Below are 143,577 nucleotides of genomic sequence, written 5' to 3' on the forward strand. Positions count from 1 at the left end.
TAATACCCATGTTAGTATCGGAACCCACCACCCTGCAAACCTTCTTCGCAGGCCTTGAGGTGTTCCACCGGTCTGATATTATTCTCTTATTGCTGAGGCTTGAGTCAACGAGTGCATTGCAGCAGCCACCGACCCGGTTCTCACGTGCCTCTTCCATTTCTTCGTACTTGCATGAGCAACATTCTGACAATCTAGTAGTAGGGTTACATGCACCACCTTAGTAGTACTGGTAGCTTCCTCCAGTATAAAAAAAAGTTGAATGTAGTAGTAATTATGATTATAATTATTATAATATAGAAAATTTTCTTTAACTTAATTAAAATTACTACGTTTAAAATATTACCGTATCAAAAATACTTTAACTAAATTAAAATTATTTAAATTTTATCAAAATTATTTAAATATAATATAATTATTTTAATATTATTTTAACAATGATGATCATTAGTTGTTACACATGGTTATAACTGCTACAACTTTTAGCAATTAATTTATTACACATTTTATATATATACACCAAATTAATTTTAGAGATGAGATAAATTTACATTTTATGGGCACTCATAAAAATCCTCTTATTCATCCATTAAAGATTTTACCATTTTACCATACTCATGGTCATGAGCTATAAGAATTATATATAAATCTATTTTATCAATAAATAAAAAGGTTTATTTGTGCCGAGTAATTAATTCATTCAAAAATTTTAATTCAAACTTTCGTTTCAAATTGTACAAGGCAGTAGGTGGGTAAAACAATAATAATTGACAATTATTGGTGGCAGGATTGCAGTTTAAAAAACAATTGAGGGCGAACTGTAAAATTCGCCGACCGATTTGGATGATCTGCTGCCACCAGCGGAGATTCAAAAGAACTCATCGAGATCTTCCCGAGCGATCGATCGTGAGCGCGGTGATATGGCGACGGATCGAGAGAAGGAGAGGGAGGCGGAGCTCGAGAGTGCAATGTACACCAACTGCCTTCTCCTAGGCCTCGACCCCGCGGTTATCGGCGGCGGCGGCAGCGGCGGAGGCTCCCGGGTCGGACGCTTCCGTCACTCCAACCCTAGGCTGGGGGAGCAGCTTCTATACTTTCTTCTCTCCGCACTTCGCGGCCCCGTTCAGTCCGCCAAGGCAATCGGACTGTTTTTGTCTCCTTACTGGTTCTTCATTGCCGACCAATTTGCTTAATTGCTTCCCTTTTTGCTGATCTTGGACTTCCTTATGTGTCAGGATTTCGATAAGGTTTGGCCGATCTTCGATTCCACTCAGTCCCGTGAATTTCGAAAGGTTGGTATTTCTTTGTTTTTGTTTCCAGATCGTTTAGGGTTGTTCATCGTACTGATTCTGCCCATGATTTTGCTATTGTGCGTTGAAGATAGTACAAGGGATAATAAGCGACTTAGAGTCGCAAGGAGCTCTGCCGCGGAGTAGTTCTAGGGTCTCGTCTCTTGCAACATGTTGCGGACCGAGGTCAGTGTTTCCCTGCTTATGCAAAGTTTTGGCTACAAGAAAGAATGGGGCTTCAATTGGTCCATGGTAACGCACTTCCTTGTATCTGAAGTTCTACTGGAATCTATATATTTGGCGGAACCACTTTTACACTAGATTTAACATGTAAAGGGTATATAGTCAATCCCCATCTATGATGCAATAATATATTTCTTTGAAATCTACAATTAGGATATAAATTCATGCAAGTTGAACTGCTTCATGGGGCTTAGTGTTAGTTAAGGAAATTAATAGGTTTGATTGGGATCAGGCCATAATTCCATAGTGGAATGACCAAAATATATCAATATTTGTTTACCAAGAGCAGTCTCTTGCAAATTACTCAAAAAAAAAGAAGCACAGACTTAATATGGTGCTAGGCTTCAGAAACAAGCTCATTAAACTCAAATGATATTTCTAGCAACAAAAACAACTAAATAAGAGTGGCAGACTAATAACTGAGCAGTATCTCATCCCATGGATATATTACTGACACAATGTAATGCTCAAGCAGCAAGTCTATTTTCTTCCTGTAGGTAATAACTAATAATAAAGTGCATTCCAAAAGCATGGTTCCTGTTATCATTCAATGCTTTGGTTTTCATAGATGAGAATGATATTCTGTACCTTTGTTTTTTGTTTCAGTTGAAAGCTGCATCATTATGCGAGTTACACCTTTGAAGAAATTGAAGTGATTAGTTTTTTACTGCTAACAAGTTAAAGGATTGTCATATTTTCTTTGCTTTGCAATGAGGGGAAATATAACAAACTCAAACATATTATATGCCATAGGGTCTAATGCTTGGAATTTTGATGTTTCATTTGCTAAGTTAGTGCAGATTATATAACCTTTGCAATCTTTTCAAATCTAGTGCAGATTTGTTGAGCTTTTATGGCAACTATCTGTTCATGCTTTACGAGAGGTTCACAAGAGAACATTTACGGCTGATGTGGCTTCTGACCCTTTACCACCGTCACTGACTGATGCTTCATATCTGAATGCTGCTGCACTACTTCCTGTGACCAAGGTTAAGCAACCTGACTTTTCTCTCTGCTGAATTTCTGGTCTAGCAAGTTTACTTTGTTTTCCAGAACTGGAACAGCATACACCCTTACTCTTATTTGGTAGTTATTTACTGCTGCCTATTTCATTGTTACCTGCCCTTCTTTTTTATTTGGGCCATTGCTTAGATGTCTTGTCATTATGAATTCATTGTCACAGCTCAGTAGTGCTTAAAGCTAGAGGAAAACAACTGCAGCAACGAGAATAAGTGTGTCACAGATAGAGAGTCTGCGATAATTGTCCTTTATTTTCTAGAAAAGGCATCTGGAAGTTGGAACTCAAAATAGCAATGTATAATTGTATACTGCTACTGAAACAAATTCTTTAATGGTTGCCATATTTAATTCTTCATTGTTGATTCTTCATTTTGTTTTTCTTGAAACTCTCTTTTAATTGGTTTACATTCTAATCTTTTCAGTAGTCTTGCAAGCTTTCAAATCTTATATACTTTATCCATAAATGCTGTTTCATTCTTTTCCCATAATCAATTTTTCCTTCATATGCGTAATTCTCCATACTTGCCATTTTGAATATTGATTCTTCATTGTTATAATGAGAAAAATAAGATGAACAGACAAGATCAACATCATCATGAAGTTACCATGAGAAATAAAAGTTTAAAATATCATGGAATATATGACAATAAAAAAAGGAAATATAAAATAATTAATAGGATAAGCATTGAAATGAAGTAAAAGTTCTAGTATCTTTTGTGGCTATCATATTCTAGGGAGATTGCACCAATGCACAAATGTTACCTTTTAACTTCTTTATTCTTACTCTCTCATGGATCATCTAACTCAATTATAGTAGTTGTTATGCAATTTTGACTCATGCTAGTATTATGATTTAGTTCTTCTCTAGTGACACTGTGACAGGATAGTGTAATTCCAAGTCTGGCGATATTCTTGATGGTAGATATGATCTGTTTGTGTAGGGTTCCTTTCTTTTATCAATTCATCAAGTAGTTCATTAACAAATTCTTCAAGACCTTCTACCTAGTCCAATTTAGTATTTGCGGATTTATGCTCATTCTCCATATTGGAGCATTTGATTTCCACACACTTAACACCTATATCTCTCAAATAGGGGTGCAAATGAGCCGTGTTGCTTGTGAGTCGTTTATGAGTGGTTCGATCAAAACTCGAATGGAGCTCGAAGTTGACCGAGCTCAAGCTTAATTATTATTAATTATTATTGGCTTGGTGGCTCGTTGAGCCATATTTTTATAATATATAATATATTAATTTATTTATTAAAAAATAATAACAAATAAAAAAACTCGAGCTCGAGCAGGAGCCCATAATTAAATATCGAGCTCGAGCTGAAGCTCAACTCTACATGCTCGAGCGAGCTCGAGCTCGAGTCAAGCCAGTATAAATCGAACCGAGCTCAAGCCTAGGCTGGCTCGAGCTCGGCTCGGCTTAGCTCGTTTACAGTCCTACTCTCAAATGGTGGCGTTATTTTCCTCATCATTTACCAATAAAGGATTATGGACAAGTATGTTGATTAAAATCAAAGTTATTTGATAAACAATAGAACAGTGAATATAAGATTTTTTATGGGCTAAGGTATTTCAAAATTTTGACTTGAGGTATGGTGGATTTTTTGTTTTATCTGAGAAATTAATTAAAGACTAAAGATAGACTAGTCAAAAATTGTTTTCTCTGAGAAATCAATTAAATGTTAAGATAGACTTGTCAACAAAATTAAGAAAAAGTCATTTTCACAAGTGATTGTGATTATCCTGGGTTGATATGAGTGATTCTACTTCTGAAATTGCATGTGATTGGGTCTCAATTAACTGGACATAATTTGTAATCTGTAAACCTTGGCCACATATTCTTCTCTCATATAATTTCTATTTGCAGCAGTTTTTCTACTGGATATGGTGCACCAGATCTCTTTTTCAATTGTTCAACAAAGGGTTGACCATTTAAAGAAATCCTAAGCCACTACTAAGGCTTAGTTCACTTAAATATCATGCCAATCATGTTAAGTGGGGCACATCTGTGATCTTTCCAATTGCTAGGTTCAACTTCTCTTGTTTCCTTTTCAAAATGGTGAATCCATGAGACAATGACACGATGGATAATCAGTTGATGGGGAGGAGGATAAGCATATGTTCCAACAAACGTGTCTGATGGTGCTCACATGCGAGAGGATCTATGTTGCTTGTCATTGGGGGAAGGTGGAGTTGTAAATGGAGTCATCAATGGAAGCGGCTTTGAGCAGGGAAAAAGACTCCACTATAGTCCTATTGACCTTGACCTGCTCAGTGTTTAGGCTAGTTAGCAAATAAGACCTCCTGTTTTGGGGAGGTTAATATAGGTGGCTTAATGGGTAGGGGATTGTGGAGGATATTGGACCCACCTATCTAGGTTTGCTCATGAGGATTTGACCACAGACTATTGGGAGATAATGGGCCATGGTCTTCTGCCGACAATTCGGTGGGTGAAGATTACCAGTCGAATTGACTAGTTCAGTTTGGTCTTGAAAACACTACCCCTGAAACTTGATGATGATTATTTTTGTGATGATGATCAGGAAGGGCTATGGCATCTTAGAAGAAAGATGTTCAACTTCTACATATTTGTGTTGAAAATACTTATCTTCGATTAGTTTATACTGTTAATGTTCTATTTGGATAAGCAGGCTAGGATAGCTCTAGAAAGGAGGAAATTCCTTGAAAATGCCAACAAATCTGTTCATAGGCAAGCTGCATGGTCTGACTTAGCTCATGAGATGACTGCTGAATTTCGTAGTCTATGTGCCGAGGAGGTATACAATACTTTCTATTGGATTCTCGAATTGTTCATTTTTATGAGCTAAGCTATTTTATTGCTCAATTTTTGTTTATTTTTCTTTTACTAGTAATATTACCATTTTTTTCTGTGTTAATTTCTCTAAATAGGCCTACTTGCAACAAGAGTTAGAAAAGCTTCAAGATACGAGAAATAAAGCTAAGTTGGAAGGGGAATTGTGTGATGATAGAATCTCCAGCTCTAGTCAGACCCCTCATTTGGTCTCCAAGGCTACCCGACTTTGGGAATCATTGTTAGCTCGGCAGAGTAATATTTTAGTTATTATTGGCCATTTAGTTTTTTTTTTTTAATTTGCTTTCACTTCCTACATTTAATGTCTTAGTTTGTGTTGGTTTACTCTGTTTAAATTGATTTTGTAGAACTGTCCTTCATAGATTATCTAGAATGGTAGTCATTAATTGCCAAATCTTATGGTTTATAGAAGATCAATTTTTTTGTTATTTTGTATTTGCATTTTTGAAACCATGGAACTTTGTTATTATTGGATGACACTACAAGTTCTAATTGCCACAAATCGAGTAATAATTGATTATGTCATTGAGATTATTTATTATCTGAATTTCATTGCCATAAATCTTTTAAAGCATCAGAAGATATCTTGTATGGCTTGTCCCTTAGTGCATATGAATGTTCTATGAGACAGGAGCAAAGAAGGATTATGAATTTGCTTTGTGACACAACCCAGGATTGCTTTCCTCAGTAGGCAATTGTTGGACAAGTGCAGAGAGGGAAAAAATTAAGGGAATTTTTATTTTTTATCAATACTTCAAACAACAGATCCAAGCTTCTTATATAAACCTTTAAAATAGTTCCAATTGATCAATACTACCACAAAATATAGTAAGTTTAATTAAAAAGATATTTGCAAATATCCTGCCAGAGTGAAGTATTGTAGTAGTTATGATACACAAGAAAGAGTAAAGTAAAAAATAGAGTGATTATTGTTATAGATAGCTTGTTAAAAGATGAAGTTGTAAGAGTAGTTAGAAAGAAGATAGAATTATAGCTCTCAAAATAATAGCGGTAAAAGAAACTATAAACATAATTAACATATATGCACCTCAAGTAGGATTAAATAAAGATACCAAATCAAGGTTTTGAGACAACTTAGATGAAGTATTACAAAATATTCCGCCAAATGAAACGATTTTAATAGGAGGCGATCTAAATGGACATGTCAGAGTGAAAAATGAGTAATATATCTAATATGTTTTTTAAGAAAAGAGAAAAATACTTGATCATGTTCAAAAGTCAAAATAATAAATCGCAAATTAGAAGAGAGAAAGATTTGTAAAGATTGCAAGGTCATCATGGATAAAGATTAACTACCCAACATAGGTTAATAGTGTTGGATATATGCTTCAATTATAGTATCAATAGAAGGAAAATATATACGACTTCTAAAATTAAGTAGTGGAAGTTAAAGGATGAAAAACAAAACATATTTAAGGAGAATGTGGGAGTACAAATATTAGGTAAAATATAAGTTGACTTTAATACAACATGAAATAAGATGATATTAAAGTTAAATATTAGCCAAGAGTGTACTTGATGAGTCAAAGGGGTATGCGCTACCAAGTAAGGAATCTTGGTTGTGGAATGAAAAAGTTAGCTAGCGCATGGTGGTGTTGCTATTATGAGGTTTGGGGTCAAATCTTGGCTAGTAGTCGAATGTCTGTCCTCCCCCATGTGTTATTTAACATTCTAAGGCTAGTAGTCACCTATGATTTACCTCTTTCGTGTTGACTTAGAGACGGGCTGGCAGAGGTACTGGGGCAAGCGAATCGTCTTTTGCCACTATTAGTTGTGGAATGAAAAAGTTTGGAGAAAGTGAAGGGAAAAGAACAACCTATGAGGAGTTATATATTTGTAAGAACAAATAAAACTTAAAAAAATATACAATAGCCAAGAAAGAGGCTAAGAAATAGGGATGGCAATGGGTAGGAGTTTTGTAGGATTTTATATCCTCCGTACCCATCCCCATTTATTATATCTATACTCATCCCCATATCCATTGGGTATTTAACTTTCATATCCATCCTCATATCCGTCGGAGTTTCGGGTACCCATCATCCTATTACTTCATACCATTCTCATTTTAAAAAAAATATTTCAATGTACTTGTCAGCTCTTCCTCATCTAGCGCTCCTTCAATCGGGTGAACATTTCCGATACGTGTTGATGACCGGATAAAGAGACAAACTAAGTCTTTTTTTTCTAAGACGGAAAGCGGGCTAAAGTTTTTTCTTTCCCAATAAAAAATGAAGCTTATATATATATATATCGGGTATCGAGTAGGGTATGGGTAGGATTTTACCACATCCGCCTCCATACCCATACCCGAATACCCATTTACTATAATCGGGTATAAAAATTCCCTCCATATCCTCCTCCATTTAGGTCGGATGTCGGATTACCCATCGGATTCTGGTGAAATTGTCATCCCTACTAAGAAAGAAGTGAATGAAGCAAAGAATGAAACTTTTGAATAGTTATATCGAAAATTAGATACAAAAGAAAGATAAAGAGACATTTATAGTATAACTAAAGTGACAGAGGTACACAAGAGATCTTATCCAAATAAAATATATTAAAGATGAATGCAATAGGGTACGAGTAAATGATGGAAAATAAAAAGAGCGGTGGAAGAGAAATTTTTATCAACTTTTTAATGAAGATTTAGGTGGCCAACTTAACTTAGATAATTTAAGTAGGTCATAGAAATTTAAATTTTTATCGTATAATTTAAACTTCAGAAATAGAACAAACTTTAAATGAGATGCAAAATGGAAAAGTCATTGGATCGGATGATATTCTGAGAGCGGTATGGAAGAGCCTAAGGAAACAAGATATTGAATAACTTATAAAATTATTTAACATGATATTGAAAAAAAATATTGATTTAGTAAGTACTCTAGTTCCCTTATATAAGAACAAGGGAGATGTATAAAATTGTGTAAATTATAAGGGTATTAAACTAATGAGTCATATTATGAAACTTTTGGAAAAAAATAATAGAAAAAAAAAAGATTAAGGAAAGAGACCACGATAACTGAAAATTAATTTGGGTTTATGCTTGGAAGGTCGACAATAGAAGTTCTATATCTTCTCAAGCAACTAATTGAACAATATTAGGAGCAAAAGCAAAATCTACACATAGTATTCATTGACTTAGAACACATTTATGATAGAGTTCTAAAAGAAATTATATGGAGAATTCTAGAAAAGAGAGGTATTAGCATAGTATATATCGAATTAATTGAGGATGTATGAGGATGAAATATTTTCAATAAATATAGGGTTACATACAAGCTCTAAGTCCCTATCTTTTTACACTAATCGTGGACGAACTCACTTAACACATTTAAGACAAAGTACTGTGGTGCATGTTGTTTGCAGATGATAGTATTTTAGTAGATGAGACATGTGAAAGAGTAAATGCTAAACTAGAATCTTAGAGGGAAACAAGTTGAAGGTTTTAGATTTAGTAGAGTAAAGACAGAATATATAGAATTTAAATTTAGTAATATTAGACGTAATAAGATAATTTTTACAATAGGAGATGATGAGTTATTTGGAACTGAAAGTTTTAAGTATTTAGATTATTTTTGCAAAATGATGAAGGAATTGAGAGAGATGTTTTATATAGAATACAAGCACGATGATTGAAATAGAGGAGAGTGTCAAGTGTTTTATTTGATTATAAAGTACCTCTAAAATTTATATGGAAATTTTACAAAATGACGGCTAGACCTGTTTTGTTATATGACGTTGAGTACATGAACAAAAAATGAGAGTTGTAAAAATGAGGATGTTAAAGTGGATGTGTGGGATGGACAGAATAAGAAATGAGAGCATTAGAAAGAAAGTAGAGGCACGTTTAAGATAGTACGGACATATACTTAGACGCCAATAAATGCTCCAGTTAGGCGATGTAAAACTATGATAAATACGCACATCAAACGAGAAAGAGGCAGACAAAAAAAGTTTTGGTTAGTAACGATAAAATAAGATAAAATTTATTTAAGTATAGATGATGATATAATATAGGATAGAGCTCAATGGTAATAGTGTAGAAGGATCTATATAGCCGACCCCACCTAGTGGGATAAGATTTGATTAGGGGTGGCAATTCGGTTCGGGTTCGGGTTGACAGGTTCGGGTTGGCTGGTTGGCGGGTTGGCAAATGACAACCTGAACCCGACCCGAACCCGACCCGAACCCGACCCGTTTGACCCGTTTAACCCGTTTGACCCGTTTAACCCGTTTAACCCGTTCGACCCATTTGACCCGTTTAACCTGTTTGACCCATTTGACCCGAATCTGACCTGAATTCATTAAATAAATTTTGTATATTAAATTAAAAATTAAAAATAACATTTATCTACACAAATTGAAAATTCATATCATAAATGATAAGCCATAGCAACATTGCAATCAATAGCATAGCATATCTCTATGTTTAGGGTTTTTAACTTTTTTAAATTTGTAATTTTAGTTTAAATTTATAATTATTTATAAACGGGTTCGCGGGTTATAATTGGGTCATTTCAGGTTGACCCGAACCCGACCTGTTTATTAAATGGGTCAAATGGGTCGACCCGATTTCGACCCGAACCCGAAATTACCCAACCCTAACCTGATTTTTTCGTGTTCGGTTCGGGTCGTGTTTTCGTGTCGGGTCAAAAATTGCCACCCCTAGATTTGATTATTGTTGTATTTGCAAATATTCTGGATTTGTAAACCAGTTTTATGTGACATGGTTATTTTGTTTTGCATTATTATTCGCAACTAGGTAGAATTCAATCTTGTCATGTGAGTTTAGAGAAATCATAATGATATCTTGGGGCAATGAGCATACCATGTTTACCATGGTAAAGCAAGTTATTGCATTTGCTTGATGAATCTCAGAGAAATGTTTAAGTGCCAAATTATGGAGTTCCTCTTCTATAATCTATCATCTATATCTATGAGTTATGCTAATAGACTAAGCAAAATTGAGCTACCATGTGGAGAAATTACCATTTGTCAAGTATAACTATATTTTAGATTGGTGCAGATGCTGTTATAGAGGAGAGTGCTCTTTATATTATGTAGTACTTATTATCTATCCTATTCTACTGATCTTGTCAGTATATTAAATTCGTTTGATTTGGGCGTATCTGTTTCTTTTTTTGCAAGAGATCCAAATTGTAAGTTGTAACACATATAGTGTAATAATATGCTTGCAGATTTGATGAATGTTTGGTTAGATTTAGTTGCTATATTGAACATAATCTATTGTTCTAACTAATAGGTATGCATCATTATTGATCCAATTTAACCACTTAAACACCCGATCTTGATTTTGTGGTGTCTTCTCTACATTCTACTTCATTTTCTTGTCATGTCTTTCTCAGTCTAAGTTCAGTACTCTGAGGATCTTCAATAATAATATTCTATCATTGTTGCACAAATAGTTGGTTTTTCTCTACAGGATGTAAAAATATTCCGAATTTGCAGGCCAACATGAAGTCCTAGCTTCTGGTCCAATTGAGGATCTCATAGCTCATCGAGAGCATAGGTGAAACATATAGAAAAACTTGGAATGTGTTTTGTTTCTCTTTTGTTTTGTTGAACTACATCTTGAAATTTGAAAATTTCTAATATTCCAGGTACCGCATCTCTGGATCATCTTTGCTTGCAGCCATGGATCTAAGTTCAAATCTCCCACATTCTGATGTACTATCAGTTCATGATCTTGAGGCATCTTCTGCATTAGTTACTCAAGGGAAAAAGGACTCGTATCAAATACAAGAGCAGAGTGATGCTCTTCCTAAGATGGATGATAGAAGCGGAAGAGTTCATCCTACAGTTGATGTAGCTGAAGTTCTAAGGCGTTGGACTCATGCTCTACAACGTATACACAAGCAGTCACTTAATTTGGTAAGTGTATCCATTTTGTTCCACTACATAGGGGCAAGGTTGTGAGAATGAATTTTATCCAGTAGTTGTCATTGCCTTGATTTAGCTTGCAAGGTATCCTTCATATTTCTTATCTAAATGTAGGTTCTTAGTATCTCTGACATCTGTAACATCTTAACTAATTTTTTTATTTGGCAATTAATTTTGACATATTCTAATAGTCAGATACTCTTCGTGAGAATTAGCACTTAGAAAAGAAAATTATTACAACCATGTTCAAGTACAAACACAATATTTGCCAACTACGTGTATTGTTTAGCTTGTTTAGAAGATTAGTGTGAGAGGCAGATGAAGAGGAAGTGGATTTCCTTTTTCTCTTGTTGCCTTCTCAACTGGGTTCACATTCCATCCTGCCCAAGTATATATTTTTCATTCTTTCCTTCATTGGATCTGTTTTCTTCTTTTTTTACCCTTCTTGAATCCAAGTGGAAACTTTCCATACACTTAGATATATGTTAGGTTAGGCTTTGTGACATTTTTCATGAAATATATGTTAAATACTTCCACACATGCTGGAATTAATTAATAGTTCTTGACCCCAGTCCTAACCTGTGAGCTCAACAGGTCACATTAAATAGCTGCGAGGTACTTTGGCTATACTCTTTGGGATTGAGGTTTATATCCATGTTTTGCAGTATCTATAAGTGCTCTTCACCTTTAACTGGAGCATTCAAGAATTTAAGTAACAATATAAGCTGTTAACAAATAAATGAAGAGAAAGAAGCTTCTATTTGGTGCCATGGGTGAAAAGTATAATTTATGGCTTATTTATCAAAGAAAGCAAATTAATGAAGCTTCTTTGTGCCCATTTCATCTGAAAGGAATTGCAAGTCTTAAATGCTATCTAGTGTTATTCAAAGTTTTGAGGATTCTGATCCTAACTATGAATGTTGAGGAGTTCATAAGATCAGATCATAGGATCAAAATGCAAGATCAAAAATTATAATTTAACAAAAACATATCTTGAAAATTATATTTGGTATTCATAATTTCTCGTGTGTTAATTTTCAATATATCTAGTAAGATTGTCAACATTTTGAATGCTCATCATTACAGTATCATAAAGTATAAAAAGACAGTTCGATACACGAAGCTCCCGTTAATATGGGGTATGAGGAAGGTTCTATTGTACCCAGCCTTACTCATAAAGTATAATTAAAATAATCATATAGTAAATATATGAACATATATAAATATTGATATGTTGTGTCTTTATGTAGACAGATAATTTCTATAATAAGATCGGACTGTTCTTTTATACTTTAATTAAAATAATCATTTAGTAAATATATGAACATATATAAATATTGATATGCTGTATCTTTATGTAGACAGATAATTTCTATAAGATGTATGATATCACCAAAAAGATTTTCTGCTTGGAAGCTAAAATGTGTTCTTATATAACAAAAAGAAGAAAAATTCTTAGATTGTTTGGTCTTCAAAAATGGTCTATTTTAAGTCAATTAACATTACCAAGCTATGTTTGTCCCAATTATTTGAGTTTAGCTATATGAATTTTATCCCTTCATTGAACGCTTTGTGCGGTACATTACTAATAACATTTAATTTTTTTTTAATCACTTATAATAATGTTTACTTGAGATTTGTTTGGTCTCCCTCTACCCCTCTTGTTTTCAACTCTAATTGTTGTTGCATATTTATTCAATCAAACTAAGGTCCTTAGAATTGAGGGATTTGTTCTTGGAATAGTGGGGATCATGGGTTGTAAGATCCTAACCTAATTTAGATCCTATTTGGGTTCTGGATTGCCTAGCTGATTTGTGTAGTAGGATCATGAGATCATCCAGATCACAATCTGAACCATAATGTTGCTCCTTTTTTTTTTCATATCTGAAACATTGACTTTCATGGAGAATGCTCTAAACTTTTTAGTTAAACCTTCCCAAGTTTAATTTTATTCAAATTGGAAACTCTATTTTACAGGTGAAAGCTAATGATGGGGAGGGTCCTGATATACTTCATAATGCTTCTGATGGCTGTAGCGGTGGACATGCAGAGTCATTAGCTGCTACTCTTGCAGAACATCGGCAGCATTTGGTTAGCATACAGGTATAATGATATATTTGGATAGCAATTCATAGCCCCATATATATTGATTGATGTAACTGGGCTTATTTTACATCACCTTATCTATCTCTTCATCCCATTTTTACTGGGTTTCTGATTATAGTTCATGCATGGCTTGATTTATTCCTTGAAAAATACAAGAGATTCAATATTTTATTCCCAGGAAGGCTCAGAACCTGAGATTTCAAAGAGTCTATAGGAGATATTCGCCTCTATTCATGTCAAGTTCTTAACTGAGGAAAACATTTATGATAATGCAGTTGGAGTTGATGAATGTTAGGAATGTGGCTGCAGTGTGTGCAGTAACAAAATCATGCAATCAAGTTATGATTCTACTAGCTTTGTTGCCCTATTTCTTTTAAGATTATGCTAAACAAGCAGAATTTTGTAGCATTGGCTAGTCCAGCCAACTAGTTGTGATTCTAGCATAAATTCAATGTTTTTTTCTCCCTTGTTAACTATACACAATTGGGTTTAGTTAGATGGTAAATATGATAATTGTCGCATATTTGAAAGAATGGTTATAACGCCATGGCAAAAGGGCAATTTTAGCAAGAAATGAAGAGAAAGAAGCTTATGACTATGAAAGAAAGGTTTTTGTGTATTGTTTTTGGTACAGGTGGTGAAGAATTTGACGTTGGATAATCTCCATTATCATAAAATGTTCTCTTCTTTTCACAAAAACGACCAAATGTACGGATTTTATTAGCATCAGAGCTCTGGTCGTCAAATTATGCTTAAGCAATAAGAGTAGTGTAAGGTTTATTGATCTAGTTCTAGTGATGGACTGCATATTATAATACTCATTTACACATGTCCTTTTCCTTTTTCTTTCCTGCTTGAAACAAGATTTTACCTTTTGTTTTGGAATCTGATCCTTTTCATGATTGCATGTCATCCTTCAGGGACTCATTGATCAGCTAAATGAAGCAATTCCGACGATGCAGCAGTCAATTTCTGAGCTCACGGAAGAAGTAAATAATATTTCTACATCAGTAGATGGATTTAGTGCACATTCAACCACTATCCAAAGCGAAAGTATCGGCAGACCCCTAGTAAGAACTGATTATTTGATTGTTTTTATCATCTAGTTCCTCTCTCATCAATTTAAATTTAATGGGCAGGAAAGCATCGCTGATGACGTTGCTGACATCACTTCAAAACTCTCCTCTACCCACCTTGAAAAATGTTCAAATAGTCCTACTCTGAAACTTCCTCATTTGTTCAACGTAACTCCAAATTCATCAGCTAAGGGTACCCACGCGACCAAACGCCGTACTGCAACACTTCCAGTGCACCAACAAAGTGTGCCAGTTCAGAAGGCAGCTACAACTAAACATCCAAGTGATACGGACGGGGAATCAAAAGGTTAGCAGCTTCACCTGTTTCTCTTATGGTTGACTTTAGCCGTATTCTTGTTTAATGTAGAGATTCTAATTTTGTAGAGAGTGCTGATAAATATGCCCAGAACATTAGACGTTCTGTACGTGAAGCTGCTCTATCAAGCTTGTCGAGCAAATCAGTGTTCCAAGATGGAAGTAATGATGATGGCTCGGAACACTTCTTTATTTCTCTACCAACGGATGATTGTTCAACTAATCAGATAAAACAACAATTCATTTCTTCTACACCAGAATCTCAAACTTTGCAGGGCAAGTTAAATTGGCACAAAGAGTGCACGAACAACTGTAGCCTATCAGATACATCCCAAGATGGCACCTTGGATCAAGTTTTCTCACCTCCATTGCTACTGGAATCGCCCTTCTACCAGGATGCCTATGAGGATTTGCTCGGTATGACCACTATCTGTGCATAAAATTTAACTACTATTTCACTTTACATTCAAATATTCTCTATCAAGATTTTAGCATAAATTCAAATATGATACATTTTCTTTTTTTGGTTGTGTCGTTCACTACTAACACTGGTTTTACGTTTTGGCAGCACCATTGTCTGAAACCGATGCTGCTCTCATGGAGCATTAGATTAGGGTCAAGACCTTAAGAAATCATCTTAACGGATGAAGCCAAAGCTACAAATTCAACAATTTGTTTGAGGGCCAACATGAACGGATTCGATTCATTAGTCAGGTGAGATTCACATTGATTATTTTCCGTGTTGGCTGTTTTTATCAGCACCCATGATTGTATATTTTGTGCTGTCTTTGTACCAGTAGCTGTAATTATTTCATTGATTTCTTGACCAAATTCTATTTAACATCTAGATTGCTTGTTTACCTTGAGTTTCCAAGCTTGTTCTCATCTTCCAACATTCTGATACAAAAAGGAGCAAAACAAGGCTACAAGAGAGTGTGAATCAGCATGCCTCACTGGACACTGATGTTCACCTTTTTGTTGGAAGGTGAAGCTTTAGGAATGGTCACATAGAGCACCCCGTCCTTCACCTCCGCCTTGATCTTCCCTAGCTCGATGTTCTCCGGCAATGCAATCCTGCTGTTGTACCGACCGTAGCTCTTTGCCAACCAGTCCTCGTCTTCGCCTTCTCTTGCTTCCTTGGGCAGCTTCTCTGCCTTGATGACGAGCATGTTTTCTTCAACCCAGACCTTCACATCGTTTTTGGTCATCCCGGGCATGTCGAACCTCATTTTGTAAACATTTTGCTCTTCCTTGATCTCCCATGGGATCCTTCCCCTCCTGTAATTGCCCCCGAATTCATCGATGCTCGAAGCAGGGAACGATGTCCCGCTGTAAGCAAAAGGATCCTCCAAAATCCTCTCCATGGTGTCCATCATCTGTTGCACTGTCCTTGCAGAAGGATATCTGTCCCAAAGTCCTGCAATTCACATAGTTCAGTAACAATTTAACGTGCTCTAGACTAATACAATACAAAAACACAAACAGATATCTAACTGATTACAAGAAAGAAGTAAAGATGAAGAAACCCTTGAATCATTAATTGCTTCAGGCATCTGTCTAATCTAAATTCTACATTTTTCAAAGTGAATTCTTGATGAAGTTACGAGCTCAGATCTAATGATCTACTTGTTCCCGACAATTGGATGGCAAAAGGCAGAAATACAAGTTAAAGGCGATTCAAGAACAAGATGAACGCCGCAGCACGATATCTAAAGACGCGAGCTCCAGTGTGAGAAGATCTTACCGATGGGCGAGGACGAAGCAACGGCCCTCTTCGCGGCACTGAGCTGCTGCGGCTCCTGCTGCTGCTTCGTCTTGCTGGCTCGTTGGAGGTGGTCGAGACTGTCTCTGCCCTCGCCGGCCATAGACTTGACGGAAAGATCGGCCGGACTTCTACTAGGAATCGATACGGCCCACCCACGGCGGTGCAGGCGATGGCCGGCGTTGGGCCTTCCGCGGTAGGAGAAGAGGGGAAGCGAAAGGGAGCTTGTGCTCGAGAATGCCGACATCTTCTTCTTCGATTGCTTTGCTACCTTATCAATGGCGGAAATGGGAGCCGCGTGCTGGCTTTATTTATAGGAGAACGGTGGAAGGGAAAACGGTCGCCTTCTAGGCGTCCCTGGAATGAACCAGAAGCGGCGTACGATTCCAGAAGGTTTCCGTTTAAATGGGCATTAATAATCAAACGCCTTTTGGGCCGTATTTTGATGGGCCTATAATTACCGGTCCGATCCAAATAAGAGAATTTTCGAAATAATTCGATACTTTGTTACTTTTTTTTTTAAATGCCCTTCACAATTTTTAAATTACCATAATGCCCCTCCCTCGTACATTTCGGCTTTCGCTGGGGGCGCCCCACCTCCTCGTCGCTCGAACAGTCGAACTGAACCCTAACCGTTAGAGCACAGCGCGGCGCCGCTTTGCCCATGGCCACGCCGGAGACGCGCAAGAAGCCGACGCCCGGCCGAGGCGGAGTCTCCATCCCGCTGGGTATCTCCGAGGAGGAAGCGCGTGTCCGCGCCATCGCTGAGATCGTCTCCGCCATGGCCGAGCGCTCCCGCCGAGGGGAGAACGTCAATCTCAACGAGCTCAAGTCCGCTACTTGCCGGAAGTACGGCCTCTCCCGCGCGCCGAAGCTCGTGGAGATGATCGCCGCAGTCCCCGAGGCGGACCGCGACGCCCTCCTACCGAAGCTTCGTGCCAAGCCCGTCCGCACCGCGTCCGGCATCGCGGTGGTCGCCGTCATGTCGAAGCCGCACCGATGCCCTCATATTGCTACCACCGGTAATATATGTGTTTACTGCCCTGGTGGCCCTGATTCTGATTTTGAGTACAGCACGCAATCATATACCGGTTATGAGCCAACAAGCATGAGAGCCATCCGAGCCAGGTCTTTATCGCATTCTTCCCCCTTTTCTCTATTCTTTAAGTTTTTCACACAGCAATTTGACTGTCCAACTTATGGTTCCAGGCTTATATTTCTTAATATTCGATAAAACATTGCAGCAATTTTTCATGTTTGGAGATAGTTAGATGTGTGTACTTAGCTTTGAGTCTTTGACTGTGGTGAAATGAAAATATTTTCATTCTCTGGACAATATGGTTTTGTGTAACCAAAGGCATCATTTGCGAATACCAAAGTGTAATCATGTTCAAGGGAGTTCCACTGTACACTTCTATCATATCAGACATGATGGTTTATACTAGATATACCTGAAGTCAAAGATGAGTCCCTTAAAGATGGCTTATTATTGGAACAGTAGGATTGAATCAACAAGTGTCTTATAACTTTGTAGGTATATGGTTCTGACAAAACATTCTACTAAAATCATAGTAATCACAGAGGAAGGAAACCTCACTTCAGGCTGCTCCGAGTATGAGTCATGTCATATGAGGGGTTTCTGTGGGCCAATTTTACTGTATTATAGATAATTTTTCAGCATCTGATCTTATTCTATCTACTAGAATTGTAAGAAGTCGTTTTTCGTTATATTACTGCAATTTTCAAACACTTATTCATTTAAATCTCCTATTGCTTATCTTGATGTTCATTCAATGTAGTTCCTTTCTCTTGTTTACTTTTAATTTTGAAAGTAGTATTATTACACATATTTACTCTATTGTTACCTATTACATGCTTCCAGATACAATCCATATGTACAAGCTAGAAGCAGAATAGACCAACTGAAAAGGCTAGGTCACAGTGTGGATAAGGTTTGTGATCTATTCAAACTATGAGGCAATTCTGATCTTTAGTTTGCATATCCCAATAGTGTTTATCAAAATTTATACCTTCATCCATATCAATTTTACTTGTTAGCCTCTGATTGCAATTCCTATATTCCATCCAGGTGGAGTTCATTTTAATGGGAGGGACTTTCATGTCACTGCCTAGTGACTATCGTGATTACTTCATAAGAAATCTTCATGATGCTTTATCAGGACATACATCTTCAAATGTTGAAGAGGCTGTACAGTACTCAGAGCACGGCACAACAAAATGTATTGGAATGACAATCGAAACGTGTGTTTCATATTTCTCTCACTTTGTTCTTTCTTTGTCTTTTTATTCTTTGTCTGACAATTCTGAAATAAGCTTAAGGTTGTGCCTGCTGATGTGAAGCAGTTAAGTTTATCTGTGAAAGTGTTTGAAAATTCCATTTGAGACAACAGTGAAAATGTGCTAATTATCTGTTTTTATTATTAGGAGACCTGATTATTGTTTAGGACCCCATCTACGCCAAATGTTGTTATATGGTTGTACACGTCTTGAGATAGGAGTACAAAGCACATATGAAGATGTAGCTCGTGACACAAATAGAGGTCACACAGTTGCTGCTGTAGCTGACTGCTTTTGCTTGGCTAAGGATGCCGGTTTTAAGGTAAAACACTTAATCACAAGTCAATTGGTTTGCTTTGAGCAGGTTTACAGATACGATTGACAGATAGATGACTAAATATGTGGGTTTTGGAGCATTGCATAGTTACATGTGTCATGATTATTTGAATCTGTTTTGATCTGGATGGCACAACAGCATATGTAGCAAAGCAATAGTCTTATTAAATTAAAGCGTGATAAATTGAAACTATATCTTTAATATCTACTTTTTCTCTCTTTTCATCTAAGTGCTAAATTGTAACAACCTGAATTTTGTCTTCTGCTATGATTTGTTAACATATAAGTACTAATCTATATTTGTTTCATTTCCTTTTAATAAAATAATTGATTTAAACATTAAATTTTTAAATATTAAATATTATGTTAAAATATGAAACATCCTATTTTTTATCTGATTCTTCTATTAATCTTTAGAAATATTTAAATACTTCTGGGAAAGTACTTTTGAAAAACATCCTTCCACTCGCATTAAAAGAGTGGCTTTGTAAATGGAGTCATTACTTTCAACATAAATTTATCAAACACCTTATTTAACTCCAAAGTGGTTTTGGACAAGTATTCCTGATCCATTCTTAATGCCTTCGTCAAATATGTTCAAGTGCATTAGACAAGTGGTTTTGTGAGTATATAAATTTATTAGACACCTTATTTAGCTTCCAAAGTGGTTTTGGAAGAGCATTCCTAATCCATTCTTCATGCCTTTGCATCAAATATATTCTGATCTACATGTTCTTTTCATGTCATTCATTTGTCTGCTCGTTGGTAGGTTGTTGCTCACATGATGCCTGATCTTCCAAATGTGGGAGTTGAGAGAGATTTAGAAAGTTTTAGAGAATTTTTTGAGAGCCCAGCATTCAGGGCAGATGGTCTTAAAATCTATCCAACGCTCGTAATTAGAGGAACTGGACTTTATGAGCTGTGGAAAACCGGCAGGTACTACACTTTTCCAAAACTCGTGTGCAAATTAAGACCTGTTCTCAGAATCTATAAAAATATGGGCCATGCTTTTAGAATTAGCTCTTTTTTGCTGTCTAAACTTAGCTAGAACTTGTGAGTTTCTGGTGACTTTTTCCCCTCATTCATTGCTTGATTTCTTGTCATCTAAGATAATATTGTATGTCTGTTTGGTTGTCAGCCAGACTATTTTTAATATTTTCCTGTTTTCTCATCCTTGTGGTGTTCAAAGGCGCACTTATGATAAAAGTTGCATGACACTATTCTCATGCCAGATAAAAATGACGATGATGATTGGGAAATGAAAATAATTTGTACTTATTTTCTTTAGGTATAGGAATTATCCACCAGAGCTCCTGGTGGACGTTATTGCAAGGATTCTATCGATGGTACCACCATGGACACGTGTTTACCGAGTTCAAAGAGATATTCCCATGCCACTTGTCACCTCCGGAGTTGAAAAAGGAAATCTCCGTGAACTTGCATTGGCACGAATGGAAGATTTAGGATTGAAATGCCGAGATGTTAGAACACGTGAGGCTGGAATACAGGTCTGTGTCTGTGTTAATCTATTTTTCATAAAAGCAGGAGTCAAATTTATAGAATGGCCTCTTTATTCTTGAAATCGTCATAGGACATTCACCACAAAGTTAAGCCCGAGGAAGTTGAGCTTGTGCGACGTGATTATGCAGCAAATGAGGGTTGGGAAACCTTTCTTTCATATGAAGATACACGGCAGGTAGATGATGTAAAATTACATGCTGGAAATCATTGTTTTTTTGTGTTATGGATGAAATTATTCTCAATTTTTTTCCCTTTTCTGGAATTTTCAAACCATTTATTTATGTCTTTTTAGTTTATAATGGTTGAAGGTGTTTGCTAATGCTCTTTTTATATGTTAATTTAATGTAATTTTATTTGTCCAATTATTATTTTATTTTATTTTATCATTTTTATGTGATGATGAGGCCTTCCTTGTTGTCACATCATCATTTTTTTTATTAATAGGTCGATGATATGTTTTCTTAATTATTATAATATTACCACTGTTTCTGTATAACATATTAATGATGTCAAATTATTAATTACAAAATTTTGTTAATAATATCAGCACAGTTATATATTAGCAATTGCATATTATTCAATGATAATCTTATATCATACATATTATAGTTTGATACCATCATTTTTTATAATAGTCGATTTTGATTAACTAATAACATGATGTTACCATCATTATTACCCTTGAATAAAATTATTTTATAATTCTCTTAAGCATTTACTCTACATAATTTATATTGTTTTCACTTTTTTTGGTTCTAGGAACAATGAAAATTGGTTAGTATATTGTCCTCCATTTTTGTATAGTTTTCCCATTTGTTTTCCGAGACAAGTCATTGGATATAGATTGAGATTTAATTGAATTCAACTTGGTTCTAAGATTGATCTTGTATTGTAAATATACATATGTATGGATGGTTCTCTTCAGTTAGTATTCAGTTAAGATATTCGGTCAAATATGGATTAAGTTTAGGCCATGCAATACCAAGTTACATTTCAGTGTCTTGTAGATATGGAAACGAGCATCCTATTTTTTGTGCTTTCTGCATTTTCTGGATGCTTGTTTTGCTCGGAAAATTCATAAGGATAATATACTATTGTTAACTGATTTTTGATATCACCTAGTGAGCTTTTTGAACATTTTCTTGGTCATGAATCAGGACATTCTTGTTGGCTTGTTGCGTTTGCGTAAAATTGGACGTAATGCAACATGCCCTGAACTTACCGGGAGGTGCTCCATGGTCCGTGAACTTCATGTCTATGGAACTGCAGTTCCTGTACATGGGCGCGATGCTAACAAGCTGCAGCACCAGGTCTGTTTCTTTTTATTGCTCTCATTTACGTCTGGTTTAGGTTGTTCATCCTCAAAGAGCCTAACTGCTTATAGTAGGTCACAATGCGACCCAGCTATTCATAGGTCTAAATGCCCATGACAGCCAACTAAATTGCACTTCATAGATTCTTTTTCTCCTTTGTTTCTGTGACACAGGGCTATGGGACACTCCTGATGGAAGAAGCTGAGAGGATCGCCCGAAGGGAGCATCGGTCAGCAAAGGTAGCTGTAATTTCTGGTGTCGGAACACGTCATTATTACCGGAAATTGGGGTACGAACTAGAAGGTCCTTACATGGTAAAGTATCTAACATAATGTGGAGGGCCTTGCTTGTTAAAATCCCTTTTTGCGACGTCCACTAGCATCATGTACATCTATGCTTCTGAGTGAACCAAGCTTTGTCATAAGATTAATATTTTACAACGTCGCTTATCCCGGAGTCCTGAGAGCGACGCTAGAAGAGGAAGATGAGCTTTCAATCCTTGGTGGAATTACAATGATGGATGGGAAAAGTTTTGAACAAATAAAAAATATGTTAATTAATACAATGAGGCTAAGGTGAACTTTTATTGTGTTTCTTTTAATACAAAACCTTCAAGTTTGATTTGATTCATACTGCTTATTATCATGTATTGTTGTTATTATCATGTATTGTTGTATTTAGGGATGAGTAAAAATTCGGTAAAACAATCTAACTAAATTTAGAAATTTGGTCAATTAATTCAGTTTTTATTTTTTTAAAATTTGGTTTGATTTTTGATTAATTTAGTTTAGTTTTGATTTTAAATTTTATAATTTGATTAAATTGAATAAGCTAAATAAGAATATTAATTTAATTATTTTTATTTAAAATATAATTAATTAAATAAAATGTTGTTGTTTTAGTTAAAATCGAATAAGATTTTAAAATTTTAGTTAATTCGATAGAAAATAGAATTTATTGTTATTTTATAAATTTGGTGTGTTTGGTTATTTTAAGGGAAATTCGGTTGATCTGAAAATTTTCAGTTTGTTTAATTTTTGATTTATTTGGTTCGTTTTTTGACAGAATATTCCCTTCTGGTTGTATTCTATGGAGATGTGACGAGATGTGTGTTCTTGTTCTTAATGTTTCAGTTGGAGACGTTGATTAGTAAGATAATTGAGTTGTCTGAATTAGGATGCAAGCGAACGGAATTGTTCCAAATATTATTAAAATGTTGATATTCGAGTTGAAAATAGGTGGGATGTTGGAGCTTGAAAATGCAAATAATTTTAGTTAAGTCTACCTGTAAGTGATTTATGAATACTCAAATAAAATATTATAATTTTGAATATAATAATGCTTATTATTCTAGAGGTATAGATGAGATGGATTATATGGACGAGTATTATTCTGTAAGTGAGATCCATTATATGGATGTTATATCATTTATATTTAAATAAAATTTGTCTTATTTTATTTATTGTAATTTTAAGTTTTTTTTTATCTTCTTACATTCATTATATGGATGTTATATTATTTATATTTAAATAAAATTTGTCTTATTTTATTATTGTAATTTTAAGTTTTTTTTTATCTTCTTTACTTGATGTGTATTTTTATAGTTTTACGTTGCTTAACAGAAAGATTTATTGACCGTCTAAGTATATATCTATACCATTTTAAATGTGTCATTTAGAATTTTTCCTCAATAAATATAACTCAATACTTTCATTATTTATTTTGACTGTTCTCCACATATCTATCTTAACATGTTTATCTCTGTAATTCTCATCTTTTCCTTTTGTACCGGAGTCCTGATTCAACATTCAATATCATATAAGATAAGAGGTTTAACCATTGTTTCGTAGAACTTCCCTTTATGTTTTAAAGATATTTTACGATCACATAAAACATTTGACACTCTCCTCCATTTCAATTATGCTACTTATATTTTATATAAGACATCTCTCTCAATTTCACCATTGTTTTGAAAAATGATCCTAAATACTTAAAGCTCTCAGTTTCAAATAACTCTTCATCTCCTATTTTAATAATTATCTCATTACAACTAATATTACTAAAATTATTTTCATATATTTTATTTTTACTCTAGTTTTGTCCACCAAGATTTTAATTTAATATTTACTCTTTCACGTATCTCATCTATCAAAATAATATTATTTACAAGCAGCATACACTACGGTACTTGATACGGCGATAAAGATAGGATCCGCTAAAAAGCTGGTCAAAGTATGGAGGACCAGCTGACGTAAAGGTCACAGTCAAGTAGTCAAAGTCACATAGTCGAATGGACCCGGAGTTGCTAACCAAGCTGGTTCTACCGAGCGGGGCTCGAGTCACCGGTCGGACGTGAAGGGTCAACCGGACCTCCCAGGTAGTCGTCCTTCACAACTTGCAGACGAGGTTTGAGGTCAAGTACTAGCTAATTCACCCAACTCATCGCCCCTTCCCATCAAATCTAATGGTCGATTGGATATATGTCGCCTCCACGGTAAAATAAAGGACTGAGTGAAGAACGAGGTTGGTTGTAGTCCATGAGGTTGAACTGGTGGCCCCCTGACCGAGTGGAGGCCGACCGGCCCACAACATAACTTGTACATATGTTATATCATACTTTCTTAGAAGTTCATGCTATAAAGAATAGAGAACATCCCACAGGTAAATCGTGCTTTAGAAGCTTCCAGTTTGTCAAATCACAGAGACTTGCGTATTTGCTTAAGGAAAGGTGTCAGAATCACTTTATGACTTGTCTTTTCTTAGGAATGCTTGGAAAAATATGCTTGTACTTTGAGACACGTGCATGATGCAATAATAATACTATAAAAGGAGTCTCCATCTACATGCAGAGGTAAGCGATGCTCTATATTTTCACACGCTAGTTGCTACAGTGTTCTTTTGCTATTTTCTTCTCCTGAAACGAGCATTGACTTTAGCGTCGAAGGACTAATACCGAGGGCCCCTTCCCTAACCCGACACTAACACTCCTTGTATTGCAAGACAATGCGGGATCTTCATATAGTCAACAGCAGAGCCACCGCAGAGTCTTCATCCAGTTAACAGCAGAGCCACCGCAGATTCTTCATCCAGTTAACAGCAGAGCCACCGCACAGTCTTCATTTGGTCAACAACAGAGCCGCCTTCCTAGTTAACCATCTTCTCAGCTTTCGGACAGGATTAGTACTAAATAATACCATCTACAAACAACATGCGCTATGGTATTATATTTTGAATATGTCTAGTGAGTTTGTCTATGATTAGTGTAAATAATAGAGACTTAGAATTGATCCTTGATGCAACCCATTTTTATTGTAAATGCTATAGTTAATTTGTCTGAAGTTTTTGCTCTCGTCATTACATTCTCATATATATTCTTAATTCGTTCAATATATGTTATGTTAATATTTTCTAAAATTTTCTATATAATTTCTCATGAAATTCTACTATAAATTTTTTCTAAGTCAATGAATATGTAGATCTTATTTTTGTTCCCGATAATTTTCAATTTCATAAAATATATAGCTTTTATTATCGACCTTCTAGATATGAACCCAAATTAATTTGTTATCACTATAATTTCCTTCCTTAATCTTTTTTCTATTACTCTTTTTCAAGATTTTATGGTATGATTCATTAGTTTAATATCATTATAATTTGCACAATTTTATACATTTCATTATAGAAAGGTGATGCAAGGATAAGGGACCCACCCCAAGGAGGGACAAGGCCACGGTGGAAGTCAAAGTCAAGGCGTGGTCAACTCCCTCACATCACCGGCCGGTCGGGCAACTCCCTTTGCCCGACCGGGATAAAGAATGTATGGTCTAACATCATCATAGCTCGGCCATGAACCATGCTTCTGACGCTTAGAAAAGCATGTGTCGATGAGGCACACGCCAAGCGGCCAACCCGCTCGAACTTACATCAAACCTTGGAACTAGCAAAGCGGGATCGCTACTGAGTAGACCACATTCAGACGGCTCCAGTTGGCACAACAGCGGAGATCGAACAATGGAAGATTGGCCGAGCGGCCATCCCGCTCGACTCGAGAACAATAGCATCCGGACGGCGGATGGTTGGCCGAATGGCTTACCCGCTCGGTCCAGTAACGAACAAAAGGAGGATCTGACAATATCCTTCTAGGAGCCCGTACCCCCGACAGACGACATGGTTAGCGGCATGGTCAGGGTCAACCGCATGCCAAAAAAATCAAATTTCCGGTAGACGACCGGGGTCGAGGAAGTCAAAGGTGACTAGTTGGTATCCCGGCGCTGCTATGTCGAGATGGTCAAGACCGAAGCCAAATCCACCCAGAAAAATCCCCGGCTAGAGGTAAGCGTCATTACCAAAAAGCCTCCTGCCCTACTCTATGAAGAAAAAGAGGAAATCCAAATCCATCCCGACCGACCGGAGGCAACAACTTTCATCGCGTCCGATCTGGAAGCCGAGCAGAAGGCGGAGCTGATCACATGTCTACAGCAAAACCATGATGTATTTGCGTGGTCAACGCACGAGCTTCCCGAGATTTCTCCAAGCGTCACGCAACATGAACTTCATGTCCGACCAGACACTTGGCCAGTAAAATAGAGAAAGAGAGACCTCAGTGCCGAGCAAAACCTAATCATCCAGGTAGAAATAGAGAAGTTGCTGGAGGCTGACCGCATACGAGAAGTTCAGTTCCTGAGCTGGCTCGCAAATGTCGTGCTGGTCTCCAAGTCGAGCAACAAGTGGCAAGTCTGCATCGACTTCAAGGACCTCAATAAAGTATACCGGAAGGACTTCTACCCGCTACCTCGGATTGATCAGATGGTAGACTCCACTGTAGGGTGTGAGCTAATATGCATGTTGAACACATATCAAGGGTACCACCAAGTGCCGCTCGCCTGGGCAGATTAATAAAAGGTCAGCTTCATTATGGCCAATGGAACATACTGTTACAATGTTATGCCGTTCGGATTAAAGAACGCTGGAGCTATTATAAGAGGTTGATGAATAAAGTGTTCCGACGGCAGATCGGTAGTAATGTGGAGGTATACGCCGACGACATATTAATCAAATCCCTCCGAGCTATTGACCTATGTGCAGATATCAAGGAGACCTACTAGACACTCAGGACATACGGGATCAAGCTAAATCTGAACAAGTGTCTATTCGGTGCAAAAAGCGGGCGATTCTTGGGCTACGTCGTCACCGAGCGGGGCATCGAGGCAAACCCCAGCAAGTAAAAGCACTACAAGACATGTCGCCACCTAGGAATTTAAAGGAAGCTCAACGTCTCACCGGTCTGATAACAGCACTGTCTTGGTTCATCTCCAAATCATCCAACTGGAACTTGCCATTCTTCAAGATACTACGCCGAGCCACTAAATTTCAGTGGGACGAGAAGTGCGATCGAACATTCAACGAACTCAAGGCATACCTCAATTCTCTGCCTGTACTAGCTAAGCCACTTGTCGGTGAGCCCCTCCAAATTTACCTGTCGTCGACCAAGCATGCGGTCGGTTCGGCACTAGTTAAGTTGAATGGCGAGGAACAGTCGGTATATTTCCTTAGTCATATATTAAAGGATGTTGAGTCCTACTACACTGGTCTCGAGAAGTTGGCTTATGCATTGGTACTTGCCATTCGGAGGCTCCGCCCGTACTTCCTTGCTCACTCCATCATCGTGATGACCAATAGTCCCTTGGGGAGAGTACTCCTCAATTCAGAGGCATCCGGATGGTTGATCAAATGGATGATGGAGCTTAGCGAGTTCGACATCCAGTACCAGCCCTGAATGGTCATTAAAGCACATTCCTTGACAGATTTCATCACTGAGGTACAAAATCCTGAACCAGAAGCCGTTTGGAGGGTATATGTGGATGGCTCGTCTGCTCGGCAAGGGAGTGGGATCAGCGTATTAATCATTCCCGACGTTTGCTCAAGTGTATCGGATCGGAGGACGCCGACTACATACTACAAGAAGTGCACCAAGGATCCTATGGATGACATCCAGGTGACCGCTCGCTAGCAAGAAAGATTCTGCTGACGGGATATTTTTAGCCAACCCTCCAGGAAGATGCCGCTCGGACAGTGTCCACCTGCCTATCATGCCAAAAATATCATAGCTTTTCGCACCGACTGACCGAAAAGATGAAGACGTCCACAGTCTCTTGCCCGTTCGACCAGTGGGGTCTGGACATTGTGGGGCCTTTTGTTGGAATGTATACTAAAAACCTAGCTTTTGTATAAATATTTACTTAGAAATAAGAATCATATTGGTCAAATATCTACATTTATAAGTTAAGTGTAGTTGTTCGATTAATTTATATTGTAGATAACATGGTGTGTGGTGTCACACAAAAAAAATCATGTTATCAATTCCTTATAAATTATAAACAGTAGCTCATGACTGAGATGAAAATGAACAAATCATTGGAATAGTCTTAGTGTAATTAGGTATTAGTTTATCTTAACTGATAAATACACTAGTACACTCTGAGTGTATTGAGCAGGACCATTTAAGATAAGTTCTTTTATACTGACTTAATAAAAGAACAAGACCTTAGTTATTATGAAAGTGTGTGCTCTTAATCCTAATATAATAACAAGCACATATATTTAGTATTTATTTCTTTAACTTATCAAAGGGTGAGATTTAGCTCGATAAATCAATAGGCCCGATAAGTTGGGAAATGATATTACTTATAGTGTGTGTTGTTGATTATAGAAGAAAACTGTGTCCTAGTAATCTAGGTTGATAATGTCCCCAAGAGGAGCTCATAAGGATTGTCATGTTAAACCCTGCAGGTGGACTTAGTCCGACACGACAATAAGGTTGAGTGGTACTACTCTTGGACTAAGATATTAATTAAAGTGAATTGTCAGTAACTCAATTAATTAGTGGACATCCGACATCTTAAACATAGGAAGATTAACACACTCATGATAAGAAGGAGCCCAAAAATGTAATTTGGGATTGGTGTGGTAGTTCAATAATAATTCTTTAGTGGAATGAATTATTATTGATGAAATTAAGTTGGGTATTCGGGGCGAACACGGGAAACTTAATTTCATTGGGAGATCAAAACCAATTCCTCCTCTCGGTCCCTATCGTAGCCTCTTATTAATAAAGTATTATACCCACCTTTATACCCATCCTAAGGTGGTCGACCAAGCAAATAGGATGAGGCAAGTTGTGTGGCTGGCCCTAGCTTGAATCCAAGCTTGGTGTGGCCGGCCACATTAAATCAAAAAGGATTTTATTTTTTTAAATCTTTCTTAAGTGAAAGGTTTGATATCTTTCATTATTTGTAGTTAAAAGGAAGACTTTAATTTTTTATAAAACTTTCCTTTTATGAAACCATCCTCATGATTTTAAAAGAGAGTTTTAAAATTAAATCTTTCCTTTTATAGTTTCTATAAAAGATTAAGAAAATGTTTGATATCTTTACTTATTTGTAGATTGAAACGGAGATTTTAATTTTTGATAAAACTTTCCTTTATGAAACCATGTTCATGATTTTAAAAGAGAGTTTTAAAAATAAATTTTTCCTATTATAGTTTCTACAAAAGATTAAGAAAATATTTGCTTATTTGTAGATTGAGAGGAAGATTTTAATTTTAAAGATAACTTTACTTTTTGAAAATCATCCACATGTTTTAATAGAGAGATTTTAATTTATAAAATTTCCTTTTATAATCAACCATGAAGGGAAAAATTAATAGAAAAATTTTAATTTTAAAAATTTTCGGAAATAAATTAGGAAGTTTTAATTCTTGTGATTAAAACTTTCCTTGCTTGGAGAATTAGAGGTGGCCGACCACTTTAATAAAAGAAAAGGAATTTTTTTTTTTATCAATTAAATTTTCCTTTTCATGGCAAAGAAAATAAAGAAGTTTTTATTAAAACTTTCCTTATTTGTCAAGACCAAGGATTATAAAAGAGAGAGAGAGGGTGCCTTCACAATAAGAACTCTCTTCTATTCCTCTCCTCTCTTCCTGGGTGTGATCGGCCCTCTTATTCTCCCTTTTTCCTTTTTCTTTCTTCTCCTTCGCCGAACCTCATCATCTCTTGGAGCTTGGAAGGTGGTCGGATATTGCTAGGAGAAGAAGAAGGAAAAGAAGGCTTTGTTTCTAGCATCCCTTGGAACTTGGTGGTGGCGGTCGAGACTTGCTATTGGAGAAATTTCTTGGCCGAAACTTGGAAGAAGGAAGAAGAAGGGTTTGGGTGGTTCTCGTCTTGGAAGATCGTCGCCCACACGACGTCCGAGATAAGAAAAGGAATACGGTAGAAGATCAAGAGGTTGTTGCATACAAAGAAAGGTATAACTAGTAATTATTTTCCGCATCATACTTGTTTTTCTTTGTATGAATTCCAAATACAAGAGGCTAGAGATTCTAGATGTTCGGATTTGTTTCAAATTTGTGTTTCTTTTATTTTTTTCGATCTTGTGATTCGATTGTTCTTTTTGGTTAAACCTAGAGTTATATAAGGAAATTAAATATTGAATTTCGTTAAGAGGTTTTGTCGAGGCAGTGGTGAATGTTCCCATACTTAAGAAGGTCAAGTGTTTCACCATGTTTGACCTGGGAGCCGATTTTCGAAATAAATATTTAATTGAATTTGTAACATAGGTGGATTTGGATCTATAATGTTAAGTATCATTTGCGATCCAAGTCTAAACCTCTAAGAACAGATAAGTTAAATTTGGAATCAATAATGTTAAGTTCTGTTTGCGATTCCGAATTTAATTTCTAAAGAACACAATAGGTTTTTAAGAAAGGTTCAGAACTTGTACAAAATTTTTGTACAGGGGAACCGGTACGATATTCCTAGGACCAACCAACACCTTTCTCCATGGCGACCGGCCAATGGAAGTTTCTGCTCGTGGCTATAGATTACTTCTCAAAGTGGGTGGAGGTCGAGCCGCTTGCAAGGATAACCGAGCAGATGTTCATAAAATTCATATGCCAGAACATTATATGTCGGTTCGGCATCCCGCGCCGGCTCATCTCAAATAACGGAAGGTAATTCGTCGGTCAGAAACTTAAAGAATGGTGCGAGGGATATGACATCCAGCAAGCTTTCACCTCCATGCCCTATCCTCAGAGCAATGGGCAGGCCGAAGTCGTCAATTGGGAGATCTTGCGATCCTACGCGCACGGCTTGACTATATCGAAGGAAGTTAGGTATATGAACTCCCCAGCGTGTTGTGGGCGATCCGCACAACTCCCAAAGAAGGAACCAGAGCCACTCCTTTCCACCTGGTGTATGACGGCGAAGCGATCGTCCCCGTCGAAGTCAGGATTGAATTCGATTGGATACAACACTACAGTGAGAACAATGCAAAGTGGAGGCTTCTAGAGCTAGACTTAGTGGATGAAGCGCGCACAAAAGCTGTCGTCCAGTTGATGGCATACCGACAGAGGATGAAGCAAAGCTATAATCGGAGGGTGATCCCGAGATCGTTCCAGGTCGGTGACTTGGTATGGAGGAAAGTAAAGTCGGTCGACGACGTCACCAAGTTAGAGGCTCCATGGGCTGAACCCTTCAAGGTCATAGAGAAGCTCCGCTCGAGTGCCTACTACTTGGAGGATAAGGACGGACGACGACTGGAAAGTTGTGGAGCGCGAACCATCTCCAGCCTTATCGAGCCGGATGAGAGGTGCGCTGATCTAATAATCAATGTGTCTTTGCATCCTTGTACTCTTTGAATGCAGGACAGAAGTAAGAAACAAGGATTGTCAAGCTTTGTGCCGAATGACGCATCAAATCGTCGAGTGGTGACGTTAAACTCATGTCTCCATTGATGGTCAAGCGACGACCTTAAACCTATGACTTCGCCAAATCGTCGAGTGGCGACGTTAAACTCATGTCTCCATCGATGGTCGAGCGGAGACCTTAAACCCAGGACTTTGCCAAATCGTCGAGTGACAACGTTAAACCTATGTCTCCATTGACGGTCGAGCGGCGACCTTAAACCCATGACTTCGCCAAATCGTCAAGCGGTAACATTAAACTCATGTCTCCATCGATGGTCGAGCGGCGACCTTAAACTCGTGACTTCGCCAAATCGTCGAGCGGTGACGTTAAACCCATGTCTCCATCGACGGTCGAGCGACGACCTTAAACCCATGACTTCGTCAAATAGTTGAGCGACGACGTTAAACCCATGTCTTCATCGACGGTCGAGCGGCGACATTAAACCCATGACTTTATCAAATCGTCGAGTAGCGACATTAAACTCATGTCTCCATCGGCGGTTGAGCAGCGACCTTAAACCCAATTCTCTAATAATGGTCGAGCAGCGACCTTAAATCCGAGCTTGCGCTTACGAGCGAGCGGTTAGTTGCAAATACAAGATTAGGGGCATTCACAGTCAAAGACAAGAAACAGTGACAAGAAATGCCTCGCCGAACGGGCATACATATATTAAAACCAAAATTTTTCAAGACTACATTTGCAGGATAGAGATAAGAGCTCCGAACAAGCGAGATCACACTAAGATTTCAAAAAAATTTACAGTGTTCAACCTCACTCAAGATAATCAAGAGCGTCGTCGAGTAGTGAGTCGGTCATCTTACCCCGACTAATGACGCTATCCTTGAAGGTCTCGAGGAGATGACCGCTCGCCTTGAGCTGGTTGATCATCTCATCTATCGCCAGGTTGCAAAGCCGAAGATACCGAGCGACCACTTTGTTATTAAACGCGTCTAAGTAAATGTAGTTCTGGCTCATTGTTGCAAATCGGCTCGGCTCAGCGTCCTGATAAATCTTCATCACTGCTCGGGAGCCCTCCAACTCAGTCTTCACCTTCTCCAGCTCATCCCGAGCCAGCTTTAGTGTTGCGTCCTTAGTGGAAAGCTGGCCCTGGAGATTAGTTTCCCTCGCCATCCGACTCGCTCGCTCAGTCACAAAAAAATCTTCAGTGTCTTTGAGCTCGCCGGCGAGATCTCGGGCCTCCTTGTTCTTCAGTTCTAGGTCCTCGATGGCCCGGTTCTTCCTAGCAGTGGCCGACTCGATCTTCTTGTCAAAGGTTCTGACTTGCTTCTTGAGTTGGCCCAACATCTCCTCGTGGCTGGAAGATTTAGCCAGTTCGGCCTCGAGAAGCTTGGTCGTCTTCTCCAAGTCAGCCTTCAGTCTGGCCATCTCCCTCGGATCAGCAGTAGATTGGCTGCTGGAGACCTGGAGTTTCCTGCACTCATCCTCCAGATGAGCTAGCCTGTGGCACATGGCCAGACTCTCCACCCAATACTACAAGCAGGTGAGAAGGTTAGAACCGATCGGATGAAAGATAATGACAACAAAGAGCTTACCCTACTTGACATTTGGGTATGGTTGTTGGCGAGCACGCCCGAAGGCATCATCGCCGCTCGGGCTCGGGCTTCCTCCCAGACTTGGGCGAGCGGACCCCGTATGATGATTTGATGCTCAGGAGTGCTCGACCGGGCACTCAACTCGTTGTACTTCTCTGTGGGCAGGTGAAGGATTGCCGTGACGGATCGTCGGTCGCGCTGGAGCCGAGTGGGCTGAGGAGGCTGGGCTAGCCGGTCGGGATGCAGATGCAGGGAGGATGGCCGATCGCCGAACCCTTGATGGTCGCGATGGCGGCATAGAAGCTAGGGGCTCCACGATGATAAGCTCTTGCGAACACTCGGCCACTGACGGAGTTCGGTCGGAGGATACCACGGGCGTAGTCACAGGAACCACGAAGGGATTCGAGGTGCCGACCTTGACCCTCGCGGTAGATCCCACCGCCGAGGCAGCAGAGCACGAAGACTCTGTGCGGCACCTTTTACGCCTTAGCAACGACTCACTAGAGGAACCCGAGCTCTCTGAGCGAACGATGGGCACTTGCTCGGGTGGTGGTTGTTAAAGTGTATACTAAAAACCTAGCTTTTGTAAACATTTATTTTTGAAATAAAAGAATCACATTGGTCAAATGTCTATATTTATTTTATGAATATAGTTGTTCAATTAATTTATAAAGTAGATAACATGGTGTGTGGTGTCACACACAGAAGATCATGTTATCAGCTCTTTATAAATTATAAACAGTTGCTCACGACTAAGATGGAAAGGAACAAACCATTGGTATAGTCGTAGTATAATTAGGTATTAGTTTATCGTGACTAATAAATTACACTAGTACACTCTAAGTGTATTGAGTAGGACCATTTTAGATAAGTTCTTTTTATACTGACTTAATAAAAGAACTAGACCTTAGTTATTATGGAAGTGTGTACTCTTAATCCTAATATAATAACAAGCATATATATTTAGTATTTATTTCTTTAACTTATCAAAGGGTGAGATTTAGCTCGATAAATCAATAGGCCCGATAAGTTGGGAAATGATATTACTTATAGTGTGTTGTTGATTATAGAATGAAACTGTGTCCTAGTTATCTAGGTTGAGAATGTCCCCAAGAGGAGCTCATAAGGATTGCCATGTTAAACCCTGCAGGTGGACTTAATCCGACATGACAATGAAGTTGAGTGGTACTACTCTTGGAGCTAGATATTAATTAAGTGAGTTGTCAGTAACTTACTTAATTAGTGGGCATTCGTTATTTTAAACACAGGGAGACTAATACACTCATGGTAAGAAGGAGCCCATAATGTAATTTGGGATTAGTGCGGTAGTGCAACAATAACTCTCTAGTGGAATGAGTTATTGTTGATGAACTTGAGTTGTGTGTTCGGGGTGAACACTGGATACTCAAGCTTATCGGAAGGCCAAAACCAATTTCTCCTCTAGGTCCCTATCGTAGCCTCATTAGTGCCTTATAAACCATTCATTAAAAGCCCTTCTTAGTGTCCAAGAAAGGAGGCCGACCCATTGCTTGGTGACCAAGCAATGGTCGGCCATCATCTCCTCTATGGGGCCTGCCATAATAAATTCAAATAGGAGGGTTGTTTTGAATTTTTAAAATCTTCTCTTTGAAGAAAACTATAAGTTTTAAAAGAGAGATTTTAATTTTAAAAACTTTCCTTATTTGAATTAGGCTATATGGTTTAATAGAGAGTTTTAAAAGTTTTAAAACTTTCCTTTTTAACCATCCTCATGGTTTTAGAAAAAAGGAAGAGAAGTTTTAAAAATTAAAATTTTCTATTCATGTTTAAAAAGGAAATTTTTGAAGAGAAGTTTTAAATTTTAAAACATGGTTTTAATTTTTAAAACTTTCATTTTTAACATTCACTTTAGGAAAGAGAGCTTGTAAAATTTTATAAGAGGATTTCTTCTTGTAACATTTTATTAATATATATATATATATATATATATATATATATATATTCTTATCATTGATGAGGTGGCCGGCCACCTTGCTTGGTGCCTAAGCAAGGGGCCGGCCAATCAAATTAAATCCTCAATCAATCCATGATTGGTGATTGATTCAATCAAGAGGAAAGAAAAGGAAAAATAAAAGGGAAAAGGAAAAACTAGAGGAAGATTTTAATTTTTGTAAAAATTCTTCCCTTATTTGCCTTTGGCAAGTAATATAAAAGAAGAGGTGAGGAGTCCTCATGAGATAACAACTCTTTTTCTTTTGCTTGGTGATCCTCTTGGTGTGGCCGACCCTCTCCCTTCTCCCTTTCCCTTTGCTCTCTTTTGCTCTTTGTTGGTGGTGGCCGAATATTAGAAGAAGGAGAAGAAAGCTTTGGGTGGTGTTCATCTTGGAGGATCATCACCCACACGACGTCCAAGGCGAGGCGAGGAATACGGTAGAAGATCTCGAGGTCATTAGCTTGCAAAGAAAAGGTATAATTAGCAATTATTTTCCGCATTATGCTAGTTATTTTTCTTTGTATGAATTCCAAACACAAGAGACATTAGATCTAGTTTTTCGAATTAGAAATTCATGTTTGTGTTTTTCTTTGTTTTTCGAATTTGTGATTCGATTGTTCTTTTTGGTTAAACTTAGAGTTATATAAGGAAATTAATTATTAGCTTTCCTTAAAAGGCTTTGTCTAGGCGGTGGTGGATGCTCCCATACCCAAGAAGGTCATGTGCCTCGTCATGCAGTCCTGGAAGCCAATTTTGGAAATTAATATTTAAGTGAATTTATAACGTAGGTGGATTTGGATCAATAGTGTTAAGTTCCGCTTGCGATCCAAGTCTAAATCATTAAGAACAGATAAGTTAAATTTGGAATCAATAATGTTAAGTTCCGTTTGTGATTCCTAATTAACTTCTAAAGAACACAATAGGTTATTTAAGGAAATGTTCGACATTTGTACAAAATTTTTGTACAGTGGAACCGGTACGATTTTCCTAGGACTAACCTACAGTGGCTGCACGCCACCAACAACCTCGATACAGGAGGCTTGCCTTGTTGCCCCCCCTCCCCCCACTCGCCAGGGGCGGGAGTCGATGCGCTCTCATCTTGAGAGCCGACCGGTTGTAGGCCGCGGTTTGCCAACTCCTTGATAGCAACCGCCTCAGTCTCGGCATTCTGAAGCTTCGAGAGGTTGGACATCCGAGCACGCAACATGACTTCGGCTGCAAAAAAAGCAGAAGAATCAGTTAGGATCAAAGGAGATATGTACACAAAATCTCTTACCTAAGCCGGTCAGAAGCCCGGTATGGATCGGACTCAGGCCAAAGATGTACATCACACCCTCAAGCAGTAGCTTGTGGATGTCGTACTTCTAGCCAGACAACATGGAGGCAATATGAAGGTAGTCCGAGTGGCTCTTGTACTTCTTCAAATCTGATTGGGGTGATAAGTCGACTTGCCAGCGGGTCTGGAAGCTAGGCCGTTCGGGGAGACGCATAAATAAGAAATATTCCTTCCAATGTTTATTGGAAATGGGTATTTTGTCAAAGAAGACCAGCCCGATCCGAGATTGAAATAGAAAGGTTCCCAATTCGGACTGCTTGGAGTAATAAAAGTAATGAAAAACTCGAGGGGTCAAAAGAATGTCGTGCAGCTGAAACAATATGATGACGCCGCACAGCAAGCGAAAAGAGTTCGGCACGAGTTGTAGAACGGGGACACGAAAGTAATTACAGACTTTGATGATGAAAGGGTGGATAGGGAATCACATACCGGCCACAAAATGGTCTCGGAATAGACATATGGTGCCGGTCGGCGGATCATTGGGTCAATTAGACGAAGAAACTAGAATGATTTCATGATCAGAGGGAAGTTCAAAGGCATTTTTGAGGCTCTCAGCGTCGTCCGCATCAAACCTGGTCTCCATGGTAGTGTACTAGAGCCCAAGAGTAGGGTCTGATGGCTATGAGGAGCTCGCCATGGCCAAAATACGAAGGGAAAAGAGTCCAAGGGAAAAAAGGCGAGCAAAAAACATAAAGCAAGCACGGGAAGTACTACGGAGTGAAAAAGATTGAAAGAGGGAAGATTCAAGAGGAAAGCTTACAAGAGGAGAGAGTCACCGCCGAAGAAGATCACCGGAGCACAAGATCACGCAGGAGGTCGCCAGCAGCTTTCGCAGAAGAAGCAGAATAAGGAAAGGAAGCAGCGCTGCGGCTTTATAAACTTCGGGCTCGACCGATCGGAGCCGTCCGATCTAGGTCACGAGAATCGGAGCACAGATCCAGCCGTAGAATTCAAACCGCCAAATGTCACATCAGCATCTGTCGCTTCGGACATGCGGTGACTGCGGCTGCGATGCATGACATTTCCCCATTGGTCCGCATTTAATGGACGCCATCAACAGGCGTGGCGCATGCTCGGCCTTAATGGGGGTGATCTGCACGAATTCCGAAGAGGTTTGGGTGACGTCAGCGTTGACCGCACTCGAAGACATCGAAGGAGAAAGTCCCAAGTACAAGTACTCGAAGCGCCGATCAGCCTCAAGGATCAGTCCTATAGCCGATCGATACTCTTCGGCAGATCGACTGGAGTCCACCAGTATCGCGGCCGATCGACCAACTGGTCCCCAGACTTTTTGTTCAGTCAGTCGGACTTGCAGCTTCCTTCGACTAGACTTGAGAGGGAGGCATGTGTGATGCAGGGATAAGGGACCCACCCCAAGGAGGGGCAAGGCCACGGTGGAAGTCAAAGTCAAGGTGTGGTCAACTCCCCCACATCACCAGGCGGTCGGGCAACCCCCTTTGCCCGACCGGGATAAAGAAAGCCCGGTCTAACATCATCATAGCTCAGCCACGAACCGCGCTTCTGACGCTCAGAAAAGCATGTGTCGGTGAGGCACACGCCGAGCGGCCAGCCCGCTCGAACTTACATCAAACTTCGGAACTAGCAAAGTGGGATCGCTACCGAGTATACCATATTCAGATAGCTCCACTTGGCACAACAACGGAGCTCGGACAATGGAAGATTGGCCGAGCGGCCATCCCGCTTGAGCCGAGAACGATAGCGTCCGGACGGCGGATGGTTGGCCGAACGACTTACCCGCTCGACCCAGTAACGGACAAAAGGAGGATCTGGTGATATCCTTCTAGGAGTCCGTGCCCCCGACAGACGACATGGTTGGCGGCATAGTCAGGCAGAGGATCGTACGACTGAAGCTTTCACTGTCACGTCAGAGATGTGCTCAACTCATTGAGGTATTGTGTCAGGGACACTTTCCTGATACATCTTCTCAGGAAAAATCTCGAGGAGCGTGCACGTCTTGAGAAGCGTGCACACGCGCTACAGGAGCCCTATATAAAGGGGTCCAAGTTTAGTCGGAGGTACACACACATTACTATTGCTACTGTTCCTCTACTTCTTCGTTTTACTGCTTCCACATCGCCGACTGCTGACTTGAGCGTCGGAAGATCAATGTCGGGGGGCCCTTCCCTGGCTCGGCACTGACGTGGTTGTGGTTGCAGGTCCACTTCGCTCGGAGTCTACGCACAGTCAATAAGAGCGTCACATCCCCAGCATCCGTCGACTCGACTTTCGGACAAGATCAAAAGGAATGACAGTACTTATCCTCCATTAATTAAATATTTTTTCCTAATTTTAATATTATGTTAAATATTTTTGAATGTGATTTAAAAAATTATTAAATATTCGAGTTGATTGGTGTGTAGCCTTAATCTCAACTTATTTTTGCTTACAGTTCTCTGGTACTTGAGTCTGAGACGACATGGATAGATGATTGATGTCATAATTTAAACATGTAATTTTTTTGATAAATTTAAAATAAAATGTAAAATGGTTCTCAATTTTGAGATAAATCTTATTGTTCATGCTGCAACTGGTAAATTGAAGTTTAAAATTAAAATATTATGACTAAATAAGGCCTAAAACAACCTTTAATTATAATCATAAGAAACTCAACATCCTGTTTATGTTTAAGCTAAAAAAAAAATAAATAAATAAATTTCATCATTCGGCCGCCTATGGTGGGCCAGCTTGCTAGTTTGATGGGGTGAGAAATTTTCAATTCAATCCAAAGTGGATTGTAGATTACATATGTGCCCATAAAAATATAAAAAAATTAAAAAATTTAAATTTGAGTTATATATTAGACGGATAAGATCATTCACAAGCCTATTGAATTTTTTATTTAAATTTTAAATTTTAAATTTTTTTCTTCTCAACCTGCGGAATAACATGAGTGAGTCTATCATAGTTCAATCTACCTAAACTCTACTAGAAATCCTTTGATTCGTGATAGTCCATTGATGAAGACCCTTGATTTGGATGGACTCTATTTATTTAAAGATGGAGTCTATCCAAATCAAGGGTCCTCATATAATGAATCATCTCCTGATCCGTAATTTACAGACAAGAGAATTTACTCTCCCTGACCTCGCAATCTGCACGAGTTAGCCAATTTAAATCTAATTTTTAATAAGTTAATAAAAAATTTTAATTTAATTTATTTAAATTATTTAATAAATATACCAATTGATCCAATCTATTTATTACATCCATAATAAATTTATTACATCTTCCTCAACTTCTATTTTTTCTTTTAAAAAAAATTATTTGAATTATATTATACTTTTCATTTAATAGAATATTTTTAAACAATAATAAGGGCTTAGTAGGGTATTTCCTCTCCCTCAGAAGAATTAGCTTCGAGGCCTTCGGCGCTCCACCCAGCACGCTCCACCGAGGCCGGCGGCGATTAATCGTTCGGGGGGATGGGGAAGAAGACGAAGAAGCCCGGCAAGGGAAAGGAGAAGACGGAGCGGAAGACGGCGAAGGCTGAGGAGAAGAAATCCCGCAGGGAGAGTAAGAAGAACACCTCTCAGGAGGACGACATCGATGCCATACTCGTATGCGAAATCCAGTTGTTTGGATTTCTTGTTGTCTAAAAAAAAAAACTTTTTTTTTTTAAATTTCTTCTCGAGTTCTGATCAATTCCTTTCAAGTCGTGACGTTTATGTGGTTTGTTACGACGGATTGCAGAAAAACATACAGAAGGAGGAGGCCAAGAAGAAGGAAGTTCATGTTGAGGATAACGTCTCAGCCCCTTCTCCCCGTTCTGGTTGTTCGGTAATTTTCACAAGTTCTTTTATTGTGTACCTGTTGGCATAATGCTCTGTAGTTAGGATGTCTTAAGTTATAATGTTCACCTTCTTATGGGCATTTTGTTTTGAAGTCTTCCTTTGAGGCTAACCCATTTTACAATACCTTGCCATGTCAGTGTGGTAGGATTCTTTGATAACGTGCATTTTCAAAAAAGTAACTCGGTTAAAATTTTACCCGTCTCTGAGGAATTGAATACCATAACTTGTTGCTCTTGACATTGATTTTGCATGTCTGTTTATTTCCTCTTCCCTGTTGACTTCAAATATGAACTGAGAATAAATCTTTGTTTAAGATAAAAAAACAAAATGTAGATCATGCTTAAATAATTATTTCTGTTTGCAACTGAAGGCTCATGAATGATCAATTTGGTCTTTCACAATTATTGCAGATGACAATCAATCCATTGAAAGAAACTGAGTTGATTTTTTATGGGGGAGAGTTTTACAATGGAAACAAGGTAAATGTTTGGTGAAATTGATTCATTTGTTATTTTTTGAGCCTAACCCCTTAAAGTGCATAATATCACGTTCAGTGATTTTTCTATTAATTTCTGTGGGAAACATAGTAAAATAACTAATGGAATTGTTCCTGCAGACTTTTGTTTATGGTGACCTTTATCGTTATGATGTAGAAAAAAATGAATGGAAGTTGATATCAAGTCCTAACAGCCCTCCTCCCCGTAGTGCCCATCAAGCTGTTGCATGGAAAAACCATCTTTACATATTTGGTAATTAGTCTTTGGTCATCTTATTTAAAATTGATCAACATCTTCAAGGTTGATGCATTATTTTCTTGTTTTTGTTTTATATAGGTGGTGAATTTACATCTCCAAATCAAGAACGTTTCCATCATTATAAGGTACCTAATTTGAGAATGTACCTTTGCAATTTGGTCTTGTTAAATTAGTTGGTAGTAGGATCTTGATATTTCACTGCTCAGATATATTCTGACAGCATAGTGGAAGAACATTAGTTACTTCCTCATTGTCTTGTGCCCTCCACCCCCACCCCACCCACCCCAATATTGATGGTATTGAGGTCACTCTATGATCATTTGAAAGCTTTCCTCGGATAGAGATGGTGTCATGTGTTGACTCTTAGGCTCTTATTTCTTCATCTAGCCCTCTCATACTTGTGTTAGACAGTTAACAATGTAATTTGACACACACACACACACACACACACACACATTGAGTTGAGATCGACGCCCCGTTAAGTCATTAGCCACAAATAATTATCTTTTTTCCTTTTTTAAAAAAATGAGATTTGAGACAACAAGATCCACACCCATCACTCATGTGAGTGTTTGACTGGTAGAGGGGTGATGTACTTTTTATGGCATATTCAATACTATCTAAAGTTTCACCGCCTAATAACTTTTTGAAAAAAATGTATGCATGTGATACTTGGTTGATCCACTATGTAGTTTATATATGACACGTGTGAGTATATGCAATCTGTATCATACTTTGTAGAACAGATCTATTGGTTAGAAAATCAATATTGGTCATATCAAATTGTTTGGGATTGAAATCTTGGCAAAATAATAATTAAGAAAAATAAGGAAAAGAGGAAAGTGTTATTTAATGTTTGATCAATAGAAGATGAATTGTTATTGCTAAAAAACAAGAAGAGATTACTTGTTAGAGTATATTCTATTGTTCTATGCATTGTGCTATTCAACTTTTATTATTTGGTATTTATTTTTTGCATTAATATTCAATTCATAAAATTTATTGAAAAATACAATCTAATCATCATTTGGAAATAGTTGTATACTTTCATTCTAATTATTTTTGGAATTGATAAGAAAGTCAAATCTTATTATTTGTATATATCCTTTATTGTTAAGTGATATATTTAGATTTTCTTCTCTCATGAATTGCTTATCATTTTTAAGAACTTATTCTCTATTCTTTGATAAAATATTATATTTTATTATATTATTTTTTGTCATTATCATTTTTATATCATTTTAAATATTTAATCAAATATCTTTTGAAAGTTGATGAATTTTTACTATTATTGCAATTTCAGTGTACTTAAAAATAATGAGACTTGGTGAATATCAAATTATTTGAGTAAATCACCCAAATCAATTCTTTGAGGGGTAAAAAGTTGAAAAATAATAAACATTCTTGAATTGATCTTGATGCATGTTAGAGTGTGTCCAGTGTTAGATGCATGTTAGCATGTCTAGTGTTAGCATGATCATCTTTGGTGGCCTCAGTTTTGGAAATTTACTAGAATGGTGCATTTCAACTGTGTTGCCCAACATGACAATATATTTCAAACCATGCTAATTGCATCTATCAGAGAGTCCAGTGTTAGATGCATGTCAGCGTGTCTAGTGTTAGTACAATCATCTTGTGTGGCCTCGGTTTTAGTAATTTACTAGAATGGTGCATTTCAACTGTGTTGTGTGACATGACAATAGATTTCAAACTATGCTAATTGCATTTATTATGTTGTGAAATGACTACAAGGTTGCTATATGAGATACAATTTTTGTGTTGTTTGCAATTATATTCTTTATAATGCTCTGTTATCATTCTTTTTATTTTCTTTACTCATTGTATGAAAACAAACCTTCTTAGCTCCAGTGGTATCTTTTGACATCCTAAAACATCACCCTTAATATGTCTAAGTGCTTAAATTAGGATACTCCTTCCTTGGTTGTGTTTTGCAATGTCTACTTAACAGTATTGTGATCATTCTTATTAGGGAGATATCCATATCTCCATGTAGGAACTGTCAACTCAACTGGTGTAATATTTGTTTATAAATTACTAACACTAAACACAAATTTATCATAAACACAATAGAAAATCAACAATCATGTTGCTAGTGTGATACAGAGGAAGATTGAGTACCTATTGGCTACAATTGCTTTCCACATTGTGGTTGTTCTGCAAGAGCCATTTAGCAATTAGTAGGGTGGCTCTTTAATGGAGGATAGCTTCTTTGAGGAAGAGTTCAGCAGAGGGAGAGTGTTCTGCTAGAACTATGTAGCAACAGATGCATAACAGTCAACCTACTGACTTCTGTTTCAGCCAACACAATATGCCACTTTGGCATACAACCCACAACAATCAACACACCGTACATAACTACTAACCCATAATTTTGGGCTAACTTAATATACTGCTCAGACAAACAACCCAGAACAATAAGAACACCACATTTAACTGGTAATCCCACCTGCCAGAGTCTAACACTATCACTCATAGACTATCATTTCTTGCAAAGACTTCTTGCTACAAAGAAAAGGGGTTTGAATCTACATTGATCAGATAACTCATTGATCAACATATTGTTGCCTGCTCAATCCCCAGTTGAACACACTGAGATAAGACCACAAACAATCAATAACTATTGTTTAGATGATTTCCTACCAAATTAGTACCATGTTGACATTGGTAGGATGCTATTTTTTTCCTGCAAATGATGTCAAATTTCTATTTAACATTAATATCTATGGACATGCTCATGTACACAAGTGTAGTTTTCTTGCAAGTTTATATAGAAATTCTCATGATATTGATCAGTTACATCTTTCAATTGTTTTTTTACTATTTTTTTCAAGGATGCAAGTTTTACGTGTATCTTATTAACTACTATCAGCTTGCTTTGTTGTTGTTGACCATGTTAATCTGGCTTTCAACTGCAGTAATATGAAAAGATTTTTCCCCAGTCTAAAAGTGTCTTAGCCATTATCCTTCCTTTCCTTTTGGTTGTTTACAGAGTACTATCGGTCTATTTTCTTGTCAATTATTTTGTTTGATCTACAAATGTATGTTTTATTTAAACTGTAGTATTTTAGACCTTTCAGCAATGTGGTGTTATACAACTTATTTTGTTTGCTAGTAATTCAAATACATTTGGAATAACCACTTTGCTTATGTACAATGGTCACTCTTGATCTAATATTTTAAAAGAATATTTCAAGCTTATTATCTGGATAAGTTTTTCAAGTCATTTACCATATTAACCTGTTGACTGAACCTTTTGTTGTAGGATTTTTGGATGTTAGATATGAAAACGAATCAATGGGAGCAGTTGCTTCAAAAAGGATGCCCTAGTGCACGCTCAGGTCATCGAATGGTAAGTACAATTTTGTTTATATTTAAGTGACATCTATCTCAAGTTATTTAGTGTCTAATTCCCAAGTTTGTCATCGGTCAACGGGGAAGTTTTTAATATATTTCGCTTAGCCACTTTTGAATGACTTGATAAATCAGTAAAAGTATTTTCCAGATATCACTAGCTGATGGTTTTTCTTTTGCCATTTTACTAGAAACAATGCCAGTTCTTTTATTGAGAGATTTGCCTAGATTGCAAGCATAACAGAAGGGACTTCATTGATTTGTAATTATATGACTTTTTCCCCTGCACTGGGGTCCTCTAGCTATTTCTATCTCAACTTTCTACATTTATGAAGCATTCATCTCTTGAAGAGCTAAACATTCGATCAGAACACATTTTGAACATATCCATATCTGTAGACCGTATGGACATGAAAAGATTACTTGACTTGAGATAAAACTCTGTTCTTGTCAAATAGTCAGGTGGAACATTTTCTAGAGGATTTTCTTCTCTCCTTGTGATCTAGGCAGGTGTATTAGCAACTTATTAACATTTTTAACCATGGGAAAGCTGGTGTGTGGAGTTCCTTTTTTGATTCTTGTATTTTACAGCGATGCATCCTGCGAGTTTTGATGTTCTTATTTTTACTGAATTTGTATGACAACTGAATGCTTCTTAGGCTGCATTGGTTGTTTTATTATTAACAAACTTTCCTTTTTGACCTTGTTTTTTTGTTAGGTGTTGTACAAGCACAAAATCATTGTTTTTGGTGGCTTTTATGATACTCTTAGGGAAGTAAGGTACAACGTTATGCACCTTGTAGCATTTTTCCTTGCTATTTGTTTGTGATTCATTTCTTATTCCTCCATCTGCCCAATGCTTTAGTAGTTATATGCATTCCGGTTGTGATGCTCCATTGTTCTAAATATAGGAACAAATATGAGGCTGTTTATGTTGTATATCTTTATGGATTTAAGACAAAAAGCTGTGAATTAAGTCCCAATTATTTAAGCTTGGATATATAAATGTTATCCTGTCTTAAAATGTTATTGCTAGTAATACTGTATTATGGATTCTTTTCAAATATGTTATGTAGAAATTTGTTTGTACTTCTTATATTCACCATTTTAATGTAATTAACATGCAATCAATCCCTTTTCTCATTTTATCATGCATTGGACATATAAGTAACTGCTTCCCCAAAATAAATTATACTATTTTATCTTGTTTAATAATCTGACACATCCAAGGTTATTGAGACTTGTTACAAGCATCAGGAAGGTCCTCTTTATTGCTGAGACATTGAAATAAATGTAGCCTATTGAACATTTATTTCTTGTATTAGTCTTGTGTTGAGACTTTGGATTATATTTGGTTAGTCTGAGCTCTGGAGGAAATGCCTCATTGGAAAGGAATGATAAATTTGATCATTCGCTTTGCTTGTTTGTTTTACTATTGATAAGTAGGTGCTAAACCCTTAGGACAGCATGGAAAGCATATAAATTATTATAGTTTCATATATTCTTCCATCCTTATCTAGGAGAAATGGAACTTTTAGATCTTGTCTACATTTTAGCCTACCCATGCTCTAAATGATGCGTGCAACACTTTCTTTCCATGATGTGTGCATGTTTGGTTGGGGAACATAGTTTCTTTGGTTATAACGAATATTTTATTTCCATGGCAATGCCAAATTTGTGTGGTAAAAGGTGACTCGTTCATCCCAAGCGCCCCTCCCCGCCGGCCCCACATCACCCCTCACCTCCATGGCAATGGAAAATCTGTGTTCCATATAGTGTTAGTCTAGAGTACATAATTTCTTGTTGGATAGTAGTTTATGAACAACCCCTAATAGACAACTTCTTATATTAAGAAAAATTTGTTCCTTTCTAACTTCTCTTTATGGTCTTATTTTCCACATCGCATTGAAACAAATGCCTTAGTATTGTTTTCAATTTGTGTTCTTTTTGTTATGACCTCTATGATCTCATTCTATATATAATTTTTTTTACAGATACTACAATGATTTGTATGTTTTCGATCTCGATCAATTTAAGGTAAGTTGCTAGTTCTATCATGCTCTGGAGGTATTTAATATCTTTTGTATGTATAATTATTCTTGTAATATTGCTGAACTAATTAGGCACTGTAATGCTCATTCTTTCCTTTGTGTTTTGATAGTGGCAAGAAATAAAACCTCGACCTGGGTGCTTGTGGCCAAGTGCACGAAGTGGATTTCAACTTTTTGTTTACCAAGATGAAGTAAGTGAAATATTATGCTTCCTTTTATATGTTCTGCTAGATTTTGGTCACCAAATATTATGCTATCTTTCTTTAAGTCCTGGGATCACTCTACATAGATCAAACTTTGCCTCAAGCATGAAACATCCTTAGATCAATATAGTATCCACAAAAGCATGGGATTACTCTCTCCACAACCAAAACAAATATATAAATGGGACAAAGCTCCCAGCTAATATGCCGATGGATCAAGCTTTGCCTCAAGCACAAGGATCAAAGCCCTGATAAGAATATAAAAATGTGCTGAGATCCAACAATGTAGTAATGGGCCAAAGCTCCCACCGAAAGTGTGAGGGCCGAAGCCCTATAAATTCACATGGCTACTAGTGTTTGTCACCGCCCACTTTTGTTTTCCTTAATTAATCTGTTAACAATCACAAATTGGTATATTTCACCATCTCTCTATATGTGCAGATGTGTTATACTCCCTTTATGTTTCCTCCATAATTCACGTCAATGTTAGGGTCTATCCTAAGTACATCCATTATTTTGATTTAACGTGATATTTTCATTTTGTTTTCTTTTGTTATCATTTAAAGGTTCATATGTGTCATTTGGTTATGTGAAAGAAGGCATGTTGATTTTATTCACATCTAAAATACTATTATGGTATTTGTCTTATTTTAAATAAGGTTCCGTATGGTTTCTCTTTTTCCAATTGGTTTTTGGTTATATCTTGCACTGAGTAACATGTCTCCTTTTAATGAGCAAAGTTAGTTTGCTTCTATTTGATGAACTTGTGTTTATGTAACTTGTTTTGCTTTTCGTGTATAGATTTTCTTACATGGAGGCTATTCAAAGGAAGTTGTGTCTGATAAACATGGATCAGAGAAAGGAATCGTCCACTCTGATACATGGTCACTTGATCCTAGGACATGGGAATGGAATAAGGTTTGATGCTAATCCTTGCTTAAGTGCCCTGTCACCATTGTTTTTTTCTAGAAAGGTCTATATGCTTTAGCATTGTAACATTGTCTTATTTGCAATTAAAAAACAATTGAATTGATCTGAAGATTTTGTGCATAAAAATCTTGTTTGTCAATAACATCTGGAATTTGTCTACCACATGCTCAGTACGGGACACTGTTCCTTGCAAAAACTCTCAATTGCCAGCTTATGTGCTTTCCAAAATACAAAGGCTTGCTTATGTGCTCTATCTCGCATACTATACTATATGTCTACTTGTGAATTATTGAACAATTGTGCACTCTCTATGTGCATCAGTAAATATATTTCCTGTGTTTAGAATCTGTTACTACAGGGATGTGCAGAAAATAATTAGAGATACTTGGTTATGAAAAATCAGTACACCATACTCATGATTCCTTTTAATCAAACTTAAGAACATTAGAATTAGAATTTATTTTGTTCAATAGTATATTAGTAATATATAGCAGTGTCACTTCGGTAAACAGGCCTGAAGTCCACGTGATGGGGCTTCAAATTTATGGGAACTCACAACTCTGCCTTATTGCTGCATTGGTCTGTTCGTGCAAAGTGCAAAAGAACTATATGTGACATTTTCACAAACTTTATATCCTTCATGCTTGCTTTTATGGTTTAGACTTTTTTCCTTTATCATTTATTTTCAAACATTTACTTTTTTCTGATGCTATGGTTTAGAGTTTAGACTAGTTATGCAATATGTTTTATCCCACCAAAATCTACTAGCTTTCTACTGGTTGATATTGTTTTGTGAGGGATAAACTGAAGTTTTGTCATCTACTTACACTGCAGCCTTCTCTTCTAGATTTTTAGATATAGCCTTAGCAACTTTCATTGTTGAATTCTGATTTCTATTATTTTCCATTTTTTATTGCATAATAAACCTTGGTATTATTTTGTGTATAGGTAAAAAAGAGTGGGATACCTCCTGGGCCTCGTGCTGGATTTTCAGTTTGTGTCCACAAGAAGAGAGCTGTCCTTTTTGGAGGAGTTGTGGACATGGAAACTCAAGGTCATATTTTGTTTCTTTCCTGCTTTCAAATCTTAAATCTGTTCATTGTCACATTTCTGTTTTGTCCATTTTTTTACTAGTTGTACGATACTTTGTCCATTTTTTAGTGTTAACATTAGTATAATTTACCTATAAAATTAATTCTACTAGGAATCAATGTTTCCTGTGCTTTCTTATAACATTTTTCCCTTCGTTTTTCCTTTTCTTCCTGTGTTTGTTATCATGTATTAGAACACACTTATTGAGCTGAAGTTGCAAGCACTTGTAGCATATGGTATCAGAAATTCAGAAGCACTTGTTTCTTCCAACCGTTTGGATGGGCTTCTAATTTGCACCGATATCAATGTCTTATCTACATTCTGCATATCTCAAAATATATGCCTGAACAATACTGGAGGCCACCATATCTACAGCTTGTGAACTCTCAGAATGCAGTTGTTGGATGTATGCCTCATGACATTTGACTATCTTGCTTTGTTGCCGCAGGTGACGTACTCATGAGCTTGTTTATGAATGAACTGTATGGCTTCCAGATGGATAGCCATAGATGGTATGCCCTTTCCAGATTACTATGCTTATTGTTGTTTCATTTTTTTGGTAATTGCTTTAGATTCACTAAATGTATTGTTGGTTCTTTCAATCTGTATTACGTGCTATATATGTGGGTTTTCTTAAGTTGGGAAAGATATTGGAGCAGTCATTTATCTTTGCATGTTTAAGGATAAAGCCTGCATCAAATGATGATGAAATGTTGAGCATTTAAGGATATGCATGTAATAAATAACACTTCAAGCTTTATTGCGATAGTTTGAAGCTCCAAGTTGGAGCCACAAATTTGAATTTTGACTTTTAACTTAGCCTATGTGGTTAGGGTCCTTGGGAAGATTTATATTCTTATTTTGTGTAAACCAATCATGTCATTTGATTTGCACATTCTTTCATGTTCATAATTGTGGATGCAATTTTTGGTTAAGCTTAATATTTGCTCTCAAGTCCTGGTTTACCAAATTTTTTATGCAAAAGTTCTTTTAATATTTGGTACTTTCTGGTCATTCATACAGTTCAATGCTTGAATCAAATGACTAAAATCATGTACAAGGGTAGAAAGTGTGGAAGAAAGACATGTTGAAATGTCAAAAAAGTGGGTAAAAGAGAAATGATAACTAATTTCCCTCGTTGTTTCTTGAGGAGAAAGAAACACTGGAACATTTGTTTCTCATTGTTTCCTCTAAGGGAAAAGGGAAATAAATATAGGAATCTTTTTTATTTTGTTAAATCAATTTTCAAAACTTAAAAAATAATAAAAAATACTTAAAAAGACATTAATTTCTGATTCTTTTGTATATACAGTGTGCATTTGCCAGCTGCTGGTCGTTTCATCTCAATTTGTGAGGAAACATATTTGAGAGATTTGGCGAAAATTGTTTCTCTCTCTCTCTCTCTCTATCTCTATCTCTCTCTCCAAGGAAATAGAGGCAAAGCAGGTCCAACCTACCCTTTCCCTCACCCTGCTTTCTCTCCCATCTTTCCACTGTAGAGAAGCAAAAAAGGGTTATCATTGTATACAGGCCACTTTGTAGTTGCCAATGGTGTTCGTTGGAATGTTGAAGAACAAAATAGGGTTATTATTGTATACTTGTAGTTGAGCATGATAAATAATCATGTCTAATTACATTAGTATTTAGTAAAAGCAATGGTAGATGATTATGTAACAAAGATGTAGATGGGCTTTTAGTAAAAGCATGTTAATTTTTTGAAGTTAAAAAAAATCAAATTGAAGGTGTTTTGAATCCTGAATCAGGAAAGGCGGTTAGCATTCAGCAAAGTCCTTCTTTCCAAATTAAGTGCATCAAATAGAAATTATGCGGTTGAATTAACTGACTAAGATCAATGTTAAGAAATTCTCACTTCCGAAAGTTTTGGAAAGGCTTTCTAATGTCGTTGTAAACTCAAATTTGATTATATGATGGTGGAGAAATAATGCCATGCTTCATTTATCTAAGTCAAAGTTAGTAAAGGATGATTTATTCTTTACCTACAATTCACCACCACCAACATGCAAATATGTTAATACCTAGATCTTTAAGATAACCAATCTGTATCTGTATCCCCCAATAGGTTTTGACTGCCTATCCACCTTTGAGACAAAACATGATGCCATATCATAACTAAATCTGGACCAGTAATATTTCTTTATTTGCCACGTGAGCATCATGACAGTACTCTGTAAATAGAATGTGAGGAGGGAGGGCGCATGAGAAAAACCTGAGAGCTCTTCAGCTGGTAACAGATAGAGACTTCAGAACCCCCAAGTGGCGAAGTTCCACTTAGGTTAATCTCCATTGATAAAACTCATTATAAAGCAGTTAATAGAATAATTCAAACTCCTGGATCCACTTCTGTAAGCTTGGGTTGGTAAGATTATTGAAAAAAAAGTACATTGCTATCTTTCACAGTATTACTTGAATTGATTATTTCTTCATGATATTTGCTTACTGTGGATTAATTCTAGTGGTGAACTCATGAAGTATTTAGGCTTGTCATTTAATAAAAGTGCACTTCATCATGGTAAAATTATTGGGAAACATGACAGATGTGTTTCTTGTTTAGGTTCCTTGGATTTTTGAACACATTGATCAGCATCCCTGTTACGATGCCAATAAATTTGAGTGCTAATTGTCAACCTACCACAGATTATGTTCGCAATTGATCAAATCCTATTTGATTTTGACTATAGGTGTTTTCTCAAAAGCCTTTTAACTTCATAACTTTTATCAAATATGTCAACTTGTGCTTGGTATTAAGATGGTATTCCCTAAGTTATACTAGATTAGATGACTTTATTTACAAACACATTTTTGTATGCTCAATTAATTTTCTTGCATTGTCTTAAGGTATCCATTGGAGCTACGGAAGGACAAATCTTCTAAGAATAAGGTTGTGTATATATGTTTTCTTTTACTAACTTCCAGCTGTTCATTTCATCCCCTGCAACATATATTTTTCTTGATTGAAAGTGGATGCATTTTTGTAGTACTTGAGTATCTTTACATTATATTTTTTATACATTTGTTGTATGCTAAGAGGAAAGTACTAAATGCTTCTGGATGTCAAAACCTTTTACTTTTGATTACTTCTATATAGTACATGCCTATTTGTGAAATAGACAACTTTTTGAGATGAAAATGGGTCAAGTTATCTAAGATTTTGACTTTCTAAAATTAGGCCAAGAAAGATCCATTGTAACAATAAGGTGATCATTTTTAATGTTAACGTTTCAAACTCTTAATGATATGTTGACACACTAAATATTGAAATTGATACGACTTCAATCACTTCATCCTTGATGCTGTGTTAGATCAGCTCACTGAATATCTCTTTTGAAGAATAAATTATTATAGTGTTATTTATATTTGAATGACAAATTGAGCATGATAAATAAATATACTCCAACTTCGAGTATTGTAGAAATAATGAATTGTCTCAAATTGTTAGGGGTGAGCATCTATAACTGGAAACCAGAACCAACTCAAATCAAACTGATCCAAATATAAAATTTTAGTTTATTGGTTTTATTAGTTTGTTTTTGGATTTCATAATATGTTAAATTATTAGTTTTGATTTGGTTCCAGTTCGAACTTGTACAAGCCATTAAAACTGATCCAAACCATTAAGTTTTTTATGCTATGTATATATATTTATATGTAGATAATTGTAATGGATTATTGTTTATTTACTTAACTTCGCTAATTAACTTAAATCTTAAATTATAATAATTTTTAGTAATAAGCTCAGTGGGCTTGTTGTTTGGAAACTAAATTTTGATTTTCTTGTTAATTGTTATTTATTTTTAATCAACTATTTTAAACTGAAATGGTTTTGGTTCAATTTTGGTTTAGTTTTTCTACACTAAAATATCTAGCAGTGGCTCCAATTTCCCTCACCAAACTCATAAATTGAACCGTGATCACCCGTAATTGTTAGTTACTGAAATATTACTAGGCTTGAGGGTTACATATACATGAGATTAATTGGGAATAAGTAAACCTTATCTCCACTATTACAATGCCTCTCAATAGTATCTTTCCCTTGCTGATTAAGTTGTTTAAAGTTTTGTTCGCCCAAACTTTTCTAATTTATTCTTTTCTATTTTTTAGTTAAAAGGAGTCAAGGTCAATGCTCCGAGGAAGGAAATTCAAGAAGATGCAGCGGTGTCTGAAGACGATGATGGGAATGAGAATATGGTAAATCACGATGTAGCAGTTGTTACTGGAGATGGTGATGATGAGGTTTCTCATCAGTTGGCCAAGAGTCTCTCCTTTGATTCTGCAATGCCAAAAAGGGTTCCTGATGTGAGAGTGCAAGGACTATGTGTTGATTCTGGGTTAGAAACATCCATTTCGTCTGAGGTTCACTGCTTACCACTTCTACACATTTATCTGTCTTAGTTTTTAACTTCACTTTCATATTCACCAACCATTCTTGAACTGTAGGCAGCAAAGCCTTGTGGACGAATTAATTCTTGCATGGTTGTTGGGAAAGATACACTCTACTTGTATGGTGGAATGATGGAAGTTAAAGATCGTGAGATCACACTGGATGATTTATACTCCCTTAACCTTAGCAAATTAGATGAGTGGAAGTGCATCAAACAGGTTTGTATCTCAAACATCTTTGTAGTTTAGTACCATTTTATTATTTACTATATTGGTTCTCTGGATAGAAGATGTAATTTGCTGCTATAGTTGCGTTATTTTCTCCTTCACTGTTGCCTAAGCCTAAATGTATAGCCTTCTCTTCTGTTTCTAGCTATCTGATTTTTCCTTTTATTTGGAATTTGAAATTTTTTATGGATATGCATGTTATCAAGGAGAAATATGCTTTATCTCATTTTGAATTTCATGGGAACTTGTTATTACTTTTTTTGAAAATCTTAATGTCCTAGTAAAGTTAGTTAGATACTTATTTGTACTCTTTTCCTGTTGTACTATATTTAGGCATCTGAATCTGAGTGGTTAGAAATGTCTGAGGACGACGATGATGAAGACGACAATGATGATGACGATACTGAAGAAGGTAGCAGCAGTGATAGTGATGAGACAGAAGATGACGATGATGATGAGGTTGGTGGTTTGTATATAATTTTTTTGTTTATTGTTTTAGAATCACAAAAAATTACTTATTTTTCTTGTCTTTTTCACACAACAAAATTGGATGGAAAAGTCCAATGTAACTTATGCATAATTGCAAGTTGGTAACTTGTTTTGCTATTGGAATTAATAGCTAGTTGCTCTAGGTCACAGTGGTGTTGACATGTCAAACATTGTGATGGGCCTGAAAACTGGAAGAAAAAAAAGGATTTTGTGCATCAGTTTGAGTTTTACAAATCCGTTCTTAGATTAACCTAATTTGAACCAGATTATAATAATTAATATGGTTATAACTACAAGATATTTAAAGCTATGATAAATTTTAAAAATTAAGAAAATGCAATCCTATCTAATATCATCTAATCAATCTAGGTTTGAATTGTCAAACTCAAATTGGATTAAAATTTTTATAAAACTATTTCTAAATTTTAAAAATATTTTGAAAAATAATGAAAGATAATGGAAAACATAGAAATAGAGGAAATATGAAAAGTGACCTTAACTGATCCTGAAGGTAACCAGAGCACCTTCTAGTGGAAGTTGAGAATGTGTTCATGTTTTTTTTGACATAGGGTAATCATAAAGTGCATCCAATACTTGAGTACTTGTTTGAGTCATCCTTCTCTGGACAACTCCTTGTCCGATGCTCCTGATATCCAATGTCTCTGAAGTCCATTATGATCTATTCCGCATCTGTGTCTTCATCTTACACGAACCTTCAGCCACCACACACTTGGATCCATGACCACGAACCTGACAACCTTGACTTGCTCTTCTTCATTTTGTGTTCCCTGAACCTCCCTTAGATCCTGTCCTTCAAGAGCCAACAACATTGATTTGCTCCATTTCCTCTCGCTGAGAAACTCAGTTAGATTTGGTCTCTTTCATGGAAGTTTGATCATTTTGGAGTTTAGATGATCTAGCTAAACCACATTTACATCTAATTCTGATGTGTCCAGAGCAGTTCAGAATTTGGATCGACATATCTTTGTCTTCTTTCCTCTTTGTCTTAAGTTGATGTACCACTAGGTTCTTAATATTTTCATCAATTTTTTTTTCACATTTATGTTTTTTTTAATTTCTTATTTGCAATGTTTTTAGAAAGTCTAATTACTATCTTTCTTTTCCAACATAGCTCTTCTCTCAAAGTTATGATAGACTGCTGACCTGCTCTATCCTGACATCTTCTAGAAGTGTATATTTATGTAAATTTTACTCACTTCTCCTAGGATTTCTCCTTTGATAGCAACTTTGAAATAGAAATCAATGATTTTCTCTCTTTTGGCATTCTCTATCTTTTCACTATGACTTGATATCAAACTTTATTAGGTTTCTTCTCTGTTATCTTTTCCTTGTTCTCCTAGTAATATCGAACCTTCATTTGATCTTTCTGTTGTTGTTTCGTCTTTTTTTTTCCTAGTGTACTCTTTTTCTTATTTGAACAAATATAAGATTTTACTTGATCTCTTCTTTGAAAATTTTACTTCCCTTGGAGTAAATATCAGGCCTTCCCCTGATCTTCTCCCAATATTATCCTCTTTTCTCTCAAATAGTAGATACTGGATTCCTGAATTATCTCTTTTTTTTTCTGAGCAACACTATAAGTTTTTTCTTCTTTTTTGTAAACTTCTTTGCAACATCACTTTGAGAGAGAACTAAGGAAGAGGGGTATAGCCAAGAAGATTTGATTGATCATATCAACTCATCAACTTCAACCCAGATCTGTGCTGTCAAAGTCTCAATTGGCACATTACTGTTGCATTTTTATTATCTTCCTTAAGCATTTCATTTGTTTTATTTGTCTCATTGCAGATTTTTTGTATAACAATGAGCATCCCTTAATATTTATGCTCTAATCTTAAGGGGAGTGTTAGAATATGTAGGTTTAGTTGCACGTGATAAGGTTTAAATCATGTACAACATGTAATATATTTGAATAAGTTTGATATATTTTTGTTGGGTGCATCCATGCTCAACCAATATTATTATTGTTGGTATTGTCACTTTAGAATAGTTCGTGGGTTTATATACAATCTAGCAAATAAAATTAATTGCACAAATGTAACAAGGAAGTCTGATGATTTAACATGAAGAAGAGATTGATCCTTTTGGGTATGCAAGATATGTTCATTCAGGTCAATGCGGGGTAGTTTTGTTGATGGTTGATACCTTTCTCGCACTATGCAACACTATTACAGATTGGCATGTTGGTTGTCTCACTGTATAATTCCAGTACCATGATGCCCTCAGCTAAATGCCGATCATGTGCATGTCTCCAAATTTCTGATAGAAATAGGAATCTTAGAGAATATCATGAACTTTTATGCGACACTTAATGGCGTAGATTAACTACTTGTTCGAATATGCTGTGCTCTACTTATGTAAACTCAGAAGCCATTATCTGACCTACTTGGGTCAAGTTATGTGCACTTTAAGATATATGATTTTAAGGCCTTAAGGACAGGTGATTGTATCCATGCCGTGTTGGACTTTTTCAGTGCCTAGCTGCAGAAATGCAGATCGATGAACATGCACATCTTTGCTTATAAATTGTGTGAAATTCGCATGTTCCTCTTGTCCTTGAACTTTTTGTTGACACTTTGTAATTACTACGTGACTTAATTTCATAGCTTAATAATCACATATTTTAGGATTGTTCTGGTAACTTCTGCTGGAATCGGTTTCTCACTCTCTAAGCAACTAATTCATGCTATGGTTGATCATTATGCTCCTGATTATATGTTTTGAATTTTAATGCTCTCACAAGTAGTTTGATATTTTTCTCCTTTTTTTTGGGTGATTAAGAATCCAGATGGTGGCAAAATTATATTGGATATGGGAAGTGCCGTTTCTGTTATAAGAGGTGAAGGAAAGAAGTTGCGGAGAAAAGAGAAAAGAGCCAGGATAGAACAGATAAGAATGAGCCTTGGTCTTTCAGATTCTCAGAGAACACCAGTGGTAATTTTTTTTTGAAACATCATTTTCTTTTGTTAATTTTTTTTATTTGGTTAACAATTTTCATCCAAATATAACAGAAGTAGAAGCAGTTTCATTCTCTAGGCCTAAGTTTGGGACTTGAATATAGTTTGGATTTTCTACACTACTTCATATGCTCATGTTGAGTGATCCGGCTTCATTTTCTGTTGCTTGACTTTTTTTTTTTAATTTTAATCATAGAACTACTTTCATGAAGGGGAGCCTTGGCGCAATGATAAAGTTGCTTCCAAGTGACGAGGTCATGTGTTTGAGTCTCGGAAATAGCCTCTTGCAAAGCAGGGTAATACTGCGTACAATAGACTCATCCTCGAGACTCCGCATTGGCTCTACTTCATGCACCGAGCTGCTCTTAGTATTACACATTTAAGTTGAGTACATGTATCAACAACTATGACAAGCCAATATAGGGTTGACACCTTTGTATGCTTCTGTAATCTCTAGTTGGCAAGCTTAAGTGGATAACTAATAAATAATCAAAAAGCTTAAGTGTCAATGTATTTAGACGATCAATAAATATTATAATTAGACGATATAAAACTATGGCAAATACACACAAAGAGAAAGATCAAAATAGACTTGGTTAGTAATAATACAAGAAGATAATTTTTTTAAAAAATATAAATGATGATATAGTAGGGGATATAGCCTAATGAAGAAGGGTTTATATAGCTGACCCACTTAGTGGGATAAAACTTAAGGGGCGTTTGGTTTAGGGTAATAGGAGTGGGGAATGGGAATGAGAATCATTGATTCCCATTGTTAATGTTTGGATTATAGGAATATGAATACAAATAAGGGAATGAATCCTTGAAATTGGGTAATAACTCATTCCCATGTACCTCCCCTTCAATGAGCCATTACCCTATTTTCATCAATCAAAATATTCCCTTATTCCAAAAATACCCTTGACTTAAAACTAAAATTTTCTCCATTAATATCAAATATCAAAATATATTTATTTATTTTTTCTTTCATATCACTTATCTCTCCTTGTTCTCTCTCATTATATTTTCTCTCTCATCATAGTTTCTCTCTCATCATTTTATCACACACTTTCTCTCTCCTATCACACTCTCTTTCCTCTTTTTTTCTCATTACACTTTCTCTCTCATCATACTTTCTCTCTCCTCAATCTCTTTCATCACACTCTCTTCCTTCTTTTTTTCCTCATCACACTTTCTCTCTCATCACACTTTCTCTCTCCTCAATCTCTCCCATCACACTTTCTTTTCTCTTTTTTCTCATCACACTTTCTCTCTCATCATACTTTCTCTCTTCTTAATCTCTCTTATCACACTTCCTCCTTTTTCCCTCAACATACTTTCTCTCTCATCATACTTTCTCTCTCCTCAATCTCTCCCATCATATTCACTATTCTCTTTTTCCCTCACTATACTTTCTCTCTCCTCAATCTCTCTCATCGCACTCTCTCTCCTTATTTTTTCTCACTATATTTTCTCTCTCTTCATCCTCTCCCATCATACTTTCTCTCACATCATATTTTCTCTCATCATGCTCTCTCCAATCACAATCTTTTTTTTTATTTTCTCTCTTCATTCTTTCTTATCACACTTTCTCTCTCATCATTCTCTTTCATCATATTTTTCTCTCACATTCATCTTTCTCTCACATCTAATTTTTTCTCTTATTTTCCTTTAAGGGTAAAAAAGGAAACTTTGATTTATTCCGATAGAAGATATACAACTAACCAAACATTGCTTTTAAAAGTGATATCCATGCTCATACCCATTCCCATTCCACAATACAATGATTCCCATTCCGATTCCTATTCTTAGGAAAGAACCAAACGCCCCCTTAGTTGTTGTAATATGATCTATAGTGTTTGTTCTCTATTCATTTTAGCCAAACCATATTTGTTTGTGGAGTCTGTTATTTTGATTGCTCGTGTTAGTGAGATGTAGAAGACTTAAATAAAATATCTCAACACGTGTTTGTCATTTTGTTCTTGAAATGGACGGCATTGATACTTTGATACGGCTTAATATTTTTACCTTATCGTGTGGACTCTCTAATATCTTCTATTTCATTTCTTGCAAAGCCCGGAGAAACTTTAAGAGACTTCTACAGAAGAACATGTACGTATTGGCAAATGGCTGCCCACGAGCACACTCAACATACTGGAAAGGTAAATACTACCTTTTGAAGTCTTATAATATATCGACTTGAGTAAAAGCAAATCTGATGTTCTTCATTTTTCCCTCGAGTATTCCAAATAAGTATCCAAGTTATTTTGTATTTCATCCTTGGTTTGGGTGACCACACCATTCCACATGTTTGTGATACCTTGTGAGAGGGAATTGATGAATTGTATCGGCTCTGCGTTCCTAATCTATCTATTTTGTTTTGTCAGCATGTTTCTTATCAATTAAATTTTTGCAATTTTAGGATAATTTTGTGATACCTTTTGTTTGTCAAATTGAATTTAGTTTTTATATTCATTTTACCGGGAATTGTCGATGGTGTGTGTTGATAGCAAGATGAACAAATATCATTTATCATAACTCTCCACTGATCTTAACAGTTATTATTGGAAAAGGATGAAGATAACATCATTTGATTGTTGATTCTTATCTCACATAGTGATTCATGCTTTGCAACTTCGCGTTAATCAGGAACTTAGGAAAGATGGTTTTGATCTTGCCGAGGCTCGTTACAAGGAGCTCAAACCCATACTCGATGAGGTGATCATGCTTGACCGATGCATTTCTTCTTCTTTTGAGAATCCTTCCATTCGTTTATATCTGCTTGTAACTTTGTTTCTCTAAAACCTGCTCAGTTAGCCATCCTAGAGGCCGAACAGAAGGCTGAAGAGGCAGAGGCAGAGGCAGAGACTAGTTCGAGAAAGAAGGGGAGTAAAAGTAAGACGAAAGACTCGCGAAAGTAGGTATTCGGTCAACATGAAATATGCCGAAAACGAATTCAACTTCGTATCAGTGGTAATTTTGTTTTAAAAATAAATACTTTTGTATTTATTTTTTTGCATTTATGTCATTAACTAAGTGCAGTTTTCTTCTGCGATCGTGCTCGTGCCTTACCATGTATGCAATTTTGTAGGGATTCATGATCTATAGGCGTCTGCGCGCGCACACACACAAGATATGCCACTCTAGATATGATAACGCACAAGCGCGCACGACTCTAGATATGATAACGCACAAGCGTACGCGCACACATACTTATAAATTGTTTTATTTAGTTTGTTAAATTCACTTTCATTGTGGAGTTATAGCAACTAATGGCATTACAGATCTTCTCCCACAACACACCAATTTCCCCCATCTTCCAACTCCCACACAAACCTCACCAAGGAGAATCCCATTGCGTCATCATCATTTCCATACACCGCTATTTCGCCACTCGTCGTGCCCGTTTCCAAGCCTACCATTTCTTCACATTCATTGCGGCAACTCTCATCGTCATCATTGGCATCGTCGTCATAACTATCCCAATCATGATCAGTCAAGAGATCCAAGAGTCCACTTACCGGCCCTGTCAATGTGGACGACACAAGCTTTTGATCACGGTCTTTGTTCTTCCCTTTAGTCTTGAGTCGGGCCTTCTGGACCGGATGGCTATGGCAACCAGTGCACCTTGGCCTTCGACATCGGCTGGTGTAGCGAGAGTGGTTGGTGGGCTTGGGGGGCACCTTGGTCATCAGAGCTCTCGTTGGGACACCGTCGACCTTGTTCACAATTCGCTTCGATAAGTCTGATGGCATCTTGTTGACCTTGTTCACAATCCGCTTCGATAAGTCTGATGGCATCTTCTCATAGAAGATGACCATCCCATGGTGCCTTCCTTCTCGCCTCATCATGCTGCTTCTTCTTCTGATTGTCAAATTGTGCCCACAAATTCAATACTCGCGTTGTCTACATATTTATAGCGATCGGTTTACATTGAAATGCCTTTGCTTTCTTGGTGAACAAGTTGGAGAACATGAAGAGAACCTTCGTATCTTGGTAAGCAAGGCACAGTTGACTTAGGGAATCTTCGTTTTATTTTATTTTTTTAATATTTTTTTTTTTTGTAGTTTTTAATGTGCTCGGCTCGATCCGTCCTTAAACTGTCTGGCCCAACTGACAAGTTGAGCCACCTCTGCCTAACCCAATCCGCAAACAAAGCTAGGTCAGGCTTGATATGACCCAATTATCAAAGTTAGTTGGTTGGCAGGCTGGGTAAGGGGTGAACAAAAGATTGAATTAATCGATGGAACCGACTGAATTCGGAAGTTTGGTTCGGTTTATTCAGATTTTTTTTAAACGTAAATTAATTTATTTGATTCAATTTCAATTTTAAACTTCACAAATCAATTAAACCAAAATATTGACTTATACTTTAATTTGAAAATAATTATGTAATTTGATTGAAGATTCTACTATTTAAAATCTATGATATCATTAGTCGTCAATTATGATTCATGACATCATCAATTAACTGATTGATGAGGGTAACTAATCGAATTAATTGATTTTATATTGGTGGTTCGGGTTGTTTAATTTTGATCGCAAAATTTAATTGATTCAATTTATTTATAAAAATTTAATTTCGATTTATTTAATTCAGTCGGATGGTTTTAAATGCTTATCCTAGCCGGGCCACATATTTATCATAGAATAAAAAAGTTATAATAAAATTGACTAAATTCATATAATCAGTTTCAAAATAACTTTGACCCATTTTAAATAAAACCATTATAACAACTATATTTTTTTTAAAAAAAATATAGAATAAAATATTTTAAATAATAATAATAATATTAAGTCTATTATCAAGAGGAAGCAGACGGTGGCAGTGAGCCCAACGAGGACATGATGAATTACTCGAACAGACTCAATTCAATGCCTGGGTGATCAAAGCTATCAACTTGGAGCTCCCTTTGGCTCGAGATGATTATCGGTTCGAATTCGAATCAGGAGGCATTGCTTAATGCCTCTAAACATAATGAAAAGGATAAAAGTTTAGATATTTTCTTTATTTATTCTTTTTGAAGAAAATATTTGAACTCGTTGAGTCTAACCACCGTTAACTTCATGCCTAGTGGATTATCGAACACCTTTCGATTGGTCGAGAAACATGGCTTATCGAAGGAAGTACTCAAACAAAGTGGTTCAAGCACTTGCAACAAATTCTTTTTTCAGAGTGGAATTTTGACATAGATCGTGAGCTTACTTAAGTCTAGCATAATAATCCGACACCATTTACGATCTCGTTTCAGTCGATCAAATACGATCAAAAAAAAAAAATGAGATATTTTAATTTTATTTTATAAACTGATTCTAAAATATAAAAGATAAAACAAAAATGTTAATATATGTTTTCAATCTTTTCCTAAGTCCCAACTCAAATCATCTAGAACCTAGTGTTATATATATATATATATATATATAGATGTTATGCTACGGATTTTATCCTGCGGATTGTTACGAACCGATTGTCATGTCATATTATTTTATTTTTTTAATACAACATTTTTTTTTTCTTGTGCTTCTTCATTCTCGCTACATGCTCACCGCGCCTCGTCGCCAGTGGCCACCCGCCCCGCTACCGGGCACCCTCCCTGCCAAGCCGAGCCTCGATTCTAGTTGCGATCCAGCACGATCGCGGCCGTGTTGGGCATGCGACGATCACGACGGATTCCGGATGCGACCACACGGAATTCGGACGCGATCGCACCGGAATTCAATGCAATCACGTCCATGTTGAGCAGACGACCAGAATCCTAACGCGATCATGTCGGATTCCGGCGTGGGCGTGTCCGGATTCCAACACGGTCACATCCGGATTCTGGTGCGGTCGCATCTGAATTCCGACGCGTCGTGTTTGGATTCCGGTGCGGTCGCGTCCGTATTCTGGCGCGGTCATGTAGCAGAAGAAAAAAAAGAAAGAAAAAATGTTGTATTAAAAAAAAAATAATATGACATGGCAATTGGTCCGTAACAATCCGTAGGATAGAGTTCGTAGCATAACAATTCTCTTTCTATATATATTAACGAATAAATTTAATGTTGAGATTTAATAAATAAACTTGAATAACTTATTAAATTACATGAACACACATAATACATATGTATTGAACTCTTAAATATTGGTGAACCATATTTCAGAACCATGTTTGTGAACCTTGTTAAAGAACCATGTTTGTAAATCATATTTATTAATAAAAGTTTTATCAACATACTAAATAAATAAATACACTTTTAAAATGAACAAATAAATTTATTTTTATCAAGTTTAGTAATCAACCAAATAAATTTAAAAATTTCAAATAATTAAATAAACTAGCTTGAATTGAGAGCTCGATAATATGTAAATGAACTAAGCCCAAGCCAAATTTCAATCCGAGCTCAAACTCATGAAAAAGAAATTAATCTAAGATTGAATAATCATTACAATGACTTAATTTATTTTAATCTCGGCTTCATTTTATTAAATTATTTTATTAAACAAGAGTTTATTATCCTAGCTACATGTAGGTTGCTATTACTTTGATTAAAATTGTTACCAGAATAATATTTTTGTCAAAACTACGAAGCAAATTTCATTAAATTATAATATTTTAAATTAAGTTATAATAATTTTAATTATTATTTTTAAAAAATAGATAATCATGCTCCATGAATAATATATTTTTTTTATCACGTAGAAGTAATTTAACTCCCTATTAGATTATATTATAGCAATTTTAGTTAAAATTACTTAAAAATAAAAAAAACAACATTTTTGAAATAAAAAAAATGAGATAAGAGTATTTTTTTAAAAAAATATTTTAAAAAACTAGGGTGTCTCTTATGGATTTAAAAAATACTAAGGGCACTTCGTTTCGCATTATAGTTTCTAATTTAAGGAGAACAGATCATCGAGCCTAGATAGACTAAAGGAGGCCCACTAAACTTATTAGTGGGGTGAACTGGACCCGACTTATTTAATAGGTGGGTAATGTCCATTCCATCAACGAAGGAGTACAGGATGAGTCCAGAGATATTTGGACAAGATCCTTGCCCCGATTTAAGTCACGACAAATGTTACGAGTGATGGTCTAGTGAACAATGAGCCGCTTCCCAAATTATCTCGTGCCTCTTTAAATACTCACCTCCGCAGCCCTCGCCTTCCCCCCTCATTTCTAGCCCTATCGCGCTCTTCCTTTCTTCCCCCTCTCTTCTTCCTCCTCTTTTCCCCCTCGATCTCGAGGGTTTTTTTTTTCTTTCTTTTTTTTATTATTTTCTTTTTTACTTGTTAAATCTTAATTCTATCTCGCTCGGTTCGATCGAGCTCGAATTGGAGTGGTACTGAAGAACCCTAGCGCGAGGTACGATGCAGCAGCAGCAGCAGCAGCAGCTCAGGTTCAAGCAGCAGCAGCAGGCCTTGATGCAGCATGCACTCCTCCTCCAGCAGCAGCAGCAGCAGCCACAGCAGCAGTCGCTCTATCCTCACCCGGGCCTCTTGGCCGGCCCTCAGGTCTCTTCCCACCTCGCCTTACCTGTTTGTTTTCCCCAAATTCCTTTTTTTTTTTATAGTCCATCTCTTGCGATTGTAAACAACTTTTACTAAAAGAATCCCGTTTTAGTGTAACTTTACTTTTTTCCCTTCTTTTTCAATTGCTGTATTACTAAAAATACCTCTTCTGCTTTATTTCTTTCTCTCCCTCGATTTGAACAGATTTTTAGTAAAAAGTCTTCTTTTAGTGTCATTCTTCTATTTTGACCGATCGGAGTTCTTTTCAATTGTTGTGTGGCTTGCGGATGGTAGTTACTTTCTGCTGGAAACGAGGGATGGTCAGTTGGTTTTTTAAAATTAGAGCTTGGTGAGCAGTTTTGGGAAAAGGAATTGATGCGGTTGAACATATTTTAGTAAAAAGCCTGTTTTAGTGTAATTTTTCTGTTTACCCAATTGTTCTTCTTTTCAGTTGTTGTGTGGCTTGCGATGGTAGTGATTTTATGCTGGAAACGAGTGATGTTCAGTTGAATTTTTAAAATTAGAGCTTCTTGAGCAGTTTTAGGGAGGTGGGATTGACGTGTTTGGAATGGATAAGCTCAGTTCTTGGAGTTTCCTTCATATGTGGTTTCTTGTTATTTTATCAGAATTTATTAACCTTATTCTCTGACCTTTCTGAGAAACTTTTGTTTCTGGCTTTGGGGATTGCTCATCTCAGTTGTTAATTTAACCTATCAGTGACCGGTTCGCTTCTATACATTTTCTTAATGATTTTATAATTAATGGGTACTTTTCCTTCAATTCCTAACTATGGAAATTCCTGTCTACTTATCCATTACAACTACTTGCTTGTTAGTGCAAGTTAAATGTAAGATTATCTGAAATCTTTTTTTTTTTTTTTGTGGTTTCATGTGCCATGGTTGAACTTTCTGCTAGTTTTTATTTTTGAAGCTTGCTAACAATGACTTTTGCAGCAACAACTTGTTTTGGTTTTGTGGCTGATGTTTTCGTTGCTAATTTCTACTGCTGTTTTACAGATAGAGCCTATCCTAAGTGGAAATCTACCTCCTAGATTTGACCCAAGCACATGCCGGAGTGTGTAAGTTTCATTAGTTCATTTTCTTATTTGTACCTATACATTGTGCTATACCCTCTCTAGATTGTGCATTAGTCTGTGACTCTGTGGGTTCCCTTGTTCCTTGTTTAGTTGCTATTTCACACTTCCATTTTTTATATATTTTGATAGCTCTTATACTGGTTTCCATAGCCATATGATTAATGATGTTTCGTAATGACCTTTCAAAACAAGTAATCAAGCATTAACTCTCTTCTTTTATGGGAAGCTCTTATCATGTTTAACTATGTTGATACTGCTACTGGCCTTGAATCTTTGCAATCAATACACATATTTAGGACATCACTCATTGTGTTTGCAATTTTGAATTTTTTTTATTCAATGATGTGATTGAATCTAATTGATTTGCCCCCTCTATAATGTAACTACATTGCAGCTATGTAGGCAATGTTCATCTTCAAGTTACTGAACCCCTTCTTCAAGAAGTTTTTCAAAGTACTGGTTTGGTCGAGGGATGTAAGCTTATTAGGAAAGAGAAGGTTAGTTGAATTCTCAATGTCAAAAGAGGGTAATCATCTAACTACTTTGATGGATTTTTTAGATCTTGCTAAGCCATTGGCCATTGATTTTTCAATTTTTTATGCCAACTTTTTTGTTCGTTTTAATTGTAGCTAAACTTAAGCTTGTTAGTAAAGCTGCCCATTTGGATATGCCATTTGGAAATTTATACATGCCTATTCATGGAAATTGTTGTGTCAATTACGAAACTAAAGGACAAACACTTCTTTGTGACATCACAAGACATGTCTGACAGAATAATTTTGGTTAGAAAGACAGCTAGTTCACTTTTTGGCATCATTTGTTCTTTAAATATCCTTGAGTTTTGAATGTGTGTGTGTGTGTGTGTTTTTTTTTTTTTTTTTTTTCAAATTTTGTATCTAATAGTAAGTTAGAAAAAGATGACATATTGTTGTCTTGGAAATTAGCATTTGGCAAAGGGTTATTCCACCCACCCCCCATTTAGGTTGCATTTGGTAGTTATTAATGGAATGGTACCATAATGGGAATAGGAATTGAAATGGAATGAATCGGAGAGAATCATAACTAGTCTGCTAACTTCCATTCTTATGTTTAGTTGTATTGTGGAATGGAATGAAAATATAAATTTTCCCTAACTTGGGAGAACCCAGTGCAAGTAGAGAATCGACTTGTGGCTCTTGAGGATCCACTGTTGGCTAATGCCACTGTCACCCTCAACCACATGCTTTGGCTCCTAATTCAGGCATGGTGCATCCTCCACTCCAATGATGATATGGAGCAAATTCCACGCCAAACCTCCGATCGGCTAGGAGGAGATCACTGCACCACTTGAGGCTGCTGTGTGCCTGCCCATACAGGTCTTCCCTACTAGATCACTGCCTAGAGTGAGCAAAATAGACAGTTGCCACTGCTATGACTGACAGTGTCAGTGCCTTGACTCAAGTGGAGAAGGGAGCAAAAGAGTTGAATGATGAAGGGGTTAGAGTGGAGTTGATTTATCGAGGGAGATGGAGACGGGCAACAGTGGTAGAGGAGGAGGTGAGATGCAATGAAAGGAGATATGGTGATATGGGGGACAGGAGTCAATCAAGAAAGAATATTGTGGTACTTATGCAAAGTCTTGTTTATTGATGCACAAGGGCTGATTTCTACTCTTCCTCCTATATTCCATGATTGATGATGATTTTGAGTCACTGAATAAAATTGAGAAGACATTCAATCTCTCACACTGTAAGTTCTGTAGCTGGTGTCTACTCTTTTGAATAGGTTCATATGGGCATAAAAGCATCAGTAGTAAGTGATCTCTTGCCCATTGTGGAGTATCCATCCTTGTTGTAAATATATAGCGATTCCATCTCCCCTAAGCCTGGTGATCTGGTCATGTTTCCCCATTCTACACTTTTATTTGTATGTCGGCAAATAAACTTTGTTTGGAACAGTTGGATTTAGATTATCATACCATGCAATTCTGCCCAACCTAATTCTTTCTGTGAAATAGATCCTGAGATTCATGGCAAGTTGAAAACAGCTGTAGATCTTATTTATTGCAAAAATACTTTGTCAACCATTACAGTCATCCTTATTGCCTTCAGTTTGTTGATATGACTTATCATGGCCAAGTCTCTTTTGATAGTGGGTTTGACCCATTGCACATGTTGGCAAGAAGCAGCACCATTTGAACCTGTGGAGCACTCCTTCAGTTGATGCATGGCATTGCATGCGACATTGTTGATGTGTCTTGTGATGTGGAAGAACATGCATAGCACACTTTTGGGCTAGTGTTAAGTGCATTATGCGCTACATATTAATGTTATGTGCTTATTGTTGTTCTTCCCTCTTGCAGTCATCCTTTGGCTTTGTTGATTATTTTGATCGCCGTTCAGCTGCTCTTGCAATTATGACACTTAATGGGAGGCAGCTGTAAGTTGGTTAATTTGATTTTGTTTGTGTTCTTTGTCTTCTTATTATTATAGTATTATCATGGTTACATTGCACCTTCTTGTAGGTTTGGTCAACCTATTAAGGTTAACTGGGCGTATGCCAGTGGGCAAAGAGAGGACACATCAGGTTAGTTAGTAGTCCATATCCTTTGCGAAGCTCATGCTGTTTAGATGGATTTGAACTGTGTTGGAAATTTACTGAATCACTGACAATTCTAATTTTGGTACATATAGGGCAGTATAACATATTTGTTGGTGATCTTAGCCCTGAGATTACAGATGCTACATTGTTTGCATGCTTCTCTGTATATCCAAGCTGCTCGTAAGTATTCACAATTTTTCTACTTGATATATAATGTCATTGTTTCAAAAGTCAATAGACTTCTGGCTTTGTTCTTGCTACCTTTCACTAGAAGTTATTTGATTCCTCTCCTTTCATCACAGGGATGCAAGGGTCATGTGGGACCAAAAAACTGGTCGTTCAAGAGGGTTTGGTTTTGTTTCTTTCCGGAACCAACAGGTTGGTTGACAATTAGGCCTATGATCACCATGTTTTATTGTTTTTCACTGAATATTTTGACTATGCTGTGCAGGATGCTCAAGGTGCCATAAATGACTTGACTGGTGAGTTATTCAATTTCTTGTTGCTGTTGCCTTTTTCTCATGTATTTCTTATACCTGATTGTTTGGGTGTTGGACATACTTTCAGTGATTGTTGTGTTCATTGTGGACTTGAAGATTGTAGTCATGCTCATCGCACAAATTACAATGCTTAAATTTATGGAATTTGCCTTAATAATGTTCTTGACTTGTACTGTTGAAATATGTATAGTACGATAGTTTAATTCGTCTGTCTTTACTAAATTATGATTAGTTGCTAAAGTTTCACTCTGCTGTCTTGTGTGTTGATGTAGGCAAGTGGCTTGGCAGTCGGCAAATTCGTTGTAACTGGGCTACAAAGGGAGCTAATGCTAATGAGGAGAAACAAAGTTCAGATTCAAAAAGTGTCCTGGAACTAACAAATGGATCTACTGCAGGTGCGTGGCATCATGGACTGTTGCAATCACAGTGCAGGTTTTGTTATTTTCGAATTACAAAATTCAGTTAAAAAAAAAATCTTGGCTTTTGCAGAATCCGGTAAAGATCTAACTACTGACGTTATAGTGTCTTAAATCACAAGTGCCTATACATTGTAACATTCTAGCAGACTTTAGTTTCCTAAATCATAGGTTCCTACACAATATTCTCAGCATTCCTAACAGCGCATACTTTGTCATCTGGAAATGACTTGCAAGTAGTGCAATTTATAGATGGGTGAAAGAGAAATGGAATAGGTCTATGATTGCTACTTGCCACCTCTCTGGTTGAACTGTGAATGTTGTCGACTTCAAGCTCTTGAGCCACTGTGTCAACATGGAGGAACATTCTTGATGATCCCTATCTTATTGCCAGGATAAGTGCTTCAAAATTCTGCCAGGAACAATCTATGAATTTGTTTTAACAAAGGAATTCCACATAGAGAAGAGCTGTGTTGAGTCAAGAGAACCCTCCAATTCTGTTCGTTACATGGAGATTAGGAAACGGAGCATGATAACACCAATATTGACAGACAAACCATTCCTTACTGATATCTTGTTACGTTTTTACACAACATCAAGGTCCCATTACAACCCACAGAACCACCCTAACAATCAACTGAAACTACTACACAATTCACACAACTTATTAGTTATTACTACTCGCGTAAAATACTTTACGTGATATGTTGTGACATTGTTGTTGTGAACTTGGGTTGCAGTATCCAACAGTCTGCATTTTGTAAGTTTGATAACTGTTGCCCAAGTCCTAGCATTTCATTGTCATTGAAGTTCTTTGTTTGTTGTTCTGACTGATTGTTGCACCTTGATAAATTTCCTGTGCAGAAGATGTACAAGAAAATGCAAATGATGATGGCCCAGAGAATAACCCACAATATACCACTGTATATGTTGGTAATCTTGCTCATGAGGTAGGCATCTGTCTCCTTCCTCATTGCTCGCTTTTCTTTTTCTTCATGTTTACCAAAATTCTTACAAAATATTTGTTTGATGAATACCCAATTTAAAAATATATCTTATTTTACTTATTCATGTTCTTTCTTACTTTCTGATCCCAATGTATGTGAAAATGGCAGGTTACTCAGGTTGATCTCCACCGTTATTTCCATGCTTTAGGTGCTGGAGCGATTGAAGATGTCCGCATACAACGTGAAAAAGGGTTTGGTTTCGTGAGATACAGTAACCATTCTGAAGCTGCTTTGTCTATCCAACTGGGAAATGGCCGAGTTTTCTGTGGAAAGCCAATTAAGGTATGATTCTTTACTCAGTATTCTGAAGCCTGGTCCTTCATCGAGATATATTTCTTGAGCACTGCAAAATATGATTTTTTTTTTTTGAGTAAAATGCCAAAGCCTGAATTTCTCACGTTGGCAATATGCCATATAGATTGGAACATCTGTGATGCTCACATACATAGACGTTAATTTGAAGCTTTGATCCATGCCATTGTCACTATCTTTCCCATGAATATCATTTGATTGTTTTGATTCTCCCGAGTAGTTCATGTACGCATAGTATACACGACGTCGCAGACTTACTGCATCAATTTGTTTGCCTTTCAGTGTTCATGGGGTAGCAAACCAACTCCACCTGGGATAGCCTCCACCCCGCTCCCCCCACCTGCAGCTGCTCCATTCCCTGGACTTTCCACAGCTGACCTCTTTGGTTATGATCGCGTCCTTGCATTAAGCAAGCTGGGCGCGAACCAGGCACTGATGCAAGCTCCGGGTCAGCTTCCAATGAAGCAGGCTGCCATGGGACTGGGTGCAGGCGCGAGCCAGGCTCTCTACGATGGCGGGTACCAAAATGCTGGCGCAGCCCAGCAGCTGATGTACTACTAGTAATTCCACAGCTCAGTAATGGGCTTCTTGTTCCTTTGCATTTTATGGTTCTTTATTTTCTTCCATACTTCTAGTATATGTTCCAACACTATCATGTAGAATTTGTATCTGGAGATGTTTATGTAGACATGAAGGGATTTGTAGGGTTTGGTGGGTTTGGTGAGAACTTGTTGGGGGAGCTGATACTCTGTTATGCCTCCCTATGTTTTTCATGTGTTAAAAATATCAAGGGGATGTCTGATTGTGTTGTTTTTATGTTTTATTATTTCTCCTTTTTTGTGTGTGTTTTTTATTAGGGTTTTGAAATATGTCTACAAATGTTGTGTTTTTTTTTTCTTCTTATTTTCTCATATATTCTGAGATCTTAGGTGGGTTTGTTCAAATTTTGTTGTATGGATCCAGCTAGGGATAGAGATTGAAGTATCTTAAGACCAGGATATGCACATTTTATGACTTGGAGGAGACGCAGGAATATGTTTTATTCAGTAGTAGGCCGATTAGTTAGCGAGGTAGGAGAGTTTTTACATATTGGAGGATGCGGAGAGGATTTGCACTTCGGTACAAGTGGCAAAAAATTCATTTTGGAAACTAACAGATTTGAAAGGCTTGGAGAAGTTATGAAATGATCAAGAACCCTTGTTAGGGCATCTTGGATTGGGGGGTTTCACGCATCCTTGAAGAGGATTTTCCTTTGAAAGGGAAAACCCTAGATGATCTGTCTCCCATCGGAGCATGGAGATCCTTCCGAAGACATCGTCACTATCTCATTAAATTTTCTCCTCTTCTTTTTTTTTCTATTTATTTAGTTTTCTCTTTTTTCTTTTTTCATTAATTTTCTCTTCTTCCTTTTTTTTTTTTTTTTTCTATTTATTAAGTTTTCTCTTCTTTCTTTTTTCATGGAGTAGTTCTCTGGATCTTTAGGAGTAAGAAATACTTTCAGGGTGTGTTTGATTGGAGGTTATTTTTGATAATCTTGATTATTCATCCAAGGTTATTAACAAAAATCCTGTTTGATTTAGGTAATTGGTGATCTATGCTCGACACGTGAGCAAAAAGGACATGTAATTCGGAATAAAAAAAACCTCGAAAAATTGAGATTTTTTTTATTTCGAGATTAATGAAATTTTTTTACTCAAAATATCCTCGAATAAGAGAAAAATATAATAAAAAAAATATAAAGAAAAAAATAAAAAAATATTTTTTAAAAAAAAATAATTTTTTTTTTAAAAATGTAAAAACCCATTAAAAAAATTTTAAAAACAGGGGGGAAAATGTAAAAAAATTTAAAAATAATAAAAAAAATGGGGGAAAAAATAAAAAACATAAAAAAACGTAAAATTTTTTAAAAAAATAATAAAAAACATAAAAAATATATAAAAAAAACATAAAAAAATTAAAAAATTAAACATAGAAAAAATAAAAAAACGAAAAAAAATAATTTTTTTGAAAATTTTAAAACAAAAAAAAGCGAAAAAAATAAAAAAACTTTAAAAAATTTAAATAAAAAAAATGGAAAAAATAAAAAACTAAAAAGAAAAAAAAACACATAAAAATAAAGAAAAACATGAAAAAGAAAAAAAAATAGAGTTTAAAAGGTATATATGATTGATTTTGTAACTAAGGGTAATATAGTAAAATATTAAATTAGATTATTCCTTAAAACCTTCAAACAAATAAGTTTTTGTTGCATTAACTAAGTTGAACCAAATAACATTTGGTTATGTTTTATTCTCCATAACTATGTGATTACTTGGTAATTACATAACCAAGGTTCAGGGCCGTCTCAAAATTCCTTGAGGCCCTAGGCAAAAATATTAAAAAATAAAATTTTAAAATATATTTTTAATTTTTTCTTAACATTTTTCATTTAGATTTGGGACCAAAAATAATAATTAAAAAATTGTTTTTAAAATTAGTTTTTAAAAAGAATTAAATATTATTTTTTTAAAAACAATTAGGGGTGTAAATGAACCAAGCCGCTTGTGAGCTATTCGAAGCTTAATTCGATAAAAGCTCGTTTGAGCTCGTTTAATGAGGCTCGTTAAGATAAACAAATCAAGTTTAAGCTTCATAATACTCGGCTTGTTAGCTCGTGAACATGTTCGTTAAGCTCATGAATCAACTTTTAAATAAACAAATAATAGTTTTGATATTAAATTTATAGATTTTATATACTACTTATGAAAAATATAAACAAATATATTACATTTATTTATTAGAATACAATTATAAATTTTAATAAGAATATTACAATTTTTTCTAAATATATAACTTAATTTTGAATGAATATTTAAATTTATAATTTATATTTATTAAGCTCATTTAGGCTCGATAAAAGTTCGAATAAGTTCGTGAGCCATGAATATATTTGTTAAATAAAGCTCGAGCTCGACTCGATTATAAACGAGTCAAACTCAAATATTCAAGAGTTCGACTCGGCTCGGCTCGATTACACCCTAAAAAAAATTAATTTTTGATATAAAATTTAGTTTGACAAGTATTTTGATAATAATTTTATCTTTTATTAATAAAATTATTGAATTATTTAATTTTTTTAGTTAGAATATAGATAAGACTTTATTAATTTTAATTTTAAAAAAGTTATCTTGGCTAAAGCAATTTACTTTGTATTTTATGAATAAAAAAATCTCTAATTCATAGAAGAAAAAGAAAGAGCGAGGAAGAAATATTAGGAAGAGAAGAACGTTCTTTACGAGTGTAATCGGTGAGAAAGGAGAAACATACATAATCATTGATGAGAAAAGAAAAGAGCACAATGCATTGATGAGAGAACGATTAAGATTTTTAAAAAATATTGAGGAGAAAAGAATTCATTAGGTTTTATAAGAATAGTGTTGCTAATTGCAAAATAAGATTGAATCAGAGTAATAATAAAAAAAGAAAGAAATATGTCAATTTAAAAATAAATTATATTTAAGACATAATAGAATCTCATATAAAATTATGGTAGACAATTATGAGGAAATAAGGATAAGTGCAAGGTATAAATAGGGAGTGTAATGAATTAATTGATAATGTGTCATTAATAAATTAGCGAGACATTTATAATTAATTAATATTAATGATGATAATTTAATTTTTTTAATATCTTCAATTAATTAATCAATGAGCCCCAATAAAATTAGGACCCTAGGCATAGGCCGAGTCGGATCTGTCAAAATTATACATGATAATTTGAATCAAACATACTCAATGTAATTGTTGACGTAGAAAATAAGTATTTGTTAACTTTCTCTATTGAGTCATATGCTTATTTCTTATTAAATATCATAGGACATGAAGAGTTGATCACCATCTAGAGATGATAATTTAGATGAATCGTGGAGTCGTGACAGAGATAATCTTAGTAGGATGTTAAAGGTTTGACACTTTGCTATGTTATCCATAATTCATTATATATAATATTTTATCAAATAATATTTAGGGTCTAGCGGTTGAGTTGTAGGATTAAATACTAAAAAATTTTCAAAACCACGGGATAGACGGCTTAAAGTACGTAGGGTATATAATAAATAAATTGTATATATTTTTTTAAAATAAATTGTTTAGAAAATGTTTATGTGAAAATCTGAAAATATACATGAATTTTTTTTTAAAAAAAATGTCTACATAAACAGTGAGAAAGATAGGGATTTTTTTGTTTGATTTATTGGTTTAATTAAAAGCTTTTAGTTAAATTAAAGTATTTCAGTTTATAAGAAAATAAACTAGAATTGAAAATCAAACAAACTTATAATTAAATTTAAAAATTTCAGTTTATTAAAAATATGAATCAGAAGTAAATTATTTTTTTTAAAAAAAATTGATTTGGTTGAGAATTGTTAAAGTAAAAATAAATTTAAATTAAATAAAAATGGGTTTCCAATGGCAACCTTATTGAGTTAATAATAAAAATATTATAATTTAAGATTTAGAATAGATTACGAAATATAAAATTATAATAATTAACAAATTAGCACTTTAATTGTTTATTTTTGGGATTGATTAGATTTAGTTTAATTTGTTAATTTTATCAAGTTCGATTAAAAATCAAATGAATAAAAAAAAGAAGAATTTTAAAAAATATATTAAGAAGAGTTAATCTATGTCTTTTATATCCCAAGCTCTATAGAACCAAAGGTTATGGAGATGAGTTTCACCTAGCAGCAACAAGAACTTCAGAAGAAGAAAGACAACCGGTAGAAACCCTAAAATACTTGTTAAACGGGGAAAAAAAATCAACTATTGAATTGAACCAAATCGAACCAAACTGATTCACCACCGATTCAACTAGGCTCCAATTTAACTCTAAATAGAGGTCAATTTGAGCCCAAGTGAGCTCCCAAAATTTTCAAAACAGGTCAATTAGGGACTAAACTCAACTTAAAAATCACACAAACCTATAGCTCGATCCATGGCTGACCCAACAACAAGCTCCTAGCTCCCCAAAAATTGACATTTCTCTTGCTCTTCTATGGAAATTGACCATTTTTGCTCAGTTGCAAGCAAAAGTTTTCTAAGCCAAAATTCTTTCCATCGAAGCTAAAGATGCATGTGTAAAGATCTTGGGATCCTTTCACTCCAAATCTTAGAGAAGTAATTGAAGAAAATTTACCTCGAAATCTTATGCACAAGTAAACAAAATCCAAGTTCTTGACTTGACTTATGTTACATTAATGCTCTATTTGGGTGAACTTTCATGCCTAATACGATTCACGCCAACACCGAACCTGTTGACACCCCATGACCCATCTAAGAATGCACCCCAAAGGAGTTCTCACGTATAGTAAGTTACTCGCCTTTCCCAATAATTTGTATTTGAAGTGGAGAGTTTATAATGTGAATGAATGATGAACTTGATGATCTAATGGTCTCATTTTTCGTTAGCTTGTACTAGTAGAGGCTCTTGACCAGCTCTTTGTACTGTCATTATCACAGTTAGCTGTTGGAAGCAACTTTAATTCGCCTGCCAACGACTTATAAGATTTTCAGGATGAAGTGGAGAGAGGTTACGATCTTTAATAGGTTTCAACATTAAACAGAATTCATCAGCGTCCAACCAAACTTTTCCTTCGACATGATTTCGTTCCACTGCATTTATAATCACAATCAATCTCATTTATGCTATATGAATCTTTTCCCACCGTTAGAATTTGATGATAAATGGACACAGACTACCAACTTTGTAAGGATGTTTGTTGGCCTACACATCGGTATGAAGAAGGGGCAATTTCTGAGATTCCTTGCCAACGAATGCGAGGATGTGAAGTGACCCTAAAGTTATATTTTGCTCATTGCCAATTCTGTTGAGGTATGGGTGGCCACTAGCTAGTTTATAACCTTATGCTATGCCATGAATAATATAACCTCTTCGGCGATAAGTTAATGAATAGGTTCAATTCGGGAGACGGAAGGCTTATCAAGTCAATGCTTGCCTTAACGTAAGACATAAGTGTAGCATTTATCTCGCCGAGTATCACCTAAAGGATAACAACTTAGCAGTCAAGTTAATTGATCCACAAGCTGGCAAGATGGTGTGGATAACCAGAATCATAAGTGTTTTGTACCAGCATGTTGTGTTGGTGGGACTATAACTGGTAGACATGAAACATAAATGATGTCCCCATATGAATGTCAAAGATGATTCGAGGAAGGAGATTTTTCGGGGTTGAGGTGGCTCTAACTCTACCATCACAGAGGCTTCTTGAATCGAAAAACAATGTAAAAAATTTGAAAAGTAACTATAGATCTTGTTATAGTCAAATTAGAACAAAATAGAGTGAGTGATCCGCTAACCTGTGGAAAGTGTGTACTGCTCTTGCGTTTAACTTGCGGCGAGATAGTTTTTACCAGCATATCAGATCTGTGTAAATGGTCTTGCCTACACCTGCATTGCATAAATATCGTTAGTTAGTTGAGCGGTAAAATGAAATTTGAAGGACATTTAAAATATTGCAAGGATAGTCTGACAAGTAGTCTCTGCACATCTTCATTGATTATCTAAGCATGATGAAACATTGAATGGATAAATTCAGATGAGCTGTGGCTTGTTTACTGCCAGTTTTCCTACCCCTTTATCAATGTTTACCTGACTTCGGTGAACTAGTAATTACTGTTTCACAAATCACAGCAAATAAAGAGACACATTTTGGGATGATGAAGGGTCTTCCTGATACTTTTGCTGCTAAGAAAAAGAGTAGGCATCCAAAGAACAAACTAAATAGGGTAAAAATTAAAAGGACCGCCCAAATTAAGCAAATTATCAAAAGTGCCATTTTTAAAAAAAAGGGTTAAAAAAGCGCCTCATAGAATATTTTATCCCGAGAATACCCTTACTTCTAGTCTTATTGTAAAAAAAAATGATTAACCAAGCTGGGTAACGTTGAGCCTATGGTGACTGGTCCGACCCCACGGAAGTTTCCCACCAGCCACCAGGGTAAATCGGGAAGCGCTCGCAGCGGGCAGCCCAGGAGCCCAACATCCTTTAGTTGTTTGCCCCATTTGGAGGAAAAATTCCTATAAATTCACCATAGCTGAGACTCGAACCGTGAGTGCCTGGGTGACAACCTAGATGCCCTGCCACTGAACCATAGCCCCGGGGGCACTTCTAGTCTTATTGTAGCAACTACGACTAGTAGTTACTACAACATGTAACACTTAATATAATACGTTGTAATATTGTAGCAGTTATTTAGTAGCTTCTAGAAGCTACTAAATCTAAATAACTGTTACAACTATTTTCAAGTGATTTTAATCAATTTAAAATAATTTTGATGAGGTTTAAATAATTTTGACTAGATTGGTAAAGATTATTTTCATATAATAGTATTTAGATTTTATGATTTAAGATTTTACTAAAATAGTTAAATTTTCACATTGTAGCTCCTATCAAGTAGCTTCTACACATTGTAATAGCTACCAAGTAGCTTCCACACGTTGGGACTAAACTCTAAATTTTAAAATCTTGAACTCTAAATCTTAAACTCTGGATACTGTTATATCAAAAATACTCTTTACCAATTTGATCAAAATTGTTTAAACTTTATCAAAATCATTTTAAAACAGTTGTAACAACTACAAAGTAGCTTTTAAACGTTGTAGCAGCTAGTCGTAACTGCTACAATAACTCTGGAAATAAGGAACAACTTTGTAATATAGCACTTACTCAATAGCTACTATAACAACATTAGATAAGGGGTATTTTGGAGATAAAACATTTGATGGGTACCCTTTTGACTTTTTTTTTTTTTAAAACAAGGGGTGTCTTTTGATGATTTGTATAATTTAGGATGCCCTTTTGAATTTTACCCAACTAAATATATATAATTTGACTATAATAGCTTCAACAATTGTGGCTAACTTAAGGATATATTTAAGAATGAAACTCAAAAGTACATATACGTAGTAACTCTACTAGTTAAAATCTCAAAAGTTTCATCCTCTTGTTTTTTTATTATTATTATTATTTACTTGTCGAAGATGGTTGACTAACCATGTCATATGTTAGACATCCAATATGTCATATTCAATGTGAGTAGGTGATCATTTATGAATAATAAAACAAGCTGCCACCCCTAAGCTAATACAATCCAACTCATATCCAGAAGGTCGAGTATGTGGTCGAAAATGGTGATCTTAATAGTACTTTCTAGCAATTAACTGAACATCCTCAAATTCCCATCTCCTTTTGTATTTGCACAAGGCAAGAAGATCACAGGCACTTCATCCTCCTAATACCCACCAGTAGCAAGAACAGTGATCTATCAACATTTCGACTACTTTCATTGAAGTAGTTCGATAGATATTAGAAGTGCTACGGTGCTCATTATCAAAAGGATCATCACCTTTGTTTTAAGCATATCTTCATCACTACAAACAAATCCATCAGGTCTCTATAAAAGGAACCTTAATTAAACCTGTTGAACATGAGAATCTTTGAAACAAGAGCATATGATGAGCATACTATAAAATTCATACTATATAAAAAAGATCATATATATGATAACACTAAAGGATATGCATGGCACTCTTCATAAGATTTTTAAGACTCTGAAAAACCTTTATAGGATTTATATGCACAACTAGTCATCTAACTTCCATCCCTTTTCTTGATATAATTAGGGTGGGTAATTTAAATTTAAAGGTCAATAATGTTGTTCAGTATAGGGTTGTATATGAATCAAAGCATTCATGAATAGATTTGGTGTTTGGTTTGATATGTTTATTTATGTTCATTTAACATATACAAGGTCAATTAAATGAATAAGTTTAAATATATATGTGTTCAATTTGTTAATGTTAAGTTTGTGAATCATATTCATCAACAAAACTATCATCAAATTTGTAAATAAGTAAAAAGCTCTTAAAATGAATAAATAAACTTGTAATATCAAGCTCAACTAAATAAACCAAACTCAAGTCATGCTTGAACTAAGATCGTAAAAAAGAAATCAAGCCAAGCTTGGATACTCATTGTAATAGCTTAAGTCATAACTACGACAAATAATCCTCCCACTCAATACCTAATTTACCTCCCTTCATCTCACAGTAGGACTGGTGATGAGGGCACTTGACATGAGTGTTATCACGTTTTTGCATCATTGGTTCAGTTTAGGCTCGGCTGGTTTGACACAACACAAAGCTTAGCTCATTTACCGTCCTAATAATGTTTAAATTTTATTTTATATTAATTATATATTAGATAGAGTCGAGTGGTGATGATCATTTGGAACGTTGAGATCCTATTTTTTTTTATAATGATTATTCTTGGAAGTACAGATCTTTCGATCCAATGGAAATTTTCCATCAGCCGTTAGAGTAAAAATCTTGAAGTGCAAATGGTGGATGACCCAGCAACCTAGCATCCTAGAATCCCAAGTTTTTCATCCCACTGAAGAAAAATGTTTTACACTATACCATAATTAGGAATCAAACTGTAAATGCTTGAGAGACTACATAGGCACTCTACCACTGCACCGTAGCCCGATGGCTTGAGAATGAGATATAATTTTGGTATGGCAGGCAGTGGCGGATCACAATCAATTGGATGGTAGTTCCCTGTTCACGTCGAGCAGATCAACAGAGATATAATCTGAGGGTATTCGAGTGGAAGGAATCCAGAACGACCGACTTTGTTTTCTGCATTCAAATGCTCGCACCTTCAAATCGATGGGAATTAATGGCGGCTCCAACTGCTCTCCTCCTTGGTTGGTGGCAGCATTAACTCTTCCCCCACCCGTCCTCTCCTTCTTAATGGCCTCTTGGAAAGCAGAGGAGAGCAGGGGAGTGAGCAGAGCAACGATGGCCGGCGAGCACACGCTCCTGTCGACGGAGATCGTAAACAGAGGTATCGAGGCCTCTGGCCCCGACGCCGGCTCGCTCACCTTCTCAATCAGGGTGCGGCGGCGGCTGCCGGACTTCCTCCAGTCGGTGAACCTCAAGTACGTCAAGCTGGGCTACCACTACCTCATCAGCCACGCCGTGTACTTGACCACCATCCCAGTGCTCGTGGTGGTGTTCAGCGCCGAGGTGGGCAGCTTGAGCAGGGAGGAGCTGTGGAGGAAGCTGTGGGAGGAGACGAGCTATGACTTCGCCACCGTGCTCGCCTTCTTCGCTGTCCTGGCCTTCACTGTCGCCGTCTACTTCATGTCCAAGCCGCGCCCCGTCTACCTCGTCGACTTCGCCTGCTACCGTCCCTCCGACGAGTTAAAGGTCAGCGAACATTTTTGTGCGAGTGAGATCGTTAGTGTTCTAAAGATATAATCTTGGATCAGGTGTCGAACGAGGAGTTCATGGAGCTGGCGAGGAAGTCGGGGAAGTTTGACGAGGAAAGCCTGGTTTTCCAGCGGCGGATCCTCAAGTCGTCGGGGATCGGCGACGAGACGTACATGCCGCGGTCGCTGTTCGCGCCGGGCAATTGCGCGACCATGAAGGAGGGCCGGGCAGAGGCATCGACGGCCATGTTTGCCGTCCTGGACGAGCTCTTCGACAAGTGCCGCGTCCGCCCCAAGGACGTCGGCGTTCTCGTCGTCAACTGCAGCCTCTTCAACCCCACGCCGTCGCTCTCCGCCATGATCGTCAACCACTACAAGATGCGAGGCAACATCCTGAGCTACAACCTCGGCGGCATGGGCTGCAGCGCCGGCGTCATCGCCCTCGACCTCGCCCGCGACATGCTGCAGGCAAACCCTAGCAACTACGCCGTCATCGTCAGCACGGAGGCCGTCTCCTTCACCTGGTACACCGGCCGCAACCGCTCCATGCTCATCCCCAATTGCTTCTTCCGCATGGGCTGCTCCGCCGTGCTGCTCTCCAACCGCCGCCGCGACTTCCACCGCGCCAAGTACCGCCTTGAGCACATTGTGAGGACTCACAAAGGCGCCGACGAACGGAGCTTCAGGTATCAACAGCTAAGAACTACGAAATTCGTACCAAATCTACCCTAATTATAGATCAGCAAGAACACATGTGAGGTAAAGATTGTACCTTTGATTAGGTGCGTGTATCAAGAGGAAGATGAGGAAAGGATCAAGGGTTTATCGATCAGCCGAGATCTGATGGAGGTGGGTGGGCACGCGCTGAAGGCGAACATCACCACCCTCGGCCCCCTCGTCCTCCCATTCTCGGAGCAGCTCCTCTTCTTCACGACTCTGCTCTACCGCCACTTCTTCCCCAAATCGCCCGCCGTGGACGGCGGCGCCTCGGCAGCGGCCTCCAAGCCCTACATCCCCGACTACAAGCTCGCCTTCGAGCACTTCTGCATCCACGCGGCCAGCAAGGCGGTGCTGGACGCGCTGCAGCGGAACCTCGAGCTGGAGGACCGCCACATGGACGCGGCGCGCGCGACGCTCCACCGCTTCGGCAACACCTCCAGCAGCAGCATCTGGTACGAGCTCGCGTACCTGGAGGCGAAGGGGCACGTGCGCCGCGGCGACCGCGTCTGGCAGATCGCCTTCGGCTCGGGCTTCAAGTGCAACAGCGCCGTCTGGAAGGCCATGCGCCGGGTGCGGCGGCCGATCAGAAGCCCCTGGCTCGGCTGCGTCGACCGCTACCCCATCAATGACTGCTAGGGTTTGCCAAAAATGGCTTCTTTCCTCGCTCGCTTCTTGAGTCTGCTCTAGTTGCCTAAAAACCACCCTTCTCTTCCTCTTTGTTGTTTCGGTTGATGTTTTTAACTGTTGTAACTGCCATTTGACATGTTCCCCCATGTTGAAGATTATGATTTATCAATTAGATTGCTGGTAATTCATTTTAATTAAAATTTGATATTTATTTTTTTATATTAAAAATATTTTACTAAACTGCATGAGTAAATTTCACTTTATCCAATTTTATGTATTCAAATTTTAAAATATCCCAATCGTGTATTTTTGATTTTTTTTTTTTTTGCCTCTAGGTCTATAAGTTAGTTTTAGATATAGAACAACTTCAAATTAAAATATAAATTGATTTGTGTCATCTAAATTTAATATCATAAATTTAGAATAGTAAATTAAATTAAAAATAAATCTTTTATTTTTTATTTTGCTTTATCTATTTAAAAGTTTATCGCTCTCCATCTATACTATCAAAATCAACATAGATACGTTATATAGATTTTTATAGTATGTTGATTTTAATTTAAAATTATTCAGAGTTTTCTAATTTTATCAGTCAATTTTAAATATCTAATATCTAAAACTAATTAATAAATCTATACTATTTTAAAATTTAATATTTTTTAAATTAATGGAGTCCTACGAATCTGTTAATGGTGTTGATTAGTGAGTGCTATTATCCTATTCCTTATAATTAGTTTGTTATAAATTCTATCAAATGTGTACCAGTTTAAAATTTACTATTTTAAATTTATGTTATCAAATTTAAATTTAAAGGTATATATATTTTAAAGAGGTTTCTATAAATACTTTGATTTTTGATCATAGTTCTGAGTTATCTAGATTCATTAGTTACTAATACTTAATATTTTAAAAATATACTATGCAATTTGGGTATTTGAAACTTGGGTATCTGAAATGAATACTAGTTTTTTTTAAGAGTTAACTAATTCTACATTCCACCTATTAAATAACGACACTCTATTCTACCTATTAAATAAATTGAAAAGTATTCATAATTATCTGTGAAACAGTTAAGTTTCTAAATTTTTTATTCTCTCGAAGAAAAAAAAATACTATATGGCATATTTGAACTATACATACCTGATAAATTACTAGAGTGTTTTCAATAAATTGTCAAAACATATTATACGTTTTTTTACATTTCATAAATAAATAAATAATATATATATATATATATATATATGATTTACTAGAAGTTGTAGGTTCAACCGAACTCGGTTCATCCTTAATTTTGTGTTCCTAAATTTGTGGGTGTGGTCTATCAAACGGGACGGGTCCCTAATTACCTTCGCTGTTATTGGTGAACGTGGTTGGGTCCCGCAAGGTATAACCAATGGATGTACCTTCGGATCGAATGAGTTGGAAGAGCGGGTGCGATGGCTTTTACCTCCTCGGGAAAGGACGGGAGAAAATATAAGAAGGGAGGAAACGAGAACGCCGGGTTCTCAAAAATGGAACGGGAGGAACGAGAGCAAAGCGAGGGGAAGTGAGAGAGAGGCGGAGCGGACGTTGAACGAGCAAAAAGGTCAGATTTTTGATCGTCTTTCTCTTTCTTCTACTTATGCGTTTTGTTTTTCGTCTTCTCGTTCCTATTCTGTTGGTTCGGATCGCTGCATTCTTTTCGACGCGGTGCGGCGGTTGTCGGAGGAGAGGGAGGAGCTCTAAGCTGGGCCGCGTGTTGTGCTTTTCCTCGATAGCTCTCGATCGATTTTAGGTTTTTATTTCATGGTTATGTCTCCGAATGAGGGGATCCTATCCCGTTTTGAGGAGCTTTGTGTGTGAGTCTCGGGGTATGAGTCTACCGCGCCATCGGAGGTATTGAGTCTGCAATCGGTGCTTTGTTTTTCTCGATTTCTAGTCGAATTTTGATGACATGCCATGCATTTTTTCTCCCCTTATTTATCTTGCCATTTTTTGAGTCTTGATGCAGATGTGAAATTTGTTGTGACGCACGCGTGACCATTGCTGTTTTACGTATAGGCGCTGAAAGAATGGGCCTTTTTGGTTGTTTGGCTCTAGGGAAAGCATCTTTTTGGACGACCAAATTCGTCTACCGAAGTAAGTGGGAAGGTTGTTGCGTTCCTTTTTGTTGTTTGATTTGAATTATTCTTGCATTTCGTCTTGAAGAGGACTGTTTAGCTTTCTGCTCATTTAACTATCATAATTTTGTAACGCGAAGCCTGAATCAGGGTCCAAAGGATAATTGTTAGTGCTTGATCATCCAATTTATATAAACGTTCGAAGTACATGCACTTGATTTCCAAAACAGTCTTTTGTTTTGATCCTTTTGTGATAAGACAACCCCTGAATGCTTATATTTCAATTTGACTGGGGCAGATTCTGAAATTTTGAAGAATGTAAGAGAACAGGTGTATCAACCTCGGATGCAATTTTCAGGATGAGTGGGCTTGTGAGAGATCAGCATCGATGGAAACTTCCAGTTCTTTCTCAGGGTTTATTAGCATTATCAAGTCCTGGATCCCTCGGCGATCTGAGCCGCCAAATGTTTCAAAGAACTTTTGGATGCCTGATCATAGTTGCAGGGTTTGTTATGAGTGTGATTCACAATTCACAGTTTTTAACCGACGACATCATTGCCGTCATTGTGGACGTATTTTCTGTGGGAAGTGCACATCAAATTGTGTCCCTGCTAGCTCTGATAATTGTGCAAATACTAAAGAAGATTGTGAAAGAGTTCGTGTTTGTAACTTCTGTTTCACACAGTGGGAGCAAAGGAGACCAGCATCTGATAATGCTCTTCAACACTGCCTCAGTCCTCTTTCCTCAACAAGCTTCATCAGTACCAAGTCTAGTGGGACTCTTAATAGCTCAGCCACTGTTGGATCTTACTCTACAGGACTTTACTATCTTGCCCCATATGGCCCTGCCCAGTCATTCCAATCAGAACCTTGCTCAGATACATTAGAGATGCAGACATCATCCAGAAGCATAGATGGTGCAGAAATTGGTAATCAATTTGGTTATGTCTTGAACAGGTACTTTATCATTTCCCAATCTGTGAATTTGTCTGTTTTGCATTCCATATTGAATATATGGAATCATGTGACGGGGAACTATGCTGGTAGAATGTTGATAATGTTGATTAACTCAATAAGAAGCCCTTTTTTGATGAAGAAGGTCTACAGCCTACTATTTTTCATGTATTAAATATAGTAGAAATAGTATGCACTACTTTGACATTCATAACACTGGTAATTGTTTGAATTAGTGGCTGTACTACTTGTTTAACATATATTTTTCTAGTACATTCTGAGAAACAAGTGTTATTAATTAGTAATCTTTATGACTGAAGTAGAAGAACTTTGAACTTTCCATAGGTGATACCAAGTCTATCTTATTTGTTGGCTACGTGATGAACCTTCATCCATGACAAACCTCATTTCACTTCTTGACTTATTTTATATTTGGAAAATGTTTACCTTGTTCCTTGATTGATTAAACCATGGTTATGGAGCTCTACATAGGAATACTATATTAACTTTATTAATACTGCCTTCCTCCAAAAGAACTTGATTATTACTATCATGTTAATACTTAATCAACACAAATCTGTTAATTAAGTAAGAACCATGCAACGTGGGCAGTTGGATGTTCTGATATCACTTGATGTGGGTGGTTGGATGCTTTTACCAGCGCACATGGAAAGATTAAGAAGAACAAAGAAAGATGCCTTTGTTAAGTATCTTTCCATCATGTTAGTTACTCTACTAACCCTATCATTGCTTTGATATTCTATCAATCAAACCTCACTCATTCTGCAACTCTAACTTGATCCCTAAGCATTTGAACAAGTCAGTTTGTATTTGGTCCCAATGGGGTCTGACCTTCAGTTAGATCATATCAGCATTCAAAGAGGTAGTCCTTTGTATAGAAATGACATCATATAATTTATCTCCTGTCTTACTCTGAATTAGAGGAATACCCCATCAACATGTAAATTTCATAGCTTTAACTATGCTTTATAGTTGACTCCAAATACAATTAAGGATGACAATGTGCAACCATTTAATCCGGTATTTGTGGGTATGCGGCTTAACAAGTTGGATCCAAGTATAATATCTTTGTATTCAAATGTAGTCCGGTGCATTTGGGTACCTACAAGTACTGACAAATAGAAATAATATGTATAATTATTTGTTAAATTGTAGATAGTAATTTTGATGTTTATATTATTGTTTTGCTACAATATTTGTCATGTTATTAAAATTATATTTATCACTATATGATATTAGTAGTAGTTGTTGATAGTCTAATTATTTTGTATTAGTACTTGATTTTATTAATTGTGTTTGTGGAATTTGATTTTTATTCGAAAATGGAGTTCGGGTAACTAGTATTTGAGTATTCATTAGATGCCTTCCCATTCCTTAGCTGGTTCCGGTAAACAAACGTAACCATTTAGATTTAGTTAAACAGTTGGGTACAAGTTTAAATTTTAAGATTTTACATCTCTATTTAGTTGGTTGACTACCCTGTTAGTTAAACTGGTATAGAATCAGTACAAGGGAAATCATGGATTCCTAAACCGTTGTCATCCTAAATACAATAGAGAGCTTGGAATACTTAACTTTGGCAGGAAGACTATTTTTTTGAATTTCAATTTTGTTATAAAGATCCAATGGCACCTTCATTGAGTGTCCAAACTGTCCCCTTGAAATGTTAGCATAGAAAATTTTGTATGGTGTTTCTTGGTTCAGTTTAAATGGTTTGCTGTAGTACATTCACTTGTTATGTCATTAATATATTGACACATTCTCTTGCCAATTAAGGGTTTTACAAAGGACCTCTATATGCCATAAGTTTGTTTGTTATATAGTTGCTTTGTACCGGAGTTTGATAAACTTGTAAAGTATGCACTTCTGTGGGTTCTTCAAGTATAATTCTTTTTTAATGTGAAATTTTATATTGGGGAGCTAGTATCTGATATATCAGAAATGAAGAATCTGATGTTGTGTCTAAGTTCTTTGCTTAGGGTACTTCTATCCTTAATGAAACTTAATTGCTGGTATGCAGGGGTGATCGTGATTATTATGATTATGGTGTATTGCATGATTCAGAAACACAACTTTTCCAGCCATATGGTGACTATGGTAGTTCAATTGAATTTAAAGAAGCGGACCAGGATAACCAACCAATTAGTGTGAATCCATCTGAAGTCAGGATAAATTTGGAAGATAACCGTTCCACACTGCACAACCTACAACTCCATGCCAACACAGATGCTGATAAGATGGAGGAAGACAATGAGAATGAAAGTAGCTATGAATCTAACGCTTCTTCCATATATGAGTTAGAAAATGCAGATGCAGAACCTGTGGATTTTGAGAACAATGGGCTGCTGTGGCTTCCTCCTGATCCAGAAGATGATGATGAAAGAGATCACATTCTAATTGATGATGATGATGAGGATCCTATGGGAGAGAAATACGATCATTCATCAAATAGCTTTGGCAGTGGTGAGTGCCAGACAAAAGAAAGATCAAGCGAAGAGCAAAAGAAAGCAATGAAGAGTGTTGTTGATGGACATTTCAGGGCACTGATAGCTCAACTCCTGCAAGTTGAAAATCTTCCTATTGAAGAAGATGATAAGGGAAGTTGGTTGGACATAGTCACATCTTTGTCATGGGAAGCAGCACATTTCCTTAAGCCAGACACTAGCAATGTCGGAGGTATGGATCCTGGTGGATGTGTAAAAGTTAAATGCTTAGCTTGTGGACATCGCAATGAAAGGTGAATATTTTATTTTAGCTTTTAGTGTAACTTCTTTTTGTCATTCTACCTTCTCTTTTCTGCCTCATTCTTTCTTAATTTTTTTACATGAACTCCTGCTATTGTACGAGCTTAACAATGTTTAGTAATTTCTAGTTTAGTATGCTCTATTTGTAAATTTGCTGAAATTTTTTGTCTATTATTTTAGTAAGGTGGTTAGAGGAGTTGTTTGTAAGAAGAATGTGGCAAACAAACGGATGAAATCAAGAATACAAAAACCACGTTTTCTAATACTTGGAGGTGCTCTTGAGTACCAACGGGTAACAAATACGCTATCAAGCTTTGATACTTTGTTGCAACAAGTGAGTTACCTTCTGTGAGCATCCTTTTTGGCGATGTTAAACAAGGTTCAATTCTTATGTTGATGCTATATATTTTTATTCAGGAAATGGATCATTTGAAAATGGCTGTTGCAAAGATTGCAGCTCACCAGCCCACTGTCCTTTTGGTAGAAAAATCTGTGTCCCGATTTGCCCAGGATTACCTTCTAGCAAAAGGCATTTCATTAGTTTTGAATATTAAAAGGTCTATTTTGGAGCATATTGCTCGCTGCACTGGAGCTCAAGTAGTCCCTTCAATTGACCACCTATCGTCCTCGATGGTTGGGCAATGTGATTTGTTTCATGTGGAGAAATACTATGAGGACATTGGTACTACAGGAAAGGGTGAGAAGAAAACACTGAAAAACTTGATGTTCTTTGAAGATTGCCCAAAGCCATTGGGTTGCACTGTGAGTTACTTTAACATTTGTGTGATCTTTTATACGGTTCTTCTTTGTTTACATGATTCAATGAAATTCTTCAGTTGGTATATTTCATAACATTCACAACAGGTTTTCTTTCTCTCAAAAATATTCACTATGGTTCATTTGTGTAAGAATACAAGATGTGAACTCATCTTCTCCAGAATCACATCTGTTGGAGCCTTGTGCATTGGGCCTTCTTTTCTCATTGCACAATACTATCACTAGTTCCAAAGACCTAAAAGGCATAATCTATCACTAGCTAACTGAAATTAGTTTTTGGTGTAACTGTCAAAAATGAGTTCTGTACTTGCTCATCGGAATTCTTTTTCTTTCAAAAATATTACTGTTTATTTTAGATTTTCTGGTAAGTACAAATATGTGAAAAATCATTTTCTAAACATCTAATAGGACTTGGTTGATTGAAGCTACAGCAATGTTTGAAACATGACTCTTTTACTATTTGTCTAGGTTTTGCTTAAAGGTGCAAATATTGATGAACTGAAAAAAGTGAAACATGTAGTCCAATATGGATTTTTTGCAGCCTACCATTTGGCATTGGAAACATCTTTTCTTGCAGATGAAGGTGCTTTTTTACCTGAAGTTTCACCACAGTCTTCGTTGTCTGTTGGACTTCTGGATAAATCTTCTAGCATAGACAGATCCATTTCTTTGACTCCCGAGCATGCTATCTCTGTTGCTGGTGAACAACAAGATACTATTGACAACCAAAGACCTCCAGTAACTTCAATAGAGTTCAGGAAGGAACTGTCAGAGGAAGCACCAGCTTCATCTAAAGATCAGGATTACAAAGCTGAATGTTCTGACACTATTTCAACTCATATGTCTTCTGGCAATAATTGTTCTCATGGGAAGAGGAGTTATCCTGACATTGTCAAAGAATCAATGGATGCATCTCTACCTTCTGTCTCAACCATGGGTATCTTGAATTCACCACCTCAATATGTTGCTGGAAAGGACAGACATAAAATGCAGATAGGTACAAATCAGGAGGCAATGTCAGACAGTCTAAGTGAACAAGCAATTCCTTCAGTTTCTTCCCTCCTAGTCAGCTGTCTCGATCAAGAAGGGCGTGTCACTGTGACAGCTGAGGATGCCCCAACCAATGCCATAGGAAAGCAGATTGGCTATTCTAATCCAGAAGCTTTATCAGAAGGCAGGGACGAAATACATGACCAAGTACCATTGAAGGAAGAATTTGCACTTTCTCCGTCAGATCATCAGAGCATCTTGGTTTCCCTTTCAACCCGATGTGTGTGGAAAGGGACTGTTTGCGAACCTTCACAACTCTTTCGCATTAAATACTATGGGAACTTTGACAAACCTTTGGGAAGGTTTCTCAGGGATCATCTATTTGATGAGGTTTTCCTTTTCTCATTACAATACCTCTTCTATATTTCAACCAAGTCCCTTATTCCTTACTATAATTGATTATATTAAGCAGTGAGCCAGAGTGCAATTGTCATTATTATAAAATATCAGTTGAAAATATTATACTTTTATATATTTACTTCGTATCACACTGTATATGTCTAAAATGATATAAAATATAAAAATTATTAAATGATAAATAATTGATTAGAATAAGTTGTTAAATTTGTTCAGGTCCTAAATATGGTTATATTTATTAGATTGCTCACTATAGATATTTAGATTATCTATGCTGAGTAGTCTGTTCATCCATAACTGCATTATTTGATCTTTTGACAGAGTTATAGGTGCCGTTCTTGTGATATGCCGTCAGAAGCTCATGTTCATTGTTATACACATCTCCAGGGAAGTCTGACAATATCTGTTAGAAAGCTTCCTGATATTTTCCTTCCAGGAGAAACAGATGGAAAAATTTGGATGTGGCACAGGTGCTTAAGATGTCGTCGCAGTAATGGCTTCCCTCCTGCAACCAGGAGAGTTGTGATGTCTGATGCTGCTTGGGGGTTATCTTTTGGAAAATTTTTGGAGCTTAGCTTTTCAAACCATGCTGCAGCAAGTAGGGTTGCAAGCTGTGGGCACTCTCTCCATAAAGATTGTCTCCGCTTTTATGGGTCCTTCCTCAACCCTTTACATATTTTATTATGGTTTACAGGAGTATTTATTTTCAGTTCGTTTTCTTATTTTGCTGTGTATACATAAAACAGGTTTGGAAGAATGGTTGTTTGCTTCCGATATGCCTCAATTGATTTGCATTCTGTTTACCTGCCACCCGCTAAAGTTGATTTTAATTATCAGCAGCAGGAATGGATAAGAAAAGAAGCAGATGAGGTTTTTACTGTGATCCAAACTAAGTTCTCATCTTAAAAATGTTCGAGATTGAGGCATGATTATTTTTTTTTGTAATTAAGACATTTCACTCATTTCTAGGTGGCTGAAAGGGCTGAAAATTTGTTCAGAGAAATATACAATGCTTTATACTACTTTAAAGATACAAATAGTCAGAATTGTAGTCTGGAAGGTCCAGAATTCATACAAAACATTGCTGAGCTTGAAGAATTTCTGCAAAATGAGAAGGCCGACTTTGAGGTAAAATAGCTTCTTCTTCCTAGTTTTCACTGGATTCATCTTTTACACCGTTTGTTTGTCGAACGTTGATTTAATCAGGAGGCTCTGTATATAGCACTAAATAAGGAGGTGAGGAAGGGAGAACCAGTTGTTGATATTCTTGAGATTAATAAATTAAGAAGGCTGCTAATCTTTCATTCATATTTATGGGATCAACGACTAATATTTGCCTCGGGATCAGCTAACAGTTCCAAGGGGGTTTCTAATAGCTTCTCAACAAGAGATAAGGAAAAACTCTGCTCCCTTGAAAAGACCAAAGACGACGATGGCAACAATCAAGTGGTTTTCCTTGACGATCATGATATTCAGTTAGGCCAGCGAACAAGAGACATGGAACTGGATTCTTTGCAAGGGAGACAAAGCAGAACTTCTATCTATACTAGCATAAGTGTGACTGAAAAATCAATTCCTTTAGAATGTGGTCTTGTAGGACGTAGAACCCTTTCGGATGGTCAATTTCCAGTTTTCACAAATTTATCCAATACATTTGAGGCAAGGTGGACAGGTGACATTGGGAATTCCCATGCCAATGGAATGATTCAAGATCCATCAGTTTTATTAGAAAATGTAGCAACAATGCCAATTTTTGATGGTATAGAAACGCGTAGTGGAGCTGATTTAACTCAACCATTTACTTCCGCACTGCTGAGTAAGTCAGGAGACAGCATGGATGACTTTCCATCTCGCATTGGAACGCCACTTGTAAATATCTATAACACAATCAACAGAAATTGGATATATCCAAGATTGAATGATTCGAATGACAATTCTGCATTCCATTTGTTTCAAAAGGAGTTAGAGAATCAAAGTGGAGCCAGGTTTCTTGTTCCTGCTGGCATAAATGACACTGTGATTCCAATTTATGATGATGAACCAACCAGTATCATTTCATATGCACTTGTCTCACCTGACTATCACTTTCAATTGTCAGATAGAGAATTAGAGTCCTCATTTTCATTGCCACTCTACGATGCCGGAACCTCTTTTTCACAGTCTTTTGATGAAAGTTTTTGTGATTCTTTTAGAAGTTTTGGTTCAGCTTCAGCTGAGGACAATATTTCATCACAGTCCTTTGGCAAGGGCTCCCTTGTTCCGGATTCAGTCAATTGTAACAAGTCATTTCATGCCAGAGTTTCTTTTATGGATGAAGGTCCACCTGGGAAAGTAAAATATTCTGTGACTTGTTATTTTGCAAGACGCTTTGATGCTCTAAGAAGAGCTTGCTGCCACTCTGAGATTGATTTTATAAGATCTCTAAGTCGGTGTAAGAATTGGGGAGCACAGGGTGGCAAGAGTAATGTATTTTTCGCAAAATCACTTGATGACAGGTTTATAGTGAAACAGGTAACAAAAACAGAATTGGAATCATTTATGAAGTTTGCCCCAGAGTATTTCAAGTATCTTTCAGAGTCGATCGCCACACGAAGCCCAACATGCCTTGCAAAGATCCTGGGTATATATCAGGTAAGCTTAATTGCTATTGTATAGTTCCTATGATATCCATGAACATAGATTTTTTAGGATTATTTTGAATTTCAACTGAGTGGAAGCATCTGACTTCAAAATTTCAATGATTCCTGGTATTCAATTAAATGTGTAATGATTTACTATAGATACTATTGAATCTAATTAAGTAATAGTCATTAATCAAAATATATAACAATTTGTTAATAAAAGGCAACACAGTAATTAATCCATTGATTTATTAATTGCACGAATTGTAAAAATTTATCTCAAATCAATTATCTGAATTTATTAATAACAAAAACAACTGAATTATTTATCAATAATAAATTTAGTCAATAATATGATAACTAGAGCAAGATAATAATGATTATATTGATAAAAATACCAATTACAGAAATTAATTAATCAAAAATAATCAATATGAAATCAAAAAACACTAGTGGAGATATCCAGGAACAAATGGGCTACCATTTACTGTGATTCCTAGTTCAAGCAAGAACAAAGGTGTGGCGCTGGGATGGATACTGGTCCATATATGAGAAAGAAACTCCAGATTTTTTAAAACCGGGAAAAAATCGCCAAATGAGATTTTTGAATTATTTGGATGATGAGCACATTACGGGTTGACTTATCTTCCCCTTCTTGTATAGCTCTTTCCCTTGTTCTACATTTCTGTTTATATGTTTTTGCTGATGTTTCTCTTATTCTAGGTTTTTTTATATATTTGGTTGGCAATCTTCTGTTTGATCAAGCCACATTTTTTTGGAAAGATTCAATTTAGAATATTAATTCAGAGAGTTGGTGATATTTATCAGTGAGAAGGAATGAGACCTATTTATTGCTAGGGAAATATATTTTTTTTCCATATTCTTTAGAAAATTATGCTTCTTCAATCACTGATTGTAATCTGAATACCACCTTAAAGTAGATTTTTCCCAGGAGTTATATTTATGCTTCCATCATTGTGTTTGTGAAACATACCATTTTTTATTATTATTATTATTATTTTCTCATCGTCGAAATTTCCACTGATTTGTGAAAGTATATAAACCATTTGTTATTTGATAGGTTTCTTCGAAAAACCTCAAGGGTGGAAAAGATTTAAGGATGGATGTGCTGGTGATGGAGAATCTTCTATTTGGAAGGAACATTAAAAGACTGTATGACCTAAAGGGATCCTCAAGGTCACGCTACAATGCTGACTCAAGCGGAAATAACAAAGTACTGCTCGACCAAAATTTGATTGAATCAATGCCAACCTCTCCAATTTTTGTGGGGAACAAACCTAAGAGGTTGCTAGAGAGAGCTGTTTGGAATGATACAGCATTTTTGGCGGTAAGCACAAGAATTTGTCTTTTTTGGACTTGAGTAACAAAGTTCATTTGGTTAACTAGTCCTTGGTAGTCCTTGATTGATCGAGAATAAGTTTTCATCCTGGTATGGATTTTTGGTAGACAAATTCAGACTTCGACACTGCTTTCTAGCTAGATGAATATAGTGATACACGTCTAACAATCTTCCACTAATGCTATTTCAGTCTGTTGATGTTATGGATTACTCTTTGCTGGTCGGTGTCGACGAAGAAAAGCACGAACTGGTTCTTGGCATCATCGACTTTATGAGGCAGTATACATGGGATAAGCATCTGGAGACTTGGGTGAAAGCTTCAGGAATACTGGGCGGCCCGAAGAATGTCTCTCCAACCGTAATCTCACCGAAACAATACAAAAAACGGTTTCGGAAAGCCATGTCCACTTACTTTCTTGTCGTGCCAGATCAGTGGTCACCACCTGCGGCTGCCCCCAACAATTCAAAGTCTGAGGCGTGCGAAGAAAAACCACAGAGTGCAACGATAAAAGCCTAGTACAGAGCTTAAAAAATTTGCATAGCACTGATTTCTCTGTTATTTTTTTCTAGTGTAGGATTTCAATTGGTTTTAACATTTGCAAATTTTCTGTGCCGGAAACTTTGGCATGGCTTGTAGTTTGATTGAGCTCGAAAAACAGTGATACAGAGAGAGATTTGTACAGAAACCTGTGTGATTTCATAAATATATACTTATTTTTTTGATCCTGAAAGTAGCCATTTACATTGAGTTGCATTCTTGTTGCACCTTGTCTATGATTGTAAAATGATCCACACACTGAACACTTGGACTAGATGACTAAATATATTTCAGAGCTAAAGAGAAGTTTAGTGTTATAAACAAGATTTCTCATTTATTAGTCATAATATTCTTATGAATCAAATATAGAATTAGAATGAGTGATCTATTCCGAGAACAAAATTAAATAATGTATAATTTTTTCTTTTTTTATATGTTTGTGCTGATAAAATACATATGAAGTTAAAAGAAAGTTTTATAAAATGATAATTAGATATACTGTCTTATATAGAATTGAATGTTAGATTAGGAAACAAACACATGAATAGGCGAAGTTAATTATAACAATAATAATAATATTAAGATGGATTACGGATATATGAGGATTAACAAAATAAAATATAAAAATATATTTTTTTTAAAAAAGTTAAAATTACACCTATTTAAAAAAACTTTGAGGAATACATTTAAAATAATACAGAAATACTGACTAATAGAAAAGTTGAGATTGATATGACTCTTAAGCTATATTTGATGAGGGGTACTCAGTCTTGTAATGTAATCGAGATTATATTATTAGATTGATTACTTTATTTGATACAATTTTAAAATTATAATATTAGCTGAACTATAAAAGATAATAAAATTTTAATAAAGATTTGTAATTTGAATTACAAGCTAACAACATTAACCCAATTATATTCTAAGCCCAATTACATTATAAACTTAATCACATTACCAACTCCAAGAAAAGGTCTAGAAGAGCTTCCAAGGACTCGTACGGAGCTAAGGAATTCCCATGAAAGGTTTGATTTTATCTTAATTGCTCCACTCAACTAAATGGAAGCCAGACAAATTAACGAGCGTTATGGAAACTCTCCTATCCCCATTGGGTAACTTAAACGCTACCAATGAATATCCTAATTAGGTTGTACGAGACTGATAAATACACATATTAATTGAGAAAGAGAGACTAAAGGAAGACCACACTGAGTAGAATAAAGGTTTAGTTGTTGATTTGTTGTAAACTATTTTATTTAATATCAATTCCATTCCAGAATTCAATGATACAACAGAACTAATTGTTGGATCCAGTATAATATCCACAAATCTCTCTTAAAGTCAGAGGTTCATAACAACAGTCTCCTTATTGTATTTTTCTGAAACCCTAAAACCATAAATAACATCCTATTGCCATCCAATGAAGGAAATACATGGATGGACGATGAGTTTTATTTCAACAAGATGACGATAAAACTGAATAATTCCTTGAAAATCAGAGCTTGAAGACGGCAGTCGCAGTAGTGGAAGTGGTCGCGGCTCAATCGCAGAACTCCTCCATGAATGATTCATGAAATGCCCCCAGCCTGGAGATTATGTCTGGGATCTTATCTTCTTGTGGCAGGATTGTGCACCTTATATGCCATGTTCCAGGGACCTTTTCAAGATGGATAAAAGAAAACATGCCTCACAATGCTACCAACACTCCAAAGAGAAACATTCACAAACAGAGTTAGAAGTAGACTCACCTGCCCGAATCCGGATCCAGGTACGACGACGATGCCAGTAGCATCAAGAAGGCGGCGAGCATAGAAAGCGTCTGGTACGGCATCGACTGCTTTGGCAGCTTCAATTGCCTTGCTCGGTAGATGCAGACAAGGGAATAGATACATTGCACCCTCAGCCTTGTTGCATGTAACACCTTCCAAGCTGTTAAATGCATCCTCTAAGGCCTGCATGAAAAGGAAAATTTGAGAATTTTAATCGACAAGCACTGTATTACCACACCACAGCTTTTCTGTGCATTGTTCTTGCTGAAGATACAATTTAAAGATCAGATAGGCAAAGAGACATTAATACCTTCGCACGTCGGGCTAATGATGAAAGAATCCCACTTTTTTCTGCATCGAAAGATTCGTATGATTCATCTCCAACCTGCACACCCATCCAAGTTTAGTTCTTGCTACGATAAATTGAACAATTGCAAGTCATGGAAATGTAAAGTTGAACAGAATGATTCACCTTCGGAGGGTTCATGACAAGACTAGCGAGAATCTGGCCAGAGATATTAGAGCAGAGATTTACAGATGCCACCTTGTAAATTTGTTCTCTCACTTCGGCATTAAAACCAGTTACCTCCATGTATCCTCCTCGCTTTCCACATTCTCCATAGTAACCTGATGGAAGAAACAGCAAATGGTAAAGAATGTTCACTTGGAAGTTGAATATAAATTTTTTATATGGAATGCCACATACCTTTAGAAACTGACTGGAACGACACTAATGAAAGGTGTGCATCATCATACCCCATGGATCTAGCAATTTTCTTGAAAGAGTTGAATTTCTTGTCCTCGACATAGATGTTTTCTTGATACACCTGCAGCATTTTGGCACTCTAGATTAGTATTCAGGATCAATAAACAAGGGGAATTCATATCGATAAGCCTCCTGCCTCCTTTTCAGACATTTGTTCAACCTTTTGAAACCAAAAACTAATCATAATACATGAGTAATTCAAAAGATATTCGGTACGTGCCACACCTCATCTGCTAGAAGAACTAATCCTTCGTTCTTGCAAAAGTCAACTATGTCCTTTTGATTTTCCTCTGCAAGAACCTGAAAAGTACCATAGATCCAGAAAATAACATAACATGCAAGAAAAATCTTCTCATGGTAGCTTAAAAGATGAGAGTGATAAGTCCTTTTAGGTGTGTATAAATAACTCAGAGGAAAAGAAAACAAAGCATCTCAGTTGAGAATGTCATGACCACAAGTCATGTAGTCTTTTATGGTGCGTGACTAGGGGAAAACAAAACAAAACATCTTAGACAAGAATATCAGGACAAGTCCAATCTGGTATGACACAATCCAACTCAATGGGAGCAATGACTCCTTAACTTGCTAGACCTTAAACTACACGAGTAAATATTGGATTCTAGGCTAATGACAATAGACTCCTATGACTCAAGTCACTCATCTAGGTCATATATACCAACACAAATAATACCCATTTCCATTAAGTTGGCGTGTCATGATATCCCTCAAGGCTTCAATGCCAACTCATAACCCGAAAGAAAAATCCAATGAGATCTAGTTCGATAGGCAGCTCTATCAATCCTTGGTAGAGTTTCACCTCATAACTTGAGAGGTAAAATGTAGCAAAAATGAAAATATTTAAGCAGAAATGCCCAGGTCCAAAGCACTAACATAGATAAAAGAATTAAATTTTAAAGAAGATACGGATCGAATGGGTATGAGGTAAGGAGAAATGATATAAGCAAAATAAAGAGAATAAAGTAATGAAGAAACAGACCTGCCCAGTGGGATTGCCTGGATTTATCACTACTAGTGCCCTAACTGTGATGCCCTTGGATCGGGCATCTTCCAGTTGTTTCTTAAGCTCTGAAATCTCCAAGCCCCAGCCTGTCGATTCATCAAGGTAATATGGAACCTAACCAAAACAAGTTATCTTTTAGCAAGACAAATGAAACAAAGTAGCCATGTATGCTTTGAAATACTTCTAAACAATTTTCATGTAGATGAGTAATAGTGGTTTATACACCTCATTAAAAATTAATTTCAAATATAAACTAGAGTGCTTATTTATACAAGCAACTTACAAGAGAGCCACCGTGAAGAGCAATAGAGGCAGAGTATAAAGGGTATTGAGGAATGGGGCAGAGAATGCCGTCTTTCTCAGATCTGATTAACAACTGCATCATCGTATGCACCTGAAATGAAAAGAAAAAAATTCAGCAATTATGATGAAAAGGGCAGAGTGAAAAAAGTTGCAACTAAATACCGCAGGACTTGCTCCATCTGTTAGAAAGATATCATCTGGATTGGCAGGAAAACCATCACGTTCAGCAATTCCAGCAGCAATTGCATCTCTTAAGCCTTTGATCCCCTGTAAAGAAGAAAAAAAAGACAAAATCCTGTCCTCAGAGAATAACGGCATGGAGTAGAGATTATTTTTGCAAGAAATTAGAACATGTTCCTACCTGACTATGGCTATATGCTCCTGTAGCCCTACCAGGGATTGCATCTAAGATTTTCCATGCTCTTTCTACTGCATCAGCACTGCAAATATAATACAAAATATGCTACTAATAATTCAGCAAACATAATGTGCTTATTCAGAAATTATCTGTAGAGTGATCATAATTATAAGTAGTGTAAATAAGTAACAAGTAACATATACTAAATGAAAGTGTCTAAAAATCTAAATGTGGCTGATGTAACGGGCATTCACTAACCTAGTAATCTAAACTGAGTTTCTTGTTCAAACCTATATATTAAATGAGAAAAATGTCTACAAAATCTTAGAGTTGGATTTCAGAAATTGTTCTTTTCATGCTCCATATATTGGAACACTGTTCTGTTATGCTAGTGCAGATAGACATGCATTTCCCAATTATTAAAACTGGAGTTTTCCTTTTTAATTCAAACACTAAGTGATGCTAAAAGAATAGCAATGTTATTGCAGTGAATTATTTTCTAAGATATGATATTGCATTTAGAGAATGGAAAATTGAAGGATGGATATCTAAGCATGGTTGTCAAAATCATTGTAAATAACAGGTATTCAATCATCTGGATTAATAACAATAAAATAATTTAATATATGACATTGCAATTGATGTTCAATTATAATAACAAGGATGTATATTATGTTCTTTTAGAGTTTAGATATAGCATTTGTCATACACATGATATATTATCATAATTTCAAATATCATAATACCAGTTGTTATTTGATAACATTTCATCATAGAAATATTTAACAATACTACATTATTGTTATGAATGTTTATATAATAGATTATTAATAAATAGTAAATCATATAAACAATACAGAAAAAATAAATAATGTGGAATATATCATAATATAAATTTATTTAATAATCCTAGATTATCAATATTATTTAATAAAATAATACTATTATTTAATATGTCATATTATAAGATTTAGTTGGTATCTCAGTCACAAGGGCATCTGAGACTATTTTTGATCGAGAGATATACTAATTCTCTCTTGATCAATACTGAGAGATGGATAAGGTGATTTGCCTAAATGAGGTGGATCATAAGGGAGTGTTAATGTTCTGGTGGGATTAGAATGAGTGGGGAATGCATTGAACATAATAGTTGTGCATAACAATGGCTATATCTACCTGAATAAGGCATGAGTTTCACTTTGGTCCAGAAGAGATGGATGATCACATAGGGCAAGAACCTAAAAGAACACAATGATTAAAAACCTTGAAGATACCAAAGCACACTGGATATTTGAAACAATTTATATAAGAAGCCACCTCGCGGAAAAATGTAACCGGCTGCTGACCAAGAGACTGAGGATTTCCAATATTACAGTACAGTATCTGCTCAAAACATTGGATGTTCACATCAACAGAGAAAAATAAATAAATTAACCTCACATGAACTACTGAGAAATAATACAAACTAAATGGAAATAGAACCCATGTTTAGGGATAAAAAGAAAATAAAATGGCATACAAATACTTTTGACACACACCTCTTCAAAGGGATGAGACCCTGGTTTAGTTTGAAGCTCCAGCTGTAACCGCTGTAATTGGGCAGAAATGTTATGCAATTATTTCTTTTATACAAATTCTAAGATAGGAAAAGAATGTGCCTAATCGCCATTCAACTATTGGATCCTTAGAATGACTGATAAAACAATATCTTTTAAGTTGTCAATTTAGGTATGCCAATCATTTAGTAAAAGAGAAAGAAGCACCTGGGCATGACTAACAATCTCACCACGAACAGCATACTCACATTTTAGAACCTGAAGAAAAAACAAAGTATTAATGTATGCTATAGATTCTCACACTGCCCTGTTGATTTTCTGCAAAATAAAATCATCTAGAAGACAAAAGGTACAAGATAATTTCTAGACTATTGGAATATATAGAAAACATGGCATGCATAATTTCATAGCAACTTACATTTATATAGTACAATTAGAAAGACAGCAATTTGTTAGCCTGGTTCATTTATTTTATAAAATTCAGGGTATGGAGATCTTTGTTTCATAATTATAGATCAAAACATAAACAAATTTTCACACTGTTGAATAAAACAGTATAGAACATTCCGAACATACTTAAGAACAACTCACCAAACGGAATACTACAAACGAGACAAAAATCAAAGTAGGTCGCCTTGCAAATAAAACCCAAAACAAAGGAGAAAAAATAAAATAGGCGACGAGGAACAAAAAGTACAAAACTTTAGCTGCAATATAACGAAAATTGATTAAAAAAGGCGCCTTTATAAACCAAATGGACGAAAGGCCTGACCTTAGGGTTGATAGTATCGACAGTCACAGATCTTGCGGCGGAATCTATGGCGGCGGCTGCGGCGGCGGCAGGTGACGAACTAAAAGGCGCGGATGGTGTCGCAGCAGACGAGAACAAGGACCGAAAGAGCAGCCTTTTCGCTCTATCCGCAGCAAATCGACGCATGTTACCTCCCTTGTCCTCGTACCGAAAAAGAAGCGCAAAGGTTTCGGCAGATCCTTCTCCGATCAAGCAGCGAGACAGCCAGAACGAAGCAAAGAAGACAAGTTCAAACCTAATTTCTTACCTTTTTAAAAATTCCTTTGTACACTTTTATAATAGTAAAATGTTGCAAAAGGCGGGTCCCGCCGCCCAGCGGCCCCCTCACCCCTGCCCCACGAGTATGAGAGGGAGTAAATCACGGTGCTTTTATAGTAAAATGATTATATAGTAGGTGAAATTAGGAATGTAATCAAATCGAGAAATAAATATAAATTAGAAATTTAAATATTTATTAATAATTAAATTATATATTTAGTGGAAATTATAATATTTTTATTAAAATTTATAATTTTATTCTAATAAATAAATTTAATATATTTATCTTTATAAATTTATAAATAAATTATAAAATCTATAAATTTAATATCAAAATTATTATTTTTTAAATTAAAAGTTGATTCATAAATTTAATCACGAACTAATGAGTCGAATATTGTGAAGCTTAACCTTGGTTTATTTATCTTAACAAGCCTCATTAAATAAACTCAAACGAGCTTTTATCGAATCAAACTTCGAATAGCTCATGAGCGACTTAGTTCATTTATACCCCCTAAATGAAAATACTCGTACTAAAACTACTATAATATTTTATCAAAAAAGCAATAAATGTATAATAAAATTATATTAATATTTTCTCAGTTTTTTTCTCATAAAAATACTTGTATTCTTAAAATATTATTTTTTCTATAAATAAGTTTTCAACTTAATTTGAAATATTAAAAATAATACATATATTTTTTATAACTTATTCAATTTTTTATTTATTAAAAATTATTTAAATATAATTAAAAAATATAAAATTATTTTAGTTCCTATAATATTGTAGTTTTTTAATATGTTTAATTAGTGAGATTTTTTATGTAAAATTATTTTTTATATAATATTTTTCACAAACTTAAATTCAGTTGTTTTTATTATTAAATAATTAAGGTAAAAATTAAAAAAATATATTTTATTATTAGAATAGTCCTATCCCACGCTAATATATATTTTTCAAATTATTTTTATTTTTGATATTTATTTTGTACCTACGATTTCATATCTATTATAATGTAGACATTTCAATTCTGATTGGTATGAATAACATTATATTTTAATAGTTATAATTTATAGTTGGTACCGTATGAATACTTCGTCTTGGTTAACATGGTCAATATTATATTATAATAATACTTTAATTATTACTAATACTAATAATTGCAGTAATTACGGAATATTTTATTTTTAATCAACATTACTCAATACTGATGAATTTCGGTCAACATTATCTTAAAGTAGCTATAAATCATAGTTAATACTTTATTTAGGATGAATATCAATCAATGTTATAAAAATTATGATCTTATAAATATTATAATTATACTGTTATAATAGTTATAAAATTATAAATACTATAATTATATAATAATTATAGGATCGTAACTGTTATAATTGCATAGCAACTATAATCTATTTTTAGAAACAAAAATGCACCGACGTCAATGAGATCTTTCTTGTGGTAAAAGGCGAAATCGCTCGCCCCTAGCGCCCCCGCCGCACCCGACCCAAGGCCATCACGAGGGAGGTAAATCATAGCATCCTGAGTGAGCATGTGGTAGGTGGGGTGAGTTGCACAAGGACCGGGGATTTACGCCCCGACTACCCTAAGTTTCGACCCCGCGACCTCATGTGGCAAACATCCCACCACATACCAACTCGGATGACCTGTGAGGTCGTCAATGAGATCTCTCTTGAAGAATAAATAAAAGAGAGACCCGTACAATTGATGATTTCAATAAAAAAAAAACAGAGATATACTTAACATTTAGCTAACTAATTATTATAATAGATCTTAGGGGGCGTTTGGTTCTTTCCTAGGAATAGGAATTGGAATGAGAATCATTATATTGTGGAATGGGAATGAGTATGAGCATTGATATCACTCTTAAAAGCAATGTTTGGTTATTTGCATATCTTCTATCGGAATAAATCAAAATTTCCTTTTTTATCCTTACAGGAAAATAAAAGAAAAAATTAGATGTGAGAGAAAGATGAATGTGAGAGAAAAATATGATGAAAGAGAAAGTACGATGAAAGAGGAAGTGTGATGAGAAAGAATGAAGAGAGAGAAAGTGTGATGAGAGAAAATGAGAAGAGAGAGTTGATATGAGAGAGCATGATGAGAGAGAAAATATGATGTGAGAGAAAGTATGATGGGAGAGGATGGAGAGAGAGAAAATGTAATGAGAAAAAATAAGAATAAAAAGTGTGATGAGAGAAATTGAGGAGAGAGAAAGTATGGTGAGAAAAAAAGTATGATGAGAGAGAAAGTGCGATGAAAAAAAAGAGAACAGTGAGTGTGATGGGAGAGATTGAGGAGAGAGAAAATATGTTGAGTAAAAAAAGGAGGGAGTGTGACAAGAGAGATTGAGGAGAGAGAAAGTGTGATGAGAAAAAAAGAGAAAAGAGAGTGTGATGGGAAAGATTGAGGAGAGAGAAAGTATGATGAGAAAAAAAGAAGGAAGAGAGTGCGATGGAAAAGATTGAGGAGAGATAAAGTATGATGAGAGAGTCTAATGAGAAAAAAAGAGAAAAGAAAGTGTGCTAGGAGAGATTAAGGAGAGAGAAAGTGTGTGATAAAATGATGTGAGATAAAATATGATGAGAGAGAACAAGGAGAGAGAAGTGATATAAAAGAATAAATAAATAAATATATTTTGATATTTGATATTAAGGGAGAAAATTTTAGTTTTAAGTCAAGGGTATTTTTGGAATAAGGAAATATTTTGATTGATGAAAATAGGGTAATGGTTCATTAAAGGGGAGGTGCATGGGAATGAGTTATTACTCAATTTCAAGGATTCATTCCCTTATTTGTTTTCCTATTCCTATAATACAAATACTAACAATGGCAATCAATAATTCTCATTCCCATTCCTCACTCCTATTCCCCTAAACCAAACACCCCCTAAACTAAGTAGGATCAATTATATATTGATCCTCTTATATTATAAATTTTATTTTATTATTTCTTATTAAATTTTCTTAGATCAAGCTCTTCCTTATTAGGCTGCGTTTGGTAGGGCGTAATCTGATTACATTACAAGGCAGATTATTTTGTTTGTTTCACTTTTAAACTTCTAATGTAATGTAATCTGAATTACAAAATGTAGTGAAATTTTGTAATCTGGATTACAAAGCAAATGCTATGTAATCCGATTATATTACGAGGTCATCGTCCCACCAAAATTTAAATACCAAATATACCCTTAGTCCACCGTCCGCTCCCGCCCCCCACCGCCGATCGCTGCCGCCGGCCGTCGACGGCCGGCGACGGCCGGTAGCTGCCGCAAGCTCCGGCAGAAGTGCGGCGACCGTCAGTAGAGGTCGTAGGACATTTTTGTCATTTTATAATAATACAAATTACATTCCTGATAAAAAATAATAGATACAAAACAAAAGAATGTAATCATCCTTGTAATCAAATATTACATACATTATATTTCCAAACGTAGTAATGTAATCAAGATTACATTACAAATTTGATTACATTACAAGCTAGATTACATTACACCCAACCAAACGTAGCCTTAGTGTAATTATCTTTGGTTAAAGTTAATCAGTTTACCTTAAATTTGAATTTTAATATTTGATAATATATAGAGATTGTAGGTGTAATTATCCATTTAAGAGATTGTTGGTGTAATTCTCTACTGGTCAAAGGTTAATCAGTTTGATATGAGAGAGTAGTCAAGTAGGTCAAGGTTGACTGAATAGTTGATCGGAAAAGTCCTAACTGGAGGTTAGATAAGGATAAGACCAACAGGATAGTTAGCAAAAGAAGAAAATCCAAGTGAGTCAATGTTGACCGAACACTTGGTGTGAGAAGTCTCGGTGAGTGAAGCTAGGCAGTTGAAAAGTCTTAGTGAATAAAGTCAGGCAGCTGGAAAGTCCTAATGAGTGAACTTAGACACTGAAAAAACTCTGGTGAGTGAAACCAGGTGGGAAAATTGTAGTGAGTGAAGTTAAGTGGTGAAAAGCCTCGATGAGTGTAGTCATGAATTAGAAAATTCAGGTGGATCAAAGGACGACCGAACATCTGGTGCTTGGAAGCCTAAATGGATCATGGAGGACTGGACACTTAGCACAAGGAGAAAAGTCCAAGTGAGCCACAGAGGATTGAACACTTGGCATGAGGAGAAAAGTCCAAGTGGATTAAAGGAATGACCGGATACTTGGTGGAGAAATCCCAACAGATTACGATTGACCTAATGTTGGGTAAGGGAACACTAGGCTTAGATTAAGAAAGTTAGGGTTGGGCAATTAATTGATCCTAAGCTAATCGATTAGGAGGTTCTTGCGAGAATACATAAAGGATCTGAATCGATTGGTCAATCGATTGGGTCGATCCTAATCTATTCGACCAATTGGTTAGGGCCAGGAGATTCGTAAAGAGGAATTCACGAAAAACATGGTTGAATCAATTGTCCCAATTAATTTAACCATTTTTAATCGATTGAGTCAATCAATTAGGTAGTGCTTTGCCGCGAGAAGAGGGAATTAATTGAGACAATCGATTAAGAAGGCTTAATCAATTGGGCTAATCAATTAAGACCTTTTTGTAAGTGAATAGAGAGTTGCAGAATTGATTGGGTAATCGATTAAGGCTCTCTGAATTGATTGGGATGAATCACCAATAGATCAGGGTTTAAAAAAGAGCTGTTCTATAGGTGTTGGACGATCGGATGACGTGGCAATCGATTAGGTGTGAGCCTAATCGATTGGAGGTGTCGAAGAACCCTATAAAAGGGGTTTTGTGGACTTTTTCGGAAGAGCTTTCGACACAACACTCAACGCTAGTTCTTAGGAGTTCTTGGAGCTTAGTGTTGTTGCATTTTCATCTACCAAGAGGCAGATTCGAGCAATAAGAAGAGAGCAAGCTAAGGTTTCATTGTTCTAATCTCGTGTAAGATTTCATTGTATTTGTTCTTGCTCTTCTTGATATATTTCATGTTATGAGTTTGTACGAGGCTTCTCCATCTCCGGATTATTTCTAAGAACTAGTGTTTTCATAGTGTAGATATGTGCACTATGTGAATCCTTAGATTAGTCATCTTAAGGAGGTAGATACCAAGTAAATCCTCGTGTTAGTATTGGAGATTCTTCGCTTCAAATATTCCACTACAACTTATCTTCGTTGAAGCAAGAGAAGCTATTCACCCCCTAGCTCTCCTTGGTCCCAACATTCTTATTCTAATATGTATGTTTCTTATGATTGTTGGTGCAATCAACATCTAGGATTTTGATATTTGACAATATTCCAATGTTCAATCAGATTGACCAAGGATTAATCTAAGCATAACTTGATGTTTGGAAGAGAGAAATCTAGTCAGGATCAGATGACTAACAAGGGATGTCCTAATTAGAGGTTAGGCAAGGGAAAATCTTAACTGGAAGTCCTAACTGAAAGTTAGGAAAGGAAGTCATGGTCGAAAGGATTGAACAAGGAAGTCCTAGTCGAAGTGATTAGGCAGGAAGTCTTAGTTGATCGAGGACATCAGACAGAAAGTCCTAGAGATCGAGAATACCAAGCAGAAAGTCTAGATAGGTTGAGCACTGTAGGTCTAGTGGAAAGTTTAGAGGGTTAATATCAAGTTAAGCAAAAGTCCAAGCGGACTAGAGACTTGGCAAGGTGAACTCCTAAAGAGTAGACCTTAGGTGGTAAAATCTTAGAGGAATTGACTTCTGTTGGTGCAAGTTGCACCAGAATCAAACCTGAGTTTTGATGTTGTCAAAGGTTCAAGTTAAGTCTTGTTATGATCTAACAAGTTAACTTAGTGTGCAGGATGTTTACTCAACCGAGAAAGACCTAGTTGGAGGCTAGGCAGGAGAAATCTTAGCAGATCGTGGAACCCAGGTGCAAGTCCAAGGAGGTCGAGAGGACCTGAAACTTGGCAGTATGATCGAGAGGTCTGGAGGACCTAAGATCAAGGAAAAAGTCCTGGCGAGCCGATTAGAGTTAAGTGAAAAGTCCAAACTAGATTTGGAGGATCTAAGTTTGGCGGGTAGGTTGAGGTAAACAACTGGAGGAGCGACAGTGAGGTCGGGTTCCCGAAGGGAACAACCTTAGGGCGCTGATCCAACTGAAGAAACCGGGAAGGTTTCCAAGTTAAGATCAAGACAGTTATACTGTCTTTCATATTATTAATCTTACATTATATTACTACTGTTCTAACATTTGTTTTGCAGGAAATAGTTTTTGCTTAACTTTTTGTTGCAGGACCGGTTGGATCAGTCGACCGAACCTGTGGTTCGGTCGATCGAACAAGATCAATACAAAGCAGCTAACATCTCAGAACAGATCAGATCAAAGTCCGATCAAAGACTGATCGGTCGACCGAACAGTAAGATCGGTCGATCGAACCTTAGTGACTCAGCACAGGACAGATCATCAGCATCGATCAACAGCAAAGGAAATAAGCAGATCGGTCGACCGAACCTGGGGATCGATCGACCGATCCAATCACATTTATTCAGCATTAAAGGATGATCTCAGCAGAATCACGATGAATAGGGAATGAAGCTGTTCGATCGACCGAATACTTAAATACAAATTAATGCCAGAGATTCGAGCCAACGTCAGATTCCAGCTGGAGGGGATCGAAGCTGGTTCGGTCGACCGAAAAGAAGGATCGGTCGACCGAACCTTCATACTCCTATAAATTAAGGCTCGAAGTAAGAGGAAATAAGAACTTTTCTGAATGACTCTTGTGTACTTCTGCAAGCTGCTCACACGACAAGTCATCATCAACTTTGCAAGCAACTTCGTACGATTGCCGACCGAGCTACAATTTACTACTACTTTTTATCGGTATAGCTTTACTTTTTGCACTGCACTTTAATCTGTAAGATAGTAGAAGTGTTACTATCTTATACATCTGTACTTGTACGATTCACTTCTTTCCGAGAAATTCAGAAAGAAGGATTATAGTGTTTTGCCCATCGGTGCAGTCAAGGACCGTGGGCCTTCGAGTAGGAGTCGAGCTAGGCTCCGAACGAAGTAAAACAATCTTGTCTCTTTATATTTTCCGTTGCTTACTCGAATTGTTTTGAAATAGGAAAAGAATAGTTTTTAAAAGAGCGCGATATTCACCCTCCCTCTATCGCTTAAATCGATCTATCAACTTCAAGCTAAAAGTAAACCTAGTAAGTCATGTAAACTTACAAGATTAGGGTAAGTTGTTTGCTTGTGTTTTGTATGGATGTTTTGTAGGAACATAGAGCTAGAAGCAAAAAAAAGATCAGATAAATACAATCGAACGCAACTAGACCAAGTCTGGGGTGAACCAGACTTAACTCAGGTCGAACCAGACTCAAATCGATTTGGTGGATCAAACTAGTGGTTTGATAGATTGAATAGGTTTGATAGACCGATCCCAAGGGTTGGTAGATCGATTGAGTTTGTGTCACACCCTAGAGGAGTCCCTGTCCGACAAACGTACAACATCTCCCCTATAACAGTGACAATTGAAACATGTATACAATGCCATAAGGATACTCACAAGCTGTCAATAACCCACATGGCTGGAACATACACAACTATGCAGTTATATACACAACTCACATGGCTAGAACAAAAATACACATAACCACGCAGTTGTATAATAAGTAGCCCATATGGATGTACAAAAAACTAGTGGAAGACATAGAAAAGTCACACAAATAAAAAAGACACAATGCGTGCCGGCATGACTTAAACACAGTAACATACCATAACGATAAAATAGTCACATGGCTAAACACCAATACAATATCATAAAGAACACATGTAAGAAGACAAGAGCGTAGTAAAGACCGTCTTCCAATGTGACGTGGGACCAATAGATAGAATACTCCAAGTAACTCCACAATCATCTATCTGCTATATGAGGAAAAAGATAATACACAAATACGGTGGTGAGTGAGCGGGTAATAGACAAGATAGTGCATGGTTTATATAAAATATGGAGATCAATGTATACAGTCTCAGTAGGGAAATAAGAACATCATCATACTGATATAATCAATGCATCTAAACATAACTGACATAATAAATCAACATACCCAATTTGGATCTAACGCATAAAATCATGATCACCCATGACATAATAAACATACATACCTAATCTGGATTTAACACATAAGGTCAAGATCGTAATGACATAATGAATACACATACCCAACTTGGAATCGACACATACAGTATAATGATCAGTAAATTTATTGAGAATAAGCAATATATCTGTTCATAACACCTAAGGAATATAACTGACAGTATATACATGTATAATAAATGATATGTGATCCTGTCCGAACGCTGAATCAACGGACGCTGGGCACGTGGCACTCTCCGAGTTGCTGACGTAGATCCCCGACTAGTCGTACGAACCTCCGACGAACCTGCAAGGAAGTCAGGCCGGGAAGGGGTTCCCGGCGACGACCCTCCGACGCTCAAGTCAGGTAAGCAGACAACAAAGAAGTGGCTCTCAATATTGTAGAATGCCTACCTCCGGCGAAGTGTGAGACCCTTTATATAGGGCTGTGGAGAAGCGAGTGCACACCCACCAAGGTGTACACGTGTCCTTTCCCATACCGTAGTATGGGCTTGTCAGAGGAGCTTACCTGACACCATACTGCTACAGTCTGAGCACGTCTCTGATGGGACAGCGGATCCCTCTGTCGTAAGATTTTGAGTATGGCCTGGTCGTAGAACATGCACGCTGTCAGAGAAAGATGTTTCCCTCGTCCTTTTGTATCCTGTTTCTATGCCGAGCATCCGGCCGGTCGGGCGTCTCCTTACGTCCGACCGGTCTACGACACTGGTCCTCTCGGGAGTTTCCTAATCGTGTGCTCTACTGACTGTTCACAGTTGCTGTTTCTGCCTGGCCGAGCGGGCTCCCCGATCGGCCAGTCGACCCTGTTCCATGAGCGTCGGAACCCTTCCTTCTCCGGTCGACCGTTCGACCCTTTGACTTCCATGTGGCGTTGACTTCCCCTAGAGGTGGGTCCCTGTTCTTACCGCCGGATCACTTGCCTCCCCTTCAAGTCTAGTCAAAGGAGGTGATTAGTCCGGCTGACTGGACCATCAGTTGGGCCAAGCGGCGTGCTGCAACTACCATCCGCTCGGAAACAAGGGGCAGCCAAAACGCCAGTCAACGCCACCATTACTCAGCATCTCTTCGGATTTTTCGCCAATCTCCATCATTAAGGTCTAGCACGCGCTCATTAAATGCGTCCCAGTGGTTGAATGCCACGTGGCGGTGCTGCCGTCATCGTACGGCGGCAACGTGGTGTTCTGATGGGATCGAGCCGGTTCGAAATGAACGGCGCGATGCGTGCTCCGATTCTCACGACTTGGATCCAACGGTGGAGGCCGCTCGGGCTCCACCCTATAAAAGCTTCGTTTTCTTTCCTTCGCCTCACATCTGCTGTCGCGTGCCTCCCGATTCCTCTTGCGTTCCAGACTTCCGGCGATCTTGCGCTTCTGTTTCCGACGATCTCCGATGCTCTTCCCTCGATCCTCCTCTTCGTTGTAAGGTTCTTCTTCTTTCCCTCTTTGGTTCTAGCGTTTTCTTTATATTTCTTTCCCAAGTTTTCGCCCGCGAAGTATTGTTTCGTTGCCCTCTTCTTCCTTTTATCCACTTTCTTTCTTCGCCTTTTTTTTGACTTCATCCGCTCGGACCATAGCTAGCTTTTCCCAACCACAAGACCAAGCCCTCGACCCATGGTAAACTACCATGGAGTCGCGCTTCGATCGGCGCGACGCCGATCTTTTGATAGAAAATTTTGACATTCCTTCTGATTTCGAAGTCATTTTACCCGGTCCCTCCGCTCGACCTCATAAACCACCTCGCGGAGCCTTTTGTGTTTTCCGCAACCAGTTCACAGCCGGTCCGCGATTTCCCATTCATCCTTTCATCGTTGATGTCTGCAACTTTTTCGGCATTCCGCTCGGAAGCCTAGTCCCCAATACCTTCCGCCTTTTATGCGGCGTCGTTGTCCTGTTCAAAATCCACAATATCCCCCTCCGACTGGAGGTTTTCTATTATTTTTATTACCCTAAACAGTCCGAGCTGGGCACATATATGTTCCAGGCTCGGCCCGGTCTAGTTTTCTTCAATAAACTTCCTTCTTCCAATAAGCATTGGAAAGAATTTTATTTCTACCTCCGCATGCCCGAGCGGGCCCCCTTCCTGAGGAAGTGGCAGATCGGACCACCAACCTCCCCAGAGCTCAAAAGATTCAAGACCCGGCCGGATTATCTACACGCTGCCAATATGCTTGCCGGTCTGCGGTTCGACATCAACAAATTCCTCCCAGAAGGGGTTATGTACATATTCGGCTTGAGTCCGATCAGAACCCCCCTTCCGAGCGGCTTCGGTAAGAATTTTACTTGTGCATTCGCTTTGATTGCTAACTGATTTCCTCCTTTTTCCTTTGCAGCAAACATTGTCATGGAGTCGGTGATGGCTGAAATTCTGAAAAAGAAGGCGGCGGCGCTCGAAGCCGCGGCAACCAAAGAAATGGAGATGCTCGGCATCCAACCGGTCGGCTCGCATGAAGGGGAGAGAGGGACTCATGAAGAGTAGGCCGCTCAGGCCTCTCATCAGAACATGGCAAGCGGAGCCACCCCCAGCGGAGGACCAACTGTCCAAGAGGAAGGTTCCGCTCGGGAAGAGGAACAACCTGGACAAAAGAGGCGCCGAGTGGAGACTCCACTCCGATCGGCCACGTCTGCGGTCCAACCATCCGAGCGGGTTACTACAACCGCTCGCGGCAAGGCTCCAGAGGTCGAGGTTATTTCCTCCGACCGGACCCCTTCTCAGTTGGACGCGCCGGCGAACCCTCTTGAGGCCGTTCTAGTCAGCGTCCTTCCGCCTGCTCCCCGTCAAGTCCAACGTTCAACCATTTTATCCCAGTTTTCGGCGCCGGCCTCCGATCCTCTCCCATCATCTGCTCGGATGACCCCCGGTCATGGCCGCACTGTCCGGGTTACACTTCACCTTCCGACTCAAGAATTGCTAGCCGATCGCCCAACCGCGCTCGAGCACACAATCACCCTGAAGGGGCCCCTAGCCGAGATGTGGGCCGACGCTCGGGCGCGCGTCGGGATGATCCCCCTCCGCAATTTGGCTAACAGCCATATGCAAGAGGCCACGGGGGTAAGTTCGTTTTCCTCCCAAAGTTTTGTATTCATTCTTTCCGATCGACAACTTATATTCTCTTTTTCGTCAGAGATGGGTAGAGGAGATAGCTGTCTCCAACCGCCTGACGATGGTGGACGAGGAATTGAGACAACTGAAGGCTGCAAGCGGTCCGTCCGGCTCTCAAGGTCCCTCGTATGCCGAGCTGAAGAAGGCTCAAGATTTGTTGGCGGCCGAGCAGAAGAAGACAGCCGATCAGGCCCACGCTTTGGCCGAGCTCAAGCGGCAAGTCAAGTCGCTCGACCAAAAATAAACTTGGCCACCACTCGGAAAAACACGGCCATCTCCGATCTGGAGAAAAAGAATATCGAGGCTCGGGGGCTGGAGTAGAAAGTGAAGGAGCTGATGGACCAACTGGCCAAAAAGAAGATTGCCCGAACGGACGAGGTGGCAAAGCTCGAGGCGGCTTTACAAGAACACAAGGCAGCCGCCGATGCTTCCCGAGCGGCCTTTAAAGAATACCAGGAGGCCGAACCAAGCCGGGTTGCTGCCCTGCAACAGAAATACATCCGTTTGGCTGAATTTTCGAAGAAGGTCTGCGAGTGGATGTACATGGCCTTTGAGCTTGCCATGAATGCCACGACGGAATACTTGAAGTCCAAGGGGCAACTTCCCGACTCCGCAGTCATCCCGGCTAAGGACCAGGCGACACTTCTCAACGACATCCCGACGACGCTTTATGATTATTTGGAGTAGTTTGTATGTAATCCAGCCGGCCGGCTAAAAAACTATCACTTTTTGTAACTAGGCCGTTCGACCTTATTTTCTATAATGCTATGCCTTTCCCTTCGCTAGTCCATATGCGTGTTGTCCACTCGGCTCGCTAACTACCGTTTATATTCGCCTGCTTCTCCTCGCAATTCTCCCTTCATCCCACCTTTTTTGTGTTCGAAAGGGGTTTTTACGAAATATTTCGCGTGGATAGTCTGCTCGGATGAATGTATACTTTTTCGCAACTGAAATTTACGCTAGCTGTTCGCCAAGTACCTTTGGTTACCTGGCCGATCGGCGACTTTATTGTCTTAGCCAACGCAACTCGATTTTTAACGTCGGAGCTCGATGGTCTTCTGGCCGGAGGGTTTATAGACGCCGGTTCGTCTCTCGATTTTTAACGTCGGAGCTCGACGATCTTCTGCTCGGAAGATTTATAGACGCCGGCTCGTCTCTCGATTTTTAACGTCGGAGCTCGATGGTCTTCCGCTTGGAATATTTATAGACGCCGGCTCGTCTCTCGATTTTTAACGTCGGAGCTCGACGGTCTTCCGCTCGGAGGGTTTATAGACGTCGGCTCGTCCCTCGATTTTTAACGTCGGAGCTCGAAGGTCTTCCGCTCGGAAGATTTATAGACGCCGGCTCGTCTCTCGATTTTTAACGTCGGAGCTCGATGGTCTTCCGCTCGGAATATTTATAGACACTAGCTAGTCTCTCGATTTTTAACGTTGGAGCTCGACGGTCTTCCGCTCGGAGTATTTATAGACGCCGGCTCGTCTCTCGATTTTTAACGTCGGAGCTCGACGGTCTTCCGCTCGGAGTATTTATAGAGGTCGGCTCGTCTCTTGATTTTTAACGTCGGAGCTCGACGGTCTTCCGCTCGGAAGATTTATAGACGCCGGCTCGTCTCTTGATTTTTAACGTCGGAGCTCGACGGTCTTCCACTCGGAATATTAATAGCCGGCGTCTCTCGATTTTTAACGGAGCTCGACGGTCTTCCTTCCGGAGTATTTATAGACGCCAGCTCTCTCGATTTTAACGGACTTGAGTAGTCTTCCGCTTGGATGAATATGTCCTGCTATGCCTGAAGATTTTGTTCGCGGATAGTGAAGTCTTCGGGTACTGGCCGAGCGGAACATAGAGGCGGTCGAACGATTATCGACGGCGACTACCTTTGGGTATTTATTCACAAGTCTTTTTTATTGCCGTCTTTCGCTTGGAAGATTTATAAACGCCGGCTCGTCTCTCGATTTTTAACGTCGGAGCTCGACGGTCTTCCGCTCGGAAGATTTATAGACGCCGGCTCGTCTCTCGATTTTTAACGTCGGAGTTCGACGGTCTTCCGGCCGGAGGGTTTATAGACGCCGGTTCGTCTCTCGATTTTTAACGTCGGAGCTCGACGGTCTTCCCCTCGGAAGATTTATAGACGACGGCTCGTCTCTCGATTTTTAACGTTGGAGCTCGACGGTCTTCCGCTCGGAAGATTTTTAGACGCCAGCTCGTCTCTCGATTTTTAACGTCGGAGCTCGACGGTCTTCCGCTCGGAGTATTTATAAACGCCGACTCGTCTCTCAATTTTTAACATCGGAGCTCGACGGTCTTCCGCTCGGAAGATTTATAGACGCCGGCTCGTCTCTCGATTTTTAACGTCGGAGCTCGACGGTCTTCGGAAAGTTTATAAACGCCGCTCGTCTCGATTTTTAACGTCGGAGCTCGGCGGTCTTCCTCTCGGAAGATTTAGACGCCGCCTCGTCTCTCGATTTTTAACGTCGGAGCTCGGCGGTCTTCCCGGCGGAGGGTTTATAGACGCCGTTGCCTCGATTTTTAACGTCGGAGCTCGACGGTCTTCCCCTCGGAAGATTTATAGACGACGGCTCATCTCTCGATTTTTAACGTCGGAGCTCGACGGTCTTCCGCTCGGAAGATTTTTAGACGCCGGCTCGTCTCTCGATTTTTAACGTCGGAGTTCGACGGTTTTCCGCTTGGAAGATTTATAGACGCCGGCTCATCTCTCGATTTTTAACGTCGGAGCTCGACGGTCTATCGCTCGGAAGATTTATAGACGCCGGCTCGTCTCTCGATTTTTAACGTCGGAGCTCGACGGTCTTCCGCTCGGAAGATTTATAGACGCCGGCTCGTCTCTCAATTTTTAACATCGGAGCTCGACGGTCTTCCGCTCGGAAGACTTATAGACGCTGGCTCGTCTCTCGATTTTTAACGTCGGAGCTCGACGGTCTTCCGCTCGGAAGATTTATAGACGCCGGCTCGTCTCTCGATATTTAACGTCGGAGCTCGACGGTCTTCCGCTCGGAAGATTTATAGACGCCGGCTCGTGTCTCGATTTTTAACGTCGGAGCTCGACGGTCTTCCGGCCGGAGGGTTTATATACGCCGGTTCGTCTCTCGATTTTTAATGTCGGAGCTCGACGGTCTTCCGCTCGGAAGATTTATAGACGCTGGCTCGTCTCTCGATTTTTAACGTCGGAGCTCGACGGTCTTCCGCTCGGAAGATTTATAGACGTCGGCTCGTCTCTCGATTTTTAACGTCGGAGCTCGACGGCCTTTAAGGCTAATTTTAAAACTGCCGTTCGGCGAAGCTATTTGCCATCCTTTTTATCATTTCTGCTTCCTGAATTACAAGGACATGGATGACCAAAACATATATAAAATTACATTTAGCGCACCTCTCACCCAGCTCGATACGGCTGGAGATGATTCGCGCTCCATGGTCGATCCAGCCGCCGTCCGTCTTCATCCTCCAAATAATAAGCGTCCGAGCAGAGCTTTTCGATGATTTTGAAGGGGCCCGCCCAAGGAGCCTCCAATTTACCGACGTCGCCGACCGGCTTTACTTTCTTCCAGACAAGGTCGCCAACCTGGAATGCTCTGGGGATTATGCGCCGGTTGTAGTTTTGCTTCATCCGTTGCCGGTACGCCATCAGCCGGACGGACGCCTTGGCTTGCTCTTCCTCGACCAAATCCAGCTCCATGTTCCTCCGCTCGGCGTTATCATCATCATAATTTTGGATCCGGACGGACTCGACGCCGACTTCGACAGGAATAACCGCTTCGCCGCCATACACCAAATGAAAAGGCGTGATGCCCGTTCCTTCCTTCGGGGTCGTGCGGATGGCCCATAAGACGCCTGACACTTCATCCACCCAGCTTCCTCCCAAATGGTCGAGCTGAGCGCGCAGAATGCGAAGAATTTCCCAGTTGACTACTTCGGCTTGACCATTGCTTTGGGGATATGCCATGGACGTGAAGTGTTGCTCGATGCCATAGCTTTTGCACCAATCTTCGAGCAACTTTCCCTCGAATTGCCGCCCGTTGTCAGAAACAAGTCGACGGGGGATGCTGAACCGACAGATGATATGTTGCCAGATAAACTTCTTGACCATCTGCTCGGTGATCTTGGCTAGCGGCTCGGCCTCCACCCATTTGGAAAAATAGTCGACAACCACCAGTAGAAACTTCCGCTGACCGGTCACCATAGGAAATGGACCCACAATATCCATCCCCCACTGGTCGAACGGACATGAGACGGTAGCTGCTTTCATTTCCTCCGCCGGTCGATGGGAGAAGTTGTGATACTTCTGGCAGGAAAGACACGTCGCGAAGGTCCGAGCGACGTCTGCTTGCAGGGTTGGCCAGAAGTATCCAGCCAGTAGGATCTTCTTAACCAACGACTGTCCGCCCGGATGCCCTCCGCACGATCCTTTTTTTTTTATGAAAAGGTAAATATATATCATCAAAATGCACAAAGATACAAAAATGATCTTGGGACCCCTTATATCATGTCTGACGAAGTATCAGATCTGGAAGGGGAACCATGATCATGTACATGTGCTCACTCGTATACCATCTATCCATACAACCTCTGCACATGCTAGATACAACTCATCCACAGTACAAGATACTGAGCTGAGGTATCATCCAGCACTGCCTGCTATCGTTGTCCAGCTGCTCATGTGCCCACATCATCACTGTCCACACTGTGTCATGAATCTCCTGACCTCGCCTCTCGAAACTCCCAAGTGTCCTTGAGTCTCCAATGACTCCAAGCTACCTCAAACATCCTCCTCCTGTGTCATGGGTCAAGACCCTCTTAGGCTTTTTGGCAAAGCCTCAGCCATAAACGGATTTGATGTTGTCCTTACCGCGAGCCGTTTGCTGCGGACTAGATAGGTCTTTTTGGTGGACCTATTCACCCTCTTGGACTTTTTGGCAAAATCCCAGCCATAAACGGATTTGACATGTCTTTACCGCTAGCCGTTTGCTGCGGACTAGATAGATCTTTCTAAGGTGGATCTATGCACCTGTACATCACTCTCATCCCCTACTAGCTCTCCCACATACAGTCCTCATGCTCTACTACATGACTCCACCCGCTGTGGTCTCTCGTCACATACAACACCCTCATCCCCAAAGGTAACCCACATACAGTCCTCACGCTCTACTGCATGACTCCATCCGCTGTGGTGCTACCTCGCCGCTCTCCTCATCCCACACTCGGACTGAGCTCCATCCATGGCATCCGTGTGCTCCTGCATGTGTCCCGCATCCCATCAGCGTCCTGCTCCTATGTCATCAATGTGCCCCTCCAACTAGGAGTTAGAGGGTGTCTCTGTGTCTGGGCAGTCCGCCAATGAGTGTATCCGAAGAGAGGTATCTGTCACCATGGTGAAGTCGTGAAGCGCCGATGCCCATAGTCCTCCATGTGTAGTCTCAGACACTACTAGCTCTCGATCAGGTTTTTTTTTTTTTTTTTTTTTTTTTTGACCAGGACAGCATTCCGGCTTCACAGACTATAAGCCAGAGTAGTGCCCCAGTTCAATATCTGTACCAAGAGATATGCATGCCCGACAGACCTTAGTGTCTCATGCCAAAATTTGCCAAGGTGGCCAGGAGGGTGGAGATGCAGATGCAGTATGAGCCTAACTACTCTCCAGTAGGTCTGTCGGTATCCTATCTACATGCGTGATGACTATGTCCTCTAAATGCATGGTCTCACCAGGTGTACTAAGGAGTTACACCCAATGGTACAAAAATGCGTTCTATCTCTATCCTAATCTACATGGTGCTAAGATGTATGCCCCCAGGTGGGGTCATGGATGCATGCATGATATGAATGAAATATCAACAATGCCCAAGTACCTGATCTGCTAGTACCCCAAGTGTCCTGAAGACATGTATCTGTATCTTTCTGAAGACCCGCTCTCCATCGAATCGTTTCCCCTCAAACATGCTGCGGTTCCGTGCCATCCATACATGATGTATCATCGCTGACATGCCAAGGTGGCGGGCCCTAGCCAAGGTGGAGGTCCCCTGGTACTGCCTCCTGAAAGTCCGCAACATGCATCGGTAGGTGGCCATCTGTGGCCGCATCTGTAACCATCCTCGGACGCGTCCCCATAACTGCTGGACCGGCTGACATCGGAAAAAAACATGGTCTACCGTCTCCTCGTCATGCCTGCAGAAGGTGCAAAGTCTGTCCTCTATGTAGTCCTGCCTAGCCCGTACCGGTAGCCTCCCATGGGCCAAAAGCCACACCGTGAAGGCATGACTTGGCTGGATGTCCTTCTGCCATACTACGGTAGTCCAGGTCTTCCTAGCTCTGGTGTCTCTGAAATAATCATAAGCTCTACTGACACCGCCTCCCCTCCTGTGACTGAACCAAGAAGAGAGAGTCTGTCCTGCTGCCTCTGGGGTACCTGCTGCGCTGAGGATACTGTCCCGGATGTGTACCAACTGTTTGACCAATGGGGAGTCGGTATGTCTGCTCTGCCACTCCCATACCCCTACCTGCTGTAAATAAGTGTGATGCACCCAGCGTATCCATAGTGTGTCTTGCTTGTCCTGTACGCGCCATAGAACTTTTGCCAAGAGTGCCTGGTTCCATGCCCGTAAGTCCCTCAAGCCAAGACCACCTTCACACTTGGGCCTCACTAACTCTGACCATGCAATGGGGGGGTTCTTGGATGTCCACATGAAGGATCTACAAATGCTGTAGATACGGTCAATAACCCCCTGGGGCAGTGGCAATACTGACATCCAGTAGCACTCCACCCCCTGTAGGACTGATGAAATAAGCTGTGCTTTCCCGGCATATGATAAAGTAGATTTCGGCCACGAACCAATCCTACGAGTGAGGGAGTCCAAAAGTGTACTATAATCTGAAATCTTCAATTTCTGGGAGGCTATGGGAATGCCCAAGTATCGGAATGGCATCGCTCCTGTCTGAAAGCCTGTGATGGTGAGCAACTGGTCCCGTGTGGGGGGGTCAATCCCTGCCATGTAAATGCTAGACTTAGCTAAGTTGGCTGTGAGGCCGGCCATCTGGGCAAACTGTGATAAGCTCTCAACTAGCTGCGTCACTGATGAGACATCCCCCCGAGAGAACAATAACAGGTCATCTGCGTACACCAAATATGCTATCCTCAGAGGTTCACATTTGGGATGGAAATGAAAATCAGACCGGATAGTGCGTCGTGCCAGTGACCGAGATAGATACTCCATGCACAGGCCAAATAAATAAGGAGAGAGGGGATCCCCCTGTCTGAGTCCTCGACCACCTCTAAAGAAGCCATGCATGATACCGTTAATCACTACAGAGAACGAGGTGGTGGTGATACATTCTCTGATCCATGCAATGTAAATAGCTGGGAACTGTAATGCTGCCAAGACATCCTGCAGGAAATCCCAGTGCACTGAGTCAAAGGCCTTCTGAAGATCCACTTTCAACGTGCATCGCGGAGATATTCGTTTCCTGGTATAATTCCGTAAGAGTTCCTGTGCCAAGTGGATATTATCTGTGATAGTACGTCCTCTGACAAAGGCGGTCTGAGCAGGGTGTAGGAGATGATCTGAGACCTCTGCCAATCTGCCAGCCAAGAGCTTGGAGATTACTTTATAAAACACTGTGCAGCAGGAAATGGGTCTGTAATCTTGCACCTTGCTTGCATGAGCTGTTTTTGGTACTAAGGCAATCAATGTATGGTTCCATGATTTTAGAAGTTGCCCAGTAGTGAAGAATTCTAGCACAGCTGAGGTGAAGTCATCCTTTACTGTATCCCATGTGTGCTTAAAAAATTTTGAGCTGTATCCATCTGGCCCTGGTGCCTTAAGATCTCCTATACTGAAAAGGGCACTCCTGATCTCCTCGGCTGTTGGGATCCTTGCTAATTGGGCTTGGTGATCTGCCGTCAAAACTCTCCCAAACTGCATACACTCGGCCTGAAAGGTGGTACGCCTTGCCTGGGTCCCTAGCTGCTCCTGATAATGTCTAACAAATGCCTGAGCAACATCCTGAGGACTAGTGGTAGTCACTCCATCATCTGTTTCAAGAGCCACTATTTCCCTTCTTTTGTTATTCCGTTTGACTAGTGAGTGGAAAAAGGGGGTGTTTCTATCGACTAACTTGAAGTATGTATGCTTTGCCCTTTGCTGGTAGAAGAGGTACTCGGCCCGTGATAGGAGGTCAGCAGCTCTCTTGGCTTCTTTATATTCCTCATCCAAGGATCCTTGGGCGAAAACCCTCTCCTGTACTTCATCTAGGTGTATTTGGGCCCTCTTTGCTCTTTCTTGTATGTGGTGGTAGTTTTCCTTGTTGAGTTTGCGCAATGGTTTCTTAAGGAAGAGGAGCTTTTGCTTCAATTTGAACTGGCATACACCGTCCCTGATCATAGAGTCCGCAAGGGTCCAATTCTCTTGTACTAGGCGGTTGAAATCATGATGTGTGGTCCACATGTTGAAAAATTTGAAAGACTTTGTTTGTGGTCGTCTGGGCTCTAAGATGGATACAATACAGGATGCATGGTCAGAGTAGATCCCTGGAGGTCTGAACTCAGCAAAGGCGCTCCTATCCTGCTCCAACCATATTTTGTTTACCATTGCCCTGTCCAATTTGCATACCACTCGCCCATTTGTCCATGTGAATTGGCAACCAGTAGCATTTAAATCCTCCATCCCAGCCATGAGAACAAACTCCATAAAATCAGCTGTGGCATAGGACGTCACTGCCATGCCTCCACGCTTGTCCACAGGAGAGAGAGGGGAGTTGAAATCCCCAATGATGAGCCAAGGCAGGTCCATGCTGGAAGCTATCTGGTGCAGGCTTTCCCACATCAGTCTCCTACTAGGGATGGATAACTGCCCGTAGATGAAGGTCACTGCATAATAGGTCCCTGCAACCTTGCACTGGATGATCGTGTGAATAAACTGCTCCTCCCATTGCTTAATTTCCAGGTGGATGAGTAGTGGGTCCCAGAGTAGTAGCATCCGGCTTCTATTGTTGGTGCCTTCTAGCTGCTCAGAGTTCCATTGGTGAAAACTGGTTGTTCTTAGCTGTTGGAATTTAGTGGCCGTCAAATTTGGTTCCATTAGGCATAGGACACTTAACTTTTGCTTTTGGAGGAGGTCCTTGACCTCTCTCTGCTTGAGGCCTGTGTTTAGGCCCCTGATGTTCCATGATCCGATCTTCATATTTGTTTAGGGGCCATATGTCCCCTATAAGTGATTTTCGACCTCTTCCCTTGTTTCCATGTATTCCTTTGCATCTGCTCATCCCCATCTTGTTCATTCCCACAATCTGAATTTTCTGCAGAATTTGCATTCTGGGCAGCACTCTGCAGGTGTTGGAACCAGGCTGCAGCAGCTAGGCCCACTATGATAGGTTTGGGTGGCTCTCCCTCATGTTCTGGGTCTTGTTCATCCTGCAAAGTGCAGATTTGCTGTTGAAACTGGGCTGATTCTGCACCGTGTGATGGAGTATGCTGCTTCCTTTTGCTTACGGTGGATCTGGTTTGGATCCTTGTTGGCTCCTCTTCATCCGTTTGACCTTTGATCATAGAAGAATTGAATGGATCATCATCTGCTGCAGTGCTTGTTTTTGGCTGAGCTAAGTCCTGCCCAACTACTCTTGTACTGCCCAGAAAGTTCCCAGCAAACCTCTGAATTTCTGCTCCATTCATGTCAGTAAATGGTGAGAAGGCAGTGTGCAACTTTGTGCCAGCCATTTTGTGTACCCCAGCCTTATATTTACGTTGTGCCTGTGCCTCCATGTTTAGCTTTTTCATCCTTGCTCTAGCTCGAGTTTGAATTTTGTAAGAGCTTCCTTGTTTGGAATCAGATTTCCTTACCGTTGGTAGTGTTTTGTTCCCAAACCTGCTGCTACTCTTACACTTCCCAGTTAGTAGTTTGCCCATTCTGCTAGCACGTCCAGTAAATTGCTTGTTTCTCTTCGTTGGATGTCGGCTTTTTGAGGACCCCTTATTGCCTCCCAAGCTGTGAAGGTGTTCATCCCAGATTTGTTTGTGCTTCCCTATTACCTCCCTCTCCGGAACATCGGCTTCCGAATCTGAACTCCTTGCTGAAACCGTATCTGAGTCTGAATTTGGTGTAGCATAGTCCGATTCTGGTTCTGGGGAGTGGCACGATTCTGGCTCAGAATGCAGTTCTGGATCTGTATCTGATGGGATGAAACCAGATGCTGTGCTTGCTGATTCCGAAAGTGTATGTGCAGACTGTGCTGTTTCTGGTTGCAGCACTGCTGAAGGTGCAGTTTCTGGCTTTGTAAAAGGTGAATTTGCTAGTCCTGGCTGCATATAATCCTCTGCCTGGCCATCATCTGAGTGTGAACATTCTGATTGTGCAAGTTCTGGCATGAAGTCCTCCCTTTCTAGCACTGTTGTATCTGATTTCAGCATTAATATTGATTCTGGAATTAAGCCCTCCACTGGCTGTGCTGCAGTCTTTACAGTTGCCAAGGGGGAGTCAAAATCTGGTACTAATGAACTGACACAGTGCAACTCAGGCATTGAACCTCTGATAACCTTCAGCCTTGACACACCTACTGGATCCACGGTAGGGATTTTGACGGTTTCTGCCCTTGTGCTTGCCCTTGCTGATTTTACTGAGTTCATGTCTGCTGGTGCCAAATCAGATGCGAGTGCTGAACGTTTGTGTGTAGATTCTATTTCTGTTTGTACAAAGTTCGAATGGGCCAATGCTGTCTGGACAGATTCTGAGTGTACAACTTCTGAATGAACAGGTGCTGGCTGTGCAGGTGGGGACTGTGCAGGTTTTGCATTTGCATGTGTTGCAGTAACAGGATCCAATAATGCTGGATTTGGACATGCAAGATGAATTTGTGCCTGATGCACAGATTGTGCAGGTGCAGAACGTGCAGGTGCAGGTGCAGCAGCTGAGAGCTCAATTGTGTCCAGCTGTGGTCTAGTGCATGGCTGTATTGTTCCGGAGCTTGTGGCAGCAGTTCGTGCTGTAGGGGCTGCTGGAATTGATTGTGCAATTGCTGGTGTTGTTCCCTTGGCCACCAATTTCTGTCTGCAGGTTCCTACTGTTGTGCTTTCCTTCTTGATCAGCGGAGCATCTGAACCTACAGCAGTGCAGTGCTGGGATTGCATCACTGTCGCTGACGATTCTGGAAGTTTGCCTACTGCAATGGTCTGATATGAAGCTGATGCTAGCTTTGAACTGGAACCTTCCTGCATAATTACTGTAGCCGCTGTAACCTCAGTTGTTCGAGCCTCAATAGTAGTTTCTGTGTCTATAATCGAAGTGACAACTGCCTGGGAAGTTCCCCAGCTTGAATTCCCTTGAACAATGCCAGAATCAGAAGTTAGTTGACATAACACTGGGTCTGAAACTACAGCTGATTGAACAGGGTTCGAAATTGCAATTCCTTGGACAGCAGTGCGCATCTCTGAGCCTTCACCTCCTTGAACGGTGCCATAGACTGAGATTGATTTCTGGAAAACTGAATTTGAAACTGTACTGTCCTGGACATCTGATGGAGTTGGAACTGCAGATTGTAGACCAGAAAGGAACCCCTGTTGTGATTGTTGCACTGGCCTTAAGATTTCTGGAACTGTGACTGCATCATGATTCTGCATTGAATTTGAGACTATCTCAGAATCCTTTTGGAGTGCTGGAATTTCAGGTTCTGTGCCAGTAACCAATTTCAGTGCTGATACCAAGCCTATCTCCAGTTCTATTCCCTGTGATGCTGTTTCTAAAGCAGTTGCTGGCACATTTGGCACATTCTGCCCTTGCACTGAAATGAAGCCTGTGGCACCCTCAGCAGCCATTGGAATCACTGCAGGAACTGGCCCTTGAGCAGTAGCATTGTCTGAGACTGATTTCTGCGAATCTGAAATTGCGGCTGTAATTTCCGGAACAGCTGACTCCCCTGGTACTGCTGAGGGAGGACCAGGAAGGGTTTCCTGGTGTGATGGCTGCATTGCCATTAAAGTTGCTGCAATTTTGTTTGCTACATGATTGTGCTCTGAAACTGAATCTGTCTTTGTGTCCTGTTCTAAAGCTTGGTGTGCAACTATTACTGCACGTTTGCCTCCCACCTTCCCCAGGACCATATTTGTTCCTCCCCTTCCAGTGCTTGCATTTGGTTGCCCTTGTGTAGTCATTGAAGCTGTCTGTGCTGCAATTTCTGGTAGTGATACATTCGGAATTGCTTTTGTGTTGGATACCTCACAAGTGCCCCTAGCTGCATCTGATGCCCCTGTGCCGTTGCCAGTTAGATCTTTGTTTCCCTGCTGCATTATGCCTCCTGAGCAATCTGTAATCGGAGCCAACTGTGCTTGCAAACCACTATTTGGAGCTAGTTGACATGTCGTTTTATAATGCCCTAGAGTCCTGCAGAACGAGCAAAACTTGAGAGTTGTTTCAAAACGCAGCTGTAACTCTTCTTGCTGACCATCTGGGAGAGTCACTGTGATTGTGCTTGGAAGTTCTTCTGCAATATCTACTTCCACCAAGGCCCGAGCAAAGTTCACGCGCCCTCGCATCTTGGTAAATAGGTCGGTGTAGAGTGGAGTGCCAATTTGCGAAACTATTTTGCTAAGGCCTGAAATTGACCAAAAATCCACGGGCAACCCATATATTTGCATCCACAGTGGCATCTGTGTTTGCACCTCTGGCTTGAATGTGAAACTTTCTGGCATGGCTTTGAGATAAAGTGGGCAGCTGTGAACGATGTAAGGTCCTCCTTTCAATACTGCATCACATTGCTCTTTAGAGGCAAATTTGAAGACAAGCCACATCGAGTCATGCGTCAATAGTTTGTGTGGCGAGTTCCATCGTTGCCTGAGAGCTTGCACCCCTCGCCATCCAGGGAACCGGCCAAGAAATCGTCCAATCAAACAGTGACCAATTGTGTCTTCCAAAGACTCCTTATCATCCATAGTCAGTGCAATGCCTTGCTTCTGCGGCTCCATTTTCTTTAAAGCTGTATCCTCCGTGCAAGCTCTATTCCAAGTGAAGAGGTCAACCCATCTGCGCTGCTTCACAACCTGCGGTGGCCTATCCGTTCTTTTCCTTGCAGGCTGCCACCCTTGCTGAGTTTGCTGAGTTTGTGCTTCCCTCTGGTGCTCGTCCTGCCCAACTGGTCCCATTACAGACTGATGCCGGCCCTCCATAGTTCGGTTTGTTTCGCCACAGATTTGTTTGCCTTTGTCGATTGCTGAGGTTTTCCCCACAGCCGAGGATGTTTGCCCCTGATTATACAAGCCCTGGCTCCTAGTGCATGGCCTACTTGTTTGAGCCGTGCCTGTTGTGTCTGCTTGTCTCCCTTCCGTCGGAACAATTGTAACCTCAGGCAGTGACGGGGGGTGTTGCAGGTGCGCTGTTCGCAGTGCAATGGAACGACCGTCAAAGGCGAGGCCCGCTCCATATGGGAGGGGCTCCCATCTCAGTTTATGTTTACGGTGTGCAGCGGTTGGCGCCTTCGTCCCCATGTCCAGGCGGCGAGGAAGATATACAGTGATTGGTGCGTGCTGGTGCTACATCAGATCCTGCCGTCGGAATTATCTGATGACTTAGTTGACTAATCCAACCGCTGGTACTGTGCCTTGGACTGTGGGTCACACTGATGTGCACGAGAATTGACCTGCCACGTAAGCTATTGACTAAAAAAGCGAAATAAAACAGCGTACCGTGATCTCCGAGTTAAGAAGGCAGTGTTGTAGCAACTTATGCTTAACAGGTTACGGATCTCGCATGCAATTAACTGCCCACCCTCGAATCCGCTTCACGTAGCGTCCTCAAGAGTTGCACTGCCACGTCAACCTTCTTCTCGAACGTTCCCACCGTAGCTACAGTGTTTTGTCGTAATCCGAAACCGCCCCACGCGCCGTCTGACTCGGAGAAGCTTCCAGACCCTTTTGTCGTGTTCCTCGCCGTGGCCGGCGCCGGCGGCTACAGCTTTCCAGCGATACGGCTCCACATGAAGAAGACAGTCCTGGGCTTCGTCTGCCACGTCGCAACGCCAAAATCACAGTAAAGGCATCAAGGCTCCTCGCTGCCCTCCAGCGCCACTGGTGGCCGGCTACACTGTTTCGAGCGTCCCTTAGCTTGCGTCAACTCTTCTCCGACTGTCTTCTCCGGCTCCGGCAGCTTGTAGTCCTTCCACTGTGTATGAATCTGTTTGGATGTTGTGATTTCCTTCAGTGCGCGGCACGATTGCTGTCCTGCGTTGTCCCTGTATGCCCCTGGTGGCGGCCGGTCTGAAGAGAACCGATGCCGCACAGGCCTTTGGTGCTCCGGCGATGTGTAAGCTCCGCGTGCACTCCGGCGAAGCACAGTGCAACCTGCGTGTACGCTGAACACACCCAGAAACTCGCACAGTGTAACCCACGTGCCCTCTCCTCACCGTGAGTGACTGAGAGCTCTTTCACACATATCTTCCGAAAATAGAGCCATGTCATCGCCGGGCCCGTATTCACCGTGATTTACTCCCTCTCATACTCGTGGGGCAGGGGTGAGGGGGCCGCTGGGCGGCGGGACCCGCCTTTGCAACTTGTTGCACTTTTCAGACTATTTTCTCAATCCTGTAATATCTCAAACCATGTTGCAAGAATACCATGTCATAACCGGTTGATCCCGCCCGTGGGGGCCCCCTCCGCACGATCCTTGATGTACTTCTTGGAGGATGTACGCCATGTCTTCCAAGCTCACGCATTTCAAAAGCGGACGAGAGAAAGCCTTCTTGTAGAGTTGATCTCCAATAAGCGTGAACCGACCGGCTTTCCTTCTTAACAGCTGGGCTTCATCCCGATCGGACGGTGTAGCACCTGAGCGGAGAAATCCCATGATGGGTGTCCTCCAATCGCTCGGAAACGCGAGGCCTTCCATCCGGTCGACGTGCGCCACCAAAGATACTTGTTCAATTGGCTGCTGGATGATGACTGGCGTTATTGAACTTGCGAGTTTGGCTAACTCATCTGCTGCCTGATTTTCCGCTCGGGGTATCTTCTGGATAATGACTTCTCTGAAATTGGCTTTAAGCTTTTTGAAAGCTTCAGCTTATAGTCTGAGCCGAGCGTTGTTAATCACAAAAGTACCAGAGAGCTGCTGAGCGGCCAACTGAGAGTCTGAATGCAGCGTCACCCGTCCGACCCCCACATGTCGGGCGGCTTGTAAGCCGGCTATAAGGGCCTCATACTCTGCTTCGTTATTTGTAGCTCTATAATCCAGCCGGACGGATAAGTGCATCTTTTCTTCTTGAGGAGAGAGTAATAGTATGCTAATCCCGCTTCCGAGCCGAGTGGACGATCCGTCCACAAATATTTTCCACATGGCTTCGGGTTCTGGCTTTTGTACTTCGGTGACAAAATCCGCTAAGGACTGCGCCTTTATCGCCGAATGGGGCTGGTATTGAATGTCAAATTCGCTCAACTCCGTTGTCCATTTGATGAGCCGCCCGGACGCTTCTGGATTCAATAGCACTCTTCCCAATGGACTATTCGTCCGGACGATGATAGTGTAACGCCCGCCCTCCCTGCTAACTCTAAGGGACGGGACTACGATACTCCATGTACAAATTTTTCTTTTTAAAACAGCGGAAGACTTAAAATAATTTTCTTAGTTTAATAAAAACTTTTCTTTTGTTTTTCTTTTCATCAAATATGAACTACACTATCATGGCATCAATAACATGATATCAAAATTAGTAGAAACATAACATCAAGTCACACATACGGTACTACAATTCATGATACCAAAGCATAGTTCTTTAAAAGTTTTTAAAGCAGGTTCTTATTTGGTTGCCTAGCCACTGCCACACACATCTCCTTGCCTCTCCTGCTGCTCCTTTAGCTCATCCAACTTTTTTCTTTATCTGTGGTACAAGGAAAGTAAGCTATGAGCACTCATGGCTCAGTAAGTTCCTTTCCTACTCACTAAAACCAAAAATCATCACATGATCAAAGAATGTCTCAACATAACATGATCTCAACTAGTCATGGCATAACATATCATACTCTTTAAGCATATCATGCAACATAACAAAATCATAACTAGTCATGACATATCATCTCTTAAAGGATAGCATGAAACATAACATAATCATATCTAATCATGGCATATCATAGTATCATCATAAGGTGGCATGGCATATCAAGCTCTTAAAGCATAGCATGAAACATAACATAATCGTATCTAATCATGACATATAATAAATCATAGCATCATCACAACATGATCATAAGGTATATGCAATATGATTTTGAAAACATGTATCCGAAAAACATGTGTATGTCTCATGATCTTTAAAACCATTTCTTCTTACATATATACTTGAACATAATATCAACATAATCAGGGCCCCGGCTTGTACCACACATAGATAAATCACGTAGATATGCGCGCTTCCTAAGTATATCCAAGGTAGCAAGTCTTGAATCATACTAGGAACTAGGTCCGGATCACACAGCCATAGACCTAGGGGCGTACTAAGGAGCCCATCCCTTTGTTTTTACTAGCCTGGATCACACAGCCAAAGGCCTAGGGGCTGATTAGGAGCCCACCCTTGGTACAAGCCTTACAAAGTAAAGTAGCATGTATAAAAATGCATCATTTAGTCACATAGCATATCATAGAAGTATGCATCACTTAGGCATACGTTATGTCATAAAAGTATGCATCACTTAGGCATACATCATATCATAAATAGTATGCATCACTTAGGCATACGTCATGTCATAAAAAGTATGCATCACTTAGGCATACATCATGTCATAAAAACATACATATTTTCACCACATAGCATATCATGAGAGCATGCATATTTTAGGCACATAGCATATCATCAAAGCATGCATATTTTTATCCACATAGCATATCATGAAGGCATGCATATTTTAAGCACATAGCATATCATCCAAGCATGCATATTTCTATCCACCTAGCATATCATGAAAGCATGCATATTTTAAGCACATAGCATATCATCAAAGCATGCATATTTCTATCCACATAGCATATCATGAAAGCATGCATATTTTAAGCACATAGCATATCATCAAAGTATGCATATTTCTAAGCACATATCATATCATGGAAAGTATAAATCACAAGCATACATGTTTAAGCATAAGGGTGTATCCTGTGATTATACTATCATAAGAAACATGGTAACATAGTTAGCTTGGGTTCTAAGCTTCCTAATCCCTTGGGTTCTTATCATGGCCGAACCCCCCCTTAGATCTCAATTTAGGTAAAAACAACCTCCAAGCATGTGGAACCTAAATTATCATCACATCCATTTTATAGGAAGCATTATAAGCATGATTAACTTGGTTTCTAAGTTCTCCAAGTCCCTAAACTTCATGTGGCCGAACCCTATCAGGTGTGAAACAAGGTCCCAAATGTCATGAAAGCATGGAAACCTTAAACCATATTTATAGCATTTTTTCCAAGTAACATAGTAAGCATATTTGAGCTAGTTCCTAAGTTCTTCAAGCCCTTAACATATGTCATGGCCGAAATTTAACAAGTATTCATTAGGGCTAAAAGCAAGCATACAAGCATGTGAACTTGAACTAACATCATGTATAAATTCATAATAAGGCATCATACAATGGGTATGGCCGAAACTTACCCTAGCCTCATTTTAGGTCATTAAACAATATATAACATGAGAACTTTGGCTTTCTACTTATCATATTTCATGTAGAGTGACATGAGCATATTTAATTTTTGTTCTAGGGTTTCTAGGGCATCTATCCCTTCATGGCCGAAACATACAATGGTCCATTTAGGTCATGGAAAAATTATACAAGCATGTGACTCAATCAACATATTATCATATTTCCATAAGAAGCATTTTTAACACAATTGGTTTCAATTCTAAGGCCTCTAGGTCATTTAAACCCTACTTGGCCGAGACTCATCAGTGTTTAAATTTGCTTCAAATAGCCTAAAAGCATAGGAAGTCATACAAGTTTCATAGCATGTACAAAGACAAGCATAATAAACATACATGTGAATTGTGTCTTAAGCTTCCTAGGTTTCTTTCCTTTTTCTTTTATTTTTCCTCATGGCCGAAACCTACCAATCTCTAAACTAGGTTTTAAGTGGCCTAAAGCATGGAAAACCTAAGTAAGTTTCATGGTAAAAATTACTAAGAACATCATATACAAATTTGGTTCATAAACAAGCTAGGACCCTTGTGATCTTACATGTCATATATCATGTAACTAAATTCTCTATACCCTAATTAAGCATGAGAGCATTAAACAACTTTCATATCTTAATATCACAGAGGTCTTGAGCATGTTAAAATTTTGTTTAAGCTTTTCTAAGCTATCCATCTTATCATGGCCGAAAATCTTAATGAAGAGTTCATGAATTTCTAGCAATATTCAACATGCAATTCTTTAAGAGAACTCTATATTCTATCATATAAACATGGTTACTTAAATTTAAAGGTCTTCCTAACCCTAAGCTCTTTTCTTGGCCGAAACATATGAGTAGATTTCTTTTGGTTCCAAGTAACTTTTAAGCAAGAAAAACCAACAAAAGACCCTTAGTAATTCATGGAGGGAATCTTGTACTAGTTTGGTTAAACAATGATTTCCCTAACCTCTTTAAAATATTTTTGGCCGAAATTCTAGGGTTAGGTACTCCTCTGACCAAGCATCATATAGGTATAAAAACATGAAGGAAAACCTTCCTACATAGCATAGAAAAATATCATGAAATGAGGACTTGTTTAAACCTTCCTAGATTTGAAAACTCTTCTTTGGCCGAATTTTTTTCTTAAATTATATTCTAGGTTTTCTAATCCTCATAAAATCTGAAAAGCACATAAACGCCTTGTACCACAGGTGAGAGGAAGCTTACTTCCTTTTCGCTTGTGGATCTAAGGTGTGGTGATGGAAGAAGTAGCCTCTTCTTCTAGTTCCCTTCCCTTGATTCGTTGCTAAGTCCTCCTTGTATCTTAGGCTTTCTTAGGAGAAAACCTTGGCTTGGGCCGAAGATGGAGGAGAGGTGACTGAGGGTTCGGTGAGGGAGAGGGAGGATGAGGGAAAATGAGAGAAAAATAGAATTTTCCCTTTACATCATTTTTTTTTTATATTAAGGGGGAAGAGGTAGCAAAATTAGTTTTTGCTTTCCTTCTCCTTTAACCCATTTTCTATTTTCTTTTATTTATTTTATTTTCTAATTTATTCTCATCATTTATGATGAGAACAAGGGGGAATGAATCCCCTTCATTCTCCATTTAATATCACGGCAAGAGAGGGAAAAGAGAGAGAAAGGGAGGAAGGCAAATTGCCTTTCTCTTGCTCTTTTCTTGCTTTCCTTTGGCTAGCTTTTACTCTCACCCTTATCATGAGTTTCCCTCCTTTGCTATCAATATATTATTCCTATCCCAACTGGTTATTACCCATTAATCTTATCATTTACATCATGAGAGGTTCAAGGTTCAATCCTTGACCATTCCCTATTTTTATTTCTTTTTATTTCTTTTTGGTTCAACATTCTACTAATATTTTTCTAAGGCAAATTCATCATTCTCATATTTATCTTAAAAGCTTAGTGGGTGTTACAGTACCCCGTACCTCATAAAAAGTTCATCCTCGAACTTTAAAATAGCTCCGGGTACTTTTGTTTCATATCGTCCTCGCGTTCCCAGGTGGCTTCTTCAAATCGTTGATTCCGCCATAGAACCTTTACTAAGGGTATTTCTTTGTTCCTTAACCTCTTGACTTCTCGGTCCAAGATCTGAATAGGTCTACTTTCGTAACTTAGGTCCTCTTGAACCTGTACCGACTGTGGCTCAATCACTTGATCTGTGCTGGGAGTACACTTCTTGAGCATCGATACATGGAACACATTGTGAATGGCTGCCATGTCTGGAGGTAGTTCTAGTCTGTATGCAACTTGGCCCACTCTTTCTAAAATCCGGTATGGTCCTACGTATCGTGGGCTTAACTTGCTCCTCTTTCCGAATCTCATTATTCCTTTCATGGGGGATACCTTAAGGAATACCAAATCTCCGATGTTGAATTCTAGCGGCCTGCGCCGTTTATCGGCATAATTCTTCTGCCGACTCTGAGCAGTTTCTATTCGTTGGCGGATCTTCTGTATAGCTCGAGTGGTGTCATCAATAAGTTCCGTTCGGAACCCCATTTCCTTCTTCTCACCACTTTCATACCAGCATATAGGAGATCTACACTTCCTCCCATACAGAGCTTCGTAAGGTGCCATTCCAATAGTAGCTTGGTAACTATTATTGTAGGCGAATTCTGCCAGGTATAGATATTGGCACCAGCTTCCCTTGAAGTCCAGGGCGCAAGCTCTTAACATATCTTCTAATATTTGGTTCACTCTTTCAATTTGCCCATCGGTCTGAGGGTGGAAAGCTGTACTAAATAACAACTTCGTGCCGAGGGTCTTTTGAACGCACTCCCAAAAGTGTGAAACAAAACGACCGTCTCTATCAGAAATAATGGTCTTAGGAATACCATGTAGCCGAATGATTTCCTTAACATATAACTGGGCTAGTTGTTCAGTTGAATACGTCATTTTGATCGCCAAAAAGTGTGCAGACTTCGTCAATCTGTCTACAATCACCCATATAGCGTCATATCCGTTTGTCGTCTTGGGAAGACCCGAAATGAAATCCATAGAGATTTCTTCCCATTTCCATTCTGGAATCTGGACAGGCTGTAGTAATCCGCCCGGTCTCTGGTGTTCAGCTTTTACCCTTTGGCAGGTCAGGCAAGTACTGACATACTGAGCCACTTCTCTTTTCATACCAGACCACCAAAATTTCTTTTTCAGGTCCTGGTACATCTTAGTGGAACCCGGGTGTATTACATAGGGTGTTGTATGAGCTTCTTCTAGTATTTTCCTTCGCAACTCTGGGTCCTCTGGAATGCATAACCGATCCCTGAGGTATAATATCCCGTTGTCCGCGATCCGGAACCCGTCATTCTTCCCTTCCAAAGTCTCTTGTTTGATTCTCTGGAGGTTTTGGTCACTGGTTTACTTTTCCAGTATACTCTCAAATAACGTCGGTGTTATGGTGAGGGTAGAAAGTCGCCCGGACATAGTTTCGACCCAAGGACACGAAACATGTCTCGGTTCCTCGATGGATTCCCCTATTGGTTCGTTTCCAGCATTAAATAAAACTTTAGCATATTGATTGAAATTAGATGGCTGACCTGAGACGATGGCAGAGGCGTTCGCCACGTCATCCTGAGTGAGAGAGTAGACTCTGGCGTTCGTCATAGTGGGAGGGGCCTCCAATCTTCCTTGGCTGATTGAAGTCCCTTCTATGGCAGTATGCATCTGGTGAAGCTGTGCAGGGGTACTCCTATTCTGGTTGTTCTGCGGAGGTAGTGCCTGAGACTGAGTAGGGCAATTTCTTGCCAAATGACCTTCCTTTCCGCAGTTGTAGCACTTTCTAGTGCTTAGGAGACATACTCCAGAATGCATCTTTCCACATGTGGCACACTGAGGGTACTTGGTTTGCTTATTGGCCGGACCACCTTTTGTGTTGTTCCACTGTTTCCTCTTTCCACTTGAGTTTCCCTTCCAGCTGGTTTTGGTATTGTGCGATTTTTGTCCTCCGGTCAGTGCTTGGTTCTTGTCCCCGTTCATTGCTTTCTGGTAGTGCTCGGTAATCAGGGCACTGCTGACTAGCTCCTCTGCAGTCTGCGGTCTCTTAACTCCGCCGGCTACGTTCAGAGCTATCTCGGGTCGGAGCATCTTTAACATTAACCGGACTCTTTCTTTTTCAGTACGGATCAGTTCTGGGCACAGACGTGCTAGGCGGTTGAATTTCTTGACGGCTTCGTTAACTGACATATCACCTTGGCGGAACTCAGTGAACTCATCATAGTGCTTGTTGGTCACTTGCATATGGAAGAATTCTTCTAAGAACTCTGTCTCAAAATCTGTCCACTGCATCTGGTTTATTTATCTTTTCGCCTTTACTCGGTCCCACCACATCCGAGCATCTCCGGTAAGGCAGAACGACGCACATTTGACCTTCTCGTGTTCAGGCCAGTCCAGTAGTTCCATTATGCTCTCCACGGTCTTGAGCCAGGCTTGCGCATCCCATGGTTCGCAGTTTCCCGAGAATGCTTCCGGCTTAAGCCTTTGCCACTGAATCAGATAGGCCTCTTGTCGGACCATCGGAGTAGGGGCTGCCGGGGGCACTGGTGCGGCTGTAGGTATAACCGGTAGTGTATTCTGATTGGCCGGTGGGGTAAACCCATTAAGGTAGTGATCAGCTGCTGTTGCTCTGCGATCTAATGCTGGAGGTCTGCAACTACCTGTGTCAGGTCTGGTGGAGTCATTGTCCCCTCGGTTCGGGCATTGCGTGTCCTAACCATGTTTATCTAAATAATAACAAATAGACTAGTGTAAGTGGTTATCGTTTTTAGCCAATCTAACGTACTGTTTTGTTTCTATCTATTTGTTCTGATATTATTCCTAACCTACTGATATGTAATCCTAATCTAAATTATAACTAAAAGCATGGAATAAAGCATCAAACATAAGCAAGCAAAACATGAAACTAAAGCATAAGCAACATAAGGAAAAATAAAGAATAGAGTGACAAACAAAATAACATAAGGAAATAAAGCATAAGCAATATAGCAAAGAAAATAAAGCATAGGCAATATAACAGGGAAGAAAAATAAAGCATAAGTCATATAACATGAAACTAAGCATAAGCATTTAACAAGAAAATTAAGCATAAACATTCTTACTTGGAGCGGCAGGTCGTAGGCTTGATGTGTGTGTAGTGAGCTGGCAATAACCTGGCTCTGATACCAACCTGTAACGCCCGCCCTCCCTGCTAACTCTAAGGGACGGGGCTACGATACTCTATGTACAAATTTTTCTTTTTAAAACAGCGGAAGACTTAAAATAATTTTCTTAGTTTAATAAAAACTTTTCTTTTGTTTTTCTTTTCATCAAATCTGAACTACACTATCATGGCATCAATAACATGATATCAAAATTAGTAGAAACATAACATCAAGTCACACATACGGTACTACAATTCATGATACCAAAGCATAGTTCTTTAAAAGTTTTAAAGGTGTTCTTATTTGGTTGCCTAGCCACTGCCACACACATCTCCTTGCCTCTCCTGCTGCTCCTTTAGCTCATCCAGCTTTTTCCTTTATCTGTGGTACAAGGAAAGTAAGCTATGAGCACTCATGGCTCAGTAAGTTCCTTTCCTACTCACTAAAACCAAAAATCATCACATGATCAAAGAATGTCTCAACATAACATGATCTCAACTAGTCATGGCATAACATATCATACTCTTTAAGCATATCATGCAACATAACAAAATCATAACTAGTCATGGCATATCATCTCTTAAAGCATAGCATGAAACATAACATAATCATATCTAATCATGGCATATCATAGTATCATCATAAGGTGGCATGGCATATCAAGCTCTTAAAGCATAGCATGAAACATAACATAATCGTATCTAATCATGGCATATCATAAATCATAGCATCATCACAACATGATCATAAGGTATATGCAATATGATTTTGAAAACATGTATCCGAAAAACATGTGTATGTCTCATGATCTTTAAAACCATTTCTTCTTACATATATACTTGAACATAATATCAACATAATCAGGGCCCCGGCTTGTACCACACATAGATAAATCACGTAGATATGCGCGCTTCCTAAGTATATCCAAGGTAGCAAGTCTTGAATCATACTAGGAACTAGGTCCGGATCACACAGCCATAGACCTAGGGGCGTACTAAGGAGCCCATCCCTTTGTTTTTACTAGCCTGAATCACACAGCCAAAGGCCTAGGGGCTGATTAGGAGCCCACCCTTGGTACAAGCCTTACAAAGTAAAGTAGCATGTATTAAAATGCATCATTTAGTCACATAGCATATCATAGAAGTATGCATCACTTAGGCATACGTTATGTCATAAAAGTATGCATCACTTAGGCATACATCATATCATAAATAGTATGCATCACTTAGGCATACGTCATGTCATAAAAAGTATGCATCACTTATGCATACATCATGTCATAAAAACATACATATTTTCACCACATAGCATATCATGAGAGCATGCATATTTTAGGCACATAGCATATCATCAAAGCATGCATATTTTTATCCACATAGCATATCATGAAAGCATGCATATTTTAAGCACATAGCATATCATCCAAGCATGCATATTTCTATCCACCTAGCATATCATGAAAGCATGCATATTTTAAGCACATAGCATATCATCAAAGCATGCATATTTCTATCCACATAGCATATCATGAAAGCATGCATATTTTAAGCACATAGCATATCATCAAAGCATGCATATTTCTAAGCACATATCATATCATGGAAAGTATAAATCACAAGCATACATGTTTAAGCATAAGGGTGTATCCTGTGATTATACTATCATAAGAAACATGGTAACATAGTTAGCTTGGGTTCTAAGCTTCCTAATCCCTTGGGTTCTTATCATGGCCGAACCCCCCCTTAGATCTCAATTTAGGTAAAAACAACCTCCAAGCATGTGGAACCTAAATTATCATCACATCCATTTTATAGGAAGCATTATAAGCATGATTAACTTGGTTTCTAAGTTCTCCAAGTCCCTAAACTTCATGTGGCCGAACCCTATCAGGTGTGAAACAAGGTCCCAAATGTCATGAAAGCATGGAAACCTTAAACCATATTTATAGCATTTTTTCCAAGTAACATAGTAAGCATATTTGAGCTAGTTCCTAAGTTCTTCAAGCCCTTAACATATGTCATGGCCGAAATTTAACAAGTATTCATTAGGGCTAAAAGCAAGCATACAAGCATGTGAACTTGAACTAACATCATGTATAAATTCATAATAAGGCATCATACAATGGGTATGACCGAAACTTACCCTAGCCTCATTTTAGGTCATTAAACAACATATAACATGAGAACTTTGGCTTTCTACTTATCATATTTCATGTAGAGTGACATGAGCATATTTAATTTTTGTTCTAGGGTTTCTAGGGCATCTATCCCTTCATGGCCGAAACATACAATGGTCCATTTAGGTCATGGAAAAATTATACAAGCATGTGACTCAATCAACATATTATCATATTTCCATAAGAAGCATTTTTAACACAATTGCTTTTAATTCTAAGGCCTCTAGGTCATTTAAACCCTACTTGGCCGAGACTCATCAGTGTTTAAATTTGCTTCAAATAGCCTAAAAGCATAGGAAGTCATACAAGTTTCATAGCATGTACAAAGACAAGCATAATAAACATACATGTGAATTGTGTCTTAGGCTTCCTAGGTTTCTTTCCTTTTTATTTTATTTTTCCTCATGGCCGAAACCTACCAATCTCTAAACTAGGTTTTAAGTGGCCTAAAGCATGGAAAACCTAAGTAAGTTTCATGGCAAAAATTACTAAGAACATCATATACAAATTTGGTTCATAAACAAGCTAGGACCCTTGTGATCTTACATGTCATATATCATGTAACTAAATTCTCTATACCCTAATTAAGCATGAGAGCATTAAACAACTTTCATATCTTAATATCACAGAGGTCTTGAGCATGTTAAAATTTTGTTTAAGATTTTCTAAGCTATTCATCTTATCATGGCCGAAAATCTTAATGAAGAGTTCATGAATTTCTAGCAATATTCAACATGCAATTCTTTAAGAGAACTCTATATTCTATCATATAAACATGGTTACTTAAATTTAAAGGTCTTCCTAACCCTAAGATCTTTTCTTGGCCGAAACATATGAGTGGATTTCTTTTGGTTCCAAGTAACTTTTAAGCAAGAAAAACCAACAAAAGACCCTTAGTAATTCATGGAGGGAATCTTGTACTAGTTTGGTTAAACAATGATTTTCCTAACCTCTCTAAAATATTTTTGGCCGAAATTCTAGGGTTAGGTACTCCTCTGACCAAGCATCATATAGGTATAAAAACATGAAGGAAAACCTTCCTACATAGCATAGAAAAATATCATGAAATGAGGACTTGTTTAAACCTTCCTAGATTTGAAAACTCTTCTTTGGCCGAATTTTTTTCTTAAATTCTATTCTAGGTTTTCTAATCCTCATAAAATCCGAAAAGCACATAAAACGCCTTGTACCACAGGTGAGGGGAAGCTTACTTCCTTTTCGCTTGTGGATCTAAGGTGTGGTGATGGAAGAAGTAGCCTCTTCTTCTAGTTCCCTTCCCTTGATTCCTTGCTAAGTCCTCCTTGTATCTTAGGCTTTCTTAGGAGAAAACCTTGGCTTGGGCCGAAGATGGAGGAGAGGGGACTGAGGGTTCGGTGAGGGAGAGGGAGGATGAGGGAAAATGAGAGAAAAATAGAATTTTCCCTTTACATCATTTTTTTTATATTAAGGGGGAAGAGGTAGCAAAATTAGTTTTTGCTTTCCTTCTCCTTTAACCCATTTTCTATTTTCTTTTATTTATTTTATTTTCTAATTTATTCTCATCATTTATGATGAGAACAAGGGGGAATGAATCCCCTTCATTCTCCATTTAATGTCACGGCAAGAGAGGGAAAAGAGAGAGAAAGGGAGGAAGGCAAATTGCCTTTCTCTTGCTCTTTTCTTGCTTTCCTTTGGCTAGCTTTTACTCTCACCCTTATCATGAGTTTCCCTCCTTTGCTATCAATATATTATTCCTATCTCAACTGGTTATTACCCATTAATCTTATCATTTACATCATGAGAGGTTCAAGGTTCAATCCTTGACCATTCCCTATTTTTATTTCTTTTTATTTCTTTTTGGTTCAACATTCTACTAATATTTTTCTAAGGCAAATTCATCATTCTCATATTTATCTTAAAAGCTTAGTGGGTGTTACAGATAGTATGAGCCAAGAAATAGGGATGGAGGCGCCGAGCGGCGAGGACCAAAGCAAAAGCCATCTTCTCGAGCCCAGTGTAGCGGGATTCAGCATCTTTTAAAATATGACTTAGAAAATATACAGGTTCTTCTCCGCTCGCCCTTACTAGTGCCGAGCCGACTGCTTGCTCAGTTGAAGATAAATAGATACAAAGTGGCTCACCCATAGCTGGCTTGGCTAGCACAGGCAGAGAGTTCAAGTATGTTTTCAGATCTTCGAACGCCCGATCGCATTCTTCGTCCCAGTGAAACTTAGTGGCTTTGCGCAAGATTTTGAAAAAAGGTAGGCTCCGGTCGACAGTCTTGGAGATGAATCTGGACAAAGCAGTTATCCGACCGGTCAAGCGCTGCACTTCCCTTAGATTTCTTGGGGGCGACATATCTTGTAGTGCTTTCACTTTGCTGGGATTTGCCTCGATGCCCCGCTCGGTCACTATGTATCCCAAGAAACGCCCGCCTTTTGCTCCGAACAGACACTTCTGAGGGTTCAGCTTAACTCCATACCTCCTCAGCGTTCGGAAAGTCTCCTCCATGTCTTTAAAAAGATCGGCCGCTCGGAACGACTTAATGAGAATGTCATCCACATATACTTCCAGATTTCGCCCGATCTGCTCCTTGAACACTTTGTTCATCAAGAGCTGGTAAGTTGCTCCTGCATTCTTCAGTCCGAATGACATCACATTGTACAGTAAGTGCCGTCGGCTGTAACGAAGCTAACCTTATCTTGATCTTCTCGGGCGAGCGGCACTTGATGGTAGCCCTGATAAGCGTCGAGCATGCATATCAACTCGCAGCCGGCTGTGGAGTCCACCAGTTGATCGATCCGGGGCAGGGGATAAAAATCCTTTGGACACGCCTTGTTAAGATCCCGGAAATCGATGCACATTCTCCACTTGTTGCCCGGCTTGGAGACTAGTACCACATTGGCCAACCAGCTCGGGAACTGGACCTCGCGTATGTGGCAGGCCTCTAGGAGTTTCTCGACCTCCGCTCGGATGATTGCATTTTGTTCGGCGCTGAAGTCCCTCTTTCTTTGCTTCACCGGCCGAGTGTCCGGTCGGACGTGGAGCTCATACTGCGCTATACTCGACGAAATTCCGGGCAGCTCATGCGTCGACCAGACGAAGACATCACAGTTTCTCTGGAGGCATTTGACCACTTCCTCTTTCTGGCTTGCCTCCAGATTGGCCGCAATGAATGTGGTGGCCTCCGATTGGGTCGGATAGATCTGCACTTCCTTTTTTTCTTCATACACCAAAGAGGGAGGTTTTTCAGTTATGGCGTTTACCTTAATCCGGGGCGCCTTCCGAGCAGAATTGGCTTCTGCTCGTACCATCTCGACGTAGCATCGCCGAGCTGCCAGTTGATCTCCTCGTACTTCTCCCACTTTGTCTTCGACCGGGAACTTGATCTTCTGGTGGAAAGTGGAGACGACCGCTCGGAATTCACTAAGATCCAGTCGTCCCAATATTACGTTGTATGCCGACGGAGAGTCCACCACGGCGAAGTTTGCAGTCCACGTCCTTCTGAGCGGCTCCTCTCCCAGTGAAATGACCAGACAGATCTGTCCGACCGGCAGAACTTCGTTGCCCGTAAACCCATAGAGGGGGGTTGTCATGGGCAGCAGCTCGGCTCGATCAATTTGCAATTGGTCGAAGGCCTTTTTGAATATAATATTGACCGAGCTTCCTGTGTCAATGAAAACGTGGTGAATAGTGTAGTTGGCTATTACCGCTTTGATGAGGAGAGCGTCGTCATGTGACACTTCGACTCCCTCCAAGTCTTTGGGCCCGAAACTGATTTCGGGTCCGCTCGCCCTTTCTTGGCTGCAGCCGACCGCATGGATCTGGAGCTGCCTGACGCTAGCCTTCCTTGCTCGGTTAGAGTCTCCTCCGGTCGACCCACCAGCTATAATGTTGATTTCGCCTCGGGAAGTGTTGTTTCTATTTTCTTCTTCTCGAGCAGACGGTCTAGGTCGCTCCCTAGACATCCGGGGATTGTCTTCACGCCTTGGAGTATGATGCCGCTCGGGAGTTTGTCTTTGCCGCCTGTCGGGTATCGTCCGATCAGCTTCACGAGGTCTCTATCGCCTGTCGGATGATGGCGATCGACGGCCGCCACTCCGGGGAACGGGGTGGGCGATTAGAGGAAGACTCCGGCAATCTCTGGTGTTATGTGTGTCCGTCCGATGGAATGAGCAGAACATTGGGGTCCATTTCGTCTTTGGCTTGGGCCGCTCGGCAGCTACCTCTTGCACATGGGACCTCGCATGGGGGGAGCGGATTACTTCGGCCCTCGGTCCTCTGGGTGGGTGATGAGCAGTGTGAGGCTTCCGCTCGGCAGGGGGAGCCCGCTTGGTTGGAATTTCCTTTCTTCGGGCCGCTTGGGCTTCCTCCACATTGATGTATTCGTTGGCCCGGTGTAGCATATGATCGTAGTCTCGGGGCGGCTTCTGAACGAGCGAGCGGAAGAAGTCCTCGTCCACAAGGCCTTGCGTAAATACGTTCATCATCGTCTCGGAGGTGGCCGTTGGAATGTCCATGGCCACCCGGTTGAATCGCTGGATATAAGCTCTGAGCGGCTCTCTGGGCTTTTGCTTGATAGCGAATAAGCTCACGCTAGTCTTCTGGTAGCGCCGACTGCTTGCAAAATGGTGGAGGAAGGCCGTGCGGAAGTCTTTGAAACTTGAGATAGATCCGTCCGGCAGTCTCCGAAACCACCGTTGAGCCGATCCCGAGAGGGTGGTTAGAAAAACTTGACACTTCACCCCATCTGTGTATTGATGAAGGGTAGCTGTGTTGTCGAACTTACCCAAATGATCATCCGGGTCAGTGGTTCCATTGCATTCACCGATCGCCGGGGGCACATAGTGCTTTTGCAGAGGGTCTCATAGAATGGCCTCCGAGAATTGCCGATTGATCCGCTCGGGAGAAGCGTCCGCTCGGGGGGCCTTGCCTTTTCTGTTGTCCCGTATTGGTATTTCATCTGACGAAGATCCTCGATCACGATTCACTGCTGCGGCTTCAGGAGGCGTGCGGAATAAGGCCCGATGAAATGGAACCGTGGCATGAGGTGCTTCCGCTCTGCCCCCTGATGCTGATGTTGCTTGCTGTTCCACCCGCTTGGCTTGCGACTTTTGTCTCTGTTCCACAAGCTTAGCGGCTCTTGTCTCGATCAAAGCGTCGAGCTCCTCTGTGGAGAGCATCACCGAGTGTGGTCGTCCAGCCTCGTCCATTGCTTCCGCTCGGATGCAGGAGCATTCCCACAGACGGCGCCAAATTGATCCTGTCCGAACGCTGAATCAACGGACGCTGGGCACGTGGCGCTCTCCGAGTTGCTGACGTAGATCCCCAACTAGTCGTACGGACCTCCGGCAAACCTGCAAGGAAGTCGGGCCGGGAAGGGGTTCCCGGCGACGACCCTCCGACGCTCAAGTAAGGTAAGCAGACAACAAAGAAGTGGCTCTTAATATCGTAGCATGCCTACCTCCGGCGAAGTGTGAGACCCTTTATATAGGGCTATGGAGAAGCGAGTGCACACCCACCAAGGTGTACACGTGTCCTTTCCCATACCGTAGTATGGGCTTGTCAGAGGAGCTTACCTGACACCATACTGCTACAGTCTGAGCACGTCTCTGATGGGACAGCGGATCCCTCTGTCGTAAGATTTTGAGTATGGCCTGGTCGTAGAACATTCCCGCTGTTAGAGAAAGATGTTTCCCTCGTCCTTTTGTATCCTGTTTCTATGCCGAGCATCCGGCCGGTCGGGCGTCTCCTTACGTCCGACCGGTCTACGACACTGGTCCGCTCGGGAGTTTCCTGATCGCGTGCTCTACTGACTGTTCACAGTTGCTGTTTCTGCCTGGCCGAGCGGGCTCCCCGATCGGCCAGTCGACCCTGTTCCATGAGCGTCGGAACCCTTCCTTCTCAGGTCGGCCGTTCGACCCTTTGACTTCCATGTGGCGTTGACTTCTCCTAGAGGTGGGTCCCTGTTCTTACCGCCGGATCAATATGTATGAAGCATGACAACCATATGTAATAATCATAGCTCAAACAAATGTAACATATCACAATCACATGTAGTTAATAACTACAAAATATATATGCAGATATATCGACACAGATGC

At 38.8% G+C, this 143,577-nt stretch overlaps 9 protein-coding genes across 10 annotated transcripts; 6 read left to right on the top strand and 3 right to left on the bottom strand.

The window, feature by feature from the left end:
• The first annotated feature begins 832 nt into the window (after positions 1-832).
• Positions 833-18,523, top strand: LOC122045756 (AUGMIN subunit 6-like). The gene is made up of 14 exons (XM_042606116.1): positions 833-1,133; positions 1,233-1,289; positions 1,378-1,472; positions 2,368-2,518; positions 5,209-5,334; positions 5,468-5,624; positions 10,881-10,941; positions 11,033-11,303; positions 13,290-13,415; positions 14,339-14,488; positions 14,558-14,801; positions 14,879-15,226; positions 15,378-15,523; positions 18,454-18,523. The coding sequence occupies exons 1-13, from the start codon at positions 918-920 to the stop codon at positions 15,416-15,418; spliced, it is 2,043 nt and encodes a 680-aa protein (XP_042462050.1). The 5' UTR covers positions 833-917; the 3' UTR covers positions 15,419-15,523; positions 18,454-18,523.
• On the bottom strand, positions 15,607-16,885 carry LOC122045758 (small heat shock protein, chloroplastic-like). The gene is made up of 2 exons (XM_042606119.1): positions 16,554-16,885; positions 15,607-16,226 (listed from the first exon to the last, which is right to left on the bottom strand). The coding sequence occupies exons 1-2, from the start codon at positions 16,816-16,818 to the stop codon at positions 15,760-15,762; spliced, it is 732 nt and encodes a 243-aa protein (XP_042462053.1). The 5' UTR covers positions 16,819-16,885; the 3' UTR covers positions 15,607-15,759.
• On the top strand, positions 17,146-22,669 carry LOC122045757 (elongator complex protein 3). The gene is made up of 9 exons (XM_042606118.1): positions 17,146-17,699; positions 18,454-18,523; positions 18,661-18,833; positions 19,017-19,191; positions 19,975-20,141; positions 20,494-20,713; positions 20,797-20,901; positions 21,884-22,036; positions 22,213-22,669. The coding sequence occupies exons 1-9, from the start codon at positions 17,236-17,238 to the stop codon at positions 22,369-22,371; spliced, it is 1,686 nt and encodes a 561-aa protein (XP_042462052.1). The 5' UTR covers positions 17,146-17,235; the 3' UTR covers positions 22,372-22,669.
• A 17,317-nt stretch (positions 22,670-39,986) lies between these two features.
• On the top strand, positions 39,987-60,003 carry LOC122045759 (kelch domain-containing protein 4-like). The gene is made up of 20 exons (XM_042606120.1): positions 39,987-40,223; positions 40,357-40,443; positions 40,868-40,936; positions 41,074-41,206; positions 41,291-41,337; positions 44,496-44,582; positions 45,303-45,364; positions 46,579-46,621; positions 46,746-46,826; positions 47,640-47,756; positions 48,717-48,822; positions 49,309-49,372; positions 51,717-51,759; positions 52,980-53,231; positions 53,316-53,477; positions 53,820-53,945; positions 56,778-56,930; positions 59,029-59,115; positions 59,603-59,671; positions 59,767-60,003. Exons 1-20 carry the CDS (start codon positions 40,089-40,091, stop codon positions 59,872-59,874), a joined length of 2,031 nt encoding a protein of 676 aa, XP_042462054.1. The 5' UTR covers positions 39,987-40,088; the 3' UTR covers positions 59,875-60,003.
• Positions 60,004-60,231: 228 nt separating this feature from the next.
• LOC122048316 lies at positions 60,232-60,774 on the bottom strand. The gene has a single exon (XM_042609902.1). The coding sequence runs from the start codon at positions 60,772-60,774 to the stop codon at positions 60,232-60,234; it is 543 nt and encodes a 180-aa protein (XP_042465836.1).
• A 3,326-nt stretch (positions 60,775-64,100) lies between these two features.
• On the top strand, positions 64,101-71,169 carry LOC122045761 (oligouridylate-binding protein 1-like). 2 transcript variants are annotated; one of them, XM_042606123.1, is made up of 12 exons: positions 64,101-64,445; positions 65,459-65,520; positions 65,933-66,035; positions 67,880-67,956; positions 68,042-68,103; positions 68,211-68,298; positions 68,421-68,496; positions 68,570-68,600; positions 68,891-69,013; positions 69,902-69,984; positions 70,150-70,323; positions 70,636-71,169. In XM_042606123.1, the coding sequence occupies exons 1-12, from the start codon at positions 64,302-64,304 to the stop codon at positions 70,912-70,914; spliced, it is 1,302 nt and encodes a 433-aa protein (XP_042462057.1). In that variant the 5' UTR covers positions 64,101-64,301; the 3' UTR covers positions 70,915-71,169. The 2 variants fall into 2 exon arrangements, with proteins under 2 accessions (XP_042462057.1, XP_042462056.1); XM_042606122.1 differs by having other exon boundaries at positions 64,102-64,445; positions 69,899-69,984.
• Positions 71,170-80,054: 8,885 nt separating this feature from the next.
• On the top strand, positions 80,055-82,146 carry LOC122045760 (3-ketoacyl-CoA synthase 10-like). Its single transcript, XM_042606121.1, has 3 exons — positions 80,055-80,625; positions 80,688-81,313; positions 81,410-82,146. The coding sequence occupies exons 1-3, from the start codon at positions 80,083-80,085 to the stop codon at positions 81,981-81,983; spliced, it is 1,743 nt and encodes a 580-aa protein (XP_042462055.1). The 5' UTR covers positions 80,055-80,082; the 3' UTR covers positions 81,984-82,146.
• A 1,825-nt stretch (positions 82,147-83,971) lies between these two features.
• LOC122045762 (1-phosphatidylinositol-3-phosphate 5-kinase FAB1B-like) lies at positions 83,972-94,670 on the top strand. The gene is made up of 12 exons (XM_042606124.1): positions 83,972-84,092; positions 84,372-85,030; positions 87,069-87,785; positions 87,973-88,126; positions 88,210-88,554; positions 89,038-89,949; positions 90,298-90,629; positions 90,723-90,846; positions 90,946-91,104; positions 91,183-92,607; positions 93,679-93,945; positions 94,148-94,670. Exons 2-12 carry the CDS (start codon positions 84,462-84,464, stop codon positions 94,472-94,474), a joined length of 5,331 nt encoding a protein of 1,776 aa, XP_042462058.1. The 5' UTR covers positions 83,972-84,092; positions 84,372-84,461; the 3' UTR covers positions 94,475-94,670.
• Positions 94,671-95,745: 1,075 nt separating this feature from the next.
• On the bottom strand, positions 95,746-101,325 carry LOC122045763 (alanine aminotransferase 2-like). The gene is made up of 15 exons (XM_042606126.1): positions 101,041-101,325; positions 100,476-100,526; positions 100,251-100,301; positions 100,030-100,095; positions 99,889-99,950; positions 98,716-98,794; positions 98,517-98,621; positions 98,335-98,445; positions 98,028-98,165; positions 97,256-97,330; positions 96,971-97,091; positions 96,737-96,891; positions 96,575-96,649; positions 96,244-96,447; positions 95,746-96,152 (listed from the first exon to the last, which is right to left on the bottom strand). Exons 1-15 carry the CDS (start codon positions 101,203-101,205, stop codon positions 96,036-96,038), a joined length of 1,575 nt encoding a protein of 524 aa, XP_042462060.1. The 5' UTR covers positions 101,206-101,325; the 3' UTR covers positions 95,746-96,035.
• Positions 101,326-143,577: the final 42,252 nt, after the last annotated feature.

This window comes from Zingiber officinale, chromosome 2B (assembly GCF_018446385.1).
Source record: "Zingiber officinale cultivar Zhangliang chromosome 2B, Zo_v1.1, whole genome shotgun sequence".
NCBI classification, from domain to species: domain Eukaryota; kingdom Viridiplantae; phylum Streptophyta; class Magnoliopsida; order Zingiberales; family Zingiberaceae; genus Zingiber; species Zingiber officinale.

Excerpts from the sequence above, each read along its gene's own strand:
- LOC122045763 (XM_042606126.1), bottom strand. The coding sequence starts at position 101,205 with ATGCGTCGATTTGCTGCGGATAGAGCGAAAAGGCTGCTCTTTCGGTCC. Across the intron at positions 97,092-97,255 it reads TAGTTCTTCTAGCAGATGAG|GTGTATCAAGAAAACATCTA; the intron begins GTGTGGCACGTA and ends AAAATGCTGCAG. Across the intron at positions 96,650-96,736 it reads TTGTCATGAACCCTCCGAAG|GTTGGAGATGAATCATACGA; the intron begins GTGAATCATTCT and ends ATGGGTGTGCAG.
- LOC122045762 (XM_042606124.1), top strand. The coding sequence starts at position 84,462 with ATGGAAACTTCCAGTTCTTTCTCAGGGTTTATTAGCATTATCAAGTCC. Across the intron at positions 88,555-89,037 it reads CAAAGCCATTGGGTTGCACT|GTTTTGCTTAAAGGTGCAAA; the intron begins GTGAGTTACTTT and ends CTATTTGTCTAG. Across the intron at positions 91,105-91,182 it reads ATGAGAAGGCCGACTTTGAG|GAGGCTCTGTATATAGCACT; the intron begins GTAAAATAGCTT and ends TGATTTAATCAG.
- LOC122048316 (XM_042609902.1), bottom strand. The coding sequence starts at position 60,774 with ATGGTCATCTTCTATGAGAAGATGCCATCAGACTTATCGAAGCGGATT.
- LOC122045759 (XM_042606120.1), top strand. The coding sequence starts at position 40,089 with ATGGGGAAGAAGACGAAGAAGCCCGGCAAGGGAAAGGAGAAGACGGAG. Across the intron at positions 40,444-40,867 it reads CTCCCCGTTCTGGTTGTTCG|ATGACAATCAATCCATTGAA; the intron begins GTAATTTTCACA and ends CAATTATTGCAG. Across the intron at positions 53,478-53,819 it reads AGTGGAAGTGCATCAAACAG|GCATCTGAATCTGAGTGGTT; the intron begins GTTTGTATCTCA and ends TACTATATTTAG.
- LOC122045756 (XM_042606116.1), top strand. The coding sequence starts at position 918 with ATGGCGACGGATCGAGAGAAGGAGAGGGAGGCGGAGCTCGAGAGTGCA. Across the intron at positions 11,304-13,289 it reads ACAAGCAGTCACTTAATTTG|GTGAAAGCTAATGATGGGGA; the intron begins GTAAGTGTATCC and ends TCTATTTTACAG. Across the intron at positions 15,227-15,377 it reads TGCCTATGAGGATTTGCTCG|CACCATTGTCTGAAACCGAT; the intron begins GTATGACCACTA and ends ACGTTTTGGCAG.
- LOC122045757 (XM_042606118.1), top strand. The coding sequence starts at position 17,236 with ATGGCCACGCCGGAGACGCGCAAGAAGCCGACGCCCGGCCGAGGCGGA. Across the intron at positions 18,834-19,016 it reads ATTGGAATGACAATCGAAAC|GAGACCTGATTATTGTTTAG; the intron begins GTGTGTTTCATA and ends TTTTATTATTAG. Across the intron at positions 22,037-22,212 it reads CTAACAAGCTGCAGCACCAG|GGCTATGGGACACTCCTGAT; the intron begins GTCTGTTTCTTT and ends TCTGTGACACAG.
- LOC122045760 (XM_042606121.1), top strand. The coding sequence starts at position 80,083 with ATGGGAATTAATGGCGGCTCCAACTGCTCTCCTCCTTGGTTGGTGGCA. Across the intron at positions 80,626-80,687 it reads GTCCCTCCGACGAGTTAAAG|GTGTCGAACGAGGAGTTCAT; the intron begins GTCAGCGAACAT and ends ATCTTGGATCAG. Across the intron at positions 81,314-81,409 it reads GCCGACGAACGGAGCTTCAG|GTGCGTGTATCAAGAGGAAG; the intron begins GTATCAACAGCT and ends ACCTTTGATTAG.
- LOC122045758 (XM_042606119.1), bottom strand. The coding sequence starts at position 16,818 with ATGTCGGCATTCTCGAGCACAAGCTCCCTTTCGCTTCCCCTCTTCTCC. Across the intron at positions 16,227-16,553 it reads TGCTTCGTCCTCGCCCATCG|GACTTTGGGACAGATATCCT; the intron begins GTAAGATCTTCT and ends TGTGAATTGCAG.
- LOC122045761 (XM_042606122.1), top strand. The coding sequence starts at position 64,302 with ATGCAGCAGCAGCAGCAGCAGCAGCTCAGGTTCAAGCAGCAGCAGCAG. Across the intron at positions 64,446-65,458 it reads GCCTCTTGGCCGGCCCTCAG|ATAGAGCCTATCCTAAGTGG; the intron begins GTCTCTTCCCAC and ends GCTGTTTTACAG. Across the intron at positions 68,601-68,890 it reads TGCCATAAATGACTTGACTG|GCAAGTGGCTTGGCAGTCGG; the intron begins GTGAGTTATTCA and ends GTGTTGATGTAG.